The sequence below is a fragment of the Doryrhamphus excisus genome, linkage group LG12 (assembly GCF_037039965.1).
Source record: "Doryrhamphus excisus strain RoL-2023G ecotype Guam linkage group LG12, RoL_Dexc_Guam_v1.1, whole genome shotgun sequence".
Taxonomy (NCBI): domain Eukaryota; kingdom Metazoa; phylum Chordata; class Actinopteri; order Syngnathiformes; family Syngnathidae; genus Doryrhamphus; species Doryrhamphus excisus.
In genome coordinates, this window is record NC_136368.1 from 10,856,339 (window position 1) to 10,985,867 (window position 129,529).

Here is a 129,529-nt window from a genome sequence, read left to right on the forward strand (position 1 = left end):
ATATATTATGTATTTCTACCACTGATCTCATCATTACACATGAGCTGCTGCAACCTCACCTTTTTGCCTACCCCAAAAGCTTAAAACAAAGACAGATTGGCACATTGTAATAAATGATTTGTGGGACCGTGTGTGTTTTAGTGGTTTCAAGTTGTCAATCAACTTGTCATCAATCCACACTCACTTATGCTCATATAAACTCACTGAAGGTCTACAGGAGTTTGTTGAACAACTATCAATCAACTTATAATGCCTTTCTGTGTACATAACAGAAAATACACCTTAGGGGAAAACAAGCACGCATGCTGGACTTACACCAAGCTCTATTAGATTAACAGAAATGAAAAATCCATGAGTGCTCATCAGGGTGGTTTACAGGTGGCTAATGAGCTGATATCGAAAGCGTGTCTGCACTCTTGCTCGCTTTTCTCCTATTCTTTATGTATTTGGCTGCCCTCCAAGAGAGAGTGTCACTGGGCCTGTCAGTTTGCCAATATTGCCAGGAACATAGCTCCTCCCCAACACACACACACGTTCCACACTGAACGAAAAGGGAGAAAATGGACAAATTCATTTTAATGTTACCATCATTGAAAGTAAAGCCCGAGAGAGGGAAAGAGAATAGATGATTACTAAAATCACCATAGCCTACCTCTGTAAGATTGGCCATAATGATAACAAGCTAGTTGTGGTGTTTGAAATATTGTCTCAGTAATCAACATCAAGGGCTATTGGAAAAGGAAATATATGACAATAGTTGAGCCAACTTGTACTTCGTTGTGGTTATTGGCACGTATTATCCTGTGTCTGCTGGGATCAGATACTAGCTAAATGACGCAGGAAGCCACAATGATACTTTCAGCTATGCTTAATGACTCACAAACCCTGAGGCACATAAGAGTGAACACTGCTGATCACTCTGTGCTTATCTCCCTGTGATCAGGGGACTCATGAGAGAGCAAACTTGGAACGATAAACTGCTGAGAAGCAGGCTTTTCTGGTGCAAGGACGACAGAAATTAGCCATATTTGTTCAGAGCATCCAATCCATCCACCATACATTCAGCCAGGCGAAGTCGGTTGTTCACATTATAAGGATTGTATTCACAGTACAATTGCTTGAATTGAAATCTGATTGAAAATCAGACAAATATTGGTTCAATTTAAGCCGCAAATTGTAAACACAGAAGGTAAATAAACAGATCTATTTATCAAAGGTGCTTTGTTGATCAATACCTTTTACTCTTTGTTACATCTCAGTTGGTAAAATATCAGCTGCTAAAAATTACGACATGAAACCAAAACAATTATTGTATGTGATGATAAAGGTGTCATATTTTGGATACGAGCACTTTGTCTGGGACTGTACGTCACATACAGTGGTGTGAAAAAGTGGTAGGATCGAACTCGGGTCTCCTAGCTGTGTGGCCTACACACTAACCACTTGTGCATTTTTATTATTATTATTTAGCTATATCCATTGTATAGTATTTCCATTTTTAAAATAAAAATATCTAATATAGCACAATAATATATATATATATATATATATATATATATATATATATATATATATATATATATATATATATATATATATATATATATATATATATATATATATATATATATATATATATATATATATTCACAAACATTTACGGGAAGGCACCTTTAAACTCTGACACGGATTGTTCCCAGCTAGTCACATGCAGGATAGTCTGCCGCAGCCTTCAAGTGCCGCCATGCAACCCGCGGCACACTGCGTGAAATGCGTAAGCAGTTGCTCCTCCTTTTTTGTGATTTTAAGGATAATGCGTAGAAAGCATTGGTGAATGAGTTGTCTGCGTGACGCATGACGTAAATTACGCGGATTTTTTTTTTTTTTTTTGGTACCGAGCGGAGAGGGGATGCACACGGCACTCGAGTGAGGTAACTACATAAAAACGCATTTACTCTTCATACACTCCCACAACATGGACCCGAGCTGCCTTCCACGCGCTCAGACTACAATTCAGCACTTGTTGAACGTTGACTTTAAAACAATATGTTAAAGACTGTCCTCGTCGAGGTCTATTATTGTATGCTCATTTCCTGTATGTCGTCAGCTAGCTAATGTTAGCCAGTTGAAGTGTTGTATTGTTTTTGGAAGCTGTGGTTTTCCAGTGCTAGCAAGGTGCTAACACTGCCATCAGAGAGGCAGGATGAGGTAGCCTTTTTGGTGTGAGCTGGACGACTGTTCCGTTTGCTGGTTTTCATCTTTTACCTTGAAAATTGGCCATTATTGTTGTCAATCACAGCGTTAATCACGCTGCATGTGCCGAGACTCTTCCACCGTATATCCTCACCGCGTGCAAGATGGAACATATGGATGCGTTGTGTAGATGCGCAGTCACAGTGAATCAAGTTTGGCTTTTATTTTACGTCCTCTTGGGAAGCTTTAAGTGGGGATTTGGTGTGTGTTGGCTGCCATGGCACGGGCACATGCTCGGGCACCATGAAACATCGTTAATGTATGTGACTGTGAAGGCGTAAATAGTCCTTCATACTTTAGCCATCCGTTTTGTTTACCGCTTGTCATGAAGTGCATTTGATTTTGGTTCGTATTAACGGTGGCCAAACATTTTACGTTCTAATTTGGGTAGCCGGATGCATTTGCATATGCTTGTAATGGACAGTGCTGGAGAGAGTAATGAATTTATTTTTTTGGGAGCACATTTGGAGAGTGACCCACAACTGCACCCGCTGCTCGTTGAGAATGGCAATACTGCAATGTCAGTCTCTATTGGAAAGCCTATGATTTGTCATTGGTAATGTTTTTTGTCAAGTATTTAGATTTTCCACTTTATTCGGTGATCCTTGAACACAGCAATTATGTTCTGTAAGTAGGGGTGTCACATGACTTTACGAGATAGGATCTTCAAGATGACGTGATTTTAACATGACATTGATGAAAAGTATAATGAAAATATAGTACTACACATTAGGGATGTCCCGATCCACATGTTTTGGTTTGTGACCAGATCTGGCACATTATGTTATCATCAGTCATATTAGGCTCACAGAATAAAGGTGAATAATTGAGTTCAAGAAGTTGCAACCCCATTTTTATAACTTTTATTAAATATCTATATTTGTATTATACTGTATATATTTTAATAGTATTGATACTTGGCCCATCATTATTGGAAAAATTACCAGTTGACATTATAGTTTACATAATATTGTCACAATGTAATGGATTACTCTTGCAAACAAAGGTCCAGTTATACGAAATCCGATGTTTGTCCTTGTTTGGTTATAAAAGAGCTATCTTTAAAAAAAATTACTGTTATGAAGAAATCACAAATGACTTTAATACAAAAATAACGCTACACTATACTGCAGATTATGGAATTCTGATTATGACTATATTTCACTCCATTGTATTGTTTTCGACCGGGGTGTCCAAACATTTTCCTATGAGAGTGCACCTAGAAGCTTCATAGAACAGGCTTGGATGGTTTGAGACCTCTTGTCAGTCATAGATACTTTATAGTCTCTTTGTAAAATAGTGGACCCTCATTAGGAGCAATGCAAGCCAAAATAACAAAAATTAGGAGGAAAAAGACGCCTGCAAAGCCCAATGGCACAGCTCCCATGTGGTAATGACCAAGGAGTCCATCGACACAAATGAGCCAGTATGCAGAATTTGTTCAAAAGTGGTGGAAACATACTATAAAAGGCAACAAAAGGAACTTTCCATCTGAAACACACCTGACCCAGTTTTTGCATCTGGGGAAGAAAACTGCACACCGACAATCACAAACACTCAGTGAAGAAAGATTGAGTGAGTATGTACATCTCAAAGTTCACTGCATCTCAGAGTATGTCATAGTGGTCATATTTACTTCCTCCACATTTATAGTAATACACAAATGTTGAAACAAATCCTGTTACTGTTGTTTCTGGGTTATTTTAGAGGTTTGCCACCTTTCTTCAGTAAAGGTTTCTTTTTGCTAATCACTTAAATAGCTGGTAAACATCAACCAGCCTGGTGTGTTCATTTTATTTCACACACTATCTGTAGTCTGTCACATATAGCAACATTCCCACACTTTGTTGCCAGCAACAGACACAGTAGGTTTGTGCCTGTGTGTATGTTCCAGTTTACTAGAATCTGTTTGATCAAACTAATGCTGTGTAATATGACAGCCCAGCAACAAAGACTCACTTCAGGAGGATTACAATGTTTTGTTAATTTTAAATCTCAAGAAATATTTTATTAGAAGAAATTCCTTAAATTCTTTACAAAGTGAACTATTAACTGTTCTCACTCCATTATAGCTTCTGTGCATTAATTCATTAATATTTATAATCAATGCAACTATATTTTATTGATAAACACCCTTCAAAGCATCCAAGGACACTTTAGTTAAAAGCATCAAATAAATAATGGTATAAAACAATGGATAATTACAAATACAATGTAGAGTAATACAAAAAACAAACAATAAATGCAGTAAAACAGAATACCCCAGTTTGAAAAGGTGAGTTTTGACAAGTGAAAATGTGAATTGCATCAATGTGGAGTTCCAAAGGCAGGAGGCAGCGCTGCTAAAGGCAGGAAGATGTAGTCACCCATGCAATTTCAACTGCATATGTAAGCTATTTTTAATTACACTTTTTTTAATGACAATTTTCTTTATGCAGACCTGCGGCAAATGGTGCTCTTATTTTGAAGGATTGTCACGGACGTGTGTTCCGTGTGTATTTATGGCAAATACGAGCTGTGTTCAAAAATAAATACAACCTGCGTGCCATCATTGGCCACTGTAAACTGTAAACTAAGCTAACCTTTGCGAGCTTCCATTCACGCTCTGTAAGAAGTGATTTATCGCCATTTCAACCTGTTTAGGTCGTGAGGGGGTTCTTCAGTGTGTTTAATGATTTCATACCACGTTAACCGAACTGCCAAGCAAATACTTCCACACATGATGGTTCCTTCTCCTCACGATGAGAGCATCTGAGTCGTCAATTCGGCTTGTTTACGTTTCTAAAAAATATCACCCAACTCAATTTGGGTTAAATTGCTAAATGTAAGAACAGTCATATTAGGGGAATAACTATTAACTAATTTCTTTTTGTTCTTTTGTAAGGTCAAGTACTAAACCCTGCATAATGCCATGGAAAATTAAAGTATACATGAATACCTACAGTCAGTAACTGGTCATGTGACTCCTCTTCTCTGACTGGAGCGCGCACACACACACACACTGTACACACATCCAAAGTTGAGCCTCTGAACCTCAAAACATTTAGCAGTCTTACCTTGGCTCAAGAACATTTGGTTGCCGTGTTTTGAGAGGAGGTAAGGGCTGCTTCCTGCTGTTGTTTTTTTCTCAAAGTCATATTTAATTTGAGTTCATCCTTGCTTAAGTATTCCTTATTTGCCTTATATCCCACTCCGAGTGAAGAAACTTAATTCCTCATGATAGAACATCATCAATGCACCTGTGTCTGGCCGAAGTGATATGTTATGAACTACAGATTCTACCTCATCCATCATCATGTTCAGTTATTTCTGTTGTTTATAGTTGTAATAATAAGAGGATAGGGCCAGATTTATTGTATCCCCTTACATTTCCCGATTTGTCTGCTGTTTTCTTGAGACCTGCTGGTGGATGAGCCCATGAGTGTTAAGCTGTGACAGCTTGACCTCACATACAGGTTTTCTAGTTTATATTTTTGAAGCGTGTATAACCAATGTATACTTGTTAAGTGAGAACTGTGTTTTTTTGCCATTTACCTTGAAACTTTACTCATTACTCATTTACTCATAACAAAGTCAATCAGTAACATTTTATTGTATATCTTGACTAAAACATACCATATTCTACATGAGCTAATAGAGATGTTTATCCTACTGACTGAACGAATATTTAAATATTGGCACTAATCAAAATATTAGGTAATCACAAATCGATTAGATCATGGTGTGCAGTTGCAGGATTGATGGATCTGAACATTGAGTAATACTTCAGTGGAATCTTTTTTTGTAAGCCCCGGTTTTCGAAAAAACAATTACACATCTTGGTTTTTGTACAATGTGGGTGTGTCATGAGAAAAATTATTCAGTTTTTGTATGTTTTCTTTTGTTTATTGTCAGACCTTTTGGAATGGATTAATGACAGAAATTATAATTGTACACATCTGGGGGGTGGTTTTGAATTGGGTGAAACACTTATTTATGAACAGGAAGCAATTTCTCATCCTATTTTTCAACAGCTAACCTTAAGCTCAAAGCAAGCGACCTGATCCCAAGAAATATAAAAACAACATTTAAAATATCACAATATGGAGTGAAAATGTTGTCCAAAACAGTTTGTCCAGCGTTTCTGAATGTTTCAGGTCCATTATTGTCAGTATTGGTTCTATGAAGAAATATAAAGTGCTAGTTCCGATTTGATGTACATTTATTCCACCAAGAATGGCTCAAATAAAACATTCAGGGCTCCAAATTCATATGGCATTCATTCCCATGATGAGGGTAAATAAACATCTGACCAGAACTCGACCTTGTGATGTTGTTTTGCATTGAATGGATGACACGATGAATGCTCTCACCTGCAGGCTTTTTGGGATAGGCCTTAGGATACAGAAGAGGGTCCCATGGGTTTAAAGAATTCATGATAAATGTCAGCCATTTATCATCAGTCTCTTGCATCATGTAATTGGACAGATAAGCATTGTCCTCTCAGAGTTAAACATCTGATGCGCTATGAATGAGATCTCAGTGGTTGCTCACATTCTTAAATATCTGTTTTTGTTTTTGTTTTTTTTTTTAAAATCTGAAGAACAACATGTTTTTAGTCCCCCACAGTACTATGAACTATATTGACATATCAGGATTTTAGAACTTGAGGAACGGAAGCTGGAAACTCAGTTGTGCTCTTCAAATGTTTATCAAAGAAAAAGTACAATTAAACTTGCATTTTCTTTTTAAAATAGAATAAATTTTATACTTTTTTTCTTGTGGTTCTCTGCGGTCCCATGCGTGGCACTGACATGAGAAAACATTTTTGGTCATGTGAGAATCATATGAAGCAGCTCAGAGGCTGAAAGTCAGCTATTTAATTTGCGAGAAATGTTGTCATCACTGACCCGGAAAAGACATGGGATTTTTTTTCCCATGTTGAGCAATGTTCAAAAATGAAGGGAAAAGAAAAAAAACTCGAACTGAAGCAATAGGCTGACTGAAAATTTGAAAATACAGTAGTGTGAAAAAGTCCATGTTTGTCACTCTTAAATGTTTCATATCATCAAACAAATTTAAATATTAGCCAATGACAACACAACTGAACACAAAGAGATGTTTGTAAATGAAATCATTATTAAAGAAGCAGCAAAACAGCCCCTGACCATCACATTACCACCAACATTTTACTCTTGGTATAATGTTCTTTTTTGAAATGTGGCGTTACCTTGACACCAGATGTAATCTCGTCAGACCACCTAGTATTGTCCAGGGCTGACCAATGTGACTAACTCACTCGCATACGCATGTAGAAATTAGACTTTAGACTGGCACATGATATGTGAATTTTTGTGTAGTATGCCAGGCTTTGTATGATACATTCATATTCATATGATAGACATATTCATCCATTCATATGATAGTCGTACACAGTCCCAACTAGATGTGGGGCTTATTATGATGGCACTGTGTTTTTATGTAAGAGTCCACATGTGTGTTACTGTATAATCTAAGAATTTTTTTTTATTTAGGAACACCTGTTCTCCTTGTGAAAAGGCTAAGCATACAAGCCCTGTTTTCACAAAGGTCTTCAGGATCATCAAGAGGTTTTCGGGCAAATTTGGGACAACCCTTAATGTTCTTTTGTTGTTCAGAGGTTTTAGTTTTAGAACTGCAAGCTGTTTTTGCCCAATGTCTTTATTAATATGGGTTCATAAACACTGACCTACACCGACGCAAGTGAGGCCTGCAGTTCTTTGGATGTTGTTGTGGGGTCTTTTGTGACCTCTGGCTGAGACATTGCTGCGCTCTTGGTGTAATTTTGGTTGGCTGGCTACTGGAAAGCTTCACCACTGTTCCATGTTTTTGCCATTTGTTAATAGCTCCCACTGTGCCTCACAACCGTAATGAGGATAAGCTATATAGAAAATGGATGGATGGATGTGGTTTGCTGGAGTCCAAAGCTTTACAAATGGCCGTATAACATTTTCCAGACTGATAGCTCTCAATTATTTCTCCCTTGTTAATAAAACGCTTAATTTAAACATGGTACAGTAGTGAACCTTTCCAGGAGTGGCCACCAGCCAAAAGTACCCCAGGACACTTTTGCAAAATATCTCTTCACCAGAAATTAATTAAGCCTCACGTTCAGCCATTAAAACAGTTTTTGTTTGCCTTTGTTGATTAACATGTTTACTTACCCCCATTAAGTGTGTATCACTTGCAGTATGTATTTATTTATTTATTTTTAGAGGGGTACTTTCGAACCTGCTTTGCTTTTAAAGGAACAAATAAATAAATGCAACGACTTCATTCCAATTACCCAGTGAAGTATAAATATTAATCTGTGTCCACTTTTTTTTTCAGAGTGCAGGTTTCAGCATCAAGATTGGGGCCAAACATATTAACGTGAGTTACCAAATTATTTATTATTATTATTTTTATTGTTATTTTTCTTGTGACATTTTCTTTTCTTTTTCCACATTAATTATTTACAAATAGTATACTTTACAATTGCCAAGGCTTGATTCACAATGAGTAATGAACATCCTATTTGAAGGGCTCTCACATGTCATGTATTATGACACAACAGGCATTGTCTTCAGTCCTAATGTTATCCTCACACTTAGTCACTGCCAGCTATGACTACTACTTTTTATTTTAATGTTTTCTTTTGTTGTCAACTTTTCTCAGCCTTCTTCAAAAGTGTTCACTAAGTTCCACTTGGTGAACACAAAAACCTTAATTTTACTTTTTAACCTTACCTAAACCTTTAATTTTTAACTTAATTTCTCTTCACATGTAAATATTGTTTATTGTTCCCTCTTTAAGTTAAAGCACAACAAAGGCTGTAATCAGGAAAACAGAGTATGCTCTGTGACAGGCTAGAGGGTGTGATCTTAAAATAGGACATGGTTTTATCCTATCCTATCCTATCAGCAGTGAGGTTCATAGGTCGACACTGTCTCGTGTTTATAAACACAGTAGATAGCCGTGAAGTAGGTTTTGAACTGCCCTCAATCTGAAATCTTTCGTCAGAGCACCATCACGCTTAATTTCACACATCTCATTCAAGGGCCAACAGAGGTAAGTCGCCCTGCTTCAATTTTCTTCATGCAATTTCAAATATGAATGAAGTCACAGCTCCGAAATCAATTTCACCGAGTATGCATTTAACAGGTGTGTTATTCCTTTCCATGACTCAATTTATTTATATATTTATTTAATTTAGAGCTTATCCAATTTATAGAAGATAACCTCTCAGCGGCAATTCTTGGAAGAAATATATATATCATGAATTTCTACAGTTTTACTCCTGTTACACAAACTCGTAATTATGTTATATTGGGAGGAAGAAGTCAGTAACCAGCAGTTGACCAGTAGTAGTTGATAAACTGATGTCATCTGCAAGTTGATGAAGAATAAACAAAGCCACAGACTTTCAGATTGTGTGTAAACTTTTAGCAGCAGATATTAAAAACAAGTTGGGAATTGTGCTTTTCAAGTTACTTTGACAACTGTGTCCATGCCAGCATCTGTAATCTGACCAAAATCATATTCTCTCTCGTGGCACTTATACTTGTCGTAAATTCAGTATAAACTTGGCAAACAAGGCCAGTGGCTTTATTTATATTTTTTAGCTGCCTCATCTTTGCTTTGTGCCAAGAATGTTTCTGATCTGACCCCAGATTGAGCCCACTCTCATCCGCACTCCCAGCATTTATGCATCCACTACCCTCAGGCTTCACAAGGGATCTTATGAGGATCATTTGACTCCAGTGATATTGCTGCTTTGGGCTTTTTGGAGTGGGGAGAACAAGTAATTTGTTGCACATTTCTCTCAAGGGTATGCCGTGTTCCATAAGGCTTATCTCTTTTTTTTTTTTATTATTAAGCATGTAATTCTTAGAGCAAGGCAGTGATGTAGAGCAGGGGTGGACCACGTTGGGTTAAAACATTTGGTCCGGGGGGAGGCCATGCATATCGATGCACATGCACACTATTTCAAGGGATAGTTCTGAATTTTTGACATGAAGTTGTATGACGCCCCCATAAGCAGTGAAGTCCATCAACAGTGACTCACTCCCCACTTCGTGTCCTGAGCTGAGTTGTGGTTGGGTTTCGGTGATGAGGAAAGTAGTTCCAGCTTGTTGCTAGGGACAGTTAAGTAACAAGTTTGGCTTCTCAGAACAATATGTGTTCGAAAGAATAATACATTTATCACAAAATGCCTAGTAGAAAAAATCAGACCTCACAAATCGCTTGGCGTTATTTTCTCTGCCGTTGTATCACTTTGTAATATACAAAGCACAGCTACATGTTGCACTGTGACACACAGACAGAGCCATGTGACACACAAAACTATAGAAGAAGAGTTGGTTCTACAAATAGAGTGTTCTAGTTCTAGTTTGAAATATTTAGATTTTATCTTGGTTTCTTATCAAAGCTCACTTCTGGTCACGGCGATGGATCTGTGATGTCATAGTTTGTGATATAGAACAGCAGTTCGGCCGTCATACAAAAGCAACAAGCTGGCGTTTTCAGATTTTGTTAATCTGTAAACAAGTTTAAATATACAGTTTCAGGGCACCTAGAACTGTCCTTCCGTGTGGATGAGAGCCTGGAATGGTGTTTTGACCTGAAAACGTTTCCGATAGCCCCAAAGAGACACATGTACATTACTCAAGAATGTGGGATTTACAATATGAATTACAAAACATTTTTACTGGGGGTGTCTTAGAATAGTTGACAATCCGATTTGGAGACGTCTGATTCAACTATCAATCTTGCAGTTCAATCGTATAATTGATCCTATGATTATTGTATGATGATCGTATGATCAAGATTGTACCATTTTGTCTACACGGAGGGTGACTGTGGCTGCTGCTGACCATACATTTTTACAAAAAGCATATTTTGATTACAAAATTATGCTTAATTTGTGTTGACTCCAGAAAGTAATGTGCAACTTGTCAGCAGCCTTTAAGCTGTAGTTTTATATCCCTACAGTGTTTATTTGTTTATCAGAGTGTTTTAGCCTTTTTGTTTGAGGTAGAAAAAAAAACAAATGATATTTTTATTTGTAGGGGTTGCCGTTAGCTGTCACCAAACAAAAAACTATTAGTGAACTACGGACAAAATGTAATTAATAAGACTTACAATGAAAATTCTTTGTCGAAGACAGTCCTAATTATTATGTTATCGACACATACACACAGTGCATGTTCCCCTTAGTAACCTGCTTTAGCTATTTGAGCAGCAGCTCATTGACCCCCGGACATGAACTGCGGGAGCCGTCAGAAGGTAAAGAGAAAGAAACCTATAATATAGAAGCTTAAGAAATCACAGCACAAATCAGGTGCATCAGTAGCACTATAAAAATGAAAGATGAAGATGAAAATGAAGACAGTAGTATTTTTCTTTGAAATTCATCAGATGCATCCACTCATAAAATAAATAATGGCCTTGTGGATTTGATTACTATTTTATACTCATATAATTTTGTAATGTTTTGACAGGAAATCAGAAGTTGAGGACAATGCAAGTCCACATGCACACAAGATTTTGTTTCCTGTGTGTGCTCACCTTCCTCTACCATCAGTCGAGCCACAGTCATGGAGACGGGCATCATCAGCACCATGGTCATCACCATGTCAACCACACCCACAACGACCTTCAGATTTCTGAGGCTCCATATGTGAGAAAATCTTCTCCGACTGCAGAGCCTGCAATTCCTGAGAGGGCATCTTTAGAGGAGGAGCAGCAATTCTACATCCAGCAGCTATTCAGGCGTTATGGCCAGAAAGACCAGCTAGATTTTCACGGATTTCAGAATCTCCTTCTTAGCTTGGGTCTGGGTGAAGTGAAGGTGGTAGGCATGGCTCATGACGACCTTGGTCATGACCATGTAGCTCATCTAGATATTCTTGATGTGCAGGAAGGATTTCACTCACACAGTGAAGGACACGGACATGGGCATCCACATCACAAACCCAGCTCCCACGATCCACACACAGAACAAGATCACACAGGGTGCAGCCAACAGACCACTGCGTCACCTTCTGGTGCATCAAAAGAACACCTCCATAAACACCATCATGATCATGATCATAATCATAACCACAATCACCTACATGATGGAGAACATAATCATCATCATGCCAAGGAAGAAGAGAATGGGTATTCTGATATACATATGAGTGACAAACCCAACCTTGTGCAAACGCAAATCAGCACAGCTATTGCTCCCACGACCCAAGACCAGCCCTCTTCTGGCCAACTTGACTTATCTCATGGCAATCAAGAGATGCACTCTTTTCCTACTCCCACAGACACCAAGCCCAAGAAGCTACGAAAGCCAGGAAGGGTCAGAGGACAACGTGGGCAAAACAAAACGGTTTCACCTCTCACAACATTGTCTAATAACAATGACCATAAACACAGTCATGATCATGGCCACAGCCACTCTCATAAACATAAAAGAGAAGCACCAGGGGGGCCTGACGCCCCAACAGTCCCAGGCCCTGATTTGTCTGGACATGCAAGTGGCTTGTTTCATCAGCATGAGGAGGTATGCACTCTTGTGTCTTCATAAATAATACGTTTAATGCTGTTATGTGATTATCAGTAATTGCCTACTCCTTGTCTGAATTATTTGTACTTTTATTTTAAATCAACATGCAATGTCTGCTCACAGTGTTTGAACCTGACTCAGCTCCTCAACTACTATGGGCTGAGTCCCGATTCCCTCATCTCACCAAACCAGTTCGCCTATCTGTGTCCTGCCCTGCTGTACCAGATAGATAGTCGAGTGTGCATCCGCCATTACCACCAGATGGATGTGGAACAGGAAGCTTTAGACAGTGTCAGTACTGGTAAGAAGCCAAGCATCTAATTGACTCAACTCATATGGTACTCATGAATTCACTATAAAAACAGAAAACCTGCAGGTAGCAACAAGGATAAAACGGTTTTCTACAAAGTACTGTTTTTCCTTATTTTGAAGAGAAAAAGCAATCAAATCAAACTTTCACCTCATTATTAGGGGTTTTATTCGCTCTATCAACTTAAACAAACAGTATATTCTATTCTCTTGACAAGAATAGGTTGTTTCTATTTGAATAGGGTCCGATCGATATGGATTTTCATTTGGAGCTGAACTAGTTGGCTCATTAGTTTGCTAATGGTTGAAGCCATGGCTGTCTCTTGTGTCTTTGCAGTGATCCTGTAGCCTATGCGTAATGGTTGAGTAATGTGGTACATAATGGCAATATGTGGTACATAAATTACATAAAGGTACATAAACTTATATTTTAAATAAATTAAATACAAGGCCAAATTGACATATAAGCACATATAGCCTGAGATTATTCACCAAGCAGAAAAGCACAGCAGTACAGACGCTGTCTGCGCAGACTGCAATGTTTGTTTATTGGCCACTGGGGGCCCCATGAATTTCTTGCTTTGAGCCCCCAAGGACACTTGCCCCGCCACTAAATGCACAACGACCCATTCCAGTGCATACCCCTTAAGGAAATCTGCGTACCCCACTTTGAGAACGCAGGCCGTAACCAACCCCAAGCTAAAACTCAACTTTGAAACCTCGACATCACTTAACACATGTTTTGTCCTTGTCTTAAACAGCCTATTTTCTCTGATTATGTCTAAACTATAGGTTATTTCATGTCTGGAGGGCTCTAATAAGGTAAAAAAAAAATCAAAGAAAAATGTGATACCTCTCTGTGATATTCATATTCATATAAAAGCTCTAACTCAGAGGGTTAGATAACAACACCCTTAACTTATCAGCTTGCTATCACATTTGCATCATTTTACATTTGTTCAAATTATGATTTGTTTAACAGGCGATACAAAGCTGTTCTTGAGTAGGAGGCATTTTTATCTAGTTCTTTTGATGTTAAACCAGACATATAACGTCCAACCCCAAAATATTGTGTGTCCGACATAAGTGTATGTCATTGTGATAAGTGAAATGAATTAGGAAAGAGAGGTTTGTTCAACCTCTTTTCATTTTCATATACTGAAAAGCTGAGAGGATCATCTTTTATTAACCTCATTTTAAGCTATACTGAGCACTGATGAAAACTCACCAGTGCATAAATTGTAAATCAACGTAAATTTAAAAAACAATTACCGTCATGGAAAAAATTATTAGACCACCTTTGTTTGTTCAATTTCTTGTTCATTTCAACGCTCGGTACAACGATGGGTACCTTTGTTTGGACAAATATAATAGTGACAACAAAAATAGCTCACAAATGTTACATTTTTTGGCATTCTTGGAAGAACTGATTTTTCTTATCAAGAAACCCATGGAAGTTGCTAGAGCTCATAAACTTTCATTTCATCATTATTTGTCCAAGCAAATGTACCTTTTTAATTGTACCAGCCATTAAAACAGATCAATAAACTGAAAAACTAGGGTGGTCTCATAATTTTGACTGTTTATTTATCTATTGAAAGACCAAGTTTATAAGGAGTTTTCTTAAACATATTTTATTTTCAACTTCCAAGTGCAGGTGAATTTACACATAGAGTCACCACAACCCTGGTGAGGTTAAGCAGCCTAAATTTTTACCCAGTATCAGCTCGGAAATGAAATCAATGCTATTTCACCGATCACACTGCAGGAAAATGTGAGTGAAGCATGCTTTTGTGCATGCACGTCACTTTTCAGACACTTTGCGTACATATTAACATGTTACATTTGTGTGGTAATGTGAACTATTACATAAGAATCTGATTTTGTTGTTATTTGGTTTCACATTGCACGTTTTAAAACCAAGAACTAAAAAGGAACACCACCAGCCAGCATCAATAGTGCTTTAAAAGAACAGCCTGAACAAATGTCTATTTGTCACAATTCAAAGTTACTCTGTTTTAAAAAAAAAGTGTTTTTTCATCAATCTGCACACAATTGTTTTGTGACGTAACATCACAATATTGAACCGAATAGCATTGATAAAATCCATGAAATCAAGTGATTACAGCAACACACAACATGACACACTAATGGGCAGAAGTGCTGACAAGTGGAAGATGAGGCAATGGAAAATCAGTTGCGTTATTTAGTGTGCACAATAGATTTAATTTGGGCACAATACAATAACTGTGATGTGTACTTTAAATAAAATGGCGTCTTAACACACTGTTATTCATAGCACAATATACCACACGAGTATACACACAGATCTTACTGTCTGTTTGAAGGAGCACAATGCAAACAATTTTTTGTCATTAAAAACGCTTTCTCTTCTGGATGTATAGTGCCTGTGTGTGTGTGTGTGTGTGTGTGTGTGTATGTATGTGCCTAAGAGAGCACTGTGGTACTACCAAAAGTGATAAAATGGAAATGGCATGAACAATTCAAAAGGCCACGAATAGCTCCTCATTAGTGGGAAAACCGCCCGTGGGAGGCTCTGATATACCAAGATTCATCCATAGGCATCACCACAAGATGTGGCAGTACCTTCCATTTACCACCTGCCGGGATCCGTAGGGGAGCGCAGAAAATTTGCAGGTGTTTTTCACTGGTTTCGAAATCCCATTCTTTTTGTGCTGTGCCAATTAGGAGTGCATAAGTTTGAACACTGCACCATTTTTCTGAGACATGGTTCACAGGAAAGTCATAATTGGAGAGAGGAAACAGACCACTGGGTCCCATCTTTTCTTTGCCAACGTCAACTACCACCTCATCACAGCCCACTGCTAAAATTACACACATAAAGTACATAAAAGATGCCATTGGCACAAATGCATATTGATAATATGACTGAAGTTTATATAAGGTGCATTGATTGTAGACTTGCCGTTATGTACTGCAGTCAACTTTAGCCTCTTGGCTTTTAAAGGCAGAGTAAAATGGTGGTAACAATAAAATGAGGAAGTGAGGGTTATAGATTTTTTTTTTATCTGTGCATTCAGTTTTTACTTTTAACAATGAGGCTCACTGATAAAAGTGTAGATGTTGTGTGCTGGTCTCATAGGATTATCTTTTACAGAAAACAGAACTTTGGCAGAAAGAGTTTTTTTTCTAAACTACATACACACTGAAATCTTACTGATCATCTATTGCAATTACTGAATAGTTTTGGCCCCTCCTGTTTGTATTTACAATAGAGCTCCACTTTTTGTGGGGTTATGTTCCACACCTACCAGCAAATAGCAGAAATAAAGACAGTTGTAAAGACTGTTAGATTAGATTCAGCTCCAGAACCCGTGCTCTTGGATGGCCATTATTCACTGATGACGGAAACTAACAAGCTGAATGCACATTCCAGGTTTAAACCCTAAATTTGTCTAACACACCTACTAATTGTATTTAAAGTACAAAATGTACAAGTACTCACCACTAATGAATGACAATATAGATTATGGAAGAACAGATGGAATCCGAGTCACAGTGTGTCCAATCATAGCACACAACTATGGTGTGTTCACGGACTGCCGAACAAAATGCGTCATCCCAGCGGTTGCTGCAAAAACTGAGCTTAAAACAATATCTAACAATAACAATACCTAATGTTTACATTTTGATACCAATAACTTCCTGATTCTCAAAGCTGATAACCAGGAACTTATTTATATCTATTGTTATTTACATTTCTAACAAAGTTGGTGTAGATTTGTCCTTGCAAAATATCATAACATCACTGCAAAACATAAAAAATTTACAGCTGCTCAAAAGTACAAACTGTGGCGATGGGAGAAGATCCTGTGCGTTTTTTTGCAGCTGGCTTTAGAGCAGCTTCTTTGATGGTGCAGGGGTCTGCATGGGCTTTAGAGGCCCGTTGTGGCAATGCTGGCGTTTTGGGTGCGAGTGGGGTTGTGTGTGTGTATGTTTGTCCCCCTCCTTGTAGAAGTGTGTTAGGTGTGGCTTGTTATCGTTGTTGTTGTTCAAACTGTACAACAAGCAATTTGGTAATGCTAAAGTTATAATGAAAGTCATCACAAATAGCAACAGTGTGCATATCAAACCCATTGTGATCGCTCCCGCTTTATTACAGAATCACCAGCGAATGTCACAAGTGAGAAGTATCATTGACTATTTCAGACAATGAGTCTTTGATTGCATTTTGATTTAGTGTGATTGAGGTAACGTACAGTAAATGTATGTCTGCATATATATATATCTGTATAAATGTCTAATCTGCCATTGTTTTCTCACAAGCAACGACAAAGAAAGCTAAGCAGAGCTGCAGTAGCAGCATGCAGCTCATCACACATCCTCACATCACCTCCCAGTCACAGAAGGCATCAAAGCAAAGTGGATTTGTTTTATTGACATTTGTTAGTCCTTCCTGTTGGGGCTCCAGACCTTGGTCAGGGGCTGATTTCTGTAATGTTGGAGCTTAGGGATTTCCATTCACTTGTAGAAATAAGAGTGCATTGATTTGGGTTGTGCTTTTCTGTGTGAAACTTTTCTTGCAATGCCCGCAGGCGCTGTTGTTCTTTTGCATGAGACAGGGCAGCCCACCAAAACCAGCTGCCTTGTAGACTGGGGTTTAGGTTTACTGTCAGTCTTGGTTCTTGGGGTATTTCGACCAAAGCGTGTCAGACCTTTAATTGTATGTTAAGGCACATAGGAACTGTTTTAATTTGTGAAAAAATGCACATATCAATTAACTGATACTTTCATGGCTTGCCATGTTGCTGTGTGCTTTGCATTGCCAACAAGAAAACACAAGGCTATGTTAACCTGTGGAGACAGGCATTCTCAACATTCTCTGAATTGTAATGGCACGTGGCTTTGTGATCAATACACAAACATTATGGCCTCTTTTGCTTCTGCTCTTCCCGCCATAATGGGTTCATGCCTGTTATGTGAGTGGGGACATCTGCCGTGGGAAACGTTTCTTAATCCTGCAGCTGGTTAATGGGACAATGACAGCTTGATTCGATCTCTCTAAAGACCACTCTGTCAGGCATAAGACATGTTTCACATCATCTAGTCACAAACTTCCCCACCTGGGGTCCATTAGATGTGGAGAGGCGATGTGTCTGCCAGTGTGATTTTAACAGTTATTAGATATTTCTCCTCCTCAGCTCTGTGTTTACTCGAGATTTATCTTAGGGCGTTCCAACACAAGGCCATTCGTACTGTGCTGGACTTAGGTGTGATTCCCACCTCCCTCCTGGCTCCCGCTGGGCTGTGCTCACGCTGAGCATTCCTGCTTCAGCCCGTTACCCTGCTGTATTACTGCAGTTTCCATGACTTTTATTCTGAGTTCTTCTGATTATTGTTATTGAGGAAGGTGGCAGCTGTTTTTAATTACTTTCAAAAAGAATGATCGCTCTATTAAAGACACAGCTTTGACTTTTATATTATTTTGAATCATTCTATGTATTTAAGTTGTGAAATGTGTCAGTTATCACTGACTCTATCGATCGATCGAAGGAGATTCTTCAATAATCCCTGCGAGGAAATTCAGGTATCTCTCATAGCTCTCTGGACGTTGACTTGAAAGTCTAGGCATTTCACTCAATGGCTAGTGCTCTTGACTCTCATTCTGCGGATGTTGGTTTGAGCTGGCTGAACCAGGCAGGTTACATTGGTGCTATGGTCCGGATGAGAGTGAGTTTAATGGATGCCAGCTGGTTCAGTTTTGTGAGAGTACTTTGGTTAACCTTCCTACCGTACAGTGGCAGCCTGTTGTTTTGTATAAACCTCTAGGCCAGGGGCGTCCAAACTTTCTTCTCAGTGAGGGCAGCATATGGTAAAATCAAAGGATGTCTTGTTTAATTGTATGTTTAAAAGGTACAGAAAGCCGATTTAAGGAAAAAAAGCCACAGGCCCACTCTCGGGACACCCCTGCTCTCGTCCTGATTATAAGATGGCCTTTTGTCTGTTTTTCTCAGGAAAAATATACTTTTATTCAGGTCAATATGGTATACATAATGTGGATTTTACGTCATGATATTAATTAATGAATTAATTCTAGCCATTTCATTTGAGTTCTGTTCTTTGTTTCCATCATGGTGCTTTTTTCCTGTTGTTTCTCCAGTCTCCTGGCAGTAAGGTGTGCATTACATGCGCAGTGTGTTTCAGTCAATAAAAAGCCTATAGCCAAATGTCACTGGTGAAGAATCCAGCTTCGGTTTAGCAAACACACCATCACTGGTGTGACATTGAATTTCATACTACATTAAGCATTTTGTCCTCTGTGACCAAATAGTCATAAACTTTTTCGCTTTGGCCTTGTGCTGTTTTGACAGTTTAAATGATAGCGCACCTTCCTCACGCAGCTCTGCCTTGTGTCTTCCATCAACATCCCAGCAAGTAGGAATTTGCTGAAGTGTCACTTTAAGTTTCCTACTTTAGGCCATGTGTCATCACAAGGACATTTGGATCAAAAACCCTACAAGAAATACTTTTTTGCTAACACTTTTTAACACGAGTATAAGGAGGAACTCACTCAGCCAACAAAAAAGTGAGGTTGAAGTTTCCGCTGTTTGTGATCTGCTGTTGACAATCTTAATACCAAGTTAAATTTTTAAATAAATTGTATCAGCTTAGACCTGTTCTTTTTTTCGATGGACTCAAATACATAATAGTTACGTCCAATCTGCTTTATTCTCTCTGTCTCCAGTTTGGACTTGGGTGTGGGGCTTCGTGTCCATCACCATCATCAGCCTCCTATCTCTTTTGGGTGTTGTTCTTGTCCCCATCCTCAACCAGTCCTGCTTCAAGTTCCTTCTCACCTTTCTTGTGGCCCTGGCTGTGGGCACGCTCAGCGGAGACGCTCTCCTTCATCTACTGCCTCATGTGAGTTTAAGACAATTAGAGTCTGAAATAAGCCACATCTGTGCCATACTGCAACACAAAAGCATTAGTGCTTAAAAGAGCTCCCATCATTTCAATTAGTGGAATTTAATGTTCAGCATAATTAATTTGATGTGACAAAACCCGAAATATACAACAGCCACATACATTTTTTTCATAAGAAATAATGCAAATATGATTAATCCGTTCCGGACACCGTTTAGTTGTTCAGTGGGTCCATGCATGGTGCAACTGGATGAGTGTGCTTTATGTCTCTATCTCCCAACCTTTCACTGTCTTGTCCTGTCAATAGTCTCAAGGGCAGCATGACCACAGCAGCACGAGCCATGGCACCGATCTGGCGACTGATTTTGATGGAGTGTGGAAAGGCTTGACAGCATTGGCTGGCATTTACCTTCTCTTCATTATTGAGCACTGTATCGGCATGTTTAAGCACTACAGGGATCAACGGGTGAGCAAAACTGCACCTAGTAGCTAGCTAAGATTAATTACATCCTTATTGCTGCCAGGTTCAGAGGGACATTTTGGATGCACAATTTAAGCTTTGAATTCATAGTTGCTGTAAGATGTCATTCACCCATTAAGAATGTATGTGCTTCTACTTGGAAGGGCATAAAGAAAGTGTGTGAAGAGGGCCAGATTGGCAGGAAGTTGTCAGATCATAAATTAAATCACCACTCAGATGCAGAGTGGGTTCACTTGAAGGCGCTGGGTGATGGTGAGTAGTTTTCAGTCAGACTTTCCCTCCACTAAGTCAAAAGCCACATTTGACATCTGGATTCTTTTAGGTGCTGATAGCAGTTCCGTTCCCTGTGACAATGATCACAATGAAACACAGCTCACAGAGCTTCAGATACCTTCACACTCTCCCACCAACAAGACGCCACTGAAAGCTCCAAACCCCAACAAGCGTTCACCCACTAAGGTGAACGGACGCAAGGCCAAGGACCACAGTCATGGACATGGCCACTCCCATGGTGGGAACTGCCACTCGGATCAGGAGATGAAGGACGCTGGTATTGCCAGCATTGCCTGGATGGTCATCATGGGTGATGGCATGCATAACTTCAGCGATGGACTGGCCATCGGTAAGTAACAATGTTGATGTTGTTTTTCATTTATATTGTCAAGAGTAGGGATCCTCCGATCTATCGGCTACCAATCAATACCAACCGATTTCTGTAAACATGTGATCGGCATATGCCAATAAAAAACGATGGGGCGTGCAAAGGCAAACCCTACAGTACATCCATGCTGTGTCACATAGGGTTGCCAACACTCGTATTGAGCTGAAAACGGATCTGCATTGCCTCGAGAATAGTCTGTTAAACCTCATGGATTCAGTTTGACATCTTGACATAGGCTACGCCAATCCATGCCCTTATCAAACTTATTGCCGTTCAACTTATCTTGCATCTTTGTTTACACGTTTGCCTAGCTGTCACTGGCAGGAGTTAGCTACTGTAGCTCGCCAGCTAGAGTTAACGCCTATCTTCTCGTCTTCACACTCCAAATGTGACTTATCAGAGTTTCATTGTTTTTCATTTAAAACAAACAAGCAATGCGGTTCATTTGGAGCTCATTTTGTCCCACAGATAAGCCACAACGTTCATGGGAAGCATAGTAACTTTAAGTGTCGCTGAACAATTGTGCTCTCTTGTTATCATTATACTAATTGTGAGGTTGTTTAATGAACATTAACACAAAATGTGTCCAGCCTTATGATGATAATAATACTATGGTCTATCGTCTTCATCCGGCCCACCTGGCATTTCCAAATTCCTTTTGCAATATGTAGCTTGTACAAAAGCGATCCACAAACCAACACAGCACGTCAACACACACGACATACAAAGCAACCTACCCATTGCACCATGTGGGCATACAAATAAATATATGTGCACAAAACCCATATATCCTGCCGCAAGGCATGCAGGCTAGCTTGTGGTACTCATTGCACCAACATTTTGGTGCAGTGCTTCTCAAGTAGTGGGGCAAATAACGTTGGAAAGGCGTCAGGCTTCAGCAACAGTTTGTCGGCTAGTCCAGCTGCATACTGGCACATTTTCACAGATTAAAATATATATTTTTTTTCTGGTAGGGAATCAGGAACTCCCACCACTTGTGCCTGATGGTGGCGTCGTTAGGAATTTTAAACAACTGTAGCTTTACTTTACACCAAAAGACACACTTCCTGAGAGCCGTTGTTGACAATGTACAGTAAACACAGAAACAGAGCTTAGGGCAGGGCGGGGGAAGCAAAGCTTGGGGGCGGGCACAGACAGTATCTGGCATACAGCCACGCCCATGAGGAAGCTTGCGTCTCTCTTCTCAATTCCAAATGCACGAACCTCATTATCTGAAACTTTGGCATCGTTTAACATGAGAATACAACAGTCTAACATTTATAGGTCAGAAAAGTGGAAAAAAGCAGAAAAGGTCCCCTTTTAAAGTGGTCAGTCAGTACACATGATTCTATTTTCAGTGTTCAGTTTCCATTTTCATAATTCCATCAGTCCAGCTGCAAGCAAATATATATTGTTCTAAATATTAAAAACGGCTTGTAGTGATGGCATAATTGTACTGATACACCGGCTTGAGAAAGAGAAGATCTGCATTGTTATTGCCATGGTGAGCACAGATTACCTGCTTTAGTCATATGATTGCCGCTGTGCCAGAAATGCTTTTTATCTGAAACACAAAGCATCCGTTTATGTTGTTTCTAAGACAAACAACATCTTCAGATCTATGCTGTTAATTGGACGGTGATAATTTGGTATGTGGTACATGGTCACCTGACGTCTGTTTTTTATTGTTGCATCTTCATACAATCAGTCAATATATATTTCCAAACAAAACACATTTTGGGCCACAAAAAAAGCACTTGGCAGACCAGATCTAGCCCTTGGACTGCGAGTGCCCTCAGTTACTAACATATCTGAACTATTTCACTTTTGTATTTTGTATTAAACATGTTCAAATGAATTATTAAATGTCCCTGCAGTTTGTTGTAACCCTGGAGTATGTTTGTCTCCATCATTCCAATTCAGATGTTACACAAAACAGCTTCAGAATCTGAAATGTCCTTGAAATGTACATTCAGATCAGAGGTTGTATCATTAAAAGTTAATACACACACAAAGTTAGTGTTATGTATGTGCTCTGTGAACATTGTGTAAAGTTGTTTCTTTCTCCAAGGATTCAGATTTGCCTTCCAGATCTCTCTGACACTGTGAACCTTTCCCCTCTTCAGGCGCTGCGTTCAGTGCAAACCTCACAGGAGGCATCAGTACTTCAGTGGCTGTTTTCTGCCACGAACTACCTCATGAACTTGGTAAGTGCTGCTCACAGAGACAAACCATAAAATATAAACAAAACATGTCATGTTCTTGCACCAGCGACTGCACACATCACTTGTTTAGCGAGCAGAACAAAAGGGACACTACCTCATGTGAAACCGCTTTCCCTCTTGAACTTGAATCCAGGTAGGTCTCGTGACCGGATTGCACCATGAAACCTTTTTAAAACGCCCCCGTGTTGCTCTCTTCACTGTAGGAAAATTGATTTCGTCTGACAGCACTCAAGTGGCTTGTCAAAGCAAAGAGAGGCTGAAGCACCGTACTTGTTGTTCAGCGCAACCGTGAATCAAAAACAGCACAGGTGCCACAGCCATCATTTGCATTTAGTTTGTACTCTCAGAGGGCCAATCTCACTCTGCAACAGTAAACATTTTTGTTCCAAGCTGCGCTTTTTATGCCACAGTACTGTCCTCTTCCACTCTGTGTACACTGAGAGGAAAAGTTGGCAACGGTAACAGTGCTGTGTGTCCAATCATGCATGATTAGTAATCTTGTGCAGCAGTTTTTAGTCATTAGTAGTGTCAACTCCAGTAGGTTTTTTTTTCTCTTAATGAACCGTAACTCTTCAAGCTTCTGTAGAGTGGTGAAATAGGGACGCAGCCGAGGTAAACAGTGGTTCTACAGTGCATACCGTAATTGGCCATTTAATTAGCTGCACGATGCTTATAGAGCAGCCAACTCTTCCGGATTCTATGGAAAGCTCCCAGGAATTGCCCTTGTCTAGCGGCAACAATTAGTTGATGATTAATAGATGGCCCAATTAATCAACAACTGTTTTAGTATTTGATGAATCGTTTATTTCAATATGTAAATATCCTCTGATTTCGTTCTGTCTGATTTCTTTAGGCATTTCGAAAATCAGACCGAGGTCTGTCTTGGACCAAGCCGATTTTATTATTATGATTATTATTATTGATTAATCTGAAGCTTGCTTTGATTAATCAACAAAGAAAATATTTGTTAGTGGCAGCCCTAAAACAAACAGGTTACTGTCAGCCGCACCCACACCAGAACAACTGCTGATCCCTTGCCGACTTCTTCCACTGCAGACACGCTAGCCTGTTAGCTTCAACACGCTAGCCTGTTAGCTTCAACTGAGCCTCTGTGGCTCTGCTCCGCCCCTCCCCCCTCCTTTTTGCACGCATGAGGGAGATACAGCTCAAATCCAGTCTATATCGATATCAATTATATGGTTGAGTTTGATATTGTGCTTAAAGCAAATGTTTATTTTTAAAATACTGATATCGCCCGGCCCTATGCTCTACATAAAGATGCTCAAGGCAATAAGTAAGATTGCCAGGAGAGGTTCCACTCAGAACCGACCTTGTTATGGTCGACCAAAGACGTTAAGTGCAGGTGCTCGGTGTCATATCCAGAGGTTGTGTTAGTGTCCATAATAAAATATTTGTGGATATGTGAGGGGTATACTCACTTTTGGGAGATAGTATGAATTGGTACTGCAGTACACACCTGCCCTAAGACGTGTAGCCATTGGCTATTAAGCCAGCATGCTGGGAGACACGGGTTCCATTGTCAGATGCCCCACAAACCTTTAGTTCTGGTCCCGTGTTATTTCTCATTTCCATGAATCCAGATGGTAAGACTGCGCTATCAAAAGTCCTTGTCTCAAGCAGATTGCAGAGTTCAGCCTCTCTCCCCTATCTCCTGTTTAGCCTTTTTAAGGGATCACCGCATGACGCCTGTCATACAGAGCTGGCAGTTTGACAAGCACACCCTTTGGCTCCTTGTGAACAGAAAAGGCGTGCCCGACTGGCAGCTGGAAGGCAAAGATGATGATCATGAGGGTTCTTTAACCACCTGGAGTGAAGCTAATTGGCAACGAGGGCCAATTTTAATTGCAGTAGATGAGGTGACGGCGGGCGTGTCGGAGTGCGGCAGGGTTTGGAAGCAAGGAGGTGGGGGAGAGGGAGTTCATTGAGCTTTGATTGATGGCTGACAACAGAGAGGTAATTTATTCATGGCAGTAATTAGCAGGGAAAAGAGGCCACTTGTCACACGCGGGGAGGAAATGTAGGCCGTCGCCTTTTTCATATTCATCTCGCTCCAAATCCAGAGTGTTTCCGCTGAGAATTGCGCCGCTTCTTCGCCTCCAGCCTGGCAAGGACTGAAGAGGGTTCGGCTCACGTGTGTAATCACGAGCGCATTAGCGGGAAGGTTGGGTGCGTTTGTTGGAGGGGACACGCGACCGTTTTGATGGCAGCTCCTGTTGGCAGGCAAACATCTTTGCATGCACGAGAATGAAACACGCTCTGTGTTTCCAGGTGACTTTGCGGTGCTGCTGAAAGCGGGCATGACGGTGAAGCAGGCCATTGTCTACAATCTGCTCTCAGCCCTGATGGCGTACGTTGGCATGCTGATTGGCACCACTGTGGGCCAGTACACAGACAATGTCACCAGCTGGATCTTTGCCATCACAGCTGGCATGTTCCTCTACGTGGCTCTGGTCGATATGGTAAGCTGTCCACCTGCACTCCGCAGCCTAACGTCCCTCCCTTGGCCTCCTCCGTAAGCCACTCGGCAACATCTCCTGTGCTAACTTTCTCATCCCTTTCTTCTTTGTAGCTGCCAGAAATGCTTCATGGAGACAGCGAGGAACACAAGCGTTGCCAGTTGGGTCACTTTGTCCTGCAGAATCTGGGCATGCTGACCGGGTTTGGCATCATGCTGCTTATCGCCATTTTTGAAGACCGCATTGTTTTCGATTTTGGCTTTTAGCAACAGACGGAGAGACGAGAGTGTAGGGTTTAGTATTGTTCTCCTTGGCCTTAACCTATGCGACATAAGGCCTGGTCTGACTTGCATTGTGAGTCGCTTTAACAACCCGTGCCTCTATTCCAAAAGCCCAGTGCGTACATATCTCATGACTATGTCACGTTTACACACGCTCTTCCTTACATGCATGTTGTCGTCATGCTGTGCTGTATCTTGTACATGTGTGGTGTATTCTACCCCACCACCATCATCGTCATCATCATCATCATCCCGATGGCGCATGTGTCAAAGCCAAGCCCAGCCCACTGGAGCAGCACCACAGCTGCACCTACCGCCGTCAGAGTACGGCCTCCTTTGGAGAGCACAGAAGCACCAACAGGGGTTGGGGGAAAACGCAATAGCTCATCTAAATAAAACATGTTTTGGCAGCTCTTTACTGCTGTCAAAACAAGCAGGAAATTCAACCCTTCACTCTTTAGTTCATTTTTGGGCTCTGGTTACAGCGGGACCTGTTTGACAGCTTGTCCAAGTGGACCACGTAGTTAAAAAGTGCCCAACGTCGACATCGACTTACATTGTCAGCTGCTGTTGGGGGGGATTTTTCTGAAAAGTGGGTCTTTTTCCTTACTGCCAAATGAACGGATGCAAGGACCAATGTTTTGCTTAAGAAGTTTATCAAAAAAAAAAGTAAAAAAGCGTATCATTAGTATCAACTTAGTTCCTGACTGTTTTCCTTTTTTTTGATAAACTTGTGAATTTTCTTTTCATAATATTTTGACTTTATTCCCATAATAATATAACTTTTCCTCCAACGTAGTTTCCTCATGTTACTTTTTGTGCCCCAAAACATTAAAACATTTATTTTCAATATTTCAACTCTGCACTACTAATGTCACTTTTTTCCTCATTTTACATTCTCATAAGATTTTTACTTTTTCTCTGATTTTTTTTCATTTCTCCTTTTTTATTTGTCCAACTCTTTCAACTTTCTTGATTTTTTTCCCCTCATAACCATGACTTTATTCCCATTATTGTATTGTACAACTTTTTTCCATAAGCCAATTTTTTGTTTTGCCATAAATTTAAACTAAATGTTTTCTTAACTTTAACTTTGTTACTACATTTATGTTATTTTTCTTCATTTAATTTATGCAGATTTTTCTTTTTAAGTATTTTTTTAGGTGTCTGTGGACACGCTTGGTTTTGGACATCATGTGTTGTACTAACTTAAAGATCGTCAATTAAAAATTACCGTGTAAATGTTTCACAAATGAATTTCAACAAACTGCCATAGGATAGGAAATATTACGTAAATGTCGACTCAAACGGGTTCCGCTGTACACAAAACCACTGCCTCTAACCAGCACCCTAAGACACCAGATGCCAAGTACTTTGAAGTTAGCAATGACGGGGACTAAACATGACTGTTGTTGTTTACAAGATATGCAAGCGACACGGTTCAGTACAGTAAATCTGATGCTTGTGCTGCATCTCATCAGACAAAACTACACTCAAGGGTGTTGCGTCATGCGGGCATATCTACTTTTTACGTTCATGTACTGTAATTGCACAAAGGATTCACGGTGCCGTTGAAAAGAATCATTTTTTCCTGTAAGTCCCTTTTGATTAATGACAATCATGCTGCCTTCAACGATAAAAACATTCCTCACATTTGAAGGCGAACTTAAGACCCGATGATCAGACTTGGCAGCCTACTTAGACGTGACCAGTGGCTGGTGCTTGACTCCTAGCTTCCTCCTCCATTGACATTCCATGGGCTGTTCTGCTGCTCACCAGCTAAGCTACGTCACCTGGCTTCAGCCGCTGGAACACAAGTGTTTGTTTGTTTGTGTGTGTGTGTGTGTGTGTGTGTGCACGCGCAAGCATTTATCCTGTTGCTGACAACATTGCCAGTCACATGGAGCTCCCGTGAATGATCTTACTGTAGCATGAGCATCTGGTACATGCGTAGTGTTAACTGTCAAATTGTTTGTACTGCCAAGTTAGAATGTTGACAAACTTTATTACTATTTTTTTTTTTCGCCTTTTTACTGTGAAATGGTGAACACTTGGTGTGACAGAATCACCTGATTCTTTGTGATTAATCTAAAGGACACAGAATGTAGTCATCTTTCTCAAGTCTGTTCAAACACCAAATGCATTTTTATCACATAGTTTCGGGTAAACTGTAGCTTATTTTGTTTTAATCTTTTTTTTGGTTGGTTGTTTACATTTTTTGTAAACTGTATTCTTTGAAAAATAATGAGTAAAATGAAGGTCAACAATCCCATGTGTTGTGAAATGCAACATTTTGCTGTTTCCATGACATTTGCCTCCTTTAAAAATTAACAATAAAAATTAATAATTAACAAAAATCTCTCATCTGTGAGCATTTGGCAACATGTTTGAATTGTGACACAATCTATTGACACAATTTAAAGACAAAGAAAGAGACCAAGCATCTGTGATGGCATGTAATGAAATAACTGACTTAAGAACTAAGCTGGCAAAGAAGTGCAACGCCACGTCTGATCCAGTGCTCCGCAGGCACATCAGAGTTGAGCGTCATGGCGATGACATAGTTGGTGGAGTGACCGGTGGTAGACAGAGTGCCTCGCCGCTCGCTGGTCTTATAGACGGGCGATAAATAGCACATCCTTTCTGCAATGTCCAGACGCTTCATCGGCTTCAACCACATCTGGCAAGAAATGGAAGTGAAGAGTCCAAAAAAAAGAAAAAAGTGAGTGCTGATAGGTACATGATAAGCAGTGATGGTAATCAGCTGTATGGTAGCTAAGCCTGGCTCTAGGGTAACATGCGGATTTCACATTGATTTCACTGTACTTTACAAATATGTATTTCAAATTGCAGGCTTTTAAAATGTCCAAAATCCTTTTAAAATCTCATAAAAATATCATAAATCCGATGTTGAAAGGCCTTAAAGCTTATGCACTTTGTGAGTGCGGCGCTCCTTGGATTTTCCTTCATGGCTTGACAAAGCCAGAGGCAGTATTCCCAATAAGGTATACACAAATGTAAATCCAATAAATCCGTTGCATGCACACAAAAATATTAAATACTGGATGGAACTTATTGTTGATGCAGACTTCCCCTACATCATCAACACTGAATTCAATAGCGTTTCTCACCTTCTTTATCTATTTGACACTCGCAACTTTCTTTGGCTCCATGAGGGTTAGTTAGCATTTTTACTCAAAGTATGCACGGATAGTGAGTTGGTCGCTTAATCGCACGGAATCATACAAGCATTCCGATAAATGGACTAGTCACATGCAATATTGCATGAAAACACAATTTTAGCAAAAACCCAATCACATGAAAATGGGGGCGTACGAAAAACGAAGTTTGACTGTACAATTCCAGCAGAGTTGGAATGGCATTCCATGACCCAGCATGAATGGTGAAAAAATGTCAAATAATTTAGTTATTAATCTTGCAATTATTACATAAAAATGTTTTACACATTAATAAACTGTAACAGGCATACAGTTTAAATCATTTTACTTGCAAAACATGCCCAACACGTCTTGTTAAAGCCTCTTCCTGCTCTGAAAAGTGAATTAACTTGTAAGACAGCTCTCCCTGCAGATCAAACCCATTTTTGTTTTCAATTACCATTAAAAGCTTTAAAAGCCATTGTTTTACATTGTGCCGTTTTGCTGAATTTATTTCATTAATTGCGTTAATGCTGGAGCCTATCCCAGCTGATTTCAGGTGAAAATTAAAGAAAGCAGTGTCACATACGTAAATTGATGTGTGCCATCTTTTCATTTGATTAAAATGTTGCTGTTAATACATACAAATATACATAGTCCTGCCCTGTAGTTTGTCTTTCTTTCAATAAAAATACAGTTAAAATTATCAGTTGTTTCAGACATAGTGAGACATGGTGATTAATCATGATTAATTTGAAAACTGATTAATCTGATTAAAAATTTTAATTTATGTGTCTGTGTCATGGATGGATCCCAAATATTGCATTATGAAGGGATTTTTGCCTTTTTTCCACAAAAATGGTCACTTTTCCCTAAGGTTGGAAACCTGTGCCAATATATGTGATGTTTGACAACAATATGGATCTTTTAATTCATTCATTTTGCATAAATGCATGAAAGAAGGAAGAAAAAAGACAGAACATTCCCTCCTAAATGAAAACTTTGGGGACCCTCATATCAAACGTAAGTCGTAAGAAGGTGGAATCCCTAAAGGCTTTTTAATAAGTCTTGCTTATGCAAAAGAGATAAACTGGGCCACAAAAAAGCTAAAAACAATCAAAAATTATTTAAAAAAACATAGCAGGCTTAGCTCATGTGCTTCTAAATGGGTCTTTGTGAAGATTTGCATTTCAAAGCAGCTTTGTTGTGTTTTTCTCCGCCACAAATAATAAACACATTTTTAATTACATTCGCTCTTGTCAAAAAGCGATGCTGTTAATAATCTGCCATGCAATTATTCATCATCACTCAGAGCAATGTGAGAAAAGACACAAGAAGGTAGAAACATAATAGGAAGGATTGCTTGTGGCACTTTCCATCTCCCGTCTACTTTCATCCACTTCATCCGACAACCGAGCGTCGTTCGTTCGTCAACGCAAATGGGAGAAGCGCCACTTCTTCCGAGCGTAATGCAAAGGAAGGCCATGTTGTGCATCTGAAGAGGAGCTGTGATCATCCTCTTGGTTGCAGCTGCAGCCTCACGCCTTAACCATATTCTTTATTTTTGTCAAGCCTCCTCACAGGACAAGCTGAAATTGGCCCCATTTTCACAATCTGACAGGCGAGGAGGTTTTTGCTCTTGCCGGACCTCCGTGGGGAATTTGTAGGAGCACAATCAATAAATAAATAAACTTGCTTTATGCAAGAAGTTGTTGCGCAATCTTTCTTTGCGGGCTCACCTGCAGGCACAAAGATTTGTCTGCTCTGCAATCGCTTAATAAGACATTTGGCATTTAAATCATCACATAATGAAGCCAATAATGTCTAATAGAGGTATATTAACCCTCGTGTGACCATTTATTTAATCTAACAAAAATATATACGTAGTTCATTTGATATCATTTGACGTTGTCCACAATTAGGAAATATACCAAGACACCAACAAAGTAAGCAAACGAGTAGTAATGCCGTGCCAGTTTACACCTGCTTTCCAAAGGTGTTGAAAAAAAGACGCACATAAACCGACAGCAAACAGATTTGAGGTGTGATAAATCACATTGCTGGTGCTAAATGCTTACATTTGCAACTCCTTCTCACAGTATTCCTAGCACTGATCACGTACATGTACAGTAAGTCCTGGTTTATCACAGTTAATTGGTTCCACACCTGACTATGATACCTTATTCATATATGGAATATTTTAGACCTCATTAGACATTCGTAGTTTTTTGTTTTCTGCCTTTTAAATAGGATTTTCAACATTATCTTATCTTCCCTATCTTCACCTTTATGCTTGTATTAACCAATGTAGTAGACAGACCTATGTGGATGCATAATGGCATAGCGTATCCTACATTAATACAAATATACAACAAAAGCTATTCATTTTCTATAGAGGGCCAGCGGCAAGAACGTGGGTGTCATGAATCACATGCATGACACACTTGCAACCCCCGTGACTACTCTACTTCCTCTACATGCTGGCCTCAGTCTGGCCTCTCTGACTTTATCTCCAAGGCCTTTAACATATAATGTCCCTCTGATGCACTCCTTCCTGATCCTATCCATCCTGGTCACTCCCAATGAGAACCTCAGCATCCTCATCTCTGCAGCCAGTTTGCTTCCTGTCTTTTCCTCAATGGCACTGTCTCTAGACCAAACAACATGGCTGGTCTCATCACAGTTTAGTATTATCTTTCCTTTCATTTTAGCTGAAACTCTTCTATCACACATCACGCCTGACACTTTTCTCTACCCGTTCCATCCTGACTGCACACGCTTCTTCACCTCCTTTTCACAATCTCCATTGTTCTGGACTGTTGACCCTGAGTTCTGAAAATTCCCCACCTTCTGTATCTCTTCTCCCTGTAACCTCACTCTTCCACTTGGGTCCCTCTCATTCACAGGGTCAAAAATCACCACTCATTAGAAATGAATGGGGGATGACTACAAGTATACTGTACATACGATAGTGTATGTAGAGTGTATGTCTCTAGTGGTGCAGTACTCACCACAGGCATGGTGTCATGCAGCACTTTGGGGTATGACTCAGCAAGAAGTTTGGTCTTCCTGTCCCAGCGCGCCCCATCAAGGAAGAGGCCACGGATGTAGACACCTGTGTTGTAGCTCAGTATTAGACTAGATACTGCATGTATGTGTTGTGTATTGCTTGTACTAAATATCACAATTAAAAGTTTAACAAAAGTTTACTGATCGGTTTATTTATTTTGCTCAACAATTGAGCGAAATAAAATAAACCGTGCAAAAGGAAGTCAACAAAAGCTGAAACTGGCTTTTTGCACCAAAGCCTTCCTGTGTCCAACAATATGAACAACAAAACAAACAACTGTTTGTGAAAATAAGCACAGACACGAAATGAAAAATATCAGTCTCACCACGGTAGTATTCATGTGACAATGATGGTTTCCTTGGTATCGATACTATCATTTGGATCGATTTGCTCATTGTCTCCAAGATTTTAGACCACATAAGCTCCAAGAGGAATATTTCCAGCATAATGATGGTAAAAGAAGCCATATTGAGATAATGGGAGTGTCAGCATGATAACATTAGCAGCCTAGCCATGTTAGCAGCGTGGTGAAGCCCAGCTGGGGGCTGATTGAGGGGTAAAGCTGTCTGAGACTTTGACAGAGAGTCAGAGCAGTCAGATGCACAGTATGGGGTCGATAGTAGGCTTGCATGTTGATGCAACACTGGGATGTTTTCGTTTTCTGCCTTTGCCGCCTCGTATTCTGTCAGCCTACTGTCAGTTAGCATCAATGTTCTCTCATCTTCCACCCACTGGTACCCACCTCTTCTGAGTGAGCTTCAGTTTTGACTCATTAGTTTTCATCCTTTTCGCTTTATCCTGTTTTTTTCTCTCATTCCTGCTCCAAAGCAGAAAGGCGTGCTAATTTTACCTTACGAAACCAGCTTTGATATCAGTTTGATGGCACGCTGACTTGTAACAAGAACAAGCATCTTGAGGCAATCGAATCAGAGCTAGCTTGTAATGTTTGTGCTTATTAAGACATGGCATGTGAATACCAGCATACCAGCACAAAAACGCAACAGCAGTGGTTGATTCTAAAAAATGTTAAAACGAAACACATTTTTATATGGTAGTTTTACAATTCCAGTTTTACATGCATGGGACAATTCAAAATGCATATACATGATGAATGAAAGGGATAAGTACTGTTAATTTTACCTTCTTTGAAGACATGTCGTGACCCAAAGACACAATGTGGCAAAGAGGTTAACCACCACACCACTATAGAGCAGCTACACACGATAATCAGCAGAGAAAGCTTTCTAGTTCTTCCAGAATCTGCTCCTATTCAGCTGTATTTCTTTGGATTTCGTGCTTCCTGACAACTGTCTGTTTTAATGAATTCCACCCATGGCCCGCTTCCAGGCACGGCCACTCCGCTGTGGTTGGTCACACTCCCGAGCGCTTAAAAGGACTTGTTGTACCGCTAGCTATGAATCCAATTTTATAGGAGTTGATCATGAACGGCGGTGTATTTTAAAATGTCCACTTTTAAAATGCAGCCATATGTGTTGGATCCCAAATCCGATCCGGAAGTGGAGACTGGACAGTCGTCTAATGTGTTTTTCAGGACGGTTAGAGACACTAATTGAGGTAGGAAAAGGCTACTAGAACCCCCGCTCTCTGTATGCACACTCTATAATGCTACATAGACAAGCGCTTTTGATTCATGACTTACGCAAAATAAACACATTTAGGACACTGATGAACTGTTACTTTCTGCTTACTCTTCTGACTCTTCAGCATGATCAAGTAACGTTGGAAAGGCGTCGGCCTTCAGCAAGTTTGTCGGCTAGTCCAGCTGCACAGTGGCCCATGTTCAAAAAAAGAGACTAGTGTGAAATGCCGTTGACAAATTAAAATGCATCAGGAGCAAATGTGACTTTCCCTTACGAGCCACTGCTAGCAATGTAACCAGAGAAGGGGAGCTGGGGGAAGTGCAGAGAGCTTATCTGGGTTACAGCCATGCCCATGTAAGGAAGTCCGCTTCTCTGTGACATTACAGAGGGGCAGTTTTACCACGCCTTCTGAGACTGAGCATTTTGAGCCATCCCAAACGTCTTTCAGGGCTCACTTTCAAATGTGGAAAAAACATAATGGGTCCTCTTTAAATGTTATTCAAGTTATTTCTTGAATTCAATATTGCTTCTCACCTTCTTTATCAAAATGCTGGTGCGTGCAACTTCTTTGGGTCCATTTTGGGTCATTGTGGTGAGAAACACGACAGACTTAATGAAATAACTAGATTAAATAACAGATTCAATGAAGGTGGTGTTGATCTCCTTGCCACATTGTCAAATATCACATCTTCAATGAAGGTAAAAGTAACCTTCAATGTTCACTTATCACTTACATTCATTATTTATATGCATTTTCTGCATGTACACCTCCGATTGTAAACTTATAAAAACAAGTTTTGTTTTAAAGGTTTTTTGACTTTCTGAAACGGACGAATTAATGGTAACCAATGTTCCACTATATATTTGCATTGTTGTATTTGTAGTTGTATTTGTGGTATTTGTAGTTTTGAGTTGTTCAAAAATAAGTTTGTTGCTGAAAATATTGTTTGTCTGCTTAAAACTGAATCCTTCATTCTGATTAAATTCCATCCATCCATCCATCCATGGAATGAATGAATGAATGTTCCTTGCCAACATTGCTTCCACTTTTAAAGATGTATGTACTAGCTGAAAGCAAAATATCAAATAAATAATTCATTCATTCATTTTCTTCCGCTTTTTCCTCACAAGGGTCGCGGGGGTGCTGGAGCCTATCCCAGCTGTCTTCGGGCGAGAGGCGGGGTACACCCTGGACTGGTCGCCAGCCAATCACAGGGCACATATAGACAAACAACCATTCACACTCACATTCATACCTATGGACAATTTGCAGTCGCCAATTAACCTAGCATGTTTTTGGAATGTGGGAGGAAACCGGAGTACCCGGAGAAAACCCACGCATGCACGGGGAGAACATGCAAACTCCACACAGAGATGGCCGAGGGTGGAATTGAACCCTGGTCTCCTAGCTGTGAGGTCTGCGGGCTAACCACTCGAACCGCCGTGCCGCTCAAATAAATAATAATAATTCAAATTTTTCCATGAACCTTTCGTCCTCACGCACACCAATCCTCTCATTAACCTACCGTCATCCGGTGCTCGTTTGTACTTGATGTCATCCAGGACCTCAAAATCAAAACCCAGTAAATCAATGGGAACCGTATGTTTTCTGGCATAGTTCTGCTGACTGCCTGTCAGGAAGGCCTGCGTGAAGAAGAATCCAGAGACCCAGAATACAGCAGGGGTCCCCTGATCGAACCATTCCTGAATAGACAGAAGTACAGAGAGGACATTGGGGACAATGACACAGTTGACCCACAGTGATTGTGTGTGTGTGTGTGTGTGTGTATGTTTCTAAACTCTTATTTTTCAGGAATACATGACATGAGGGGAATGAGTCATAGTCAATGATTTTTTTTTGTTAACGTTGTTTTCTTCCATTTATGCAAAACTTAAATAGACACATTTTGTTATTTGCGAAAAGGGGCTGACAAGACGACAGAGGCTTTGAGGGTAAGTGGCAGTTCCTTTACTAAAATGTTTTTGAGAAGGCAAGCCTCTGTAATGTGAAGACATGCACACATATGTCACACACACACACACAGTCCATTCCCTCAGCTGATTAATGATGAATAGGAATCTTTTTCTAGTACAGCCACATGATACCTCCTCATGGAACGCAATCAAGTTGTTGGGAGCCTGGGGTTTTTTGTTGTTGTGGAAACCAAGTGGTCTTATATTGAAGCGTGACAGCTTTGACCATGGACGTTTGGACAGTGGTGTGGAGCAGCACTGCTCAAGTCACATTAGAGGGCAAAAAGACGGTCGTCCTATAAATCATGTCCTCCATGTGTGTTAGTCTAATATGCACAGTCCTGCATTTAATATTTTTCCAATATTACAACTGGCTCTAAACTTATCCTACGACGACATTCACACTGCAGGGTATGGTGACCAATTTGGATGTTTTTTTACCTGCTTCTTGTATTTATTGATTTTATTGTTTGACTTCTTGTTTTTAATATTTTACTGTTTTAAGTGTCTTTGTTTTTATTTGATCTTTCAATTTTGTCTGTGGTAAATTTGTACTTTTACTTATTGTTTATAACTTTACTAGTCTGTGCATCACGATGGAAACAGTGTTTATAAAATGTGCTATTTAAATAAAGTGGGACGGATAAAATTGGATGGATATACGTGACCAGTTGTGTGGCCAGTAGTGTGAACGTAGCATTAGTCTTGAGTGCTCACACTGAGAAGTTTTGCATACTGCAAAACAGCCAAAATGTTGAGTGCAGAGTGATGAACATTTACCACCCCCCATACTCGCCGGAGTACCGGAGTGGTTGAGTTCTACTTTCCTAATTTACGTGCACAATGACAGGAATCAGTATTCGATTTGAGACAGCCTATGTGTTTCTGTACCTGCAGGAACTGCAGTCGCTCCATGAAGTCATTGATATAGCTTCCCAGGGGTTTGAGGCTGGGGTAGGACTTTTTCATCCACATGCCTGGGATTTTCCCCTTAAGGATGCTGATGACCACCTCCTCCAGCTCGGAAGACATTACAACCAGCCCCTGCACATAACCACATTCAACAGACTTTATTAAAACAAGTTCAAGTTCTTCCAGCTGGAGTTCAAAAAGAAAATGACTGAAAATGACCTGTCAGGGTAAAGACTTGAACATGAATAAATGATTTGAAACATCTGTGCAATAGCAATATTTTTTGAGGTGGGACACTGGCTCAGGAGATCAAGCAGGTGGTCTAGGAATCGGTGGGTTGGTGGTTCAAATGCTGCTTCTACCAGCCCAGTCACCTTTGTTGTGTCCTCGGGAAAGACACTGCACCCACCTTGCTTCCAATGCTGCCCACACTCGTATATAAATGTGAATTAATGTTGGTGGTGGTCAGAGAGGATGTTTCCAGGGCAGCTGTGGCTACAGATGGAGATTACCATCACTATTGACGGTAAAGCCCTTTGGGATTCTAGAAAGGCGCTATATAAATCCAATCCAGTAGCATTGTTAATATATAAAGAGGACAAGGCATTTAATAACACCTTCAATCTGGTGTGTCTTACATCTAAGGGGATGAAATTGCATGTTTGCGTACTAAAAGTGGCTGAAGACACACAAATGCACCTTTGCTGAATGGGGCATAATGAGGCATGTAATGCTGCTGTATTCATCCACATGCATCCTCTCGCTACTGTTTATGTCATAGCGTATGACTACTCTACATTTATAGAGCTCCAGCTGAAAGTACACATCTGTGCATGTGTTTTTACAATAACATTTGCTCAGCATCTGATTTACAATTGTGTAAAACAAAAATGTGTTCTAGTTTACCTTATAATACCAGTTTTGAAGGTTTTACAAAAAAGTGGGTTTTACGGTTTTAACATTTGAGAAGTAGTAATAGTGATAATACACCGGAACCTCAGTTAGCGTATTTTTCTGTTAATGATGGTTTTCTGCAAATTTTGCCTCAATTTACAATAGTGTCTTGTACTGTTGCAGATTTTTAATCACAAAAACATGGCTATCAGCAACCGATTAGCCTTTATTACCAAGGAAATTAGTATGGAAATCGAAATCAGAAGTAATTTTCCCCATCTTCTCCATCATCCATTTATGGCGTTATCAGCAGTTGACTATGTAGCCATGGTTACAAACTAACAAACAATGGAGCTCAAGAAAGTTGCCAGCACTTGATGAATCGCTATTGCATTTTAAAAAAATAGCAAAACATGAAAGCAGTGCTTCCTCATATCCATCTTTGTCAACAATCGTGTCTTCAAGTCCAAAGCGGCATTAACTCATTTAACCCTTCCAGTCATCATTTATAACCATTTCAAATCATTTTGTCCATGTAAAACTACAATTTTAAAACTCTAAAAATGTCTGGAAGCGCCTAGAAGCACCGAGAGGAGGCAATGTCAACTCAATTTCTGCACAGCACTTTAGTTAATATTAAAGTGTTTTCAGGGAAAAGGATGCTCATTAATCAAAGAATAATGTATTTTCATGTTATAACACAAAAAATAAGAACTAGTCTATGCCCACAATATCTGATTTGGATGGCTTAATTAGCAGAGTTCTCACTGTAATCATTCAGTCCAGGTACGATATTGCTGTACAGCACATAAATGGTAAAACCAATAATGATTCATCATCTAGCCTCACTTTTTATCAAAACAAACACAGCCTCATTAGAATGGCTCAGCTCGAGGGTGTGTGTGTGTGTGTGTGTACCTTTATGGCTTTCTGAAGATCCACACACGAGTCTCGGATGGTGCAGAGCAGATTGTTAAAGCGCCCCATCTCCTGCACTAATACTGTGTTCATGCTCTCATTGTAGCTGGTAGGAAAGCGTAACATCACAACCTCCAAGTCGAAGTCTGCGGGCAACTTGCTCAGGATGTCAGCCGCCACATCAAACACCATGTCATCAGAGGATTTGGCATCTCCGCCTGACGAGCGGGACTGAATGGAGAAAGAAAGCAACAGAGATTAGATGAGAAGGGCTCTCATCATTTTGATGTTTTATTGCTAATTGAATTATCCATTGACTTCTTTGAATAGTCATATTAGGTATTCCCTTTCAGGGCACTTGTATTTGTACCTTTAGGACAGTAGGGGCCGTGGTTGTTAACAGAATTCTGGGGTTTGACTTGACTTTTGACTTTCATGTGTTTCATCAGCAAGAGATAGTGGAATCCCTTTATGTCAATGCTCCTCTGAATGGTAAAGCATGATTGCAGGTTTCTCAAACAGCTCTTCGGTGTTTCTTCACTAATAGCTTGTGTTGATGCTTATTCACACTCATCTGTGAATCTGTTGTCCATCGAGTCCAACCATTTGTTCAGTCACCCGCCACTGTATAATTGTATAATTATTGGCTAATGACGGCGAAGTACGAGTCAGGGGATGACTAATAGCTCTTTAATTCCACCACAAGTGTCGAGCTGCTTTGCTGTCATTGAGACTGATGAGGACGTATTAGATGAGATGCACACATTATTAATCCTGTTAAATGGAGCCAGTAAATGAATAAACGATAAAGGTCAGTATGTATGGTAGTTGCAGCTAATATTTAGCACACAAACAAAAGGTATGGTTTGTGTTGTTCTGCATGTGTGTGTTTGTAATGGGAAACATAAGCCGAACGAAATCTCAATGAATGAAGAAGAATCAAAAGCTGTTTGGCATTGACAGAGCAAATTTGGCAGATTTGACTCACTTTTGCTGCTCAGCCCACAAATGCATCTTCCTTACAAATGTGGCACCATTCAAGGAAGTCATGAAACAGGCTTTCCAACTGTCCATGATTTATTGCCAAGAAGCTATGCTACAACAAAAACAATCAACCAAACACTGATTTCCTTCCTTTTTGTGCCTTCCTTTTGGTATTGGTACATTGCTGTAGACAACCACAGTATACTCCAATGACAATCCAATTGTTTCTGATACTGTAGTTGCACATATAGTGGCACTAGCTGTTTTCTGCATTCTGTATTCAATCTTCACGCTTTGTGATTGCCCCTGCAGGCAGCAAGTCTGTCTGTTTGTGTACACGGCAGCCCCAAACCGTGGTACTTGCAAAAACATGTGCAAAATTTGTGTATCCATACGTGGTGAGTACATCCTCAGTGCGAATTTGGGAGCATGCAGACACAACGTTGCACTTTTAGTGCTCATTTGCTAAAAAGCCCCTATTTTGTACACACAGTAACCACTCCAAATTCCCACACAATATGCATTAGAAAGAGATTAACTGTTTCTTTTGTCATGGAAACTGTTAAAACCTCACAAGAGCAATGCTGCCGCAGCACACCTCAACCCAGTGCATGTGCGCCTTATCCAAAGTGTGGCCAGCGGAGCATTTCAGGACCAAATTTTTCATGGCTTGTGAACGGCATATTGTAGAAAAAGTAACTAATAAAAACAATTTAAGTTGTAGAAGAGATGATACTAAAAACTAATGAGTCTGACAGATCACACATACACAGTACACATACAGCCGAATAATAACAAATATAGCAACTTCTCATCAATCCATGTAAATTTCAGACTTGTGTTTCATGCCTGCCCATTCCGGGTACAGACACGATAATTTTAACAGGTGAACAGATAAAGACACAGATAGTGGTGTACTCGCTCATCCCTAATAAATATATTTCATTCTAATTAGTTAATTCAGCTCCATGCACATCATCTCCTCAAAAAGTGTAGAGAAATGTCACGCTTTTACTAAAATTAATTTTACCATTTCCACAAACTCTTGACAAAACGTGTTTCATCAGGATGCTTCTCGACCTTACACTTCATTGTCATTTTAATAAAGCTTGCCCATTTTGCATTAGTCACAACATGCATTATTTTAAGGCCTGGAGTCTGACTCCTGTGGTGTAGAGACGCTTTTTGCAAGCAGATCAAGCAGTGAAATCTCTTTGATTCGATTTGTATGAAACATTGAAGTTGGAAAGCTGTCAGAATAAGGTATAATCCGATGGAAGCGAACATAGTCAAACTTTCCAGAGGAGAGCGATAATGATGTGGGATCACAAAGCCCCACCAAAGCCCCAGCAAGACACAGCGGGTCTTGGCAATGTCAAAGGAAGACAAGCTAATAAAGAATTTTTGTGTACTTTTGGAAGTGGCTCAACAAACAAATGAAACATGCAGTTGTATTTTCCTTTTAATTAATGTTGCATTGCATATTTTAACAGAGGATAATACAATATTGAAGCCTGGCAAGTAAGAGACCCCAAGGAATGTCCTGAAGCGTTGTGTATTTATGTGAGTCGGTCCTTTGAGTGTATGAGTCAATGTGTTTTTCATGTGCACACTTGGCTCGTTTTGGGCCTACGCACATATCATGTATTCACGGGGTGTGATGCGTGTTTCCTAAAATGAAAATATCCACTGAGGGAGCAGTGATTCGCCAAATGAACACGTGCATTGTGTGCCACTTTGAGTGTAGAGTGTGAGAAGATGCCCAGGCTTGTTGGCACACAATGTATTTGCAAAGCTTCCTGTTTTATGTTACCACATGACAGAAGTAATCTTTTACGGGTCATTGATTACTTCATCCATCGTTTGCCTCTTATACTCTAAAGGGCACTCATTGAAATACTTGGAAATTCAACAATTCAGTCTTAAATTTCATTTATATGTGGGGCGATATGTTTGGTTCCAAATGATACAACGATAAGTGAATTCCTGTGAATTTGGATTCCTTATTTATATTTTTCTGTGGTTAAACCATAACCTTCGAAATATCCATCCATCCCTTTTCAATGCCACCTATCCTCACTACGGTTGCAAGTATGCTGGAGCCTATTCTAGCTGTCTTGGGTACACCCTGGACTGGTCGCCAGCCAATCACAGGGCACATGGAGAAACAACCATTCACACTCACATTCATACCTATGGACAATTTGGAGTCGCCAATTAACCTAGCATGTTTTTGGAATGTGGGAGGAAACCGGTACCTGGAGAAAACCCACGCACTGCCGACCGGATATAGACGCGTTTTGCATATGTATAAAACAGTAACAGTGGCTAATGTGTCATTAATGTAACATTAAGGCACCTCTTGACAACGTCTTTGAATGAGTCTTCTGAATGTCTTATACAGTACCTGTATTTAATTAATATAGCAATTTTTATGCTTGGAAATGCTTAATTTAGGCAAAAATAAATATCATTACCTATATGTTTTTTCTGACTAGTAATAGGCTGCATTCACCGATGAAACAGCATTATTAAGAGTGAAGCTGCAAAATTTTAATTAGATTTTTTTTTTTGGTTAACATCCACTCATACTAATAGGTTACATATGTTACTGTAAAACTTTTATAATTACTGTGTTCATCACACTTCTGATTTATCGTCCAAAAAGATTTACCTGCGTTAGCAAGATGCTATCAAACAATAACTGTGTCTCCGCCTGGTCCTTGGTGATGTCCGCATTGGCATTCATACCAAAAATCTCTGGGGATGGGTTGAGAGGCAGCGCCTTGGTGTACTCTATGTAGCTGTCATACTGCAAAATAAATGAGAAATGGCAGATAAGTACCACCGTCTCACTTTTAAGTCGGATTTAGACACCACATTTGTAATTATGACTCCATGAATAAAATATGTTGTTAAATATGTGATACTTGATACTTGATAAACAAAGTGCAGATAAAAGAGAAAACCATGGACAGCACTCGAGTTAACAAATACGGTACATCAGTCCTGATTGTTAGTCTTATCCTACAATAATATTTTGATGATGGTGTTTGCATGAGTTACTTGTAAGTATGGAGTAGCATCCACATCAAAATAAATACAATTCTGTTTCAGGCCCCAAATGCAGTAAAACAATCTCACATACAGACAATCAACAAAATGTAATGGCGTCCTCCCTGGTCTGTGTGCCACACCTCTACAAACCTATATAAAAATATTTTAACCTAAAAATTTTATTTTTCCTTTTTACTATGCCAACATGATGTCATTAGTGTGATTTTCAGCAATACTCACATCGCCATTAGCTGGAGCGTAGTAAATCCCGCTCGGGTCAAACTTGTAGTTCTCATCCTCAACAAGCTTTTGGTCATAGAAGATGGCAAGGATTGTGCGCAGGGTCCGTCTGTCCCAGTCGTCTGTTACACGTCCTCCATAGTTACACTCACCGGTCATGTAACGCAGGGCATCAAACGGCACTTCCTATAGTAATCGACAGTTTTACAAAAGAGCCCTATAGTAATCTTGGAGATTTCAAGAAGCTGTGAATTGTTGAATCAATAACCAATGAACACAAGCATCTCAACCTTTTTCACCGAGGGCCACATACTGAAAAATTAGAGGTCTTTGGTCTTTGCTATGTTTTTCACCTTTTTGCTGTCTTTTTTTTTTAAACAAAGAAATATTTAAATAAATTGTAAATTGCATTCTTGTACTATTATAACTTTATTCCCATTATATTTTGACTTCTCCATCCTAATTTTGCAAAAACTACCAAAACAAATTTTGATTGCTTATGTTTCAAATAGATTTTTTTTACTCTTTAATATTTCAACTCAATTGTACTAAAATGACAAATTATTTTAAATCATAATGTTACAAATGTATGTTGACTCAGTATTTGGTCTTCATTGTCATAAAATTTACTTTTTTCTATTCTGCATTTTTTCTATTCTTTCTTCTAGTGATTTTTTTGTTATTATGACTTTAAAACCATAATTTTCCACAAATTTTCAGTTTATTTTTATTATGGCTTTAAAAAATTATCTTTAATATTTCAACTGTATGCTACTAAAATTGTGTTATTCTTCCTCATAAGATTACAACATTATTCAAAACAAAGGTATCACTTTTTCTCGTTAGATTACAACTTTTTCTCTAAATATCTTGACTTCATTCTTGTAAAATTACAAATGATTCCATTTATGCAAATGGTCACTTTGGACATGCCAGGAATAAATTGTATTTTTATCCTTTCAACTTGGAAAATTGCTGAAACCCCCTTGAACTAGGTGGAGGATTTGGCCCATGTGGCATTTACTGAAGGCTTACATTTAAAGTAATGCAGTGACACTTTGGTTATGTCATGAAAATGTCATGTCATCAAAAATACTATTTCTATCACTGGGATGTGAGGAGTTTGAGAGTTAAGTATGTAAAAATGTCAAAGGTATTCGTGAATACAGCTATTGTAAGCTCACAAGGCACGGAGCCCACTTGTAAAACACAATTTAAAAAATCCTTATAGGAAGGGAAGATCCATTTGCATTAACACATGAAGTGTGAGGATGCATTTATGCACAAACCTGCAAGTCCAAACTATCATGTGTAGTCATTTCTCCTAATATTCAATGATACGCTGCACCGGGAGTAACAATGCCCAGAAAATGTTGACCGATGGCAGTGAATCGTCTCTAGGTCTACCTGATGTTGCTCAAGGAACATCTGTAGCTGCTGGACAGAGATTCGAAGGTCAGTCTCATTGAACTCATATGGAATGTTCCACCCTAAAGGTCCAAACTTCCTTCTCTCCTGGGTGAGTGCATGGAAGAAACATAGGCCGTACAGGAGCTTCTTGAACACAGCCTGGCAGGAGGAAATGTACACAACAATGTAAAGGATGTGTTATTGGAAGGTGTGGGCTCAGATAAATAGGCGAGGCTGTTTCCACAGCTGAAACAGATATTGTAATCATTGATATCAGAACATGAAACACCCAGTAATGGTAGCATAACAACAAGCACACACACGCACACACACACATACTCACTGGCTTGCTCGAGCTGTCAAAAAACTGTGGGTCAGAAATGGGGTCCATTAAGAAAGAGCGAACAATATTAGGCCGTAGGCCCTTTGGTGCCTCATTGGTCATCTTCACCCCATTTTGGAGCACAGCCACTGGGAAGGTGGGAGATGGATAGCTAGTGAGCCAGAGTCTGAAATCGGGATGAGTTGACTCTGGGTTCAGTTCCTGTTAAAAACAACCACACCAAAGAGTTGGGTCGTGGACTATACAATACAGTACATTCGTGAAATACAGCATATTTTGGGCTATCAATCATACATCAGCTCTAAAAAAGATGGAGAAATAGGGGTAATTGATGGTGATGTTCATACGACACCTCACATGCTAACCTCACAGACTCTCTCCAATGTCGACATCCATGATGTGGCTAAGTGACAGTTCTGTAGAACCACCCAGGTACCGTCAGAAACGCCCGTTTCTATCATTTTCATAGCAATGGGACCTTGGCCTTGGCCCAGCGAAAGTGAGGTCAGCTTATCTCCCGTAAAGCCCTATGACACAAGACAAGATTATGAATTATGACAAGATAAGAATATGAACACTCACATTTATAGAAACTTCAGATGGGGAACTTATTCATTAATATCCTAATGTTTTTTGTTTTTTTTTTACTCCTTTCATACTTCGGGCGAGAGGCCGGGTACACCCTGGACTGGTTGCCAGCCAATCACAGGGCACATATAAATACACAACCATTCCCACTCACATTCATACCTATGGACAATTTGGAGTCACCAATTAACCTACCATGTAATTGGAATGTGGGAGGAGAAAACCCACGCACATGTGGTCTGCGTGCTAACCATTCACCCACCGTGCAGCCGCCTATTTAGTTTATTAATTTTATTTCATGTCTTTAAGACTGTGTACGATGAGCACTTGGCTTAGACACCAGGCTTAGATGCTGAGTCTCAGTACCTTTTCATGTCCAAACTTGAGCAAAGCTGCCATTGGATCTGAACCCGGCGACAGGATGAAGATGAGAGGGGCGCAACAGTTGCTGTCACAGAAGGTATTACTCAGGTTGAAGGGCGGAGCTTCAATGAAGGGGCGGCCCAGACTGTCTGAAACATACTCCTGTACCATGGGAATAATCTGGGGAAAACACCAGTGTCATCCAGTGACTAAACCAGTAACCAAGGAATGGTGTGAAAATGCGGCAAGCAGTGACCTTGTCTGGTCGGAGACATCGGATCACCAGCATCCTCTGAAACTGGCTCAGCTTCTCCTGCCACTCATTTGGAAGGGGAGTTTGGTGGGGGTTCTAGAGTTGGCACGGAACAACAAATAAGATAATTATGAAACAGAAGATACATTTTACTCACCTGCACATTTGTAAATGAGCTTTACCGCAGAAGACTCCACAATGAATGACATTCAAACTCATAGAGAATGTCTGGAAACTTCATTCATTCATTCATTTTCTACAGCTTATCCTCACAAGGGTCGTGGGCATGCTGGAGCCTATCCCAGCTGTCTTCGGGCGCAAGGCGGGGTACACCCTGGACTGTTCGCCAGCCAATCACAGGGCACATATAAACAAACAACCATTCACACTCACATTCATACCTATGGACAATTTGGAGTCACCAATTAACCTGGCATGTTTTTGGAATGTAGGAGGAAACTGGAGTCCCCGGAGAAAACCCACACATGCACGGGGACAACATGCAAACTCCACACAGAGATGGCCGAGGGTGGAATCGAACTCGGGTCTCCTAACTGTGTGGGCTTCACGTTAACCACTCTGGAAACTTCCTACTCACAATTCCATAATTCCAGTTTTTAATGCATTCCTATTTTTGTATCATTTTTTTTTACTGATGTTCACTACATCTGTCCGAAACTACGGTTAACAGATGAGAAGGGGAAGGGTGGCTGGATTACAAATTATAATATTGTTATAATAAGAATATCATTGAAACTTGGGCTGTCATAAATGTCTTCATAGTGTGCTTTATTTGATGGATCTAATGAGACGCAATCACTCCTTTATCCTTTATCGGCCTTGCGTCCACACCAGAAAAAAAGATTGTTCCAGTCTGCGCCACTCCGTTCTTTAATCTTTTAATTTCCTTGTACTACTTGTACTCCACCCTGGTTAGCATGTTTTCAGATAGCATAACAAATGTAGGCCGCAATTTTGCCTCGGTTTGCGTGTGTTCTCCGGTTAATGTATAATATTGTGCGAGTTTGTATTGTTAACACACTGAGTCCAACTGTGTTCTTCATGTACTTTTTTAACCACAAAATTACCTTCTTTGTTATCATCTTATTAGATTAAGATTAAGATTAAGATATGCCTTTATTCGTCCCTCAGTGGGGAAATTTGTATTGCACAGCAGCAAGAGTACAGAGCAGTACAAAATACACACTATAGAAAAATAAACAATATAAACAACCCAAGTATTAACAAAAATCAACAGTTTTTCCCAGAGTTATATACACTACAGTATGTAGATAATATGAAACGAGATGAGATATACAACCAGTCTATACACTGAGATCTTGTTAGCTAGCTAACCAAAACGGCAACCACCACCGGAAGCCATCAGCAGTTGACTCTTGAAAATGTTAACACAAAATTTATTTTTACTGTTTAACAATTATAGTTTTTCATGCATAAAACAATTCTAAAATATTCTAAATATAAATGACGAATGAAAGTTATAAGTTTAGGTTCAACCTTCATTGAAGACATGATTGTCCCCCCCAAGACAGGATGTGGCCACCAAAACCTTCCTGTCAAGAATAACATTTCCAATGAAGGTCAAAGTAAACGTAAATGGTCATTTTACTATTTTATTTATAATGCACTTTGAACTGTTTTCTGCATGCAAAACTATCACTGTAAAGTTTTTTTTGTTGTTAATAATGCTGGCTTTCTGGAAAGGATTAATTGGATTTCCCTGATTTCTTAGGGGTAAAATTGATTAGGTTAATGTCTGTTTCGGTTAAGAGTCGGACGTTGTGGAACGAATTAATGACGCTAATCAAAGTCACCATCATTGTACCATCTGTTTTTTAGTGCATTTACGTGTGTACAGAAATTGAGCTGTTCTAAGACTAGTCATCAATAAGGGTGTTTTGTCATGTGTGTAGGTTGAAAAGAATATGGGTAGAGTGATAAATATGTTTAAAAATATAGAAATGCGTATAAAGAGAAAGATGAAATAGAAAAAGTATAGGCTACTGGATCGGAGCAATACGATTAATCTGAACAACGTGCACCAGAGGATGTAAGCAATGCTGGTGGAAAGTTTGGAATTATCTCCCTGGGGCTGTTTGTGGAGAGTTGTGGCTATATATGCTGGCAGGTGCTGTGAGACGGAAACACCTACTTAGGATCTCCTGGGGATTGTGTTCATGTGTGTGTACAAGAGTGTGTGCGTGTGTGCTTGATTGAACAGCTGTTCTTGCAACTAGACCGAACTAATGTAAATTCTGCAACTGGAACAAACTAGATTTAATTAGAAGTGTAGTGGCTCAGTGTGTTGATTATAAATCAAACAGTATGTGTGTGTGTATCGGTGTGACAGCAGCAAGGAGACAAGCATGTACGCATGCAGCATTATGTGCACCACATATCGATTTAACAGCTATTCATACAACCAGATAACACAGTTGCTTCTAGCAAAATCCGCAATGAAAAGATTTAATTAGATAAAGTTATACTTCCTTTATCATCAGGGTGTGTGTAACCTCTCGGGCAAATCATTTCTCTTACACTTTCCTTTGCTTAAAGCTGTAGCAAGGCGTTGGAGCACTAGTTAAAAAGTGCATCATTCATTCATTCATTTTCTACCGCTTATCCTCATGAGGGTCACGGGTATGTTGCAACCTATCCCAGCTGTCTTCGGGTGAGAGGCGGTGTACACCCTAAACTGGTCGCCAGCCAATCACAGGGCACATATAGACAAACAACCATTCACACTCACATTCATACCTATGGACAATTTGGAGTCACCAATTAACCTAGCATGTTTTTGGAATGTGGGAGGACACCGGAGTACCCGGAGAAAAACCCACGCATGCACGGGGAGAACATGCAAACTCCACAGAGAGATGCCCGAAAGGGGAATCGAACCTAGCTCTACTAGCTGTGTCGTCCTGTCATGATTACGAACTGCCAAATTGGTAAACGTGACCTTCAGAATCTCTGTGAATATCGCCTACAGGGTATGAGCATGATGAATGCATTGCAATTGGAGGGGCATGTTGAAAGGGGGAGCAACACACAGCACATTGGAACTAGTTCCTGAGCAAATCTTATGTCTATGGAACAAAATTAGTTTGTAATTAATCAATGGGAGTGTGTTCATAACCGTGGTCCTACACAAGTATGGAATTACATGGTCTGAAAAAATATGGAAAATGGAAACCCAAGTATGGAAAAATATTAATATTTCCAAGACTGCTACCACTGTTTTGTTTACTAAGGTTTTGTTTGCTAGGGCAACTAAGATTTTTGTGTGTGAGTGACAAATTCAATAGCCAGCTCTCTACTCTAGCTATAATTGTCTGGAAATTATATGGGGACATAATTAGAAAAGAAAATTTTGATCTTTTTCCAAAGTCAAAGCTGATCTAAAACACAAAGATAATATGTCTGTGTTCATGAATGAGAAATATATATAAATATACTTATGGTAGATTACGGTATTTATGGTTTTGAGAAGAAATTTTAAGGCTTCATGGGAAAAGGAAATACAGTATGTCACAAAAGTGAGTACACCCTTCACATTTCTGCAAATATTTTATTATATCTTTTCATGGGACAACACTGAAGAAATGAAACTTTGCTACAATGTAAAGTAGTCAGTGTACAGCTTGTATGACAGTGTAAATTCCCTCAAAATAACTCAATACACAGACTTTAATGTCTAAACTGCAGGCAACAAAAGTGAATACACCCCTAAGTGAAAATGTCCAAATTGGGCCAAAAGTGTCAATATTTTGTGTGACCACCATTATTTTCCAGCACTGCCTTAACCCTCTTGGGCATGGAGTTCACCAGAGCTTCACAGGTTGCCACTGGAATCCTCTTCCACTCCTCCGTGACGACATCACGGAGCTGGTGGATGTTAGAGACCTTGTGCTCCTTCACCTTCAGTTTGAGGATGCCCCACAGATGCTCAATAGGATTTAGGTCCGGAGACATGCTTGGCCAGTCCATCACATTCACCCTTAACTTCTTTAGTAAAGCAGTGGTTGTCTTGGAGGTGTGTTTGGGGTCGTTGTCATGTTGGAATACTGCCCTGCGGCCCAGTTTCCGAAGGGAGGGGATCATTCTCAGCTTCAGGATGTCATAGTACATGTTGGTATTCATGGTTCCCTCAATGAACTGTAGCTCCCCAGTGCCGGCAGCACTCATGCAGCCCCAGACAATGACACTCCCACCACCATGTTTGACTGTAGGTAAAACACACTCATCTTTGTACTCCTCACCTGGTTTCCGCCACACACGCTTGACACCATCTGAACCAAATAAGCTTATATTGGTCTCATCAGACCACAGGACATGGTTCCAGTAATCCATGTCTTTAGTCTGCTTATCTTCAGCAAACTGTTTGCGGGCTTTCTTATGCATCATCTTTAGAAGAGGCTTCTTTCTGGGATGACAGCCATGCAGACCAATTTGATGCAGAGTGTGACGTATGGTCTGAGCACTGACAGGTTGACCACCCATCCCTTCAACCTCTGCAGCAATGCTGGCAGCACTCAGGCGTCTATTTTCCAAAGACAACCTCTGGATATGACGCTGGGCACGTGCACTCAACTTCTTTGGTCGACCATGGCGAGGCCTGTTCTGAGTGGAACCTGTGATGTTAAACCGCTGTATGGTCTTGGCCACCGTGCTGCTGCTCAGTTTCAGAGTGTTGGCAATCTTCTTATAGCCTAAGCCATCTTCATGTAGCGCAGCAATTCTTTTTTTCAGATCCTCAGAGAGTTCTTTGCCATGAGGTGCCATGTTAAACTTCCAGTGAGAGAGTGTGAGAGTGATAAAACCAAATTTAACACACATACTCCCCATTCACACCTGAGACCTTGTAACACCAATGGGTCACATGACACTGGGGAAAGAAAATGGCTAATTGGGCCCAATTTGGTCATTTTTACTTAGGGGTGCATTCACTTTTGTTGCCTGCAGTTTAGACATTAAGGTCTGTGTATTGAGTTATTTTGAGGGGACAGTAAATTTACACTGTTATACAAGCTGTACACTGACTACTTTACATTGTAGCAAAGTTTCATTTCTTCAGTGTTGTCCCATGAAAAGATATAATAAAATATTTGCAGAAATGTGAGGGGTGTACTCACTTTTGTGACATACTGTATATGCCACAGCTAAACCAAACACAAAAACACATTTTTAAAAAAAACAGTTTGATGAAAAGTCATCAGCCATGCTTCGGAGGGTGACACTTACTGTGCTGTCATAAACCTCCTTCCACATATTCCTGTTTTGAGTCATGTCACGTCGCAGGCCTTTGAAATTCTCTATTGCGTCCAGGCGGCAGATCTCGTCCCAGGACTTCTTGGGGAGCCATGTGCATGGATTTGAATAAGGGTTGTCCAGCCCAACACCACCGGTCAAAAGGAAGTGCCAGTCTTCCTCATTCACCTAAGATGTTACCCAATCCTTAGTGCCACTTGTACATATGTATTACAGTATAGCAAGTATATGTGATAAGCAAGGTAAAGGTTGACCAGTTTGGGAACAGCAGTTAACAAATCATGAGCAGAACTCAATGATCTAAAACCTTTTTTCTCTGCACACACTTCTTCTCTCACAAATCTGTCTTAGTCTGTAATAGTGACCATGAAGGTGTGGCATAGCGAAATGCTGTTGAGAGTGTATGATTGTTGCACAGTTGTGCCTTATTCTGGCCATAAAGTCCACTTTTACCGGAAACTGGGTTTCATCCAGGTACGGAACACATGTCCAACAACCTTGGTTGTGAAGATGCTGGATGCGGAGGTCCAGGGCTGGTGTGTGTGCACCTGGTCTACATTTGTGAGGCCGTTTGGATGTACCGCAAAATTCTCTGAAGTGCTTTTGGAGACAGCTTATAGTAGAGAAATGTTCAATTCACCGGAAACAGTTCTGGTGGACGTTCCTATAGTCAGCATGCCTACGGTACACTCCCTCAACACTATTAAGTACTGGAGCATAACAACTCCAGTAAGTCAAGTAGCCTTTTATTGTAGCCAACCTGATGCACAACTGTGCAATAATGATGCGGTCTAATCAGTCTCTTGATATTCAGTATCTTGATATGCTGCACTGGTGAGGTGGATGGATTACAAAAAAATGACTTTTTGTGTATATAGGAAAAGTTTTGGATCTTTTGAGTCCAACTCATGAAAGAAAGATGTGGTGTTGTCAGTATTTCATGATGCAAAGACTAAGCGTGTGTCGAGTGTGCATATTTCCTACCATGTGGTTGTGCATCAGTAGACTGACACAGAGGCAGAAGGAAAAGAGCAGCTTATCTTTCTCAAACAGTGAGCGACACACATTGACATATAGTGAGTAGGTAAAGTGATCTCTCAGAATCTTCAGCCTGGAAAAGATGGATATACAGGTATTTTGTAATATGTACCATAAATATCATATGTTTTAAAGAAAAAGTACTTTAAGATACCCTACCTATAATTTTATTATAATTCAATCAGAAGCTCAACAAGTATCTTACAGATCTTTGTCAAGGCTGACCACTTGTGTCCTTTTGGTGGGGTTATAGGTTGTTGTCCACTATTGCACAGTTTGTTTTTTTTTAATTTTCCCAATCCGGGGAAATTTCGTTTGATTGGCATTTGCCTGTTTTGCATTGCTGCTCCAGTTTAAGTCTCTAGTTTTGCCGGCCGAAAGCAGAATTTTTGTAGTGGACACTTTTTGCTATATTTTTTGTTTTTCTAGCTCTTTTTCTCAGTTTATTCTTTATTTCGTGAATTCACCTTTTGCCAAGCTTTTCTGCTGCTTTACTATCCTGGATTTCCCATTTCTTCCGTGAAAATATATTTTTTGCTCCTCAGCCAACCCATTGTTTCTCTTATTAGACATTAACCACGTTCCAGAGTAAGAGTAACAACATAAGGGGCTTAACTGTAAAAGCACTATTTTAACAACTGTCATACTATAAAAATAAAGCATCATTCAAAAGTAAGAATTTTGTTCCTGTCCCAAGTCATGTGAAGTTGATCATTGTTAAACACATTATGTGTCAATTTTACGCAAATCACCCTGTGTTATTGCTTTTATGTTCATAGCCAGTGATTCAAACAATAAAGTTGCTTCACTTCATAATTTTTTTAAAATAAATATTTTATATTAATATTATATATTTATATTATATTATTCTGATTTCTCTGAAAAGATTTTACGTAAATCACATGCATGAACACATTTCAACGATCAACTGCACTTACCTCTGCTCTAAGTCATCGCTCTTGTCTGAGTTGTCTATGGAACCAATGAAGAGGTTAATAAACCAGGTGAGGGAGTACTGGTACATCGGCTCAATGTTAGCCAAGTCAGCAATGGCGAAGAAGAGAATGGCAGAATGAATGGCAATGGGTTTGTAGCCCAAGCGGGTCTCATCAATCTTCCGCTCGGTCACCTCAGCCACAGCCTGTTTCTCTGTAATTTCATTGGCTAGCACCTTGGACTGGGAGAGAATGGTCACGGCTGTTTCATCCTCAAGGATGTTTCCCTCAGAGGAGGAGAGCACCTCTAAAATTTTGTCCTCAATTTCCTTCAATTGTCTGGAAAAAAATTAAAAGGCATATTAAGATGACTACAATTTAAACTTTCACTGGATAAAGACACAATGGTGATGAAACTATCTTGACTATGCATGGTCCCAGTGTACCTTTTGTTTTCAGCTCCTTGCAGGATGAGAGCCTGCTTCTCTTCCTCAAGGTCAGGCCTCTCTCGAGCCACCACAATTCCCAGCAGCTGGTCCTGAATGCCCTCTGGAGTTATCATGAAGTTTAGCAAAGTCACCTGTAGCACACATTAGAAGGAGACATTAAGTCAGAGCTGCAGGTTTAATGAGTAAGATCATCCCCTATAAAAATCTGCTGTAAGGCGGCCATATTTTGATGACCGAAAATCAGGACACTTGGCCCGGTAATGAGATACTCCAATGGTCCTCAAAGTTTATTCAATGATGAGTTCAATACATTTAAAGTACAGTCGTGGAAAAAATTATTATACAGCCAATGTGTTAAGTGTAATTATCCATTTTAATGCCTGGTACAACTAAAGGTGTTTGGACAAATATAATGACGATAACAAAAACAGCTCATAAAAGTTTCATTTAATAGCTGATATTCATCAACTTCCATGGTTTTCGCAATTCCAACTGACCAACTGTTTTCCTGCTTAGAATTGAGATCATTATATCCTGTTTTCTCTTGCAGTCCTGCTAGACGTCATCTTCCTCCGGACATGTCATCTTTATGAACAGGATTTTATGTCTGAATTAATTTGGTCTAAGTTGACATGTTCTTCTGCAGGACTTTGCCCTGCTGCCTGCACAGTCTAACTCTCCCGTCATTTTCCAGTTTCTCAGCCATTTTAGCCAGTATTTTGGTATTGTTCTTCAGTTAAAGGCTAGTGTAGTCAAAAGAATATAAAATGACACTTGAGACCAAGTCGAGTCCAAAGGAATGTCAAGAATAAGATGAGGACAGGCCAAGACCAGATCAAGAACACTGCCAACAGAACAGAAGCCTATCATCTACAACCCTTGGAAGACAGGTCTTTTTGTTTTCTGCATGTTCTAGATAACCACCTTATGCTAGTATTTTTTTCACTAACAATGCAGGTAATGCGGATTTGACTATTTCATCAATAAACTCAACAACAACATTGCATATTAACAGAGTGACATTGCTATTATAGGAGCTAACACAGAGATATCAAGCACTATGTGCTGCGTGTATCAGAATGAACATTGTGGTGACATACTTGGACAGCCGAGCCTGCATGGGGCGTCTTTTCCTTTTTTTGATTTTGGGAAGGTGGAAAAAAGTTTGTACCACTGCAAGGTTTGCGAGAGCTAATAATGCCTTGTTGTGATGCAGTCAGTCTCTGCAGCATTGTTCTCAAAGCAAAGCCCTTCCATCGATGATAACATTCAAAGTCTGCTATGATTAGTAGTAGCTCAATGCATCAAGACAAAATGAATCAAACTAGAGTACAATTTTCACGCATCTGGTTATAAATTAACAACTTTTCTTTTTCATATCGACAGGCTCCAAAGCACAAACTGTAGTGTTGATGCACGATTTTGTGCATCACTTTTTTTGTCCACTCACGATGGCTATGGTTTAAGTCTGCATATTAATACCAAATTGAAAGGGGAATTTTAACAATCACAATAAAGCAGTATCCCAAGAAAAAAAACATACAACCAATGATAAAGCCTCATTTTGGGGGAAATGCCCACTCAGAGTGACAGTTTTTCCACTGCTGTGGGCAGGGATTGAAAATTAATGAAAGTTCCAAATGGAAGACTCTTAATACACAGATTAACCAGATTAACTAATTTCTTCATATGATGCACAGAGCAATCAACAACTTCATGCTGTCTCCTTGCTCTGTGAGGGGTTCAGGTACACTGAGAATTGTAAGCGTTAGCTAATTATTTTTCATTTTTATCCAAGGAGATGATAGTGGTAATGATAATGATAGAATGTTTACCAAATGTTGGGAAAATTGTGAGGAAAAAAAAGGAAAAAGAGGAAAAAAATAGTAGTAAAACTGTGTGATGACTTCATAAACTAAAGCTAAAAGGCAAACTCTTTCTTCAATCCAAGTTCACCACAAAAATGAACGGGTGGCAGCCAAATAACAAAAAACCATCTCAAAAGTCATTAGGGGGCATTTCAGAAATATGAGTGATTGCGACATACCCCCATATCACTGCATCCTTACACTATAGAGTGTACTGATGCATTAGTGTGAGTTCAGCAAGTGTGTTTACCACCATCTTAGTTATTCTGCTCTGTACTTACCTAGGGTATAAAAGCCATTATCTGTGCTCTACCATAATAAATAAGTGCAATTCTTCTGGGCTTAATTCCATTTCTATTGATGCTTAGGACCCACTCAGCCGGCGGTGAAAACAAAGCTCTTACAAAGCTGCCATTTGTCCTTTTCACACATGCAGCTCTTTACTTCTGGGTCTGTTGTGCCTCTCAGTGATATAGATACCTTATCCTTTTGTAATCAAAGTGCTGCATTTGTAACACTTGTACCCTATCTAAAAATAGTATTTTACCAGCTACCCACAAAGAGCAGGGCATCTTTGAATACAATATAAATGCTTAACATACAGTTGACTGTTTTTTAATTGTACGATGTATTAGGAATGGATTATTTTCAACTCTGTTTTGGATAAGTACTGCAACATATTTGCGTTGGATCTCAACAGAGAAATAACACAGAATCATCGGGCCTTTTACTTGGAACAAACACACCCAGACTGATGCACACACATTTTCATTATGAGTCACCTTCCTGTCTCCTGGCTAAAACGTTTGGCCACCCAGCCAAGGTCTAGCAAGGTCCAAGTGGTCTCTAAAGTGAAACTGACTACCTCTTCCTCATAAGCCCTCCATGGCAGCAGTCTCAATGATCAGTGAACTTTCCGTTAACTGTTTGTTGGTGTATTGGTCTGACCTGGATTCAAACAATCTTGACAAGGTGACTGGGTATCTCAGCCTGGAGACAGTAAGGTGACTCATAATGACAACATTGTCAATGGGAAAGTTCCTCCACTTACCTTGACGGACGTTTCAGGCAGGTAGTGAGGGTTGCGTAGCTTGGTTGTGATGTAAAAGCGAAAGTCAGGTGCATATTCAATGGTACTGTCTCCAAGGCGGATACACACAGCACCGCCCTGCTTAAAGGTCTGTCTTAGCAAAAGAGGCTCAAGGATAGGGTCCAGCTCTTCACCAACATTCTCCAGCAAGACTAAAAGAAAATATATATGTATAAGGATGCATTTATAGAGACTTTCTATGCTGATATGGACACTGACATAGTCACACATCTGCCGAATGTTGCAAATCCTAAAATTTGCCACCAAGTACAGTGCATCCGGAAAGTATTCACAGCGCTTCACTTTTTCTACATTTTGTCATGTTACAGCCTCATTCCAAACTGAATTAAATTAATCTCTTACCTCAAAATTCTACACAAAATCCTCCATTATGACAATGCGACAAAAGGTTTTTTGTTTTGAATTTATTAAAAATAGAAAACAAAAAAATCACATTTACATAAGTATTCACAGCCTTTGCCATGAAGCTCAAAATTGAGCTCAGGTGCATCTTTTTTCCACTGATCATCCTTGAGATCTTTCTACAGCTTAATTGGAGTCCACCTGCAGTAAATTCAGTTGATTGGACATGATTTGGAAATATAATAACGGTCTATATAAGGTCCCACAGTTGACTGTGCATGTCAGAGCACAAACACCAAGCATGAAGACAAAAGAACTGTCTGTAGACCTGCGAGACAGGATTGTCTTGAGGCACAAATCTGGGGAAGGATACAGAAAAATTTCTGCTGCTTTGAAGGTCCCAATGAGCACAGTGACCTCCATTATTCGTAAATGGAAGACGTTTGGAACCACCAGGACTCTTCCTAGAGCTGGCCGGCCTTCTAAACTGAGCGATCAGGGAAGAAGGGCCTTAGTCAGGGTGGTGACCAAGGCCCTGATGGTCACTCTGTCAGAGCTCCAGCGTTCCTCTGTGGAGAGAGGAGAGCCTTCCAGAAGGGCAACCATCTCTGCAGCAATCCACCAATCAGGCCTGTATGGTAGAGTGGCCAGACGAAAGCAACTCCTTAGTAAAAGGAACATGGCAGCCCGTCTGGAATTTGCCAAAAAGCACCTGAATGACTCTCAGACCATGAGAAACAAAATTCTCTGGTCTGATGAGACAAAGATTGAACTCTTTGGTGTGAATGCCAGGCGCCATGTTTGGAGGAAACCAGGCACTGCTCATCACCAGGCCAATACCATCCCTACAGTGAAGCATGGTGGTGGCAGCATCGTGCTGTGGGGATGTCTTTCAGCAGCAGGAACTGGCAGACTAGTCAGGATAGAAGGAAAATGAATGCAGCAATATATAGAGATATCCTGGATGAAAACCTGCTCCAGAGCGCTCTTGACCTCAGTAGACTGGTCATGTACCTTGACCATATAGACAGTAGACATTAGCACACAGCCAAGATCTCAAAAGATTGGCTTCAGAACCACTCCGTGAATGTCCTGGAGTGGCCCAGCCAGAGTCCAGACTTGAATCCGATCGAACATCTCTGGAGAGATCTGAAAATGGCTGTGCACAGACGTCTCCCATCCAACCTGATGGAGCTTGAGACTTATTGCAAAGAAGAATGGGCAAAACTGCCTAAAGATAGGTGTGCTAAACTTGTGGGATCATATTCAAAAAGACTTGAGGCTGTAATTGCTGCCAAAGGTGGATCAACAAAGTATTAAGCAAAGGTTGTGAATACTTATGTAAATGTGATTTTTTTGTTTTCTATTTTTAATAAATTCAAAACATGTCAAAAAAACCTTTTTCCACATTGTCATAATGGAGTATTTTGTGTAGAATTTTGAGGTAAGAGATTAATTTAATACAGTTTGGAATGAGGCTGTAACATGACAAAATGTAGAAAAAGTGAAGCGCTGTGAATACTTTCCGGATGCACTGTATATCTCAAAGAATTAACGCTGGAGATAACTTTGATGACCCATCTCCAACTTGTATCAGTTGTATCAGAGTTTGATTCCATCCTTGGCCATCTCTGTGTGGAGTTTGCATGTTCTCCTCGTGCATGCGTGGGTTCTCACCAGGTACTCCGGTTTCCTCCCACATTCCAAAAACATGCTAGGTTAATTGGCGACTCCAAATTGTCCATAGGTATGAATGTGAGTGTAAATGGTTGTTTGTCTCTATGTGGCGACCAGTCTAGGGTGTACCCCGCCTCTCGCCCAACGACAGTTGGGATAGGCTCCAGCACCACTGTGACCCTCGTGAAGAAAGCGGTACAAAATGAATGAATGAATGAACTTCCCGACGCTTGTTTTAGTCTCGAGTGCATTGAATGCATCTTAAAACATTCCACAATCAGATACTTCTCTTTACTGTATTTTCCATACTATAAGTCGCTCAAGAAAGTCGCATCAGGCAAAACATGTGTTATGAAGTAGACAAAAAACTATATTGGTCGAAATTTTTTCACAAAATTCAAGACGAAGAACAGACATTTGTGTAAAGACAAGTTATTCACCCACACAATAGCACACAGAACAACAGGCTAAATAGGTGTCTGGTATGTTAATGTTACACATTACCAGGTATTCAGCTACACAATAGCATAACTGGGAGCCTGGATAGGCTAAATTAACACAACAAGCCAGCGATGTCAACAAGCAAGTTCACCAAGCTCCTGATCACTTTCCACATCACTGAATCCATTGGGGTATAGGCGCAGTCTGTCCCTCGCTACATCATGGTCCGACTATAATGCAATTTTCATATAAATTACTGAATTAATAAATGGTTGGTCTTGTGGTATCAGTAATGTTACACCGATGAGACATTACCATAGATTACATTACCTTAACAGGGCATCGAGTCAGCCATGGTATGCTCACATGCCATGATAGTGTCAAACGTTTTCCCAAACCGCATGGAAGTAGTTTGTTTTTGCTTTCTTTGCTTGCCATTTTGCCCAACTCCATTTGAAACACAAGTTTAGAACAAACAAACTGGAGGCTAACTAGTTATATGGTGGCAGCCATCTCTTATGTCACTGCAGTGTAAACAAATATAATAGGAGTGTAAAGATGACTATAGGTGTGCTATTTCATTTCTACAGCGCATAATATTGGGTAAAAAATGTATTCAGATTGTCGAAAAAAGGTTTTCTATGTTCTAACTACGAAAATAGTTTATTAATACAGAATCCAGTTTAGGGGAAATTCATTTATTGCAGTTGGGTCTGGAACAAATTACTGCAATTGGCTGCCAACCAATCCAGGTCGTACCCTGCCTCTCGCCCAAACTCAGCTGGGATAGGCTCCAGCACACCCCTATGACCCTAATGAGGATAAGCAGCATAGAAAACAGATGGATGGAACCAATGGGGATGATTGAGGTGTCGGTAATGGTCACTCCTTGTTTCAGAAAATATGTAATATGAATTAGTAAATATCAATTTTAAATTTTAAAACATGTAATGTTATGATATATAAGTTGCACCTGACTACAAGTCACACAACCAACCAAACCTGCAACTTACAGTACGGAAAATACAATAATTTACAAACCTATGTATTATTTGTCTTACTATTATTTTACCAAACTATCGGACGTTTTGCTATTTTCATAACTGCCTCTAATTTCAAGACAATGAATTTCCGTTGCAGACAGAGAAACTTTGTGAGCATGCTTATTCGTCAGAAATAAGTGAAGCAAATAAATATTAAAAATGTTTCCCATTATATAAATATTAATGCGAATCCCCATTAAGTATGATAATGCTGTTCTTATGTTAAGAACTTTAGCACATCTATAAATGACAGAATGCCTCAAGGTGGCCCGCAAAGTTCTTGTACAGCATCCAATGTCGGTTGATGAGCTTTGCCTCACTAGACAGATAATTTAACTGGGTCAGGACATCGAGTTGTGTTAATATTTCAGTGGATAGTTTGACACAATAAACACATGCCTCACGGAGGACGTGATAATGCAGGAAAAAAATATATATAGTCAAGTGGTTAGACTATAATATATACAATATGGAACTATGAAACTGTGAAATATGAGTAAAAGCGTTGGGGGACCATGCTGGCACCCTCAGGGGACTATTTTGCACCCTGTGAGAACAAGCTACTCTCTGAACTGTTAAGCTTTGCAGAGTGGCAGTAAGCAAAGACCCGGCGGCTAGTTGAGTCAGGTCATTATTTCGATGTTGTTTTAATGACTGTGTGGCTACAGTTTTTCAGATGCTAGCTCTCAACCTCTTAGTCTACCATAAAGGTCCTAAAATGTCTGTAACATGTCAACTTGTTTGCCTGTTTTTTTTATATATTGTCGCATAAAACAAAAGGTCATGTCTAAGCAGCACTAAGGATTAAGTCAACCATAATCATGAGTTTAGACACATAAACACAGGTGAAGCAGTGAAACTTGTTTTAAATGTCACCGAAGCGTTGCTTGAGTTGTTGTAGCTTCAAGGAAATGTGATAAATGCTCATTGGAACAAAAAATGTGTGACTATGAAGGCCTGGAGCAACCTTCGAAATTTAATCAATGTTGATTTCTAAGTCAAAACACCGGACTAGAACCAAAAATCTTCTTTTTGGCTGTGGCATTCTATATTATTCATCTTCACTTAACAACAGATTTCCTACTTTTGTTATTGTCAACAAATGTCAATTTCTCTCCTCTAATCTAATCTAATACTCACTAATCACTAATCACTTGGCAAAACACATGATACCACCAACACTTACACTACTGGTTAAAATTTTAAGACCATTTGAAAAATTGCAAGATTTTACATTTTGCACTGTTGGATCATAAAGAGTATAAAATGTAGCAAAAAGAAGAAATGAGAGCGAGATAAAAACAAAAGTTTTCCCTCTTTGAACACGGGTGGATTATTGAACTGCATAAGCAAGGCCTCTCGTAGCAGGGGCACTATACCAAAAACACACATCTACCACGGTACTAAACTAGAGCGTTTTTTTTGTTTTTTGCCATTGTTTACTTGACTTCCAACATAGCGACACTTGGCCATCTACTTCTTGAAGAAGATGAATTGTGTTTTATTTGTTTGCTGCTGCGACAGAAAAGGAAGAAAAGGTGGCCCACTCGCCCTTTGAATAGGAGTGCTGCAATTGCAGCTCGTCATTCTTCCCACCATAGGGACTTATAAGCTGGCAGGAGAATGTGCTTACAAAAGGCATGCTGAACACAGCAAAAGAAATTAAAAAACAAGCAACTTTACTGAAACAACTTGTTTCAGTGTTCCTTTATACTTAAACTGTCTGCCTACTGATGGTACTTCTGTACTGAGGCTCTGCTGTTCGTCTGACATTTTTTTCTGTGTGTGTCCAACCGTGTAGTTAGAAAAATTTGGAGGTGTACAAAGAAGAAATTTTCCTCATGAAAGGGAACACTCGAGGGGGCATGAGTGCGAAAATGACATTCGTCTGCACAGGGCGGCAGACCTTGCAGATGTGCAAAACATAAAACAGGCCAAATGAAGGTTGTTATTGGTGCCTTGTGCAGTCCAATAACCATCAGACGGCATTGTCAAGACAACGGTCTTAAAATGTCTGCAAAAGCCTTGTCTCCTTCAACACCGTGGCACTGTCCGTTTGAGACAAGAGCACAAAAAATTGGAACACTGAAAGTTTTATTCTCTTGACAAGAACAAATGTTACTGGCATGACAAGGGGATGCCACTTGAGCCGTCTGCCACACGGCACAGTTTGGGGGGGGCATCATAATCTGGGGTGATTTTTCCTACAGTGGAACTTCAGGTTGTGCAGGGCAAATGTCAAATGGCAGCTAGCTATTTGGAGCTGTGTGGCATTCCTCATGACCATAGATCCTCAATGCCCACCTAACAAAGGACAGAGCAATAGCGTCACCCTTTTTGGACCATCCTGCATGTTCCCCTGATCTCAAATTCAATTTAGAATGGGGGATGCCAAGGGTAGTTCACAAAAATGGACATCAGTTAGATGGTGGATGCCCTCCATGAAGCCATCTTCCCCTCTCGCCACCTGATAACAGTTGGCATCAAGCATGTCCAAACCCTTTTTTTGAGATGATTTACAAGAATTGTGCAGCGACTTATTGTTTCTTTTTATAAAATTGTCTTTTTTTTAATTTAGGTTGGTTGTTTTTTTTTTAACAGCCTAGTTCAGTTTTATGGTTGTTGCAATAAAAAAACAATGTCTCACCCCATCTTCTTTATGCCTCTTTAAGCATTGTAAAATGTCCTTAAGATCCAACATTGCAAAATGTAAATTGTTCAAGTGTTTGCTGGAACTACAAGAACTCAAATGGTGTTTTTTAAAAATCTCTTGTACGATTTGACAAATTTTCATTGGATGTATCTTCATTTTTTTTTTATTGACTTGGTTGAATGCTGGCTTTGGAGAACAGAAACTCACCCCTGTGGTAAACAGAGACCTCAAAAGGCAGCAACAGAAATTGCACATAAAATCAGACCCGGCACAAAAGACAGTATATGTACTCTTCATGCTTACCTGGTGTTCCAAACTGGATACAGTTCTCCAAACTACGAACAAAGCCCGGATCACTCAGTTTAATGATTTGTAAGCTTTTAGCCTTCTCCATGTTTTTTATCCATTTGTTGGCCTGGCCCTGGGGATCAATCATCAGAGGCCACCGCCTGGCATTGCTATAGGCACACATATACAGACACTGTATTGTATTGAACGTGGTTCCATAAACTAACTATGAGACATCAATTTGGTACACAGAAATAAATAATTGAGATGTAAAGCGTAGCTATTAGTGGAGCATCCACAGTGAGCACAACTGGCATCACAGTAAGAACACACACAGCAGTATTGCATTATTTAAAAAAAAAACACAGTGAAAAGTAAGAGGTCAGACTTGGGTAAGTCATTTTTACAGGGCATAAAGAAAAAAAGAAGGGAAAATGGTGCTTATCTGAACAGCAAAGCCAGGCTTTTTTTCAAAAAGGTATTCCTTTGTCAGTTCTAAAATGCTCATCAACAACAAATGACTGCCATCTAGAGGACACACTGTTGCTGATTGTACTACTTGGAGCATTTTTTCTAATGAATTCTGTAAAAGTACAATCTTTTTTCCCCTCCAAGCATTTTTGTACATGCAAAATCCTTTTGATAAAAAGAAGAAATTAAAAACATTCCTTTAATTATCTTATGGTACAATGACTGATAAGCATTTGGTGCAGGGTATAAATATGACTACTGACAGCAGGAATACTATAAAGGAAAATTAAACAGATTTTAATCTGTGTCAGGACTAAGTAAAATGCCTACTATTATAAAAGGATAGTGATTTAACACAATGTTTGTCTTTGATACTCACGAGATTATGATGCCGTTATCTATGGAGAAACCATCTGTTGGGAGGCCCGCTATCGTCCAGGCACGAATTTTGACTTGCTCACCCAAAGAATTTGTTAGACACATATTGGGAGAACATGGTATGGCTTTACTCTTACATAAATGTAACCACTCCTCTATCTGCTCCTGTAGAAAAACACATTTTCATGATGTAGGAAGGCATGTTTCATTTCACAATGCTTTTATTCCACACACTTCAATACACTATAAAAAATAATAAAATGGACATTTGCTGCATATAAACATACACTCCCCGTATTGTACGCTAACCGAAGAATGTATGCAAACTGAGGCAAATCTGTGGCATAAATCTTTGACATTTTGACTGGGGCAGACACTAACCAAGGTTCCATCGTATTTGTCAGTGTTATGGATTCAACTGTCCCACTATGAATGGTTTAAGTCAGAGACGTGCAAGTTAGAATCATATCTAACCAATGTGATACAAATGCATTGCATAAATGCCCATATTTATGTTTCTGGTGACTCTGTCCCTTTGGAATGTTCTTTGTTACCTGGTGTGACAAGTGAGGTCATTCCAGTCAATTGCAAAAAGGCTTGCTAGTGACCACTTAATGACACACCTCAAGATGTTGAGTCATTATTCGAAGGAGGGATGTTGTGGTAAACTGATGACAAGTAATGCCACCAACCTCCACCTCTGTTGAAAGAGGGCCTTTCTAGTGAGACTACTGAAGCTGATACTGAAGCAGAACCACTTAGGGTTGTGATGGGGTTCTTCAGTGCCAAGGTACCTCTTTACAACTTTATTATTGAAGAAAAAAGCAGCAGTGTTGCCAACTCCTCAGTATGATGTTTAACAGATGCTGTATGAGAAAGTTATAAGCTTGTAGGAGAGACAAAAAAGTCAATAAAAACACCTTAATTATGTTCAGAACTACATATAAACTTGATTCTTGGTTTGTTATTTTAAAATTGGCCATCACTTCATCAACATAAAATAACAAATGTTTTATCTCGGCAAGCACCTCTCAAAGTCAAGGGTCATAATTACATCCAGACTCACCCCACAGCATCCACCTTGAGGCGTGAGTGTAATGGGAAGTAATTTAATGAAGCTTCAGAAACATTTATGTTTTAGATCACGCTTGAGACGGCGAGGCAGATTTCTCAGCAGGACCCGTTGCTGCTCAATGAGAAGAGAAACTGCAAAACGTGTTTTCACTTTGAAGTCTCCAAATACCAAAAAAGTCTCAAACGACGGCAGGAAAAATCGCTAGATTAAATCGCTCGTCGCTTTTGAGGAAAAATGCTGCCAGGAAGGTTTGGAAAGTCATAAGATTTTGCAACAAATTTGCCAAATTTGCCACATCCCTGAAGGACCACAACATCACACTCTGACCAGCAGACAAAGGAACATAAGTCATTCTCAACACGACAGACTATGCTCTATCCGATGATGACACTAAATCAAAAAAAGCAATATACTATCACCTGTACCCCAGGGAAGTAACAGTTTGAATGAATAGACAGCCTAAAATTGACAGGGAAGGAGCTCCATTCACTCATTTTGGCAGCATCAACTCCGTCACCTACAACATTGTCAAACTCCTAGCCACAATTTGACACCGGTAAGGACACCATATCTACAACTCCAAAGACTGCATTCATCAATAAGACGTTACCTCCCTGTTCTCAAGCAGCTACAACAAGAAGACTTCAGCCTCAAACACTCAATTATGTGTAGTTGCTAACAATACATAAAAAGGTTTCTGTATTCCTTTAAGGAAACTAAGCCCAGTCAATGGTTCAGGTACGCTGATGACACATGAATCAAGATCAAAACCTGCAAAGTTCGATATTTCAGTCAACGTACTGTACATCTGTTTCACCATGGAACACACCAAGGAGAACACTCTGCTGTTTTTAGACTGTGACATGCTTCAACACTGATGTCTCCAGAAAAGCTAGCCAGTACCTACACTTTGACTTCCACCACCTACTAGAATGCAAGCTAGGAGCAGACAGAACCCTCAACAACAGAGCAGAAAACACCACAAGACAGAAAGCAAAGACACACATCACTGCGGCGATATCCTAACTGGGTCTTTGTCAAACCAGCCAAAAAATAAACAATGGGGAAATTCACCTGCCTGAAATAATACAAACAGCAGAATGCTGTGGTTGGAAGGATTTTCTACCAACATAACATTCCGATGCACTTCAAACCAAAGAGGACCTTCAGGCAAAACACCCCTTGGACCAAATCTCTTCAAGCTAGCAAAGCAATGTCGTTGATGCTGTGCAGTGTAGTGAAGAGTGCAGTGACCTCTACACTGGGAAATCAAGCCATCAGTCCAAAAGCATGTACAACATAACTCAACACAGGAGGCCAATCTTCAGGTCCAAACTCAGCATTTACATCTCAAAGAGAATGCACATTCCTTTGGGGAAACAATCATAAGGTACACTGATGTACATTATTGCACTGAATGAGTCAGATTACCCTCACAAAATGGTCTCTTCCAGTTTCATACGTATATGTTAAGTCCTGTTTACATGCACCAGTGTGACACAGCACTTATACCACTTTTCAGCATGGATAGATTTACAGTTTGTTTATCGTTAATTGATGACAGGCTCAACTGTGATAAGTCAATTTTTGTTAAGTAGAATTCCTTCTTAATAAGTGGGATATCTTTGTAGTTACAATCTTCTAAATCCGAGTTTTAACATTATCAGAGACCCCTAAACATGAAATTACATCCCTTTTAACATTTTAACAATCATATTAACCAATAGCCATCCATCCATTTTCTATGTAAGTAAGTAAGTAAGTAAGTATGATGCTTGTTTCACTGAATGACAAGAACAAGCTGACACCTAGTGGCCAATGTAGAATACTACATTCACAATTGTAATGCATTGTATTAAGGGGGTCCTACCTACCTACCAAACCTACCTAACCACCCTATCTACCTACCTACCTACCTAACCTACCTCTCCACCCACCTACCCACCTAACTTACCTACCAACCCACCCAACACAACATCCGGGTTATTATATCCGCTGCAATGGAGTATTATGGGTGCACAGAACGCCGGCTACGATGATGGCTCAATGGTAGCATCTACGTGCAAGAAGAAACTTGTTTTCAATTATAGGTCATATTAGGTCACCATAGGTCATCTTACAACAAAGCTCTAACATCCCTCCCCAGAATAACATCTCACACCTTGAGGAAAGTGGTCACTAACACACTTTTGCACCCAGGCAGGGGGATGACCTGCTCCTATGAAAAACAGCCAGTCACTAGTCTCACATGCGAGAACTGACATGAAAACACACCCACCACAGGCAAAAATAGCCAAAAGATTTAGAAACGATGTATTTTGGACTAAAGGTGACACACCTTCCAACAAATAACGAGTGCAATGGCATCAATCGAACTTTTGAAGACTACCGTGACCTGATTGACTGAGAATTCTAGAAATGTGTCCATATACCTACCTGTCTGAAGCTAGAGGTGAATGCTCCCAGGTAAGCCACAATGCCTGCTGAGATAAGGATATCCCCAGTTAAGTTCTCGTAGAGTGTTCCGAGACTGCGAGCCATTTCATTCCAACGCGTTTTCTCTCCACCCAAGCCTCCAATCAGCTGCGTGGCTCGCTCTAGTTTCTTCTTGCACAAATCCACCTGAAGAAAATCATTAGACGAAGATATGAGATGAAAGAATCAAATGAGTGTCAGGTTTCTAATACATATTTAACACATTTGCTCCCATATATATGTTAGTAATTAAACCTGATTCTCCAATTCAATTTTCTTCTTTTTGTTGGCATCCAAAATGTCATTTAGTTTTGCCACTTCATCTTGAACTTCTTTGAGGGCAGCCTGCTTTTTCTTCAGGACCGCCATGGCCTCCTCTAGCTCTGACACCGCCAATGCCAACTTCTGTTTCTTTGGAGCCACCACCTTATTAGCTCTGCAGGAAGCACAAAACGTTTCATGCATGATTGACATATTTACTCAATTCTCTCAATTTAGGTGCATTATTTTAAGGCAGGACTCAATTTGGGTATCCTTGATTATCATTTATTCTTCAGATGAACAACTTTTCATATGCAGTTTTCATATTATAAAGGCAGGAGCACACCTTTCATACTTGTCCATGGCACACACCCACTTGCACAGGCCTTCGGCTGCAGTGGATGCTGTTCGAATCTTTTCTGGTACGAAGTCTGGGTTACTAATGTACCTTTCTCGGATGATGGCGATAGTATTTGCAGGGATGTTATCCTTGTCAAATTCTTTAAGACCTTGTAGAAATTTTAGGTCTCCTAAAAGTTTTTTGGCAGGACCCCAATAGTCTTCCACTTTTTTACCACTACCAGACGGGTCAGGTATACGTTCTGGCTTTGTCTGTTTTAGAATACAGACTGCCTCCATGACCATCTTGACAGCTGAAGGTGGGCTTTTCATGGACTTCACCACAGTGATATCCTTGAAAATAAAACATAATAACAAAATATGTGTTTTACAAGATCTGGTATTTGGGTTGGGAGCAACAGGATGCTAAACAACGACTATTTTTACATTTTGAGTGAGAGTATCCAGTGCAGCAAGTGCGGCTTCCAAGATAGGCATGGTTTCTGCAAGGTCAGCATCACATTCATCTTTGATAGCCTGGGCTGCCATGGCTTGTTCGTTGGTCACGGCTTCATCCATTCTCACTATCTTTTCCGTCTCCGCTGCCTCCGCAGATTCACGCTCAACTGTAACCACCATTTCATCCACCTTTTTGCAGGTCTCAATCAACTGTGGTTGTAAAGCCTCCAGCTCAACCTGCATGGTGGCCACCTGGGATGATGCAGACTCGAGTTTCTCAAGGCCCACGACATAACGGCTTTTCTGTGTCATTACTTCACTGGAGCGAGAGAGAGAGATAATAACTTTTACCACATGCTATAATAATGTAATACATTGTAAGATCCCATCGAAAATCTGCTGGGTTTTCTCATGCATTCTGTTATGGCATTTTGGAAACACACTTAAATATACCAATGGATGAAAGCACAATGGCTTGTGTTGTGCACATTAAATAACAACATAATAATGTGGGTGACAGTCCAGAATTTTTTCCACCGCGGCACACATTCTGAAAAAATATAAGAATGCAAGGGGCACTTTGACAGTTTGTAAATCTAGGATATGATATAGGTGAAAAAGCCTATACTTCAGTCTTTGTTTTGTTTTTTTTAATGTTCTAAATATTTTTGTTTCTCATAATAATACATTTTTGAAGTAATTTTAAAAAGTTAAACTCTATGCTACTAAAATTACAAGACTATTCTCGTTCAGATTTTTTTTCTAATTAGAATATGACTCTTTTCTTAAACTATTTTGACTTAAATCTCATAAAATTGAAGATATTTTTTACCTGTTTATTTAAATGTTACTTTCTAACTTTCTTAAAATTATGGCTTTATTCCAATATTTTCACTTTATTCTTGTGATTTTACAACTTTTTCCCCAACCTTATTTTCGAAAAACTACTGCTTTATTCATTGATGAATTTCCTAATATCAAAATATTTATAACATCTTTATTTCAATGTTATGCTACAAAAATGATGTCATGTTGCCTCATAATATAAAATCGTTATTCTCTTAAAATAACCTCTTATCCATGTTAAATTACAACTTTTTCCTTTTCCTCTTTTGACATTTTTGTAAGATTACTGTAGATTTTTCAATATTTTCTTTTGCTGTAATATAAATATAGAATTTAGATATAAATATAGTATTTTTGTAGGATTGTTGTGGGCCAATAAAAACAAAAAAGTAGTGGGTTGCAAAGTGTCTCAAAATGTTGTTGGCTCTGATGCTGTCTAAAAAAAGTACATATTCAACATGTGATGCTAGTATATACGCAATCTTACGCTCGTTTTGCATTCAGCAAAACTTTGAAGGTGGAGATAAGTTCCAAGTATGAGGTTGGAGTCACATAGTTATGGCGTTGCAACTCATCCATAAAGCGAGCCGACAGCATGATGGTGGAGGTGTGGAAGGTCTTGCACATGTTGATGCAGCCTTCTCTGTGCTCATCTGTCATCTCCACGTCCTCCAGGAAGCGAAAGGCCACTGCCTGCAGAGCATCCTCAGGCCATGACTGACAAGAAAGATGTTACAAAAGGAAATCTGTTAGTTATTTTGTTACTGTGCATGATAATGTAACATAATTGTGACTCGATTGATTGAAAAAAGTAAAGTAAATTAATCTTCTCTTTAGGACGGGGATGTCAAAACTCAAAGCTGACTTTAGGTTGTGGGCCAGACAAGACTATGACTGTGGTTCTTAGTTTCAATAAAGACTAAGTGGCACATACAGCAGTCAGACGAGATAGGACAGCTCTAGTCTAGTTCATGCAGTCGCAGTTGCGATCGATTGATTTCCCTGAGAATACAATAACCTGGACGAATGAATATTCACAGAAAAGGAACTAATTTGTAACCCAAGGACCACCTGTACTTGTCAATACACACCTGGAACCAGTTAATGGTACAGCAGTTGATAAGCGCAGGGAACCGTCTCAAGCGGTTCCTAAATGCATCTCCGATAGGACTCATGGCCAACACAACGTGCATCTGTGAACGACAACGCTCGACAAACATGTTGAACAGAGCCAGGTTGCTGCCATCTGTCTGCTTGTCACGTTCACGCTGACGGTCCAACACTCGCATTTTTTCAACAACTTCTTGCTTCTCGTCCACTGCAAACAGGTTAGGCACCTTGAAACAAAATAGAACTAAGTGAATTATGTAAATATGCCTAAAACAGCAGCACACTCCTGTACATATCAATGTTTGAATATGCATACGCATCTAACCATCCAATTAGAAAATCACCATCCACTTACCTCACCAGTGTTAAGCAGATTGCCAATGTCCTCCAGGAATGATTCCATTTTGATTTGAGTGTCTGTGAACAGGAAAACTCCATGAGCTTCGCCCCATGTGGACCTCGTCATGATTAGCTTCAGGTCATCATGCCATTCCACCATCCCATAGGTCTTGGAGATCTCCACTTGGAAAAGCTCTGCATCGGCCATGTGGGCAGCCAACCGAGTGAGTGACTGACGCCCGCTTCCACCCACGCCCACCAAGAGGGCATGTCCGCTTGGCTGCTTGAGGATGCGGGAAATGCGGGAGACATGCTCAATGGCAAAGCGAAAAAGCACCAGATTCATTGGTGCTTTGCTGATGTTGTTGAACTCGTCCAGGTGGGCCTCCACCACTTGTCGCAGCTGGTCCAACTCTTGTATCTCGCGGTAGCTGCGGTCATCGCCCTTGGGATCGTGAAAGTCACAGAACATCAGGCTACGCAGGTCGTCTTCAGTGACTATCCCGTCCTGGTCCTGGTCGAGACTCTGGAAGACCTGATGAAAGTCTGCCTCCATGTGGTTTTTAAAAACCACATGCAAATGGCTAACAAGCCAGGAGCGGTCAGAGTCTTGGACAAGACGATCATAGTAAACCCTCAATACCTGAGGTACAACAAAGCAACAATGGTGAGTGTAGGAGAACGTTTTTTTTTTACTTTGGACATACTGCACTTTGTTGGTTATCATTTCCATGATGCCTGTTGTAAAACTTTACCTCGTGTACCCAGAGTCGTTTGACGGTCGACAGATCCTCTGCAGTTTCTGGGCGAGACAGGCAGATGCCCTGGATGACTCGGGAGATGTCACGAAGGTTGAATAAGTAATGGGATTTTTGAGGGGTGGGTAGGAGATTTTTGGTGGCTTCTTTGTACACGGATATGGTACCATTCACAATCTGAGACGTCAGAGATCCAAATGGCTTTGGGAAAGCAAACCTGCAGAATAAATTGTGGAATTATCCTAGGTTTTTAATGATCAAATTTGAACAGGGTAACAAATGTTAATTTTTCTAGATTGCTAAAAATAAATTATTGGTCAGAGCATGAATTTTGTCTCCATTAAATATAAAAACCTCATCAGTAGCATGTCAACAGATCAGGGATTTCACACATTTATGAACTGTTAATACAGAGGGAGCCTGCACAAAAGCATTTTTATTCCTTACTGAACCCTAAACAATGATGTTTCTATTACTGTAGTTTAAAGTCAAACTTTTTTTCATGGTTTAGCTGGTCCTGTGACTTATACTCCATAGCGACTTATATATTTTGACACTGACAGCCGTGAGATTATGTTCTAGGATGTTCCTGTATCACTGAAAATACACAATGTAAACAGCAACTATTACTGAGGGGCTATTTACATAGAAATGTTTTCAGGTCAAAACGTAACAAAAAGTAATACCGGTTAATGTTATGTTAAAATATCACCTATTCATGTTATGTTAACAGACGCCTATTTAAAGCCTGTTGTTCTCCATTTTATTGTTATTACTATATCATTGGCTGGAGCGACTTACAGTCTGGAAAATACCGTGTTTCCTATATACTGCTATACTGCTGTAGTTACTGACAAGTAACTCCCCATTTTAAAATACTTAGAATTTATTCATATGTTGTAATATTTTCCTCAATGTTTTCTGTATGTTCCATGATGTATGGCAATTAAATATATGCTCTTGTTTTCTTTTCAGATCGATTATTTTGTTTGAAATTTGAAAGCCCTACAAAACGTCTGCATGTCTTACCCTATAGAAATGTGCCCAGCTAGCGGCATGTTACAAAGTTCCACAGTCAAGTCCACTGTTCAAGTGCAAAGATGTGGCGGACCATTAAAGGAAGACATGCAATACAGGTGATGTTGGTTACGGTAAGGCAGCATCAGTTATTAATAAACATCATCTTACACACATCTAGTGGAACCACTTATTTTTTTTCTAAAGGGGATATATATGGGGGTAAGGCATTTATTCCAGTGTACAATGCACCAGGCAATCAATCGGTGCACTGCATCAGTGGAGATCACTATTTGATAAAATTCAATACATGCAATAAACTGATCTGCATCAATATACTGAATTGTCTATTGCTACTAATGCTGTATTATTGGAGACTGTTGTATGAGTATGTATTACCGTATGGTAAAATGCCAGTTGACAATCCTGGAAAATATTGTATACATGGTCTTCTCGTCAAAATCATTAATGGTAAGCATGTTGAAGTGGCGCAGGTATCGCGGCGTGACAGGGTTTCGTCCTCCACCTAAGGACAACACAAGACAAAACTGTAATTTTGTACATACATCTGTTCACATTAAAGGGGAACTGCACCTTTTTTGGAATTTTCCCCAATATTCAAAATCCTGATATGAAACAAGTTAATATGAGCTAACTAACAAAGCACGTCATTGGGACACACCTATTTGACGACTTCACCCTCTAAAAAATTATCAAAGGGACTACTATATAAGGAACATATATTGCATCATTGTGACAATGACAATGTTTTTCAACCCATATGGATAAAGGCATCATTCAAATGCAACCTTGCAGCACCACAGAGCTGTGATTGGTAGGCGTTTTTAGTACATCATTTTCGATATGTTGTCTTGTCAGTTTTCCATTTTCAAATCAAATGCCTTTCCCAAAGCTTTGGGAGCAACATCCTCTACTGACTTGAATCTCACTTAAAAAGATTTTTAAAAAATCCAAACCATCCCTTTAAGTCGCCATTGTTTATTACTGCTACACTGGAAGCTAAACAGCTTGTCAACAAGAGTTGTGGTTGCTCACTGTCAGGAAAACACAACCCTTGCATTTTGGTGGAGAATTGCAATTTGTGCACCAAGCCCCAGCCAAACAGTTAAAAACAGGATCAAGACTCCGCCATAAGGGCTGGCTATGTAGAATAACTCAACCTGAACTTTTGGGATACCATTTACTACTCACCGGGTGGGCCCATAGCACACATGACCTGAATATCCACCAGTTTTATCATGGCACAGTCCTTCAAGTCGTACCAGTTCCAGTGGTCCAGCCACTGCCGCAGCAGCTCCACAGGGGGTTGAGCACCATACACTTCCCTGGCTGGCATATTCACATCGTCCACAAAAACTACCTGACAAAGCACATTACTTTGCTTAATATAAGAAGCGAGTGTTTTTTTATTTCACACATTCTGCCACAAGTTGGCAGTCATGAAAAAAAATTCAGATTGTTTTAGTGCAACTGCCACTAAAAAGTCCAACCTTGGTTTTATAGGCAATATCAATTTAAACAATATATATATATATTTTACCATTTTCTGCCCCATGGGAGGACCAAAAACTCCTTTGCGTCGCTTATCGAGTTTGGACATAATAATATTTTGAGTCTGGGCAGCTGTAGTCTGGGCCGAAAAGTTGATAAATAATGGGTTGTACACCTCCTTGTCCACATGATTCAGTAGGAAGTCCTGCGTAGAAACACATGGAAAACATTTGCATTAAACATTCAGTATTGATACATTCAGGGACAAATGAACTACTGAAGTTGATCAATGACAAATGTTATTGTCCTATAGGTTTTAACCTATTAATCTTCCACTTCAAAAGATATTTACGTATGTGATATTCTATAGATAAAACAATAAAACCAATTACCGTAATTTCAGTAGTATAGGGTACATTTTTTGCATGCTTTAAAACTCATGCTTTTAGTGATGCGGCTTATATGTGGTCACGTTCTGGTCTCGCGACATCTCCTGTCCTTTGGAGCAGTGCCCTCACCATGGAGAATGAGGCCGGTCCTGGCAGTAAACTGTAATACCAACTGTGACCAGTAGATGTAGTTATGTCGGCACACCAGGGCTGCTCGACCACTGTGTCTGACCAGAGTGCACCATATTGGGCCACGTCTATCCTGGTTCTACAGACCTCCGAGGCAGCACAACAGAATGCTCGTAAAGTGTTTGACTATAGTACATCTTGCTGGGCCAGGACAGGTGGCTCCACCTGCTCTCAACCCTGGCTCCCCTGACCTCGGCACATTGTCTTCTCACAGACTGTGGCCAACCACAGTGCAAATTGCTGCACCAGGTTCCATGTTCCTCGACAGCATCTGTCTGTGTACTGAATACACTATGTCACGACGTGAAAACATTCATTCATTCATTCAGCCTATCCCCGCTGTCCTCGAGTGAGAGGTGGTGTACTCCCTGGACTGGTCGCCAGCCAATCACAGGGCACATATAGACAAACAACCATTCACACTCACATTCATACCTATGGACAATTTGGAGTCACCAATTAACCTAACATGTTTTTGGAATGTGGGAGGAAACCAGAGTACCCACACACGAATGGGGAGAACATGCAAACTCCACACAGAGATGCCCGTGGGGGGAATCGAACCCAGGTCTCCTAGCTGTGTGGCCTGAAAACATGTGATTTCTAAATTTAGTGGATGCAGCTTAAATACCAGTGCATTCGACATTACGGTACAGTCAGACCTTGGTTTTTGAATACCTCATGTTACGTCCCATAGTGTATTAGATGCTTTGTGTTTAGATGTATTGTGTGTTTAGTGTATTAGATGCTTCTCCTCTGCAGAATGGTGACACACCTGAAAGGTTCATCCCAGGTGTGCCTGATTACCAATCAGGTGGAGCTGGCATACATATATGAGGCAGACAGCCAGCAATGCTGTGCTGCTCTCCTAAAAACATTGCCGTGTAGGTGACCAAGTGTCTGTGCTGTTTGCTGTGTGCCCAGTCAGTTTGTATCAGCTATTTTTCCTTCACTAGTTTCTTTTATGTCCTGGTGTTAAGAATTGTTTTTTGTTCCATCCCCCATTTTTGTGGGGATTGTTTTCTGTTGCCCTGGAATTAAATACTTGATTTACTTTGACCTACATGTGTTCTAACTTTCCCTTGCCCGGTATTTTCTTTTTACACTTTTGTTACGCCCCATCTTGCCCTAGACACCTTTGGGATATAACACCCCAGTTTTCATATTGCCTCAGATTTTGCACACAGTCTCGGTTCTCAAACAATATAGCACAGTGGCACGTAAAATGTTGTATTATTAATGATGTGGACAAACTACTCCCAGTATTGCTTGTTTATTCAGCAATCCTGGGTCAACCACCCAAACATTGTCAAAGTTGTACACACTATAGCATCCTGCAACACACATTCATTTGGCTCAAATGGAATGGTACAGTTGGTTTGCCGCATCAATAAGTTCCAACCTGCAAAGTAGAAATCAAGGAAGCTAATATTGCAAAAGAGGTAAATGTGTTAAAGCAGAAATCACAATGATCAAATTGACAAGTTGTTGTCTTTTGTTGTTCATCACTGTCTTCAAAAGTAAAAGTGATGTTAAATGTTTCTTTATTCATTTCATGCATTTATAATTATTTCACATTGTTATCTGCATGTAAACTACAAAGATTCCCTCTGTTCTCTCCCTCTTTGTTCATACTTGGCAGTGGTGAACTAATTAATTGTATTCCTAAGGGAAAAATAGCTTTGGTTTTGGTATGTTTCAGTTTTTGTCTGTTGTTTTGGAACAAATGAATAATAAAAACTGAGGTACTTTGATGTATAGACCCGAAAGCCAAGTAAGCATCAACATAAGTAGCAGAGTACTTACAGTAATGTAGACACTTTTGCCAGTACCAGTGGGGCCAATGAAAATAGTTGGCTTTTGGTGGGTGACAAGGAGCTTCATCAGTGCCGTATAGCGAACTGTATTTTCTGTGGGTACAATGATCTCGTTAAACTGCATGTCCTTGGATAAGGGGCGAGCAGTCTTCAGCTCCTCTGTCCATAGCTCCCATCGACCTGGGCCCTGAAGGATACATTGTTAAACTGTAGTTGAATTTGAATGTAAAAGACCTGTAAAATTTGCTTCAACTGTAACTAAAATGCCAATATATGCTATAAGGACTCTCCAAAATACAAACCTGTTTAACAAAGCGATATTCGTATATGGTTCCCTCCGTGGGCACAGGCACGTTCAGTTGTTTAGTGGGAGCCTCTACAGTGGCCAGGATGCCATGAGATGTCCGCGTCCCCTCACTTAGGGGGCCCTTCAGGATCTCCCTTACTAAGGCATCAAATTTGATCCGGCCTGCATCGTTACAGCTTGCACCCACGGACCACGCCAGGCAGAAGACAAAGATACCCTGTAAGATGACAAATCCAATCACAACCTTCTTGTAATGTCAACATCAATACACGCAAATAGCCGGTTGCTTTTTCACTATCAGGGGTGTCAAAGCATCTCCTTAAGTGCGGCAACTGGGAGTTCAGTATCTTGCTAAAGACACTTTGACATAAACGTGTTGTCCATTCAGGATGGAGTCAAACCCAGAACCTCTGGGTGGTCAGGTATCGGTGTATTGTATAAGCATGGCAGCGATAAATGAGCACCAACGGACTAACTATTGTAATCACAGCTTTACTAATAAATATAGTACAGTAAAAGTTCCTTGCAGAATTATTTTTCAAATAACTGCATTGCTGTATTATAGACGCTAAATGTTGCAATCGGGAAAGAGACATAAAACCCAACAACTAGCGGAGATGTCTTTGTTGCAAAGGAAAAAAAAACAGCAGGAATGCTGTTGGAATTGCAAATGACTCATGTTAGATCCTGCTGCTAAAAGGTTGATTAATTGAACCATTTGATAATGAATGTGAAACATGAGGGAGAATGTAGATAGGCTTTTTACAGTGAAAGGCTCCATGGGGGATAGCAGCAGTGTTCTAAAGACATGATTCACTGGTAGAAAAAATATATAATTGTGTGTCATGCAGTGAGCAGAAAAAAGGGTTCATCTACCAAAATATTTGCATGATGATTATTCTTTACTGTATATTCATGCGTATTATGCATTCCACACAGTTTCACCTGCAGATACTTTCATCTGCAAGTTTTGTTTGTAATTGTTGTGGCTGATCAGAAAAGACGATGGACTAAAACTGCTTGGTCTCGGTTGCTCCTGGTTAGTTTTGCTTAGTGATGGCGAGATGAAGCCCCATGAGGCTTCGAACCATTTCAGTCAGCTGGTTCGAGAATGGATTCATTTCTTGAAACTTCATGTGCACACGAAACCACCTGCTGGCCTTGGATACAATTACAGGCAGATGTATCTTCATGTGTGATGCATTGAATGCTGATCTGTTTTGGCTCTTGGAAATGAATATGTACTACAAAATATTGTATAACCAAATTATTAATCTAGTGTAAGATAAAATATACAGTATATATAAAATGCTGAATGGTTTCTTGTCTATAAATGCCATGTATCATGTGATATGGATAGCTTCATCATGGTTGTGTTGGTAATACTGTAATATATTATTATAATGTAGTACTATTAACCTTACCATGGACGGGTGAAGGTCCAGTTTCATCTTTATGTTCATGAAAGGCACGTTAATGCCTGAACATGGATGAAGTGTTATTATTGTACCCCAACTCTTTGAAACACAATAAGCACTTCACCTCTCAATAACAATGACAAACAGTGAAAATACAGGTTTTGAAATGCAAACGTGTTGATTTGGCTTACTGATCAAGTCAAAATGTTTCCACACAACTTCCTCTTTCTAGCTGGCTCTATATCTTCTCTCTCTGAACTCCAAACTAACGTAACCGTATAGTAACCAAACCATCGGCAAACACTATTCACATGCTCAACTGACTGACTCTCACCACAAAACCCCACATTTGAATATTTAAACCTGAGGGGTTTATATCGCTGAGTGACAGGCAAACATTGTGGCAATTACTGAACCTTTTCCCGAAGCGTCATCAACCTTTTCGGGCGTCAATTCCGGCCCCTCCCCTCAATGAATCACGCCTCGGTACACGCTTCGCGAAAGTGCCCACTGGATTATTCGACACACGCTTCGAAGCCCCGGCACCTCTTGTAACATCACTAGTTTTGCTTATAGTGTCACTTGATATCCGGAAATCAAGGCTTTGCTACTGCAAGCTTATAGCCATCATTCATTTAAACACATATGTTACTTTTATCAGTGTGGTTGTGTGTGTTTCTTCAACAAACCTCCAGCCAAGAGCAGACATCATTGTCACTCATACGCTTCATTATGGATGCATCATGGAACTCTTCCATCATGCAGTCCATTAAGTTCATCAAGGATTTGACAAGATTGCTGTCAGAGGTTGGTGACAACTCCTGGGGAAAAAAAAATGTGCAGCTAGACACACAACTTAATACAAAGTGAGATTAGATGACTAAATGTGGCAATCAAAACACATAAGATTAGACAAAATATCTTCACAGTACCGTGGTAGCTTTCCGAATGAGCTCCAGGCAGGCTGGCAAAATACGCTCAAAAAGGCTTGCAATGAGTTCTTTGTGGGCCGGAGTGACTGTACTTGGCAAGACATTAAACCAGGACAGCATTAGAGGATGCCAGCCTAGCATATGCGGCTCCATGTAGATCATTCCACAACGGGACACCTGAAATAAACACTTGCAATTAAAGTCCCATCTGAAACCACATACACTCAACACTCATTTATCGCAGTTAATTGGTTCCAGACCCAGCCACGATAAGTGAATTCCCGGCAAGTCATATTCAATATTGATAAATGGAATGAACAGCATAGAAATTCTATCATGATTATTATTTTTTTTACCATTATTAGAGCTCCATACACATGAAATAACACTTCTATAGTTACCTTTACACCCCTATTTTTGTTTACAACACATTGCTCAACTGTAAAGAGTATATATTATACCCACACTTAAAAATGGGTGCAGCAGCATGTGCAGTAATATAAAAATGTCTCACTGTAGCAGGAGAGGCCACTTCCAAGTCCATGGGTTCAAAGATGAGGCTCATTTGAGGAGACATCTGAATGATCTCACCACTCATCAGGCACAGCTTCTTGTTGTCATCCAGCACTGTGTTCATGTTTTCAATCCAGACAGCATCCACTGGGCCATCAAAGATTAACCATTTTCTATCAGGGGTCTGAGAATATCAGAAAAAGAAAAAAAAGTCAGTTTTGTAAGCCAATTGTTATCAAAGATGAAAAAATTATAAAGAACATTTTGACTGAAGTTATAACAGAGGTGCTTTCTTGCAATGTTTGATAAATAAATTTAATCCAGACATAAGCATGCATTTGAGCCTCAGCTCTGCAGTTAAAAGGGCTGACAGCAGCTTGATTTGTTGCGATAAAATAAATGGAAATTCCTGGACTGAAGCCATCTGCTGCGTGTGAGAATTTGCAAAGTCAAATGGCTTACATTTTGCAATTTTTACCACGGTTCTGGAAAAATATGCATATACATTGCATAAAAAACACTCTCTGTAGACTTCAATCCACAGTATATTTTGTATCCTGACCTGGGAGGAAGCGAAGTTTCTGTAGCTAACCGCCAAGATGCCATCAGACCATTCGTGGGAAACTGGGTCAAACTGGCCATACAGCTGTCCCATGGTGATTGATTTAGGGTTGATAACTGTGATCTGTACATCATTTTCCTCCATCACACCCTTGTGGAGACATCAGAAAAGAGGGATTATGCACTTATATTTAGACATACCTGCCATTACAACAACTGCTACGAATGATGATTGCAAACAATTATTAACGTAATAATAGTTATTACCGCATTTGTTGTTTGTAGTGGTTTAGAGTTGCAACTTCAGAAGTATATAAAAAGTTCTCTGCAAGAGTCTGTGCTGTGTTCAAATGTTATGTCATGAAAAAAATGCCCAAAAGGGCATTATATGATTCTTAAGATCACTGTCTGCATGCCAAAAGCATCTGACAACTCAGAGTGAAAAGCACAAACTGAGACAAACAACATTTCAGACAAGGCGCCAGTCTGAGTGCAAAACAATGAGGAAACAAGTTTTTCATTGAAAAAAAAAAGTCTAAGGGCTGACATGATGGGTGGATGTGCAGTAACAAGAAAGACAGTGATAAATGTGCCATTCCCTGATGCTCCACCAGCAGGCCTTCATCTGTCTCCTTGCTGTGCTGCATCTCAGACCTCTCAGCCATGTAAATACACGCCAGTTCTGCTCTTCCCTGTGAGCCTGGTAACAACTAAATGAAGATAACAGCTTTGACAAATTAGGCCGTCCTCACACCAGGCCATCCATACCATGCAGTCCTTGTACATTTTGATTTTCTGATCACTTCTATACTGCTGTTTTGCTGCAGTTTCCCTGACTTTGTATTATTTTGAGTAATTGTGATCATTTCTTTTTATGAACAGTGGTGCTGGTCATTAATATATAATATGGCGATGGCATTAAATGCAGTGTCATTATTATTCATATAAATCTCATTGCGGGTGAGCAAACATAAAAAAGTGATAATATCTAGAATGAATAGTGAAATTGGAAATTGCCTACATAAGTCTTGAAGAAATGTTTTCATTGGTCAGTTGCTTAATTAAAATCCATTAAACTTTGAAGACGATGGTGCATGGGCAAAGGAAAAACCTCATCAATTTTCATGAGAATCTGAAGAAATATTTTTCCTGTTGCAGTCTGTCTATATTGCTGAGTTGAACGTTGAACTCGTCACTGCCTCAAAAACTCGGGAGGTCAAATATGTATATTCATAACTAAATGTCCAGAGAAGTCACAGTGAAAGTGCAGCATAAATGCACTATTCTTCCATGTGGAAATTGGTTAAATGAGGATTTCGAAAAAAAATTTTGTCCTAAGATAGTCCATCATAAAGGGGGAAAAAAGTGAACAACGAAAAAAACAAGAGTGTAGCCAAGTTACAGTTTGCAGTGACCAACAACAGACAATGGTTTTATACAAAAACCAAAGTTCAAATATTATTGGAACTCAAAAACGCTAATGAATTGCCTTGGAAAAAAAAAATCCTCATACGTGCCGAATTATTCTACGAACACCATAAATATACCGCCAAAACTACAAAGTATTATGCAGTATAGAAAAGAGGGTGGGAAAGTCCGTACCAGCCATATCTGTGACACAATCATGTTGGTTTCAAACAAATTTATGATCATGCACTAAATCCTGATTTTAAAAAATCAGCAAAGCGAAATGATAAAATGTTGCACAACATCCGAACACCAGAGACTGCCGCTATAGGTCACATGTTGTAACACAGCAATCAAGGCCAGGTCCAGCAGAGAGAATTGAAGCTCATGTATGCAGCAGTTGGGTGCCTCCTTTTAAGCTACACCCAACAGGACTTCTTGAATGCATTGTTCAGCATGTCATGAATTTCTCAGACAGACACTCAGCTTCTTAATGCCGATTTGTTAAGCACCGCCGTCCCGCCTTTGCAATTTTATGGGTAGATTTAAATGTGGTATGATACCTTTTTACAGACGTCATGAAGGGCTGCTGCAAGCACACGGTAGGCACATGTTTTGCCTCCAAAGGGTTCCCCAACCAGCATAAATCCATGTCTAACTATCATCATCTCATAGACCTGCAGGATTTTCTCAATAAAGAAATCTGTGACTTGGAGATTCATGATGTCGCAGTTTTCTTTCACAGCTTCCAACAAAGTAGTGTAGTCTCGCTTTGGGAGAGTGACCCCAGGGAAGAGGTCAGATGTGATACCCTGAGAAAAGACAAGGGAAAACATTAATGCTTACATATGGTCAGCACCTACAAGCTCAAATGAAGGGATACATTTTTGCCATCAACATGGCTATATCTAAATTGTCAAACTACACTTACACTGTGTGATAATTTTGTGACATTTGTGTTCTCTTGAATGCCATAAGGAGACAAAGATCTGCGGACAGAATGAAGTTTTGGAGCGCCCGTATAGGTGAGAAAGCATGCGACTTCAGGGAAAAGAAAATTCAAGGCCCTTATAGAGCCTACTGTATAACCTACTGTACTTGTTGATAAATACATCAAACAAGCTTACTTTTGTAACATATAATCATCGATTCACAATACAATAATCCCTCTGTGCTTCAAATATCACAACTTCAGTATCACATTTTTGTGGTTGAATGCAGCCACAAATGAAAAATAAAATTGGCTAAATTAACTCAAATATAAATAAGGTATTCATAAGATGCATTCAAAGATGTTGTGATGATATGTAATATTCTACACTGGTCACTAGGTATCAGTAATGTTACTGTAAATGTTAGGTGAGACACCCAAGCACTTGATGATCGGAAAAACAAGACTTTATTGCAAATTTGAATTATTTTGCAACAGGAACAATATCCCCTAAAGGCTGAACTGTGCTCCAGCATCGTTCCTGCATTCAAGTTCTGTAAAAATGTGAGTATTTTATCTTTTTGTATGGTTTCCTCCCACATTTCAAAAACATGCTAGGTTAATTGGCGACTCCAAATCGTCCATAGGTATGAATGTGAGTGTGAATGGTTGTTTGTCTATATGTGCCCTGTGATTGGCTGGAGACCAGTCCAGGCCTCTCATCCAAAAGTCTGGCTCCAGCATACCCCAGCGACTCTAATGAGGATAAGCGGCATAGAAAATGGATGGATCATTATTTAGAAATGTTCCTTTACTTTACCGCTTATACTTTTTAATTGAAGAACCCAGAGATAGAGCTTTTTGTGTGCATACCTCAAATAGTTGCAGGTCCTGGGCCAAGAACTTTGGCAGATTCACATCAATAATGGATCTCAGTAACAGAGTGTCTTCATTCTCATTTGGAAAAGCAAGCTGCAATCCAATACCAGTACAAATATCATTTTAAACATGATAGTAGCAGAAATGGAAAAGGTGCCTCGACAACACTAGAAAGTGACAAAGAATCTCATATACTATATCAATGTAAATCAGTTTTGTGATACCTTGAGGTTTCCGGCAGCAGTCAACACTGACTTGACAGCCCTCATCCCGTAGTCATAATGGTGCTGTGAGGAGAGTTGCTCTGAGCAGAGTCGATAAGTTGCCACAATCTTCACAGAGAGAGGCCGTGCAGTGACAAAGCCACACGAGTAGAGTACAATCTCTGCGATCAACGCATAGTCTGGCACCATCATTGCCACAGTACGGAACAAGGCCTGGAGAGGAGAGACAGACTCTCTTAACTCCCAAAAGGAGGACGGTATACGGTTATCAATATACACATAAAATTCTACATCTTATTTGAATTTCATTACAGTTCCCTCTAAAACTCTTGTTGACACCTTGAGGTTGTCTGGCAGCTCAGACCGTCCAGCATAACCAGGGTTCATAGTAATGAACACAGCACAAGAAGGGTCCAGTTTGAGCTCTGTGCCTTCAAACATCAGCAGCTTTGCATGAGCAGCAATTCCTAAAAACATATGCACATTAATACGATGAGTTAGACTGTGACTCTACCTATACATACAATCATCATGGGCATGAACGTCATATTGATTTTAAGTTTTTAATCATCTATTTAGGCTGCACGTAAGTCGAGTGTTTAGCATGCAGGCCTCACAGCTAGGAGACCCGAGTTCAATTCCGCCCTTGGCCATCTCTGTGTGGAGTTTGCATGTTCTCCCCGTGCATGCGTGGGTTTTCTCCGGGTACTCCGGTTTCCTCCAAAAACATGCTAGGTTAATTGGCGACGCCAAATTGTCCATAGGTATGAATGTGAGTGTGAATGGTTGTTGTCTATATGTGCCCTGTGATTGGCTGTGACCAGTCCAGGGTGTACCCCGCCTCTCGCCTGAAGACAGCTGGGATAGGCTCCAGCACACACGCGGCCCTCATGAGGATAAGCGGTATAGAAAATGGATGGATGAATTATTTTTTTTTCCAGGTTGCAATGATTATGTAAAGTACATCTTTGCGTCACATGACTCACGCTCCTTGGCCACTCAGTTGCTTTCTGGAACGACGCTGAGCAGAAACATTGGTTTTCTTTGCTAGCCTTTACCTTCTTTCTCTGGTTTTTGGTTTGGTTTTGTTCAGAGTTTTAATTGTATCTTCTATTTAGGGGTAGCAGAGAGGTGACAAGTCACCATTCTTTTGTTTGTTCGGGCCAGAGTACCAGGGCTTTTTTTTTGTTTTTCTACTTGGGGCACGGTAGTTGCTTTTGTGTTGTGTTATTAAATAAGCTGAAGCAAATGGGATTATTTTACAGTGTGTGGAAAAAACACAAACCTCTCTGTATAGTGAGGATCTGCTGAGCCACTACAGACAGCACCTCCAAATCAATTCTGTTAAACTCATCAAAGCAGGCCCAGGCTCCACAAGACAGAAGGCCCTAGTCACACATTGACATTGATTGACATCTCCGGTTCAAGCACATGTGCGTAATGTCAAGCTTATGGTCAAAGTACTCACCTTAAAGAACTTTCCCAGAGCGATGTAGTCGAGTCCATCAGAGCAGTTGAAGACCACACACTGCTTAGCTATAGCTTTGGCCAAGTCTTTCGTTGTTTCAGTTTTTCCCGTGCCAGCAGGGCCCTCTGGGGCCCCACCCAAATGGAGATGGAGAGCACCAAACAAAGTGCTAAAGGAAAAGATAGATAATTATTGCAACAATATTAATTGATTATTCATAAACTTCAAGAGAAATTCACCACTACTACTATATATTTGTCAATATCTGATAAATGAAAGGAATTTTAAATAATGATTACATTTGGGGGAAGGTGAGGGTAGTGCCCCACCAGATCCAGTAGCGATGCAAAAACAATAAAACCTGGACATTATAATCCTCATAAAACATTTTCATATTCATAGCACAATACAACTGAGTAGAAAATCATTACCGGTAGCATCTGTCAGTAAGTGGAGTGATGACCAGACGTGGAGTGTTGCCAAGGTACTCATAACCGTATGGCAAACCTGCATTGATCATCTTGGTCTGGAGGTCATTCTCCTGCACAGCGTTTGACATAGTTCTCAAAGTTTTGACTGAGTCTTTATTACCAATTCTAATTGAATGCTCATTCGACGATGTTACATACCACCCAGTAGTAACGCAATTGGCTTAGCCACATAAAGTCATGCTCGTCACTTATTCCCTCTTTAACCAATGAGGCCAGCACATCCCTGGCGTGGACATCAAGTACAACAAGCGCTCCAAGGGTCACCCGATTCTGTTTGGACAGTTTTCCACGGACAAGCTCCACAATGTCATCAATCTGACGGTTGTTTTGATCCAGGTAAGCATCTAGGGCCTAAGATGTATCAAGAGAGAGGAATGATGCAACATCAATGTCCATCAATGAGGTACCATGCATTAACAGTCATTTATTATAACCTATCTTCGTGCCTCTGCTGTCTTACTGTAATTTGTGGATTATTTTTAATCGTATTTCAAGCTGTTCCATTTATTTACATTATGGGAGGTAGCAGCTGTCATTAATAATTAGAGGAGCAATCATTAATGTATTTTCGGCACCATAAGGTACACGGGATAATAAGGCACAGTCTCAATTGTGGAGCCTATTTCTGTACTTAAACCATATATAAGGCACACCATATCATGCTAAAAACCAAAACATTTTTAATTAATCTTCTCCCACAAATTCATCAAAGTCCTCATCTTCTGTATCTGAATTGAACAGCTGGGCAATTTCGCCATCAAACATGCTGGGTTCCCTTTCATCATTGTTGAAGTCTGTTGTTGTCAGGTGGCTGTTCAGCAATGATGCCGGCTTTCGCCAAGACACGGAAACAGTTAATGCAGATGCCTCAGCCCAAGCCTCCCCAATCCATTCACATATGGTGGCGTAACTCGTCTGTTGCTGCTTGCAACTTCACTTTCAACCCCGTTTGCAACAATGTCCAGCAATTGGAGTTTTTTTGCTAATCCTCCTGGAATGATCAGAAGCTCTGGATTCATTTGCTTCACTTGATTTTTCACAGTTGCGGAGAGATGTGTGCAATGTTGTTTTGCAGCATAGCGGTAGTGCACCTACCGGAGGCGTGGCGAACATTAAGCGTACAAACTGTATGTATTACATAATGTTATCTCATTAGCTTATCGTTTCTGGCCTACATATGCGGAAAATATGGTAATTAAATGTCTACCTTTCTTTGAAGAAAGCGGGGGTTTATCACGAGGAGCTGGTGAGGAACGATCTCATTAGTCATTCTCTGATGCATGACCAATCATGCCAAGCCATGGTCAATTTTTCCCCACTGTGCCAGAGACATATAACTTCAGTGTGGCTCAGAGCACTCACACTTAAGGTGTGCACAAGTGGGCCCAAGCACATTACCAGGGTGAGCACTTAGTTTGTTGATCAAAAGGTATGGGGAAAGAAATCATTGAGTAAAGCCAATCATGACTTCAGTAATATGAAGTTGTTGAAACAACAAGGGGCGGCACGGCGGTTGAGTGGTTAGCGCGCAGACCTCACAGCTAGGAGACCAGGGTTCAATTCCACCCTCGGCCGTCTCTGTGTGGAGTTTGCATGTTCTCCCCGTGCATGCGTGGGTTTTCTCCGGGTACTCCGGTTTCCACATTCCAAAAAAAACATGCTAGGTTAATTAGCGACTCCAAATTGTCCATAGGTATGAATGTGAGTGTGAATGGTTGTTTGTCTATATGTGCCCTGTGATTGTCCAGGGTGTACCCCGCCTCTCGCCCGAAGACAGCTGGGATAGGCTCCAGCACCCCCCGCAACCCTCGTGAAGAAAAAGCGGTAGAAAATGAATGAATGAATTAAACAATAAAACAAGAAACTTGCTGTTAGGGCAAAATGAATGTTGTCCATATGAATACCTTCTGTCCTGACTTAATGGCTTCATGGATGTCCTTTGTCCAGTAAACCTGTGAGACACACAGCACTGCCTGTCCCGGCCATGCACGCACCCAGTCAATCCTCTTCTCTTTTGGGTATGCTTGGATTGCTTCCCCAACTACCTGTGATGGGCCGCAAGAAGGATAAGGACATTAATGAACTGAAAAAACAAATCACCACAGCTAAGAGTGACAAAGTGCATTTAAACTGAAGCCAGGCACCAAAAAGAGACCTTATGCAGCGAGGCAGTCATGTCAATCTCAAGTTCCAAAAGCCATTTCTCCACTTGGCCGCGGGCGTTCGGGGTGCAAATCACATCAACAAGCATGACCTCTTCACCCTCGCTGCTCTTCATGTGAGTGATGTCAAGTTCTTCAGTGAACGTCACACGAGCGATGCCCTCAAAACACTTCTTCAAAAATGGCTGGACTCTGAAAGAGAGAAAGGAAATGTTTTACATTTTGATGTCTTGATGTCAGCAAATTGTGTTCTATCATCTTTGGCTCAATGAGTATGGAGGATTCATTTTGAGGTTCTGGTTTGTCTTTGGCTTTTTTGTGTTGTTTTCTGTTTTTCGGTAATGTCTTCACAGTACTATAAATATGACAATCATAACCAATGTCTGACCAGCTTTGTGTTTTGCCGTGAGTTTTTTCTTCAGTTCAGTAGTGTTTGTCACCTTCTTTAACAACATGCTGGCACTTGCTACTTTCTTTGGCTTCGTTTGAACCCGTGCAAACCTGTTACAGCGGAATACATCACATAATTCAATTCACAGTTCCACATATTAGGAAAAAGATAGAAGCACAGCTTATTTAATCAGAGCCCCCATCTGTTTCACATCTGCAACAGCAGTACATATATTCACTTCCGGTATTCCACATGTGATTTTTTTAATACATAGAAAAGTGACAGAGTAATTTTCCACTCTGAAATGATAAATTACTGATGTATGTCAGCGGTTCTATGATCGCATTGATAACCCTTTTTATTGTTTCCATTTCGATTCCAGTTCGATCAGTTGATTTTTCTGTATCCGTAACTCTTCATTTATCGCTTTTTTTCATAATTTATAGCATATATATGGTTTTCTGGAATGGACTAACTGGATTATTATTTATGGATTTATTTACTGAATTTTTATTTTGAGGTATAATACGTATGTAAACATTTTCTACATGTTTTTGGAATGTGGGAGGAAGCCTGAGTCCCTAGAGAAAACCTTGACATGTTATCTTATAAAAAACAATGCTATAATTTTTTTTGTAAGCTGATAAGCTGATAAAATTTCACACTGGCATCACATTAGTTAGAGCTGGCTCTGTGAAATTCTATATTAGCCACTGGATCTTTGAATAAAGTATCTATTTGACCCTGGAAGAAAATAATTCAATTACGCTACTTAATATGGTGAAAAATAGTTTAAAACACGGAAAACAACCACAACCACCATTGTAGACTTGGAGACTGTATGTAAAAAAAGCATAGCAACAACGATGATTATAATTCATGCACTTGTAACAAAGAGACATAACAGAACATTTGTGCTTACCTCGTTGGGTCTTTGGTCTCAGAAAGGATTTCCAGCAGCTCCTCATTTGAAAGAAAGAAAAAGCGTGGAAAATAGAGACGCTTCTTCTCCAGGTAGTTATTAAGCCCTTTGAGGATAATCTCGAGATGCTCATTGGACTTCTTTTGCCTTTCAAGCATGCTATTGATTCTTATGACCACCAACACATGCTTGTCCTGCCAAAGACAGAATGGTGGTTCGATACTTCATTTACATTTTGAAATGTTGTAAACAGAGAACAAAACTATGGCAAAGCAAATAAGTGTGTTTTCATCACTTCCAGTTGAACAGATGCATGTAGATGCATGTTGACCCTCGATCCCAGAGGCCGGCAACCCGTGGTTCTTAGCACAATAATGTAAAACTGGACTCACAAGCATACATTAACATAAGACCCATTACATTTGATCTACTAACGGGGTCTGATAAACTAATACACTAGCTCCAGGTTTAACCGTGCAGTTGCGCGTTTAGACTTTTCTCATTTTTGATGCATTTTTGTTGCAAAAACCTCTGATTTTGGTCCTAATGACTGGAAGACAGTCAGTACTAGTACTAGTTTCTTACCTGAGCAACTTGTTTCATGATGTCCTTCCAGGTTTTGTCAACATTGGTAAAACGTCTTCCTTCTTCAGGCATCTGAGCCATGATGTCTGGTGAGCTGAAGATGGGCTCCAGGTAAAGCCAGGTGGACTGTACTTTTAACCATTCATCCAGTATCTCTTGGAGAAGCAGCAACGTGCCCTCCCAATCACTGCAATTGAAATCTTACTGGTTAGAGATGAAAGTGGAAAATGCTTTCATTGTGTCGGATTAAAAAAACCTTTCACTGACCCCATCTGTGACTATCATCTCACCCGAAAATATACCAAACATATCATACAAGCTCTGTCTTCTCTTACCGTATCTCCACCTCAAAAGGCTTAATGAAAGGAGAGCCCTTCATGGTTTGTGTTTTTACAATGTGATCATCCAGCAGCATCTGCACTTCATCCACAGACGACAAGATGGTCGTGCCTGTTTCTCGATACGGCAAAAGTTTAAACACTATGTCGCTCCATTCTGTAGTCATTTTCTCCAAAGCCTTTTCCAGCGAATACTCTTTACTCGCTGCCTCACTGATTCCTTCAAATAGGGGCAAGTGCTCTTCCATGTTCATCGACAGGAAGTTGGACATACAGGCCTCTTCATCGGCGCCGTGTAAGGACCTGCCAGCTATGGCACTCAAAGCCTCCCAATGGCGATCACGCAGACCCGGATTACAAAGTACCTGTTTATATAACATATATCGGTGAAGTATATTGATAGAAATTCTAAATTAACAGGTATTTAAGAAATTATACAAATGTATATTCTGAACTGAGTAGCTCACCTGCACCATTGGGACATCCTTTTTGAAGCCTTCCACCTTTTCCTTCATCACAATGGCAAGGCCCAGAGCATTGGGTACGTCAGTGAAGCCTTTCTCCAGCTTATACAAAGCGCGCCAATAATTCCCCACATCCCCTTCTATCTACAAGGGCAGATAGAAACATTTAAAACAAAAACTTCAAAAATCATAGAACAAAATGTGCTATAAATTGAACATTGCTGATTTCTACCACATTATGAAAACTGACAATCTAAGATTGAATATCTAAAATCAATGTCAAAAGTGCAAATTTTTGACTACATTTTTGATTACAGCTGGACCTTGATTTTTTTACATCAGTGACAGCTACCAGATACAGTACATATAAATGTGCTACCTTGTCTGGGTTTACTCCAGAGAGTGGACCATAGAGCCACTGCTCATAGTTTGTTTGGAATTCATGGGCTGTCTCATACAGACGCAGGAAGGGTGTGAGCTTGTCCTGGACCTTTTTTCGCAGCGGGTACTGAGAGGCAGGCCAGTTAAATGCTTCCTCTTCCAGATTGAATTCATTTATCTTTCAGAATGCACAGGGAAAGAGGCAAAAATTACAAGATTGTACATTAATTGAACATAGAGTTGGTTATAAGGCTGGTGGTGAGCTAATTGTAAGGTTGAGGTTTAAAATATGACAACTGTACATGCCGCGTCGCACTTCCAAATACATCACATTCATGTGTTAATCTGCAGTGCCATAACACCCTCTCACATTCGTCAATATTTGGTATCTTTTGGAAATAAGTAAAAATTACGCATGTTATAGTTCTGTGCACAAGCATACTAAATTACCCTTTCTATGGCAGTCTCCAGTTTGCTATTGAGGGCCTGGGCTTTCTTTAAGTACTTGCTGAGATCTTCCAGGTCGCCAAATGACGTAAACTCCTCCACTTGTACACTGTAAGTGTCCAGTTCTTCCTCAAAAAGCTCCCGGAACAACTGAAATGTGTGAACCAAAACATAGAAAACTTTACTAATGCTTTTATACTTTTTTTTTCATTTTGCACTAGTAGTTAAAAAGTAGAAAAAAAAACCTTGAGACTGTTTTGATATTGTGTTGTTTTTTCAGAAACAATTTGCTGGTGATCCTCAAAGATGGATGGCAAACGCCTAAGCCACTGAATGGTCTTTCTGTTGAGCTCCATGTCCGACGGTGAGAGGGAGACAAAGTCTATTAGGGAACACAACTGCATGTTGGAGTTGGACAACCTCTGCTCCAACTGAGGAAGATCAGTGGTCTTCACCTTGTTGACAAAGGCCTGGAGGAGATTAAAAATATATGTGAGGGTAATGGACTAATAAAGCATATAGTTGCTACTGCATATTCATGACAAGTACTGTAATGGTGACTGCAGTTGGGGTAGGTGGGTGTCAATCTAATTGCTCAACCAGATTTTAGGTTCATGGGGAAGATGGAGCATATCTATGCATCCAATGCATCATATAAAAATGTCACTGCTTTTACGATAACATTCTACTCATTATGGTCTCCAAGAATCTCATGGATTAGTCTTCTGCCGGTGCCCAGAATCAGGACTAAACATGGTAAGGCTGCATTTCAGTTTTATGCTGCCAAAATCTGGAATGGTCTTCAAGAAGCTGTGCGGCAATCCTCAACTTTGTGTATTAGCAATCACATATCTGGCTTCAAGATAGTACAGGAGAACCCGACAGTCTACCCGACAAGATGTGTGGTTCACACTGGATACCTTCAACTCCATCAATGAATGTGTGTCAGGTGGTGTGCTCAGTGCTCTCTCTGCAATCTTCTCGAATTCATCACATAGCCTTTAAAATGGAGAGATTGTAGTTGATACATAAGAGATATGTGATTAATTCACAGCTCAGAGCTATTGAAAGATGTGAAACTGGGATTAAGGCCAAATAGTATTGACCACAAAAATCAAACAGCAAAGCTGCATTATGTCCACATATAAAGTGTGGGTGAAGAATGTCAATATTCAGAACTATGCATCCAATTTACTAAATGACATGTCAATTCTTTACCATTTTCAATTTTTTTTTTCAGAAACCATTTCTGCAATTTTGCAATGGGAAATCCACTAACGTTGTATTGATTTCCTGGTGTCCCTGTAGCATCCGGGAAATCAGTTTTTGCTGAAGCTCTTTAGCACGCTTGACGAGAGACTGAATGAGCTTGTGGGACTGCACTTCAAACATGCCAAGTCGTACCACCTAAACACCAAAATATGAGTTAGTACCACATTTTGATTTTTTTAACAAGCGAAAACATTCTTTGAACTTAAGTTCTATTTTTTTATGAGACCCATTACCTTTTATAACTCCGTACCTTACGTGATGTGTACTGGATCTGGTCGATCAGCTTCTGGTATTTGTTCACCTCATTCATGAGTTCCTGAAAGGTGTGTTCCTCACTAAGGAAACGTGCCATCTCTTCCTCTGCCTCTTTGTTTATCAAAGAGGCATACTTATCATACTCGTGGATATACTCTGTTGGTCTCACATACTCAGCATGTATCACTCTGCGAACCTCCTCCTCCTGGGCTTTCTGAATCTCTGGCAGGATAACTGGTTTCAGAGTTTCCCCATGGCTACTTGACTATGAGAACAACAAAGAATAACAGAAATACACTTGTCTTTGTATGCAAATGGCAGCAACTTGCTGAACATTAAAAGTGTTCAACAAAAAAAAACGAGGGTGCTACCCTGTGGCATACTTTTTCTGGAATAAAGAAACATTTGCTATTCTGATGCTGTAACAAACGTGCTTTCAACATATGAGCTCGACAATATTTTACTTACCCAGTCTGGGTAGAGTTTGGTTTCCACGCGTGGTAGCATGCTAACAGATCTGAGCATAAACTCATAGATATTCAGGAGAATGTCCTCATATGATTTGACATCTGGCTCAATGGTAATCTCTTTGTCCCCCAGGATCAGATGCAATATAAACCCCGGGTGCTCGCAGGCCTGCTCTGACTGCTTAGATACAGAGGAAATCGATTTCAGTTCAAGAATGTAGTCTACTGAAAGACAAAGCCCTGCAATAATGTTTAAGATGTTGTCCTTACCAGGTTCGGACAAAGCAATTTTGTATAGTCTGCCATTGAATCTAACACAAGGTCCTGTAGCTGGGTGGCCATCAGTGTAGCAGCACTATTGTAGAAAGACTGCAGCTTGTACATGTTGCTTTGGGTAGGCATGAGTTTACGTCGATTGCCATGGTAGTAAATGTTGTGCACTTCGGGAAGCCACCTAGGTCAGGATAATGACAACTATTTAATACATCTGTACTGCTATGATACCAGAGGTCTCAAACTCTCTGCCCAATGGGCCGTCAACATGTTAACTCAGACATCTTGCAGCACATCTGAGTCCTGCAACAGATCGAACCGCAAGGTGGCGAGGGACGACAGAATTGGTGCATTGCTCACTTGTTTATAAGGACTCCTCTGATGTTCCCTATCTGACCATTGGAATTTTGCTGGAATGCGGACAACTCCATGGACACTGTTCTGCTTCTGATGTCCACCGTATCAATCAGTCGCATCTGTCTGAAAAAGGAGGGGTAACATGGCATACAATGTTAGTTTCAAGAGTAACAACATATTTCAGATGTGATTGTACAGACACACTGACTTTAATGTAAACGTCCAATTCATATAATAAGTGCATACATACTTGTAAGAAACGTGCCACAGGTTGAGCACTTGCTGCATGGTAGGGTTAAAAGAGTGGAGCCAGTTGTTCATCTTCTTTCGTGCATAGACGTAGGAGTCTTTCCATGCTTTTGGCACCCTCACCAATCTGACAGAAGATTAAAAAAAAAATAAAACATATTCCCCCCTTGTCAAATCTGCAATGTAAGCAATACGAATTTACTCAAGCCTGTGAAGAGGAAGGTCTTTCTCTGCGTCCTCATCTATTTCTATTGGATCACTGAATGTATATTTCACTGCAATCAGAAAGCATAGATTGGATTACACACAGCACTGTGAACATCTTAATAAAACCTAGGCAGCACATATGGATCATTGCCAGGGGGTTACAATATCAGCTGAGATCTCTCTGTGCAGCTTGGTTCTAGCCCACAAGGCTCCCTGCCCTAACCAGCATAGCCCCTCCACACATACAGCAAATACTCCTCACTCCCAGGATGGTCCAAAAGACCAAAAAGACCTTCAACTGCCAATCAACATGCCAATCAACCTACCCCTTGCCTGATTCCCATCTAGACCCAGGGTGTCCAAACCCACAGGGGGTCGCATAGAGAAAGCTCAAAAGAATGCCAAGGGCAACTTGAGGTATTTTATTTTAGAAAAAAGCTAAAAACAAAGTACATATATTTAACACTAAAGCTTTGTTATTCATTGTTCGTATCAACTCGTAACCATTTTCTCAATTTTCAGTGTAATATTATTTCTACAACATGCTGCGGGGCAATTATAAACAAGTCATGTGCTGCACATGGCCCGTGGGCTGCACTTTGGACAGCCCTGATATAGATAGCCAATTTGGAGGAACCCACCACCAGCTGACTTCACCATCTAATCATGTTGAAAAAAGAAATGAGAGTTGAACGACATCTGAAACAAATATGTAGTATCAAGATATCTGTGCGGTGGTCTTTTATTGTGGCCACCCTAAGGCACAATGTGGCACACCTATGCAGTCAGATCATCATTGTAATAAATACCACATCTGTGGTGGCACATAATGTAATCAGTGCTGTCAAGATATTAAATCAACAGAGAGATTATGATCTGTAATTGATTCATCTAATTATCTCTTTTAATCTCGCCTAAAAATCTGAAAAATGTTCTCACTTTGAGGTATTTTAATTTAAATTCATTACAGTATTGTGGCGGATTAAAATAATGCTCCTCAACGCTCTGCATTTTGCTCTCTTAACTACAACGGGATCATCAGATTGATGCTAAACAAGCTACGAAAACCTTGTTAGGACTTTTACTTCCTCTAGATAGTCAAGTTCATCAGCTGATGCCAAAGAAGCCCAAACACAATGCTAAACAATGTCCACTTCAGAGAGTGACAATTCAAACACAAGAAGGCATAGAACAATTTAATAAACAGGAAACTCGTATACAGTAAAGTTAGAGATAAAAAATTAGACACACTAATGCACTAAATATGACTGTAATTAATTAACTGTAATTAATCTGTTATTTTGCAATGAAGAGATTTTCAATCTTAAAATCATTTTGTATAAATGTGTTGGTGATTTCAAGTAAATCATACAGCAAGCATTACAGCTCATCACTATAAGAAGGACTGAATAATTACAGATTGCAGTCTTGATGCTGAGCAAGTAGTCCTCCTTTACTTCATCAAGTAGCAGGTCCAGCATTTGGTTCTGGTTCTTCAAGTGACCGGGGACCTTGCCCAGAATATTCTTCACCCAGGAGTCTTGCAGAGGAGTTAGATGCTCCAGGTTGATGCCATTTTGGATGTATTGGTAATATTTCTGACAGGAAAGTATAAATAACCTGTTGTTATTGTTGTGAAACCTGTTGTGAAATTCTGTACTGCACAGGAAGGTACGAAGGAGATTGATTGACCATGATATACAGTCCCTTAGCCAATCAAGACACAGAACACCTTATACGCTGTAAAAAACTGTAAAAAAAAAATTAAAAAGCACCTAAAAAACGCGATGTAGCAAAAGAATACTGTTTAATCAGATTTGTTATGTCAGAAAAGCAGATGTAAATACACTTACACAATGTTAAATTATCTGCCTAAATACAATATCTATGTAAATTATCTATTATCTACATAAATATATAGAAATACATATATTGGTGTGTATAGTCACCTTTTCAAATTCACTACTTGATAAGCTGTCATCCTCTTCCTGGTGCTGTTGGCTAAAAAAAACAAAAACAAGATTTGTTCAGGTTTGGTAATATACAAAGTTTTGTCCAAAAAAACGAGTAGATATTTCATTATGACCAGAAATGTTAAATGTTCAATGATCTTCAAGCGGTTAGTGGTGCAGGGATTTCAAGGTAATATTTATGTAGATGAGCTTACTGTAAATACATAAGTTGACTATACATACAATGAATCACACATTTGAATAGATGAAATAAAAGTTGCAACACACCATATGAATTTAATGAGACATTTTCTGAGACTCCTGCGTTTTTTAATCGGGAGCATGCGCTCGCTGTTTGAGGGTTTGGGAATGACAGTCGGACAGCTTCCCAAATTTGGCACAGTCTCGACCTCTCCATCTGCAACATACGCCAACATTATTGCGTTCAGGCATAATAATAACCAACTGTCAATGTCAATTTGAAACATGTTTTGTCCTACCAAGTCCTCAGTGTATACTTGATAGGATACACGACTCTGGTATGAAACTGTCATTTCACATTTACAATAACTCACTTTCTCCATTTGTTCCCATTGATTCGGGTTTGATGTGCAGACATGGTGAAAATGAAGGTCTGGATTCCATCCACGGCTCCTTTTGGTGGATCTTGAAAGTAAAAAATAACATCTTATGCAAAATATATTTTCTTTTTTAAAACAACCCATATTGCACTTGCTTACAAATGCTTGTCTAATTTAATAATAAGGCTCGTTTGGGCTGCTTGATAGGCTGCTTTCTGTTAGCTGTGCTTCGTATTTTGCCCATCATCCACAATCCTTATGTGAGACATGAACACACGTGTCTGCACTTGGCGAAGGCAAAAAGCAGAGAGCAGGACATTTTCCATTGGGGCCATATACAGAAAATCTGACGGGTGGGACACTTTACATTTTGTGCATTAAAAATTCTAAAAGCAATGCAGTGTAGGTCTGGTGTTATAGGTGATAAAGCAAATCAGTGTAAGGCCGGGATCACACCAAATCCATTGCGGCTTTGGTCCTGATCCAGTCAGGCTTGCTATAAAGTGGCGGTCACACTGACTCCGGTGCCCACTGCGATGAGCGTCCGCTCCAGCTGTGGAAACCATGCTCACGAGATCAGATGAGCACAGGATAACTAGACTTGTATACAAGATTCATTCATTCATTTTCTACTGCTTATCCTCACGAGGGTCGCGGGGGTGCTGGAGCCTATCCCAGCTGTCTTCGGGCGAGAGGCGGGGTACACCCTGGACTGGTCACCAACCAATCACAGGGCACATATAAACAAACAACCATTGTATACAAGATGTTCTTGTAAACAATAGCCGTATTTTCCTGCACAGCTGCGGTGTCAAGAGATTTTTGTGGGTTTTTTTGGTGCCTTTTGACCTCATTCAGTAAGTACAAAATCTTTTTCATTTTTATTATTATGAAATAGCATTTAATGACTTCATATTATTGTTTGTTCTTTGAGGCTCCAATGTCGATATATATTATCCAAATGGTCACTGCGACTATTATCAATTTCTTGTATTGATATGATGATGATATGAGAGTGCTCCAGCATCTGTGCCACATGGAAAAAAAGTTAGGCCCAAACGGATTCTTGCCGTTTTGGTATACGTCCGCCAGAGCTGCATCGCAAGTAGCTAGTAGGAGCCTACAACAGGGATTTCAATGTCCCTGGGGTGACATCTAAAAATATATAGCTTTAATAATTACATTTATTTTTTAGAATATGCTGAGGTCCAGTAAAAAAAACATCTGCAGGCCGCACTTTGGACACCCCTGGCATTGCTGCAACCAGTCAGTAAGAGTAGCCAGATGCAAACACCATTCATGCTTACCATGTAGAAGACAACTCGGCCATCAACAATTTAAAAGTGTATTTTTTAAAAATGTCATCGGAACAACAAAAGTGCCATCCGTGAACTGGAGCAATATCGTTGTATTGGACCAGCATCAGAAGATACACGTCATAAGCCGGCATATGGTCACGTGAACGCACCACAGGCAACAACCGCAACACAAATCTGTGACGTCATAAACACGAAAAGTAAACACTATCGCATTTGAGACGTTTGAAAAGCCAACACATACAAAAGCCGACAATCAAATATCAGTTAAACAACGCGGTTATTTCGAAAGGAGTACCATGACACTGAAATAACTATACTGAACTGAACACCGTGAACAGTGACGCCGTTTTTGTACAGCGTCTTTGATGACGAATTTTTTGGTTTATATCGAACTACAAATTTGAGTGAACAAAGTCCGGACACAATATAGCTTCACATTCTGTAACGCGAGTGAACCTGACTCACATGCAATGGTCTCAATGGTGAAAATGCAGGAATATCCCAAAAAGTTGTATTCCTCTTCATCTCGAGGGGCAAGTGAACGCCTCCTCTTGTTGAAACTGTTGCTGTGGTAACGACGTGAGCGCGCGCGTGTCAACTGCAACATGCTGGTACTCACGTTTTATAATGTTTTCTAACTTCGGAGGTTAAAGTGACAGTAGATAGCCGAAACATCACTGACAGCAAGTCAAACTGAGATTTATTTGTTTTTATAAACATAAATTATTGTATATGTGCAAGATGCATTTCAGAGCCAACAGTATACTGAAAAGGGCTTAATCATCAATCATCAAAATTGCACTAAATGAACAATTAGATGCAGGAGAATGTCAGAATATTTGTATTTTCGAAATAATGAAACGAGTCCCACTCCATACACTGTGCATTAAATACTTTATTTTTCATTTTTTAATAGCTGTCAGTGACTCCCTTTTGGGTCCTGATAAAAGCTCTTGATTAAAACAGCAGAAATACAAACATTAATGACTCTCATCATTCGGTCAACAAGTAGAAAGGTTTTCGTTAGTAACATCAACCAGGTTCATGATTGTCAAACGAAATCATCAACATTTACAGCTACAGAATTGGAGCACACGACCATGTATGTATGCCAACATACTGTATATCATAACGGGATTTGGTAGCTTTTCATTTCAAACATTAGAAAGCAAATGAAACAGTCAAGTCCAGAGATTGATTTTAATACAACTTTTGTAAACTTGCAGAATAACTGAAGAGCTACAAACAGACTTTTATAGCCCCGATGTGCTTGGTCTCGTCATTCCTTGTAAAGCAAGCTTGTACCTTGTGAAGAAAAAAAGGACAAATTATTAAAAGGTGAATATTCATATAAATTTAAAAACAAAGCTGTGTTTTACTAATGGGCATCAATATTTTAGTGTCTTCTTTTTACATTTTGCCACTTTGGACACCACTGATAGATGGCAATACAAGTGCGTAATTGACTATGGGGTGTTATTTCATATACAGTAAAGTCTCGTTATATTGATATCGGTTATATCGAAGTACTGCTTATTACGATACTATTTTCATTTCCTGGCAAATTTCTAGTCTTTTATGATATAATTAGTTCCGTTAATTAGTACGATACCCGGTTATTATGATAATCCGGTTACTACGATGCCCTTTTCATCTCCCGCCAGCCAATTTGGTCTGCTTATATCGATACAAAAGCAGCTTAAATCAATCTTTGCTTAAGGATTTCAATACCAAAAAAGAACACGGCGAACGGCTGCTTCCAGTCAACTTTATTTTTCACACTTCCACTACCAGAGCACAGCACACACACCGATTCCCGCACTTCCTGGTTCACAGGTCATGCTCAACCCGCCCCACATAGCTGGCCAAACACATGCCTGCAACAGAAGAACCAACTGACATAGCATACACACCTATTCCAACGAAGACACAAGCGTACAAATACATGTATTTAATTGTGTTGTATTCAGATATCTTTTTATCGCTTGCAATAATCACTGTTTTTCATATGTACATGCTGGCGTTCGTGGTTTCTCTCGTGTGTATAGATTCTATACACACGAGAGAAACCACGAACGCAGTTGGTTCTTCTGTTGCAGGCATGTGTTTGGCCAGCTATGTGAGGCGGGTTGAGCATGACCTGTGAACCAGGAAGTGCGGGAATCGGTGTGTGTGCTGTGCTCTGGTGGTGGAAGTGTGAAAAATAAAGTTCGCCGTCTTCTTTTTTGGTATTGAAATCCTTAAGCAAAGATTGATTTAAGCTACTCGACATTGTTCTATAGTATAGAACAATGTCGAGTGCATTATTGCCCACTTTTAATGCAGTTCGGCACAGGATCGGATATATCGACAGTCTGGTTATATCGATATTTTTTCCGACTCCCGACAATATTGATATAACGAGACTTTACTGTATAATGGGTTCTAATTATATTAACAACAATATTTAGAAGGTCAAACAGGTTTTCTATGCTCGGACTACAAAAATATCCCATTTATAATTAAGGAATGTTAATTCGCTTCGTCACAGTACAATTCATGTTTCCTTATGCACACCCAGGCAATGATGTTACCATGCTTGACTGGAGGCAATTTTCTTAGTAGTCGTTTTGTGTTGCCATACAAGACCCACAATGACTACTCTACAGTTTATACAGGTTACATATTCTCATTTACTGTAATAAAAGTGAGATTGCTCAAATGTACTTTTGTGAGATACAATTGTTACAGCACTAGTTTCCTCCATTAGTAAAATTGGCTGAGCTCATAGTAACATTATGAACAAACATACACCAAGTCTCAAGGAACAATGTGCCCCATTGTTCCTGTGTCGCTGTGAAAGTGCTTCATGTTTCATGTTGACAAGAGCGCTGGCACCAAGGGGGGGACAACATGCAGTGGAAAATTAACTCCCACATTGTGAAAGCAAATTCAGAAGGGTCATGTGAAAGTACCACAGTGAAGTAAAACAGTGAAAAGCGTGAGTGCTGAAAAGCAGTAAACGGCATTTAGCATTAAGTAGAAGAAAGTGAACCATACCAGTTTTTGACACCTTTGACGAGATCCAGCTGGGAAAGAATGACGTGTACCTGTGGGCAGGAAATTCAGTTAGGTATATAGATGTGAATGAGTCTTTTTCTTTGTCTTTCGGCTTTTCCCTTCAGGGGTCGCCACAGCAAATCAATCTCCTCCATCCAACCCTGTCTTCTGCATCTGTCTCTCTCACACCAACTACCCTCATGTCCTCCTTCACTACATCCATAAACCTCCTCTTTGGTCTTCCTCTACGCTTCCCACCTGGCAGCTCTATCTCCTCTGGACATGTCCCAACCATCTCAGTCTAGCCTCCCTGACTTTATCTCAAAGGCCTCTAATCATGTATTGCCCCCCTGATATACTCATTCCTGATCCTATCCACCATGGTCACTCCCAATGAGAACCTCAGCATCCTCCAGTTCTGCTTCCTGTCTTTTTCTCAGTGGCACTGTCTCTAGACCAAACAACATGGCTGGTCTCACTATAGTTTTGTATGTATATATGCAGATGTGAATGTAAAATGTAAAAATACTTTCTAAAAAAAATCTAGTGTGACCTCATCAAACCATATAGAACAAGTTTGTGTCAGTAAGCATTTCAAATGTTTAAGGAATTGAAGATCATGTGCCGGGATATCCGTGATAGCATACCATTCCAATATCCTTTCTTTCCCGCCTATGAAACATCTTGTTGTTTTTGACAGCCACATCCACTGTGCGAGTTAGGGCCTCCTCAAGGGACACATCAAACTCAAACCTGTGATGAAAGAACAGGTGAATATCACCACATACAGCCCGAGCACGGAATACACAATTCAGTAGTGCCATAACCCACATGTGTCAGATTCAGGCCCACACAAAGACACATTCACCAGCTGTCATGTGCATTTTGTCTCAACCCAAGCCCAAGAGCTTACTTTTCTTCAAAGATCGGATTGACAGTCCTCTTTTTGACATGGGTCCTCTTGCGGTGTCTCCAGGATTGGTCTGGCAGCAAATACAGACGCACGTAGGAGTCTGTGCCATTTTCACTGCAGGGAAAGAGGTCCCTATGGACAGCAATTAAACATGCCAGGTCATTTTCACTGCAAATTCAGTGTGTATCCTGTGTTTAGAGCTATGGAGCTTATTTTAAACTATTTTTTTCCTAAATAAACTCCTTTTTTAAATATAATTAGTATCCCACAAGTGTGCATAACAGATTGCATCCTTCAATTGTTTAAAAAAATACAGTAGCAAGACAAATCTCTCTAAGCACATATTAAGACGCTGACCGTCCAGGCATCTCCTGCAGTACCAAGTAGCACCTACTATTAATTCAACCTGAAGAGCTGCTGGTTGCACTTTATTTTGATATCAACGTTTTATTGTTTTGTGTCAAAAAAAAATTTTGGTTGCAATTCCTGTACTTTTATTGAAAATGTATTCAATATTGAAAATGAGTCCAGAAGCTCCTGTTAATTCAAGCTGAAGTGTTGGTTGCACTTTATTAAAACAAAATGTGAATGTATTTGCCATTAATTGTTGTTTACTTCTTTGTTGATATAAATAAGTAATTGATACCCGATTCCCTTACAAAAAAAAAACAATGTGATTCTAGGAAACTTCACCTGCACTGTCCAGTATCCAGGTATTTATTTCACAGTCACACTGGTTACATTTTTGTGTAAAAAGTTACTGAATCAATTTAAAGTTACTGAATTGTATCGTTCTCAACGTACAGTATCGTCCTTGAATCACATTGGCAACCACAAATCATGATGCGACTCGAATAGTTATTAAAATTAATCGTTACTAAAAGGAATCGTTAACCCCCTAGAGTCTACTGTAATTTAGTGTGGCCTATTGGTTACCATGTTGGCCTCTCAGTCTGGGTTTTTTTCCTGGTTTTCTGGCTTCCTTTAACATGACAAGAACATGCATGTTTGCATGCTCTAAATTGTCCACAGGTGTGAACGGGAGTAAGGATGTTTATCTATGTGCGCCCCAGGAATGACTGGTGTCTTCCCCAAAGTGAGCTGGGATACAGCCCAGCTCACCCTTAACTCAAATGAGAACACGCAGTGTAGCAAATTAATGACAGAACAAATACTGTAACTTAAGAATGCCTCTACTTGCAATGTATACTTCAGGTAGACACAAAAGATGTCTGTCAGGGTACTGTATATTGTGTTTCTCTTTGACCATGCATTGTGCGTGGTGTATGGGTTTGTACTGTACCTGCAGGAGTGAACCATGATGACAAGTTTATTTCGCAGAGTGGCATAGCGTGCAGTGAGGCTGATCTCCCCAAACGAACCCCGATGTTTACGGAGGGCCCTGTGGTGATCATGAACATGCAGGAATGTTAGAACACATTAAACACAGAAAGATTTTAGACTTATATGTATACATACACTATAAAGTCGGCTCTTACCACAACAAGGCTGAAATTGTTCAATTTATTTTTTCAAATATATTCATTAATAAATAATGGTACTTTCATGGTTGAATATGGCCTGTTATTAGTAAAAAAAAATGCATATTTAAACAAACAGTATTTTAAGCAAACATGTATTTACGGCATATATTAAGCACTTTCAAGCATAAACATGCCTCAGTGGACTAAAATACAAATAAAAGACGAAAAAGCACTGAAAGACACATTATGTAGTATGGCACTCATTTGAAAGAAGGGCCAACTCATTAACCACCATAAACAAGGAACAACTGTATCTGGAGCCAATACTGCGTTTCCTATGTTTTGAAATAAAAAAAACCCAAGCTCAAAGAGGGTCCCGGAACAAAGTGTGTTCAACTTCAGAGGCTCTATTGTATTTCGAATTTTCTCAACCAATTTCACTTTATGATTAACAAAACAACACCACATGCTCACTCTGGATATGAGGCTCCATCTGCCAGGTCAAAGCGGGATGAAGCCAGTGAGTTCTCTGACAGAAGGCTGTGGGAATCGTAGCGCCGCATGTTTGCTGTTGCAGGTGACGGCCTCAAGGTTTCAGAAGCCAGATAGGAACCACGCCGGTGGGTTGAATAGTCATCCATAAAGCCGGGCTGAGGATTGGCTGGTCTGTCTGCAGATGAGGCTTGACTGACAGGACTTGTTTTGGAAGAAAGTGCTGACATGGAGGATGCGGAAGTAGGTCCTGGGTTGCTCTGTTGGACTTGAGGAGGAGTGATGATCGTTTTGGGTGGCGGCTTTTCCAGAGTAAGTACCTAAACAGGGATTGAGTTACTGATTACTGAAAAAATTACAAACAGAAAGGTACAGACGGGTAAAGAAAAAAACATCATCTGCCTAATTATGTCTGTTTACATACAAATGGGCCTGGAACACCATAACTACATTTAATGTAGAAGTAGCTCTAAATGAGGTATTAATAATATTTGCTTGTAATGACCAGCTGTGTGTAGTGTTCTCAATAGGGATCCAATCCAGTATTGGTATCAGAAATTGATGATACCACCTGCGGATATAGATATCGAGAAATAGATCGGAAGTGAAAAAATTTAAAGTGGGAGATGCCTGGTTCAGAACTCAGCTACTAAATATGGTCATCTGGGAGTGCCCACCCTTAGAGTGGCCTTCAGTTTGAGCTGGCTATTTGCTCCAGACTGCTCTAGCAGGAAGCGCTGGTCAAGTGTCATGTTGGAGACGTTGACGAAGCGACTGAGGGGCAGACGAAGAACACCCAGTTGTGTCTTCTTCTCATTTTCTTTGACCTAGCATAAGAGCACACACGGTTGTTTAAATAATTGAAACTGAACGGTTGGGAAACACTGATTTAGAGTATGAGCATTAAATGGCAAACCTGAATAAGAAGCTGCTGTGTTTTGACATCATGAACAAAAAAAGTGAAGCCTTCTTCCCACACTGGGTCTTTGGTTGCGAAGGCAACCTAGAAGAGAGGGTACAGATGGTTATACAAGTGACTTCATAACAAAACAAAGATATATTGGGTTTATACATTGTGCACATTGTCGGAGGTACCTTGCTTTTTCGATGTTCATCTGCAATGGAAAGTTCCACATAGGAGCTTGGACCGGCAGACTTCCTTGTGAGCTGTGAACAAAGCTAAATCAGTCAGTGTGAGGGATCTTTTATATCCTGGTATAAATAAAACAGAAACCTAAATGTGAGGATACATTTTAGAATTCCATAAGTGGAAATGTTTTTTGTGATAGCAAAACTTTTGCTGAAATCAACATTTGGCCTCAAGCGGACAGGTTGGAACGTTTTAGATTCCATACATTCCAGCAGACAGCATGTACTCCACACTATCTGGAACACATTTTACCCAGGCTAAACAACCTGAAAGGTGACATCTTATTGGAATTTTTTTTATACATTTGCCACATGTTGCAGCGAAGTGGGATGGTTTCTTCGTCCAAATATTGTACGCAAGAACAGTTTATAAAATAACTGTCACTGTTCAGTGAGTTCCTCTTTCAAGATGAGTCCACATGCATATACATTTTCACAAAAAAATGTTAGGTTTGATAAAACAGCGTCAAGGGATTTCAACGTGACTGTATTTGTACCGTAAATGGCCAGCAGATGGCAGTATATTGAGGCCATCGCTAAGATTTGCCTCACAGCTAGGAGACAGAAGTTCGATTCCACACTCGGCCATCTCTGTGTGGAGTTTGCATGCATGGGTTTTCTCCGGGTACTCCGATTTCCTCCCACATTCCAAAAACATGCTAGGTTAATTGGCGACTCCAAATTGTCCATAGGTATGAATGTGATAATATAATATAATAATATAATATAATCATAATGTTGTGTTTTTTTAGTTTTGACCAGTAGTAGTCAGAAATATAACCATAAAGCCCAACCCAATTAATGTCTTATCTGAATAACATTCATTACAATGACATTAATTAAGTTACTTAAGTTAAGTTTATAAAGAACACATTTATTTTCTGTATGTATTATTTTTCTTAAAATATAAAAATCAGAACTAAAGAGGAATTGTGGCAACAACAACATAAGCTGGTAATTACACACCCACAAACATGACACACATGCAGTCGACAGACAGGAAATACCAGCTTGAGAGACATAAGACAAAGGAAACTTGATACAACAGTTGTGGATAGGACTACTTGCGATCTAATAACATTCCACAACTGAAACATTACAATTGTCTTACCCGAGCTTCTCGTTCATGCTTCTTTTTCTGATGATGCTCAATCTCACTGTGGTCTTTCTATAGAAAAGTACGTGAATATTCTTCACATCCTTGTTGTCCATTGGTCAATTAATTCACATACACTATATTGAAATTTACTTACAGGGAGGTTTGAGGCATTGTCCAGATACACTGCAAGCATTGCAACGGCATAGCCATCAGCAGACTGGAAAAGAATTAAATCATGTTGAAACATCATCTGTAGGGCTATTACCACCATACTGTCTAAATGTATTTACAATCATATAGAAAATCAATAATTACTGTATTTGCGGTCAAGTAGATGCTTTATTACAATTTAGTAGAGTGGAACCCGTTTATGTTGACTCCCCTCGGTTTTGCTGACTCACATATGTAGATATAAGAGGTTGTCAAACATAACCAAAATCAAATGTTCACTCATTGGTTCATGCCATACATCCATCCTTTTTCTATGCCGCTTATTCTCATTAAGGTCGCAGGGTTGGTTCAAGTCAGTCAGTGTGAATTAACATTTTAAAAAAACATGTAGAATAATATATAATGTATATTGTATATATAATATTATAATAAATAAGTGACTACAAGTTGCAGGACACACAATGAAAAGGTGTGACTTTTGATCTTATGGCAGATTGTTGACATGTGGTGTGTTTTCATGTGGTATTTTATACTCTGAAGCCGCACTTTAGACAGCCCTGATGTAAATGTGTGAGCAGCATTAGGGCAGCTGAGTACCTCCTTCAGCAAAGTGGAGTCACTTTGAAGGGAAAGCCAATTAAGCTTCAGATGAACTTCTCCATGCTGGACACCCTCAAGAGGAAACCACTGGTACATAAGAGTGAGATACACCAATAAGAAAATATATACATACAGTATCACACTGCATAAGCAGCTTTAAAAAAAAAAAAAACACTTCTTTTATTTTTGCTGAGACAAAAAGCTCACCTGATCCATTTCTTTCAGCTTCTTTACTTCTCCAAGATCAAGGTGATACCTTGCACAGAAAGCACATACAATGAATCGCTACAACGCAGGGATGTAACCTACGTAACGCATTACAGTAGAAGTACATGCAATACTTTCACTACACTACAAAGATTTAGACATAAATATTAATTAAATATTAAATAATACATGCATGTATGTTTTTTCCATAATTTAATCTTTCAAAAGTTGAATTAATGTTAAGGACTTGGATTTTTAGTCACAACAGTATCACATTCGTACAGTACCTTCCAATGAAGTCATCTTTGTCCGTATCTTCATCAAATAGCTCGACTTCTAGTTCTTGGCCAGGGGCTTCATGGACAACAAACTGCACATAAGCACAAAACATGTTACTAAATTCAATATTTAAACTACAACCTTGTGTAATAAACCGATAATCAATTAATACATTTTCTTAAAGGAGCCGCTAGTTTCACGTACATACACATATAGTTTCACATACCGAAATCAGACATCTACCACAAAATAAATTCTAACTTATAAAGCATGGCAGAGATACATTGAATCTAAAGACATGTCATACAGTGCTAGCGGTTGTTGACATAATGAAAATCAAAAGCGACACTGGCTACTGCTTGCACATTGACTGAATTATGGTGTTACAATAAAGGAGTTCTGAACCTACAGCATTTGCTGACACCGCACAGACATTCCAAACACATGCATGTAGGGTTAATTGATTACTCTAAATTGGTATGAATGATTGTTTGTCTACATGTGCCCTGTGGCAACCAGTCCAGGGTGGACCCCGCCTCTTGCCCGAAGTCAGCTGAGATATAACCCAGGTTCCACTATATTTTTATTATTGATTAATTTAATTCTTATAATTTTATTACTGTACTTTACATGTCCTTCATGTGTTCTATGTACAGTGTGAGTGACTTCAAACTTAATGTAAGTATACTTTAGTTTGAAGAGCTGACTTACACCGAAACGTGACTTACATCACAGCACCCAAGGACCACTTGTAATGTAGTATTATTTTACCTCATAGACTTCCCCCCAATGGGGGTGTAAATTCTCTTTGACAGTCTTGCTCTTGACACTTCGGTCGCCGACACGGAGAGTTGTATATGGATCTGACTTGCCCTTCACCAAACCCAACATGTACGTATCCTTGGCCACCAGGTCTCTGGCCTCCAATAAATGGACTCTCACCACCCCCTAAAAAGCAGCAGTGGAGATCAAAGTTCATTCATTCATATCATTCTACAGTGTTTTTGCTTTACTAACGTACACGAGGCAGTGGAAACCTCATTTGGTCCACTTTCACTTGGTCAATGAGCGGAAAGCACATGCGGTTGGGCAACACCATGAGAGAGGCAATGATGTCCATGATGGTCCCCTCAGACAAGGAACTAAAAGTATGCAGATGAGGTGAGAGCGCTATAAAATACCCAAATGTTGCAGGGATTGGAGGGAGGCCAAATAGAGACTGTAGAGGCAGAAGAAAGAACACACCTGAAAGCAGGGCTGTCTAAAATGTTGGTCATGCCAGTCCAGTTGATTTCAAGGGTCTGAAGGAACATAAAAGAGGTACAGCATGGATAATGGCACATGTGAGTGTGTCACACAGACAAGTCATAGGGACTTACAGGCCGGCGAATGAAAAAAAAGGTGACACCTCCCACGAGTGGTGCTTGACCAATGAGTGGCTCCAGAATGACCCGGATCATCCCCTGGAGCTGGAAGATTGAAAACACTAGCAGGAACTTTTTCTCCTTCAATTATATTTCATGAGATTGACAAAAGCAATACAGTCGTCCCTTGCTACATCACAATTCAAACATCTCTCCCTCACTCTATCAGAGCTTTTCAAATTAATAAATAAAGGATTGCCGTTTAATGTTTGACTATGGACCGGTATTAGTCCAAAAATATTGAAAAATCATTTCTGATCACTGGGCATCAGTAATGTTACACTGATGAGACATGACATTATATTACATTAGCTTACACGGAGTCAGCGATGGCATGTCAGACATATAGAAGTGGTACATTCTTTGCTTCTTACTTTGTCCTTTTTCCCCACTCCGTTTGAAACACTAGTGGAGGCTAACTAGTTAGATCCGTAGCTTGCTTATGCTGCGAGCGGCAGCTGTTTCGTATGTCCCTGCAGTGATCTTGTAGCCTGTGTATTAGTGTTGCATGATGTGGTGTCAACAAAGAGTGTAAAGGTGACTATAGGGGTGTTATTTCATGTGTAATGGTCTCTGATAATGGAAAAAACTGTACTTGGAAAGTCAGGTCAGGTTTTCTACGCTCTATCGACAAAAATATTCAGTTTAATAATATTTAACTATACTTCACAGAAATTCACTTATTATGTGGTTGTAAATACGATGAGACATAAACTTCCGAGCTGCAGTAATCATGCTTTTTGTGTGCAGCTTTCAGAACTCAGAGTTCAGCTCATGAAAGACAGGAGGACAAATACGTTTTTGTGGCGTGTTCTTCTGTTATAATTAAATTAACCTGAACCTGAAGATAATGATTGCAGAAACACTGGAAAGTGCTGTATACTGTCAGCTTCTAATGCGCGGTTCACGGGCAAATAAAATGATGGGATGTTTACTTTGAGTCCCTTGACACCAGCTGTGATTGCCGACTTCAACTCTGCGTCGATGTCCACATCACCCTCATAACTGCAAAACAAAAACATGTAATAAAGTAAGGGTCCATATTGTACTTTGCAGAAATAAAATGTCAAACCAACCTGATATTCATGTCCAGAACCACCTCCCTGTGATCCACTTCATGGGTGTATGCTTTCATTCCAGTGATCCGGAGCGGCTGAAATTATGTAGTATTGAATGAATGAATGTAGTGTAGAATAATGTAGTATTTCAACCAGGGTCAGATGGGTTTAGACTCACTATGTGTCCAAAGTGGATTTTGGTAAACGTGAATGTTTTGAGCTCTGAGCTAGATTGCTGGACGGCTGACTGAATGTTTTCTCGAAGGAGCTTCTCCATGAACATCCCAAAAAAAGGCCACGCCTGCTCCAATACCTGAAAGAAGATAAGAAACAAGCTTTACCAAGCAGCAATAACTCACTTTCATTTCACAGGTAGAAAGATCTGAGATACTTCAAGAATTAGGATCAGCATTATGACTGCTTGCACAACCCAATAACATTCAAACACAAGGTAATTAATGTGATTATTCATTGTGTTTATTCTTTTGGGTGTAGTCTGGGGTGCGGAGCCCCTAAGGGGACATGATGACTAAAAAAAAAAAAAAAAAAACTAATCCTGAAAAACTTGAGTTTTTCAAGCCTTTATTTACTACAGTACCAGTATTTCCAGGTTAGCTGCTGCAACAACACTGACGTTGACTCTGATCAGCCAGCTTCCGATTGGGCACTTTAGGGTAAAATCAAAGGATGCAAAGGGGCCACCTATATATATATATATATATATATATATATATATATATATATATATGTTTTGGGTTTTTTTAGGCTAAAAACATTAAGTATATATAGTATTTTGTGTTGTTGGTATCAACATTTCAGCTTTTTTGCTTTGCCTTGCGCCTTCTTGCACTACTTTTCCAATTTTTGCAGTCTGCCACGGGACAATAAAAACTGAAACACGGGCCACAATTTACAAGACCCTCAATAAAATCATTATTATATACCCCCCCCCCCCACCACCACCACTACATGATATTTGTTTTCAATTTCTCCTGCACCCAACACATGCACTGACTTTGAACTATGTTCCATTTGTTACTCATTTGTAATCATAGTTTTACTTTCCAAATTACGGTAACATAAAAACAATGTCTCTTAAGAATTAAAAAAAAGACTAAAACTGCTTGGAGTGGCTTTTAAAAATCAGTAGCCTTGAAATGATCTCAAATGCCAGAAGACGAAATGTTATATCGCCCTGTCACAATGCTGGCAGTAACGTAAAGCCCCTTTAACTATGGATTGGGAAACACAAAATGAATGTTCTGATACATTACCTTGTTAACCCACTCGACTTTCTCCACATCAGTGAAATGGATCTTTGAGAAAAAAAACAACACAATTACTTGGAAGTGTTTTCTCGTAGATCATATAACTGGATTGTGGCATGCAGGATGATAGAAAAATAATGAAGATGGCTTCTCGATTAGAATACATGTGCAGAATCAAGCCCGATTATGAATGCATTTGTTAACCCATTTGTCAAATTTGACTTCAAATCGATGTGGAATGGTAGATCAATATTCTTTAGGGCTTACCACAGCTTTTTTTTGGCAGTATCAAAACTGAGAATTAGAAATACTGTAGATGTTTGGAATCACCTTCAAGGCACCTGCTGAATATGTTCAAATTCATTTGAAAAAAATGGTTACACATTTCAATAAAGACACACAACACTCACAGTCCACAATTTGAAACCTGACAACACTCGATCCATCTAGATTGTACAAAAGAGATGTGTAGAAATTGGTAAAAATTCTGGAAAAAACTGAATTTCCCCCTAATTTCTTGAAACTGTCCCTTATTTACAAATGCAAATGCTGAGAGGTCTGGTCCAACACATTGTTAAAAGGTGGAGGGACAGTGGGGAAACTGCAGTGGTCCAAATTTCACATCTGAAATTAATGCAACATTTGCCAGAAAAAAATTTATATTTTCAAAAAAAATTCTAATTATTTTCAATATTTTTCATCTGTTTTCGTTCACTGTCTCCGTTTTGTTACAGTATTATATGTTGTATATACTGCTGCACCAGTCTGAACCCCTGACGTCACTTCCTGTCCACCACCCCTTAGCACCGGAGGACATGAACAGCGACATCTTTACTTATGTCTCAGCTGTCTTATTTATTCTTATTATGTCTACTCTATTGGGTACTGTGAGTGGAAAGGTGACAATAACGGTGGTATTTCATGTCTAGAGGCCTCTGATAATGTTCAAAATTGAATGTGAAGGTTGTAAACAGGCTCTTTCTGTCCAACCATAAAAAAACATTCCATATGAAATTCTACTATGAGGAAATTTAATTATCACAGTTGGGTCTGGAACCAATTAACTGTGATATAAAGGGATTACTGTATTAGTACTGTACTTTTTTTATCTGGAAATGTCTCGGTTGTGTATGTTCACCTCCTGCATGTGTGGGTTTTCTCCGGGTACTCCGGTACTCCCACATTCCAAAAATATGCATGTTAGGTTATTTGGAAACTCTAAATTGTCCATAGGTTAGGTATGAATGTGACTGTAAATGATTGTCTATCCAGTATGTGCCTTGCAACAGGCTGGCGACCACTCATGTACCCCGGCTCTCACATAACCCCAATGGGGATAAGCGCCATAGAAGATGAATGGATGGATGGATGTTTAGACTGTCATCTACAGTCTTCTTCAGAAGGGTCAGCTGACCTCTGTGCGGTGTCACTTATCAGCTGCACTTCCTTGCCTGGCCAATTTGATGGACCTGACAGTTGGCCACGCCCCCAGCTGATTGACGGGCTCAGGAGGAGGGAGTCCAAATATGGATATCAAGATTGATGATGTCATCAATCACCTTTCTGTATATGTTTGCTTCTGTCCTAATGTGGTTATGTCTTTGACAATGATCCAATATGGCTGATTTATGTTTTCTTCTAAAAAAAAAACCCACAAATGGCAGTTGAACCATGTCAAGGTAAAAAAATGCCATCAAAAAGAGAATATAGGAATAATAATCAACTAAATATTGGCCAGGTAGTGTATTTAAAATGCAATTTCTTGAAGTGGGTGTGGTAGAGGGGCTCCGGGTAAAGAGCTAAGGATCTGCCCAACTCTGGTATGCCATGCAAATAAGGTCAAATGGTAAGAAAATATATCTTATCCAAATGGCTTTTCTGACAGCTCAAATCCCTAAGCAATGCACGTTACGTACCCATGTTGCCATCTGTAGGGAGTTCTTCAGTTCCGTGTTGACCACCTGTGTCTCATTATCCACAAAGTCGATGGCGGTTCCGATCCTGGAGTCCTTCCACTGTCGATTCTTCTTCCACCAAGTGACCATCAGCATGCACAGCAGCACCCAGCTGATACTGAGGCCCAGGTATCCTGTTATATAGACGGGGTAGAAGACCACTACGCTCCGGATGAAATACATCAGAAATTCAGTCAGAATGCGGTTGACGGTGGACGGGTTCAGTTTCTCCGAGCTGCCGTGGATGGATAGTTTGTCGCTGAGGTCGAGTCCCTCCATCGGGGCGCTTGGATACTCATGAGAAGACATCAGGACGCAAGCAGGATATCTAAAACAGCATTTAAAATACAGCTGGCACCGGCCCTTGTCAGAACTTCCTCTTGGAAGCCATGATATGTTTTGGGTGCAGCGTGAAAGTAGACCGAAACACTTCCGCGTTGGAGAGCACCGGGAGGTATGTAGACACACCTGCACTCAGGGTGGGCGATACTGGCCATTTTGGGTGTCGACTCGATACCAAGTAACAATACTGATACGATACTGACTCTTTTGACGTGAATATTATCAGTAGCATTAAATGAGTTTGTGATTTCACCCATTTAATTTGTTGGTCAGAGATTTTTGGAAAAAAACAGCACACACAATTGTGAACTACTTTAATGATATATAAACTAGACAATGTCAGTATTTAAAAATGGTTCCCCTTCTTCCCCTTTTATTACTTACATTTTTTGAGTAAAAGTCCAATAGTCCAAAACAAGTAAACAAAAGCAAAAACTACTGTTAAGTCTCATTCAAATCATAGTCTTTTCGCCCCTGCGTGTTTTTTAAAGAATATATAAATAAAAAAAATCACAATATATATATCACATATAGACAAACAACCATTCATACTCACATTCATACCTATGGACAATTTGGAGTCGCCAATTAACCTAACATGCCAACATGTGGCATAATAGGTCCCCTTTAATCTTTATACATAGAGGTACTATATACTTGTTTTGGATACAGTATATTTAAAATATTCCATTATTAACATGACCTTTTTTGTTAGAAAAACATGACCACTCCAAATTGTCCATAGGTGTGAATGTGAATGGTTGTTTGTCTATATGTGCCCTGTGATTGGCTGGCAACCAGTCCAGGGTGTACCCCGCCTCTCGCCCGAAGACAGCCGGGATAGGCTCCAGCACCCCCGCGAGGATAAGCTGTAGAAAATGAATGAACAAAAAAATAAGATGGTTCTTGATGGCTCAGTTGAATTTGCTTCTTTACAGACTGTTGACCTGGAGAAAATTGTTTAGTAGTATCAACCCTGAACATCAGTGGATGTGTGTTTTCCTGAGGTGCTGTGGGAGAAAGGTTAAGGCATAGGATTAAAAATCCAATCCAACACAAAAGATTAGTGTTTGACTCGAAATACAATGGGGCCTCCCGGAGGAGGTTCCAGTCCGGCCAAAGTTATTTTTCTTTAAAAATCTGTGAGATCAACCCTTTTTGTAACTTCCAATGCAAATATGAAATAATTTGAAAACTCAAGTAACAAATGTCGCAAACAAGAAAGTGTGGTGAAATACTTATTACAATGACTATTGACCTTCAAAGCTAGGTGATGCCTTAGGCAGTTACAACTTGTATATAACCAATAATTTGTCCTATTTCAAAGAAATATTTTTTTGTCCACCTCAAGAAAGCTTGAGGAAAAAAGTCAGTCTTGTGTAGGCCTTTTAAAGCCATGATGTGCATCCACAGTTGGCCACTTGGTGGCAGTGTTGGCTTACTCAACCCTCTCCCTTCATATTTTGATTGAGTGATTGATTGATGACAAGCTTTATTTTACACCACTAAAAAGGTGGTGCCATGTGTAAATGCCTGATTAGATTTGCTTTCAAAGCAGGTGCCCTTCCTAGCAATAAAGGTGATTACACAATGACAAAATCATGGTGAATATTATTGATTAGAACGCTGGTTTTACTTGATTTACAGCAAAGACTTGTGTGCAGTGTAAAGTTTGTACTTTCTATAACACAGTTCAAAAAGAGCACTGTTGGGTCGTGTCCTCATGCTATGCAGGCATAGACCACCAATAAGAGGTCATGGTCTCTGGAGACTTAAAATAAGTCAGCCTTTCACCAGTCACCATCAAAATCTTAACTCATTGTGAGACAAATCGGAGTTAAACACAATTTTTATTTAGTTTTTATTGTTTTTCTACAATATATATAAGAAATAAACATTTTGCACTTCTCTGCTACTTTACAAATGGAAATAGAATTTGGAAAAACAACCACAATATACAATCATGGAAAAAAATCATTAGTTTCTTCACTTTAATGCCTGATACAACCAAAGGTTTATTTGTTTGAACAGATGTAATGATGATAACATAAAATAGGTAATAAAAGATATCTGGCAACTTCCAATTTTTTTCTTAATTTTCCCCAAATCACTTATATTCTTACATAAATAACTATAACATTGTACTTCTAAAACATCTCTTATGAGCTATTTTTGTTGTCATTGTTATGTTTCTCTAAACAACTGTACCTTTAGTTGTACCAGGCATTAAAATGAACAAGAAAGTGAAGAAACAAAGTAGTCTAATATTTTTTTCCATGACTGTATGTCATACTTACAAAGCACAGACTATTTTAAATACATTTTACAAAGTTAAGTTCACCATAATTTTATAAATTAGTAAAGTACCTACAGGATCATTCACAAAACACAACTATTGCTGAAAATTACAGGAATTAAAATGATAGCTTAAGGTTTACTAACAAGTTTTGTGATTTTACATTTACTGCGGTTACCAAAAATAGAAATATTTACAAACTGAATGGTCAAACCACCACCTGAGCATGGCTTTATATGAAAATGAAAAACAGCAGTGCAATTTTTGCAGTGTTTCAATATAATGGGGCAGGGAGGAATTTCAGTATTATTGCAGACCTGCCAACATTTGTCATATTTGGCATGCAATTTGACTCTTGAATAACCTTGTATGCTTCACTGATCCCCATATGCAGTACAGATAGCAGATAAATAGATAGCAAATTTCAAAGAATTGTTTGTGCCCTGGTGATTAGTCCTCCAGCTCATTATTGGAATTGATCAGGGAGTCAGACAAAGTCTGTTTTGATGACAGCAGATATATTGACGAGGCATAACTTAAATGCAACTTGTTCTTGTTCCCAATTACAGAAAACTGAAATAAGATTAAATACATATGGCACTATATTCTGTCAATATTTGTCACAATTACAGTGTAATGTTTTTGCAGTGTTGTCAGACAGCAGGTCCTGTTACATGACAGCATCTTGCATCTCTAGGCAGCTATTTAGGACATACAACATTTCAGTCAAGTAATCTGTGATCACAACAGTGTAAAACATTTGTGGTTCTTGGATTTAAAAAAAAAACGCAACGGACAGTCACTCTGTGCATTCAGCAATCTCGGCGCCATCCACTAGAAGTGTATGAATGATGCCATCTCGCCGCTTCCCGCTGCTCACAGCCTTTACACAGCAGTTATGGTCACCAAGAGTGAAGTGGGTTTCTGTGCCGTCATCCACAAACTCACCCTGCACCAACAAGCAGAGCAGTGTGAAGACACAATAGTTTCTTTTTTGTTTGGAATGCTCAAATCATACTTGTTGCAAAAAGTGCAAAACAAGTTAACAAAAAGCAAAACAAATTACAAAGGCGACTGTAGCAAATCCCAAAATTATAGGAATTGTTAACGTTTGGACCAATCAGCTCCGGGTAGTTGATACATTCTTTTTTCCGGTTAATGTTAGTGGCTCAGAAGTGCAACTGCAAATTTAGACTCCAGACAAGGGGATTGTACCTCTGTTATACCCTCATTCAAATATTTGAATTTATATTACTACTCCTGTAGTACATCTGTTCCTTCCGTAGGTAAGAACAATATTGTGCAACAAAATTGTGTCAAATGTGTTCCACAAAACGGACATAACATGATGCCAAGGTCCTCCATTAACACCTGCCACAACTCCAACTGTTACCGCTTCTTGTCCGATTCATGTGGCACAATCCCCTCATATGAAGCCCAAGAGATCTCATAAATGTTTTTTTGTAATCGCCAGTCCGTGTTAAAAGGTGTGTATATAAGCAAAATAAAACCAAGTAAGGGCTGCACAGCGGACGAGTGATTAGCATGCAGGCCTCACAGCTAGGAGACCCGAGTTCAATTCCACCCTTGGCCATCTCTGTGTGGAGTTTGCATGTTCTCCCTGTGCATGCATGGGTTTTCTCCGGGTACTCCGGTTTCCTCCCACATTCCAAAAACATGTTAGGTTAATTGGCGACTCCAAATTGTCCATAGGTGGCAGTAGTGATGTAGTGTTGGATGTAGTGGTGGAAGTAGTGTCAAATTATGCATATTATACAGAGACAAACCACATGTCAGCATAGTTTTGGGAGGTAAAAATGCATACCTGCTATACAAAATACAAGGTCTGAAATATTAATAATATTGTAGCCATTGTACTTACAGCTGTCTCAATCTTTTGTCCATTACACCAGACATCCATGGTGTCTTTCTCTGTAAGACAAAAAGCAGTAAATACAAGTGAACACAATAAGCAGTTGTGTAAATGTTTTGCACATACACACGCACACACATATACGTGTATGTATATATATATATATATATATATATATATATATATATATACACACTGTATATATTGTATGTATTGTGAGAAGATCTGTTTGACCGTTGAGTTTTGAAAACACATATGTTGGTCTTGGGTGTGGCCTATTTCAGGCAATACACTTGCCTGATCAGGATTTAAAGTGGTTAACAAGCTTAAACCAAAGGATTCTAACAAGGCATAAATCACTATGCACTGTCTTTGACAATGAAGGAGCAGAGCAGTATGGACGAGTCAATGAAATGGAACATTATGAAACTTGGGTGAACTAAGGTCCACGACAAAAACTGCAACATGAATTAATTAGATACAATAACTAGATCACATTACAGTTGGGTAGTCTTCATGGTCTCACCTAAAACCACCCTCAAATCGTCTCCATCCAGGTTAAGCAGCCAGGTGCTCGTGACTTTTGATCTGTTCTCCATGTACTTCTTTAAGCTTTTCCCGTTTATCTCCAAGGTGTATTCGTAGGCAAACCCGCTGACTGCATCAATGTTGATGGTTGCTTTGGTGTCTAATTTGCCCACACTGAAAGCCTCCTTTCCCACCAATTTAAACATCCAGTCTCGCCTCAGCACCTCCTGCAACAGGACGCAAAATTAGATAAACTCGAGCAGCTCTCTGGCTGCCTTTGTTCATAAGCATGACTTATACCTTTCCATCTACGTATATCACCCGCTTCCCGGTGGTCGTGCCATGTTCGAACTCGATCCTGTGGACTCCATCGCTCAGTGCAACCTCCCACACTCCAGCGAGGTCACCGGACATGCTCTCGTCTGTCAAGCCTCCTGAAAACCAACTGTGCACCGGCCCGGTAAATATCCGAAGAGCGCTTCACCGGACACCATTTGCTAAGCTAACCAGCGAAGCTAGCGCAGACTGTATAGAACCAATGAAACATTACCAACACACTTGTGCGTATTCTTTAAATATACATTAGCAAACAACAGAAGCAAGTCAAATGCAGGCAAATAATAAATAATCGTGATAGTAAAATCACAGCAATGTTTGGAAAAGTTTCCCATATTGGTTGCACTTCCTATGACATTTGTGACAGTCTTCGAAATAAAAGCTGCTAATGTTTGCAGTTTAATGTACATTTCTGGTTCAATTTAATATTTTATCGGACCTAACTATACCACTTAAAAATCAAACGATGTTTTAATATTATTATATTAATTATTATTATTATATTAACCATTATTTGTTTGTTTTGGTCTTTCGCAAGCGACGTGTGTTTATTTTGAAACAACAGTGGAAAAAGTGCTACATCGACGTTCTCCTACGGGCAACCTTTCATTTGGCGTTTACCCACTTCTGAAGGCAACATGATATTTGTATACATATTATGTCAGAGCTGCATTACCTCGACGGTGGTGGAGAGAAGGTTCGGCGCTTGTAGGACTTTTGACCTGTTTTTTACACAGGTTAGTGACAGCAAAATGAACAACCTGGCCGTGGCTATGTTGTAACCATAGTAACATGACATCTGCTTACGTGTGACTTGACCACGCCTCCTGTGACGAGTTGCTAAATTTAACCACATATATATTTTTAGAATCAAACTTGAAAATAATGAACACATTTGATTTTTACAATAAATGCATCTATACTACAAAGTACGTATATGAAAAATATAGCTGATGTCAGTTGGACCTGGTTAGAATTATGTTGCAAATCCATACTCGGGCACGAGGGGGCAATAATACTCTTTTATGGGCCATTGCAATAGCGCTCACAGGTAGTTTTGCTGGTGTCTGTTAGTATACACACAGAGTAAACAACCCCTTTCCTCTCTGGGTTAAATATACTGTTTTGTATTATGGATTAAAATAACTACATGTTTATAGAAACAAATATTTATCTTTCTACATAGGACCCTTATGAGGACAAGAAATTAATGAAATGGTAAGGAGTTATGTGGCACTCTAACTGTGGTACAATGTTTTTAAAATATAACAAAATGAAATAAACACAAGACAACGTTTGTGAAAATGTAAGATAACACTTAAAGATTGTTAACACTTGTGAAATATGTGTCAGAATTATTAAATGAGTTATTTTATTGTGTCACAGACTGCTGCCATTAACAGCTTCCCTGTTTAAATGAGAGAGGATGCAGGAATGCAATTAGTCTTATCAAGCAGACGTTTAAATGAGCTTGGAAGACATCACTACTGGTGACCCCCAGACCACACTTTTCCTATCTGCACTTAATATAATCAAATGTTTCTGAATATAACTGTCGCATCCAAAATAAACCACATTATCTTTTGCCACTTGCTGCTCTTATCAGCACATTCTTTCCAGAAAGTATTGTTCAGGGCAGGTGTTTCTTATACAGTCAAACCTCGGTTTTCATACTCCCCAGTGGTTCGGTTGTCATTGAAAATGTCCCTCAACCACGTCGGTTTTTGTACAGTATCAAACAATTTTTTTGCCCTGTACTTAATTGTTCCGCAAAATCAAGTGCCCACACAAATCACCCTATGTGTTGCTGACTCACGACATTGGCCCTTTTGGGATTTGTCCACTCTGGGAGCTGAAAAAATGCTGGTTTAAGGCTTCTAAAACGCTGTATTTGGATGCAACGCTGAAAGGAAGAAAGATTTTCACAAAACGTTTCTATTCCTGTCCGATTTACATGCTTCATCAGCTTTAACTCTAAACAGGTGATCCAAAATCCATCCGTCCATCTTCTTCCACTTATCCAAGGCCAAGTATAGACTTCCCTATCCCTGGCTACTTCATCCAGCTTCCCGAGGCGTCTCCAAGCCAGTTTAGAGACATAGTCTCGCCAATGTGCCCTGGGTCTTCACCGAGGCCTCCTACCAGTCTGATGTTTTTGCTCATAAGTTGGCCCATACAACCGGTTGTGACCTAGGCTTAAGAGAAAGCTCACCCATCTTAGGGAGGAAACTAATTCCAGCCGCTTGTACCCATGATTTTGTCCTTTCAGTCCCTACCCAAAGCTCATGATCATAGGTGAGGGCTGCAGGAAGACAGAGGAATCATTATCCAAATGTGTTACACTAAAATATTATGTGTGATTTGTGTTGGACATAACATATACAACTCGAAGTAACCCAATACATTAGTTTGATTGTCAAAGACACAAAGTCACATGCAACTCATTGGAATTCAGCCATTACTCTAGAATCACCTGTATCTATACTGCAAAAAGAAAATCCAACACATAAATCGGCCTATTTGCTTTAGGAACTCTTTGTTTGAAATGGGACCACCCATACAATCCTCTCATCTACCCAACTTCCAGTGTTTACTTATGTTTTTGTCTGCTTGATGGCCAGAGATTAGGCTGTGGAAACAACTCTGAAAGGTCTTGTCTTTTTCAATGTGTGCTCAGTAGGATGAGAAAACAGTAGCTCTTGTTTCACGGGAAACAGATCTTCATCTTTGTGTCTAACTCCCTACTGGCGATTACAGGTACGAACCACTGACTGTGTTCTGGGAATTTCTCACTGACATTGAGATCATGTGTCTTCTGTTTTGTTTGCAAGGTTTCAAATTCATATTTTCTATTTTGTTGCAGATGGTTGTTGTCACAATCTAAAGCCAAGGAAGGCTGTAATGAAAGCATACTGAATACCAAAAACAACAATACATGGCTAGTATCCTTTCCAGAACTGGTCCTGAATAACAAGTTTGACCAATCAACAAATTACATTGAACATATATTGATATAAATGGTAAAATATATACATTATGTATGTATGTATATATAACATAGATATAATTAATTTTAGCATTGTATGTATATATTTCATATATATTTCAGTTGATTATCTGATCTTGTTGAAGAAGAAAGAAGTAAGATTTAGTGGCACCAGATCTTTTTCTACGCATTATTGTTTGGGGGTGAGGGCCAAATCTATTCTTTTAATACTTGTACTTGCATCAAGGAGTAGGATCATTTTCAGAGCTTTCATTCGGAGGATGGTGTGTCTTCACATCAAGGGCCAAGTAATGGAGATGGATTCATAGTCTTACATTCCACTCGTTTGGGTCCCCAAAACCCGATCTACAGTGTTGATGTTCCAAAACTCCAAAGGTTTTAAACAAGCCACTTTGCCAAATGGCATGTTTTCAATACTTCCAGTAAAGACTAAAATAACATGGGCAAAGCAGAAAGCAGTCATGAAAATGTAATACTGACCCACACACTGGCAGTGTGTTCCTCCCTTAGACAGAAGGAAGCTTGTGTGGCGTAGGTGCACGAGAAAGGCCAAAGGTATCTGTGTCACTTTAACAAAGTCACTCTTTAGTCCCTGAGTGTTTTGGAATTTCTGTCAAATGAGGAAGTTTTTGTAACCCTATAGATACAACACATGGGCAATAAACTATTTACGACATGGGAAAAAATGTAACTAATTAGCGTTATCCCCATAAAAGTGATATTTGGTTATGTTTGTGTGCAGATTGATGGGCATTTGTTGTGGGGCACAAATAGTTTCTCTGTTATGAGCTTTCTACTTTCTGCAATTTATAGTCACTGAATTATAGCGCATTATGTTTATGAGCGCTTTATCACTTGAACAATGGATGGCCAGAAACAATCATGTTGTACTAAAGTAATACTGTATTAGATGCTGCTAAAGGACAAGGACAAGTCTGTATATAAATTAGGCCATGAAAGATTTTACATGTTTTGGATGTTTTCTAAACCACAGATAGATAGCATGGTTTTCTTATGGCCCAGTTCTCATATGATTTGGTTTTGGTCTAAAATTTTGCCTCAGTTTTCATTTTCGGTTTCATATAATATTTCATATTACTATATTAATAGTGGTCCATTTTACCTGTATGATGTCGACCCACACAATCGAGCATCCTACCCATTGCTGACTCATTGACTATGCATTTTGTTATTGTGCAGCTATTATTATTGTGTTGACCCATCATGGGGCCAAAGAAAGCAATTTGATGCAGTAGATGAGAAAAATCGAATTCGATCTCGTCGGGATGTTCGCAAAAACATCATTCATTCATTCATTCATTTTCTACCGCTTATCCTCATGAGGGTCACGGGCGTGCTGGAGCCTATCCCAGCTGTCTTTGGGGGAGAGGCGGGGAACACCTTGGACTGGGCGCCAGCCAATCACCGGGCACATATAGACAAACAACCATTCACACTCACATTCATACCTATGGACAATTTGGAGTCGCCAATTAACCTAGCATGTTTTTGGAATGTGGGAGGAAACCGGAGTACCCGGCAAAAATCCATGCACAGGTAGAACAGGCAAAGTCCACACAGAGATGCCCCAGCTGCGCGCTTATCCACTCATTCATGTTTTTGATACTTAAATGACATCCTCATAATATTACAACATTATTCTCATTAAATTATTTGTCTTTTGTTCGAATAGAACTATAATCTCTTTGTATGTTGACTTTATTCTTGTAATATTGAATTGCTGAATATTACTGAAATTTCATTTTTTTGCTGTTTTTTTTAAGTTTTCTTGTGCTGCAGGCCATTCATTCATTCATTTATTTTCTACCGCTTATCCTCATGAAGGTAGCGGGGGTGCTGGAGCCTATCCCAGCTGTCTTTGGGCGAGAGGCGGGGCACACCTTGGATTGGGCGCCAGCCAATCACAGGGCACATATAGACAAACAATCATTCACACTCACATTCATACCTATGGACAATCTGGAGTCGCCAATTAACCTAGCATGTTTTTGGAATGTGGGAGGAAACCGGAGTACCCGGCAAAAATCCATGCACAGGTAGAACAGGCAAACTCCACACAGAGATGCCCGAGCTGCGCGCTATCCACTCATTCATCATTTTGATAATTAAATGACATCCTCATAATATTACATTATTCTCATAAATTATTTGTCTTTTGTTCGAATAGAACTACAATCTCTTTGTATGTTGACTTTATTCTTGTAATGTTGAATTGCTGAATATTGCTGAAATTTCTATTTTTTGCTTCTTTTTTTTTTTAGTTTTGTTGTGCTGCAGGCCAATTAAAAAAAAATGTGTGCCGCAAATCGCCTCCGGGCCACCCTCTGAATGCCCCTGTTCTACGTGCTAGTAGGTAACAAGGGACATCTGACACACATAAAATCATGCACATATGACATTTTGGACAACACAAGCTACACTTTTTAGAGAGACAGGCAAGAAAACAAGAAGTTAACCCAGTCGCCGAGGAGATGACCCTAGAGGTCAATATTTGTTCATGTTCCGTTCCATAGTGATAGTTTGCTTAATTCAGGAAAAAAATAAAATGCTGACTTGTCAGAATGTCGACATTGTTTGCAGACTGTGGTCAACCACAAAATAGTATTTTGTGGTGAGCAAATTATTTGCCTCTTCAGCAATCTGTCATGGGATCTGTATCTGTAAAGATGAACTTAGTGTTTGCATATTCTCTGAGATTACTGCATTCAGCTCAACAGTGGTGTTCAAGCTATTTCCATTTTTATTACATTTTATGGGTATTTACATCTGTTTTAGTAATGCAGGTTGTAATGGGAAAGGAACATTTCTTTAATATATCACTCATGTGTATCTCCCACGTGCTTAGAATCTCTTGACTGCCTTCCCTGGAACATTGTCAAGCTGGTGTTGTTTAACTCAATTGAATTGGATGAGATTTCTTCCCATGTATGATTTATTTGGGTGTGAATGAGCATGCCAGTTAAAGTTCTTCCTCAGCAACGGGCTGAAAGGCTGCGCTACTTGGATGTGCTTTGTATACTGGAATGTGAACCTATAGCAGCTGCTTGATGCAAACCAAAAAAAACATGTGTGGAGGCGTATCGTCAGTTTTTCCTTCTGGATACAGTGGAAACTTGAACTCCCTTGAGGTCATGTATATTAGAACTGCCCTAAAATGTGGGGGGAAAATATTACTTCTATAGCTGGACCAAACATGAGACTGACAGAAAGCTCTTTTAAACAACAATAAAAAAGTGCTTTCCTTTGGTATTTTAACTACAACAACATAATAGAGGTATTGTGTTGATTCATGTTTTTGTTAGGTAGTTAGTTGGTAAGCAGAATTACAATAAAGCTGTCCAACTTTGAGGATAGCAAGAACCCATTCACCTTTGGTGCTTAAATGAATAAAAACACGTATTTTCTCTCTCAGTTGTAACATTGTTAACTGTCACACTTGTAGGAAGTTAATGGGACTGTATGCAGCGGGTTCCTCGACATGCTTGAGTATACGTATAAGCTCCGCCGACTGAGGCATGCGCACTAATTGTGTTTGTTGTCAGGTAATAGTAGCAATTTGGCAAAGTGTACCTTTTAGCATGAGCTATCATTCAATGTATAGCCTGTCATAACCACACAATGACTTCTGAGACTGCTTTTGTGTATGTGCATGTACTATGGACATGTTTGTGTACATGAGACAGCGGTGAGCGACAGCCATGATTGCTATAGTGGTTTATTTGGATGAACCAAAAATGTAAGACTTGATTTGGAATGGTGAAAAATATTGAAATTTTTTGGACAATATTTTCTTTTAATGGGTCGGCAACCCGTAGCTCTTCAGCCTTCCTTGTTGCGGCTCCCTCGCAGAGCGTGGTGATTTTTTTTAACACCAAAGTTGGGGAAATGTCTGTTTGCCAAAACAAAATCCCCCTCGCCACAAGTCCGTGAATGCATCGAGACCGCAATCTGACTGCTGGATGAGCAAGAGGAGATTTATAGCAGGTTGCAGCAAGGTTGCCAACCCCTGTACTAGACAGTGGTGGTCTATGTTATATTTTTTGGTTTCAGCAAAACAAAAGAAGAAGAACCCCATCATCACAAGACGATGTGCCATCATCACTTATTCAATTAAACAGCTGCCTTTAATCAAACCTCTTTGTGAGATTTTTTTTTGTGAGAGTCTCCCGTTGGAACTTGTTCAATGATTGTTTTCCCCCACTGCCTCCCTCAAACCTAAAACATCTATAATTGCAATAATTTGGTGGTATTTACTCCTCAAAAATGGAAATGTATGTCACAAGCTGACATGAGGCATCCTGCCTCAGACAATGAGCCCTTTCACATCTATTACAGACACATGCAAACCAACTGCATGCCAAAACTGCCTTTGGTCCATACGGTGTTGTGAAAAAGTTACTGCGCACGAGAGCATAGCAATATGTTTTATAGTGAGAAGCTCACTGTAGCTATGTGCTGAGAGCCCATGACTAATTGCTAATTGCTGAGGTAGTGGCTCCAGGAGAGGCAGATAGCGTTCCGTGGGAGCTGACTGTGCAGTGACCGCTTGTGAATGCTGTGAGGCGGGGTGGACCTTTCGGCAGCAACCACAGCACAACACGTGCTTTCACTTAGTCTACCAAAAAACTGAGTTTTCACTAAGTCATGAAGTCTCCAACTACCAGTCCAAGAGGGCTTGGAAAGTCGCCAGATTTAGCTAGAAATTGGCCAAGTTGGCAACACTGGACTACACATGAGATAGGAAGGAGGGGGAAGCCGTTCACAGATGGAGAATACATGAATGAATCGTTCATTTTAAAAAAGCATCTATTCTCCCAATAAAAAGATAAGAAATGATTCAGAAAATGAAAGAATAACTCTCTCTGCAAAGACAGTCAAGGACAGGACAAACAGAATGGCCATTGATAACAATTCAGCACAGTCGTAAATGCTATTTAGCATGGGTGTTGCTGGAGTCGCCCAATTGCAACAAAGTGTGACCTATGCTAGGCTACTTCTATGATATTAGTTTTCACGCAGGTGACAAATCAATGTAAAATCAATGTATTTCATAAATACACTGCATCCGGAAAGTATTCACAGCGCTTCACTTTTTCTACATTTTGTCATGTTACAGCCTCATTCCAAACTGAATTAAATTAATCTCTTACCTCAAAATTCTACACAAAATACTCCATTATGACAATGGGAAAAAGTATTTTTTTTGACTTTTTTTGAATTTATTAAAAATAGAAAACTAAGAAATCACATTTACATAAGTATTCACAGCCTTTGCCATGAAGCTCAAAATTGAGCTCAGGTGCATCTTTTTTCCACTGATCATCCTTGAGATCTTTCTACAGCTTAATTGGAGTCCACCTGCAGTAACTTCAGTTGATTGGACATGATTTTTAAATATAATAACGGTCTATATAAGGTCCCACAGTTGACTGTGCATGTCAGAGCACAAACACCAAGCATGAAGTCAAAAGAACTGTCTGTACACCTGCGAGACAGGATTGTCTTGAGGCACAAATCTGGGGAAGGATACAGAAACATTTCTGCTGCTTTGAAGGTCCCAATGAGCACAGTGGCCTCCATTATTCGTACATGGAAGACGTTTGGAACCACCAGGACTCTTCCTAGAGCTGGCCGGCCTTCTAAACTGAGCGATCGGGGAAGAAGGGCCTTAGTCAGGGAGGTGACCAAGGCCCCGATGGTCACTGTATGGTAGAGTGGCCAGACGAAAGCCACTCCTTAGTAAAAGGAACATGGCAGCCCGTCTGGAATTTGCCAAAAAGCACCTGAATGACTCGCAGACCATGAGAAACAAAATTCTCTGGTCTGATGAGACAAAGATTGAACTCTTTGGTGTGAATGCCAGGCGCCATGTTTGGAGGAAACCAGGCACTGCTCATCACCAGGCCAATACCATCCCTACAGTGAAGCATGGTGGTGGCAGCATCATGCTGTGCAATGTTTTTCAGCAGCAGGAACTGGCAGACTAGTCAGGATAGAAGGAAAATGAATGCAGCAATATATAGAGATATCCTGGATGAAAACCTGCTCCAGAGCGCTCTTGACCTCAGTAGACTGGTCATGTACCTTGACCATATAGACAGTAGACATTAGCACACAGCCAAGATCTAAAAAGATTGGCTTCAGAACCACTCCTTGAATGTCCTGGAGTGGCCCAGCCAGAGTCCAGACTTGAATCCGATCGAACATCTCTGGAGAGATTTGAAAATGGCTGTGCACAGACGTCTCCCATCCAACCTGATGGAGCTTGAGACTTATTGCAAAGAAGAATGGGCAAAACTGCCTAAAGATAGGTGTGCTAAACTTGTGGGATCATATTCAAAAACACTTGAGGCTGTAATTGCTGCCAAAGGTGGATCAACAAAGTATTAAGCAAAGGCTGTGAATACTTATGTAAATGTGATTTTTTTGTTTTCTATTTTTAATAAATTCAAAACATGTCAAAAAAACCTTTTTTCACATTGTCATAATGGAGTATTTTGTGTAGAATTTTGAGGTAAGAGATTAATTTAATTCAGTTTGGAATGAGGCTGTAACATGACAAAATGTAGAAAAAGTGAAGCGCTGTGAATACTTTCCGGATGCACTGTAAATGCATCCATACTTTGTATATGAGACGTGTCCAGACATGTCTTTCCGAATTCGGAGCGTTCTAAATAGAGAAAAACTGCTAGCATGAGGCAGGTAGTTATGCACATACTGGGGATTCACCTATTTCGCTGACAAATATTTTATTGTTTAATATACCGTATTTTTAGGTCACACTTTTTTGTACATATTTTGCAATGAAGCAAATATTTGACAAAGAACCACAAGCTACCCAGCATGCCTTGCGGCTGGACATTATGGCTGTGATTTTGGCATGGGTATTTTCTTTAGATATTCATTTGTATGCCCACATGATGCAGTAAGTATGTTAGGTTGTGCGTCATGTGTGTGTTAACATGTTGTGTTGTTTGGATTGCCTTTTAGTACAAGCTATGCACTGCTTTGAAAGAGCTCATAGCAACTAACACTAGTTGAGTCAACAGCAAAGAGTGTGTTTGCTACTGCTAATCATGACAGATTTTGTGAGAGCCATCGCCGCCGACTACTTTTGACTTGTACTTCCTCCAGGCAGAGACAACAATGCTTTGTGCCAGGCAGATCATATATAGATTACATCAGATATAGTGAAATACTACTATGGCCATTCTCATAGCTTTAGCATGCAGCACATAGTGCTGCATTTCATGGACAAAACAAGAACATAACTACGTTATTTACAATTTCCGCTCTCACTGGGCCTGATGAGATTGCTGTATCTTTCAGCACAAGGCTTGGTTGTTGAGCTGCAGCAAATGGGCATCTTCCTGACACTTCCTAGCGATGTCGTCTGGCCAAAGCTGCTTCAGTCTGTCCAGATTTTTAGTTGGGAGCATGTAGAATGTCAAAGTTGACCAACTTTTTGGGTTATTGTCACAACCTTCCACTCCGTGCGATGGAATGACGTGTGTTCATGCTTCACATGGATGGTGGATGATGGGAAGAAATCCCCAAAAGTGGAGTTTTCATTTAAAGTAAACAGCAGCTGACATTGCAGCTTTGTATTAGCATTTAGTTTGTATTTTCTTCTGAAGTTTTGAATCATATTTGGCCAGAGGCCAATATAATTTAAACTGTAGGCCTACACCTACTGTATATGTACAACTATATAAATTGTAGAGGTATAATTTATTTCATATCTCCATATGTG

At 39.8% G+C, this 129,529-nt stretch overlaps 4 protein-coding genes across 9 annotated transcripts; 1 reads left to right on the forward strand and 3 right to left on the reverse strand.

Annotated features, from left to right (window-relative positions):
- Nucleotides 1-1,772: 1,772 nt before the first annotated feature.
- On the forward strand, nucleotides 1,773-28,548 carry slc39a10 (solute carrier family 39 member 10). Of its 6 annotated transcripts, none has more exons than XM_058081269.2 (11): nucleotides 1,773-1,931; nucleotides 8,602-8,643; nucleotides 11,754-12,805; nucleotides 12,932-13,109; nucleotides 19,845-20,020; nucleotides 20,331-20,489; nucleotides 20,648-20,756; nucleotides 20,827-21,126; nucleotides 23,292-23,372; nucleotides 25,680-25,870; nucleotides 25,981-28,548. In XM_058081269.2, exons 3-11 carry the CDS (start codon nucleotides 11,774-11,776, stop codon nucleotides 26,131-26,133), a joined length of 2,379 nt encoding a protein of 792 aa, XP_057937252.2. In that variant the 5' UTR covers nucleotides 1,773-1,931; nucleotides 8,602-8,643; nucleotides 11,754-11,773; the 3' UTR covers nucleotides 26,134-28,548. The 6 variants fall into 6 exon arrangements, with proteins under 6 accessions (XP_057937252.2, XP_057937254.2, XP_057937253.2 ...); XM_058081271.2 differs by lacking the exon at nucleotides 1,773-1,931 and adding an exon at nucleotides 1,991-2,208; XM_058081270.2 differs by lacking the exon at nucleotides 1,773-1,931 and adding an exon at nucleotides 4,459-5,349.
- On the reverse strand, nucleotides 27,981-98,829 carry dnah7 (dynein, axonemal, heavy chain 7). Its single transcript, XM_058081264.2, has 66 exons — nucleotides 98,701-98,829; nucleotides 96,911-97,001; nucleotides 96,624-96,753; nucleotides 96,333-96,384; nucleotides 95,801-95,981; nucleotides 94,379-94,451; nucleotides 94,178-94,303; nucleotides 93,931-94,050; nucleotides 93,568-93,751; nucleotides 93,299-93,478; nucleotides 92,826-93,095; nucleotides 92,583-92,710; nucleotides 92,224-92,302; nucleotides 91,549-91,773; nucleotides 91,307-91,453; nucleotides 90,855-91,034; nucleotides 90,479-90,619; nucleotides 90,009-90,376; nucleotides 89,674-89,860; nucleotides 89,089-89,282; nucleotides 87,769-87,967; nucleotides 87,518-87,658; nucleotides 85,752-85,964; nucleotides 85,554-85,663; nucleotides 85,123-85,291; nucleotides 84,940-85,042; nucleotides 83,994-84,121; nucleotides 83,655-83,867; nucleotides 83,425-83,523; nucleotides 82,184-82,432; nucleotides 80,215-80,364; nucleotides 79,654-79,836; nucleotides 79,140-79,316; nucleotides 78,897-79,028; nucleotides 76,785-77,006; nucleotides 76,472-76,669; nucleotides 74,137-74,292; nucleotides 73,788-73,956; nucleotides 72,975-73,101; nucleotides 71,556-71,775; nucleotides 70,817-71,443; nucleotides 70,443-70,688; nucleotides 69,839-70,068; nucleotides 68,494-68,824; nucleotides 68,054-68,400; nucleotides 67,702-67,882; nucleotides 67,408-67,593; nucleotides 63,898-64,061; nucleotides 63,063-63,217; nucleotides 56,544-56,734; nucleotides 53,622-53,755; nucleotides 53,179-53,514; nucleotides 52,187-52,313; nucleotides 51,176-51,370; nucleotides 45,917-46,009; nucleotides 45,664-45,840; nucleotides 45,075-45,236; nucleotides 44,710-44,910; nucleotides 44,364-44,525; nucleotides 42,957-43,142; nucleotides 42,334-42,471; nucleotides 38,676-38,906; nucleotides 36,843-36,995; nucleotides 35,504-35,681; nucleotides 32,318-32,421; nucleotides 27,981-28,828 (listed from the first exon to the last, which is right to left on the reverse strand). Exons 1-66 carry the CDS (start codon nucleotides 98,758-98,760, stop codon nucleotides 28,622-28,624), a joined length of 11,916 nt encoding a protein of 3,971 aa, XP_057937247.2. The 5' UTR covers nucleotides 98,761-98,829; the 3' UTR covers nucleotides 27,981-28,621.
- Nucleotides 98,830-99,089: 260 nt separating this feature from the next.
- esyt3 (extended synaptotagmin-like protein 3) lies at nucleotides 99,090-113,762 on the reverse strand. The gene is made up of 23 exons (XM_058082933.2): nucleotides 113,335-113,762; nucleotides 111,425-111,466; nucleotides 110,329-110,463; nucleotides 110,169-110,245; nucleotides 110,028-110,097; nucleotides 109,048-109,137; nucleotides 108,914-108,969; nucleotides 108,690-108,810; nucleotides 108,440-108,616; nucleotides 107,677-107,759; nucleotides 107,390-107,438; nucleotides 107,180-107,269; nucleotides 106,566-106,628; nucleotides 106,424-106,480; nucleotides 105,259-105,330; nucleotides 105,080-105,166; nucleotides 104,841-104,990; nucleotides 104,146-104,483; nucleotides 103,491-103,589; nucleotides 102,188-102,319; nucleotides 101,922-102,027; nucleotides 101,275-101,324; nucleotides 99,090-99,540 (listed from the first exon to the last, which is right to left on the reverse strand). The coding sequence occupies exons 1-23, from the start codon at nucleotides 113,680-113,682 to the stop codon at nucleotides 99,489-99,491; spliced, it is 2,544 nt and encodes an 847-aa protein (XP_057938916.2). The 5' UTR covers nucleotides 113,683-113,762; the 3' UTR covers nucleotides 99,090-99,488.
- A 1,823-nt stretch (nucleotides 113,763-115,585) lies between these two features.
- On the reverse strand, nucleotides 115,586-119,526 carry faima (Fas apoptotic inhibitory molecule a). Its single transcript, XM_058082324.2, has 5 exons — nucleotides 119,425-119,526; nucleotides 118,713-118,843; nucleotides 118,411-118,639; nucleotides 117,894-117,943; nucleotides 115,586-116,960 (listed from the first exon to the last, which is right to left on the reverse strand). The coding sequence occupies exons 2-5, from the start codon at nucleotides 118,824-118,826 to the stop codon at nucleotides 116,811-116,813; spliced, it is 543 nt and encodes a 180-aa protein (XP_057938307.2). The 5' UTR covers nucleotides 118,827-118,843; nucleotides 119,425-119,526; the 3' UTR covers nucleotides 115,586-116,810.
- Nucleotides 119,527-129,529: the final 10,003 nt, after the last annotated feature.

Bases quoted from the DNA above. Each gene is read 5' to 3' on its own strand.
- slc39a10 (XM_058081269.2), top strand. From the start codon at position 11,774: ATGCAAGTCCACATGCACACAAGATTTTGTTTCCTGTGTGTGCTCACC. The intron at 20,490-20,647 runs GTGAGCAAAACT...TCTACTTGGAAG, and splicing joins AGCACTACAGGGATCAACGG to GGCATAAAGAAAGTGTGTGA. The intron at 25,871-25,980 runs GTAAGCTGTCCA...TCTTCTTTGTAG, and splicing joins ACGTGGCTCTGGTCGATATG to CTGCCAGAAATGCTTCATGG.
- faima (XM_058082324.2), bottom strand. From the start codon at position 118,826: ATGTCCGGTGACCTCGCTGGAGTGTGGGAGGTTGCACTGAGCGATGGA. The intron at 117,944-118,410 runs GTGAGACCATGA...TTTGTCTTACAG, and splicing joins CGATTTGAGGGTGGTTTTAG to AGAAAGACACCATGGATGTC. The intron at 116,961-117,893 runs GTAAGTACAATG...TTGTTGGTGCAG, and splicing joins GACAAAAGATTGAGACAGCT to GGTGAGTTTGTGGATGACGG.
- esyt3 (XM_058082933.2), bottom strand. From the start codon at position 113,682: ATGTCTTCTCATGAGTATCCAAGCGCCCCGATGGAGGGACTCGACCTC. The intron at 104,484-104,840 runs GTGGGCACTCCC...ATCCCTGTTTAG, and splicing joins AACTGAAGGCCACTCTAAGG to GTACTTACTCTGGAAAAGCC. The intron at 102,320-103,490 runs GTACAGTACAAA...TGCTGTCCATAG, and splicing joins ATCATGGTTCACTCCTGCAG to GGACCTCTTTCCCTGCAGTG.
- dnah7 (XM_058081264.2), bottom strand. From the start codon at position 98,760: ATGAAGAGGAATACAACTTTTTGGGATATTCCTGCATTTTCACCATTG. The intron at 83,868-83,993 runs GTGTCAACAAGA...TCTCCTCTCCAG, and splicing joins AGCTGCCAGACAACCTCAAG to GCCTTGTTCCGTACTGTGGC. The intron at 44,911-45,074 runs GTTAGCATGTGA...TGTTTTTAACAG, and splicing joins CATTGGAGAGAGTCTGTGAG to GAACTGAACCCAGAGTCAAC.